General features: G+C 38.6%; 2 pseudogenes; one reads left to right on the top strand and one right to left on the bottom strand.

Annotated features, from left to right (window-relative positions):
- Positions 1–13,049: 13,049 nt before the first annotated feature.
- On the bottom strand, positions 13,050–13,929 carry LOC118839425 (annotated as a pseudogene).
- Positions 13,930–36,061: 22,132 nt separating this feature from the next.
- On the top strand, positions 36,062–98,214 carry LOC118837378 (annotated as a pseudogene).
- The last annotated feature ends 23,243 nt before the right edge of the window (positions 98,215–121,457 follow it).

The raw sequence follows: 121,457 nt of genomic DNA, 5'->3' as shown, positions 1-121,457 counted from the left end.
TATCATTGACTTCCATTAGGTCCTAACTCGACATTAGTATTTCTGGATCAAAGGGTCTGAACAGCGTATTGACAGTTCTCACATATGTGCAAATTGTTTTCCCATGTGAATGGAAATTCTTAACTCCACCATCTATCTTTTCTTTAAATCAACTTTGCTATGATGGGTATGAAGTATATATCTGGTTATTAATATCATGGTGCTTTTCTCATGTGGTTGTTCAACATTTGAATTTTTCTTTGGATTTCTTCCCCAATGCCTATCATTTATTTGAGGTCCAGACTATATATTCCACACATACACACACGTGCATACATACACACATGTATATGTATGTGTGTGTATCTATCTATATGTAGATATACTTTTTGTTAGATGCATCTACATCTTCCTACACGTGAAAATGGTTTTGTCATTTGATATATTCTTTCTAATTTGAAAAATTCAAAACGGAGGAAGGGAATCCTATTGAGAATTTTGAATATATTATAGGGAAGAGAGTACTTGGGAAGATTACTCTATCCTCACATCTGCAGTATCTCACTAGATCACAAACTTACTTGCAGAAAGGGTTCAATAAGTATTTATCAAATCGATGGATGAATGACACATCTTTTGAAAAATAGAGATAGTGATCTTAACAATCATCAGAATGAATGATTTGCTCTTGAATTGGTCATAGTTGGTCATATAACAAAAAATGTGTAGTATAAGGTTCTCCCTATCCCCCTGACCCAGCTTTCCTTTCTTACTCTTTGCGTTAATTAACTCCTCTCTAATTTGCCCAATTTGGGGAGTTTGGGAATTATCTTTGACTTTTCCTTCTCCTTTGCTCCTAAAATCCAATTAATCAACAGAGCTAATTGACTCTTCTTTCAGAATATGTCTTGCATTCATCCCTTCCTTTCCATTTCCACTGCTATCACATGAGATCGCAACATTAATACTCCATGTCTGGATTAGTGCAATAATTTCTAAATACCACCATTTTACAGAGAAGGAAATTGAGGACTAGAAAAGTTAAGTGATTTGTCCAAGGTAATGTAGATAGTAAATAGGAAAGACAGGATTAAAACCCAAGCCCTTCACCTATACATATATTGCTCTTGACTTTTCCCTTTGTGTTCATCTCTTCAACAAGTGCTTCTATCTCAAGAAACATCTCAAATCCCACATCCTTTATAAAGCTGCCCCTGATTATCCAGTATGAAATGATGGAATGGAATGGAAAAGCATTTATTAAAGCACTATGTGCAAAGTTTTGTAATACAAATAGAAAATCAAGACAGTCTCTGCTCTCAGAGAGTTAACAGTCTAACTAGGGGAGACAACAAATAAAAGAGAGTTCATATGAAGTTACCATTGTGCTATTTGGTTCGTAGCATATTAAAGGGCCAGCTAGTACTTAGGCAGGGAAACTAGGGGTTAGGTGGCAAGACCCAAAGGACCTCAGGGAATAATGGTAGAATAGATGGTCCCCTGCCAAGAAGACAGTGGATACAAAGATCAGGGTGGAGTTGGGCTCTGGATTACATTCAGCAGAGATAAGGACATGAAACTCAGCATCCAGTTGACAGTGAGCATCTTGAGCCCAGTTGACACTGCACAATGCGACAATGAGAGTTAGTTGGGGAAGGGAAATGTTCATGGCTTCCCTCAGGTGTAGGAGGTGATGCTACTCCATCTTTGAGCAGTCTGTTGTTGGGCTGGGGGTGGGAAAGCTAAGTGACTCAGCAGTTGGTGTGGTGGGCCCAAAATTAGGAAGACCTGAATTCAACTCTGGCTTCAGACAGTTACTACCTGTGTGACCCTGGGCAGGTTACTTAACCCTTGCCTGCCTCGGTCAGTCCATAAACACTTATTAAATGCCTACCCTGTGCCAGATTGGGAAAGGTTTCCTGTAGAAGATGAGATGCCTCAGTTTCCTCAACTGTAAAATGGGGATAACAATAGCATCTACCTCCCAGGATTCTTGTGAGGACCAAAAGAGATAATATTTGTAAATCACTTAGCACACAGACTACTGCACACTAGGTGCTTAATAAAGGCTTCTTCCTGTCCTTCTTCACCTCCCCTTGCCACTGTGGTGTCTGGTGGAAGCAGTTATTGGTTATCTCTGTACTAGAGCAATTACTACTTGAATTAAGCAACTAAGTTTATACTATTCTATGTCTTTGCTTATATATTATATGTTATCTCCAGCTTTCATGTAAATATTTTATTGTTATTTAACTTTTTGCAGGTAGGACCTAACTCCCCAAATAGATTAAAAGCTTTTGGAATGTAGGAACTATGGCTTATACCTGTTTACATCTTTCACATTGCTTTGCACACAAAGATTTATTGATGTGATTTTTTTAACAAGGTTTATTTTTATTTCAGACTGATATTATTGCAAATTTCATCCCTTTGGGTCTTCATCTTGACAGGGGCCCCCTTTTTCAGGCCTTATTGAGGAACGCTGGCCCAGAACTCCAGGAAGAGTTAAATACATTTGGAAAAACATCAGTGAAAACAGGTCATGTTCTCCTGACAAGAGGATATAATCTGGGCTGCAGATTTGTGCTTCATGTGGTGGCTTCTGCCTGGGATGATAGAGCAGGGAATTCACAAAAGGTAGGGAAATGTTAAAGTTCTCAATCGACAAGCATTCATTAAGCACCTACTGTATGCCAGGAATTGTGCTGGATGCTGGGGATACAAAGACAAAAATTAGATAGTCCTTGCCCTCACAAGACTACATTCTGTCAAGGGAGAAACCTATACACATGTAAGTAAATGCAAAATGTATAGAAAGTAAATACAAAGGAATTTGGAGAGGAAGTGGCACCAGCAGCTAGGATTCAAGAAAGGCTCACATGGAAGATGGCACTTGAGCTGAGCTTTGAAGGGAGCTAAGGATTCCTTGAAGTAGAGATAGGTTAAGGGTATATTCCAGGCATGATGGCACCTGTGCAAAGTCATGTATGTGAGAGATGCATCATCATTTACAAGAACAGACAGTAGTGTGGTTTGGTTGCAATGTAGAGTATATGAAAGGGAGTCATATTCAGTAAGCCTGGAAAGATAGGCTGCAGTTGAATTATGAACAGCTTTCAATGAAAATAGTAGAGTTGGCAGTGAGGTGGTGCAGTGGGTATAGAATGCTGGACCTTGAGTCAGGAAGGAGCTCTACTCTGACTCTGGACACTTCCTAGCTGTTTGACCCTGGACAAGTCACTGAACCTTTACCTGTCTCAGTTCCCTCAATTATGAAATAAGGCTTAATGATAGCACCTACTTCCCAGGGTTGTTGTGAGGATCAAATGAAATTAATATTTATCAAACTCTTAGCACAGTGCCAGGCACACTATAAGGGCTATAAAAATGTTACATTAACTTCATTTGTTGTTGTCCTAGAGGCAGTAGAGAGTATCTCCAACTCATTTGGAAGCCATAAAGAATTTTATTTCAGTGTCATTATGGCTTAAATGTGTCTTTGGTACTCAAACTACCAGTCACAGGAGAGTCTATCATTGCTGCTTTCATATCAGTGGAATTGACACTTCTGCAGCTTGGTCAATAGCAGTAAAGAGCATGAAGTCATAAGCCATTAGTAGTAATAGCTGTATCAGTTGGTATTAATGATGCTGGTGGTCATCTTTCATTAAATAAAGGAGGACATATGAGCTATGAGGAGAATGGCAGAGTCAGTGACACTATGGGCATACATCTTTTGGGAGATTTAACTTATTCCTACCTTGATGCCCTTTTCCCCTCCAAAAAATTAGGAATTCTCTGGAGGGTACTTTGTAATTTCCTCAATTACTCTGTTTCTTTTCTTTATTTTTTCAGCATTTTAATGCTTGTTTATTTGCATATATTTAAAGCTGTGCATTTCAATAAATAAAATCTTTTGCACAATAAATAAAATCACACACACACACACACACACACACACACACACACACATCCATACACATACACAATCTTTTTTTTTTCCAACAGCCTTTCCCTCATGATATATGGCTGTGAATAATGAAACACAGTAATCTGCAAACAATCAAAATTATGGGTGACTCAAAAAGCAGTGCGTGAAACACATGGTGGGTGTAAAGAGGGACATATGTTGGGTATAAAGAGGATGTGTCATATGCTCATCAACGCTATCAAACTCAAGTAGAAACCGATCTCTTCAGCCATATATTGACTTAGAAAACCACAAATAAACTCTCTGAAGTATAATTTCTTTATTGCACTTTAATTGGGTTCTGGCTACCCTCAGGAATATTGCTGAAAACTTGCCCCCAGGGCTGCAAGATTCATAGCTCAGACTTACACTCAAGATATGCCACAAAAGATATCATCCTGGAACTTTATGGCCAGGAAATGATGTGTGGTAGCATGCAGAGGAAGTAGGGAACAAACCAATGGATAACCCAGATACTGCATTGGTATCCCCAGATAGTGGGAAAGACCTATAAAAAGGCCTCCACCTGTTGGATAGATCCTTTATAGAGGATTTATAGAAGGATATGAACAAGAATTGAAAAAAAATGAGGTCTGGATGGGTTGTAATCTGAACCATTGATAGGAATGACCAAATGCATAGAGGCTTAGAGCTACAAGGAACCTTCAAGTGGATCCAATCCCCTCATTTTACATATGAGAAAAATGGACTGCAGAAAAGGTCAATAGTTTTCCAAGGATCACAGCTGGCAAATTTCTGAGTCAGGATTTGAACCTTGGACTTAATGACTCTACAAACTGTTCTTATCCACTACACCATCTCACATCTCAGATATCATCAAGCCTAGAAAGTTTGAACGATTGCTAGGTTGTAGCCAAAATACACAATAACGATCCCAAAGGGGACTTAATTTCAGTGGTATATCCACTTCACACAAATTATCACTTCCCTTTATAGTAGGTGAATAACTATTTCCAAAGATGATATTAAAAAATCCTTGATATATTTTATTGTATTGTGATGTGACAAATACATTGAAACAAGGCTCAAAGAAAACACTCACCAGTATAGCCTGTTTCTGAATCCTCAACAGAAAGGAAGGCTGTGTCCTTTCATTTTGCCAGTATGACACTGCCCCATGTATCCAATCTGTTACCAAGTCATGTTTCTATCTTCAGAACATCTCTCATCTATGTCCCCTTCTCTTCATTCACATTGCCAACAACCTGGTTCAGGTCTTCATCACATCACTCCTGGATAGTTGCAGTAGCCTTCTCATCTCCCTGCCTCAAGTCTCTCCCCACTTCCATCCATCCTCCTCTCAGCCATCAAAGTGACTTTCATAAAACTCAGGACCACCAATGTCATCCCTCTACTTGATGAACATTAGTGACTTCCTGTTATCCCTAGATTCAAATATAAAATGCTTTGTTTGCATTTCAAGCTCTTTACAACCTAGCCTTCTCGTAGTTTACTTACACACACTTAACAGTCCAGCTACACTGGCTTCCTTGCTGTTCCTCACATATTCCATCTCTGAATTCTGGGTCTTTGTGCTAACTATCCCCCATGACTCAAATGCTCTCACTCCTTACCACTGCCAACTGGCTTCTCGAACCTCCTTCAGGTTCAGCTAAATCCCACATTCTGCAGGAGGTCCTCCCTATGCTATGGTCCCCACTGAGATTACCTTTCATTTATTTGATATATATCTTCTACATTGCTATTGGCATGTTGTCTTCCCTATCAGAATGTGAGCTCCTTAAAGATAGGGACCATGTTTCTGCCTCTTGCTCTATACCTATACTTAACACAGTGCTTGGCACATAATAAGTGCTTAATAAATGTTTGTTGCCTGACAAGCTGGTTGACCATTGTTCTTTGGGATTGACTAGAGATTTCTTGCTGCTCCATGTTGACTTTGCTTACTTGGTTATAGTCATTGTCTATACCAAAGTGACTTTTAGACAGGTTATAAGAGGCACTAGCTTGATGAGGGATACTCTGAATTCAACTTAACACACATTTATTAGGCAAGTGTTTTGTGTAAATTATTATACTAGAGCAGGAGAATGCAATGACTAAATAAGGCAAAGACCCAACCTTTAAGGAGCTTATTGAGGAGGTGAGTTATATAGACACACACACACACACATACACACACATATATGAATAATCTAAAATGAAAGATTAAATTGTTGAAAGCAAAGAGGAAATTTCAACAAAATGAAATGAGATATTATTACTTTGATCATGTGTCCAGGCATTATCATAATTGGTATAATAATACACATTTCATAATCTTAATTTTGTAAAAAATTTGTCTTTTTTCCCATAGCTGCAGCATGGGGGAAAGGAGCTTATTTTGCTCTCAATGCCTTATATTTGACTAACGATACGTACTCCCAACCATACATAAATTGGAAGAAGTATATCTGTTATGTGAGAGTCCTTGCTGTTAATTACACTCTTGAAAATCCATCATTCATTGTCCCTTCACCAAAGGGAACTCAAGATGCTTATGCTCTATATGACAGTGTCACTGATAATGTGACAAATCCAAGCTTATTTGTCATATCTTATGATCATCAGTCTTATCCGGAGTCCCTCATTACTTTCAGGAAATGGCATTTGCTTTCACATCCAAGATATATTATGTAAACACTTAACATGTTTTAGCACATGACTTTAGGTCAAAACATTCATTCTTGTGGCTGAAATGAGTACTTTTTGCATAATAAGCAGTGTGATTTTTAATATATGTTTCTTGTAGTCAATAAATGATCAAAATCAATAAATGATCAAACTGGCAGTTTTCAAACCTACAGGCACATGAAAAATGCTTTAAAACTGGTTTTCAATTATAAAATTGAATATTGAAACTTAAATACAAAATAAGAAAGATAAAAAAGGATTGCTGTGTGCAAAATGCACAGCAAAAAAAATCCATTTCAAGAAAGCCTACGTAATAAATACTATGCATTCATTCAAAGCTGTCTTTTTTTTGCTTCCTTGTAAGTTTTCTTTTGTTCTCTGCTGTGCACTTTTGACTTTGTTCTTTTCCCCCCTTATCGCCTCTGAGATAGACTACAATTAAGTATGGACATAGATAGATGGATAGATAGATATCGCTGTTGATTAAAGAAATGCAAATTAGACAACTCTAAGGTACCAGCTTACACCTATCAGATTGGCTAATATAACAGAAAATGAAAATATAAATGTTCAAAGGCATGTGGGAAAACTGGAACACTAATGTACTTGGTGGAATTGTGAACTGATCCAACCATTCTGGAAAGCAATTTGGAACTGTGGCCAAGGCATAGTTGGCAACCAAAGTGTCCATACCCTTTGATCCAATAATACCATTACTAGGTTTATATCACAAAGAGATTTTTTTAAAAGGGGGAAGTACATATTTGTACCAAAATATTTATAGCAGCTCTTTGTGTGGGGGGCAAAGAATTAGAAATTGAGGGGATGCCCAGCAATTGGGTAGTGGCTAAATGAGTTATGGGATAAGAATGTGATGGGATACTATTGAGCTGTAAGAAATGATGAAGGGGATGGTTTCAGAAAAACCTGGGAAGACTTGTATGAATTTATGCAATGTGAAATGGGCAGAATGAGCAGAACAATTTTTATAACAGCAATATTGTAAAGGCAATCAATTTTGAAAGACTTTGTAAACTCTGATTAATACAGTAACAAACCACAGTTCCAAAGGACTTGTAATGAAACATGCTATCCACTTCCAGATAGAGAGCTGATAGACTCAGATTGCAAATTGAAGCATGTTCTCTTCTCTTTCTTCCTTTGACCTTGCTAATGCAGGAATTTATCTTGTATGAATAGGCATATTTTTAAATTATTATTTATTTATTTACCAGCATTGATTTCCACAAGAGTTTGCATTACAAATTTTCTCCCCATTTCTACCCTCCCTCCCACTCCAAGATGGCATATATTCTGATTGCCTCGTTCCCCAGTCAGCCCTCCCTTCTGTCACCCCACTCTCCCCATCCCCTTTTCCCTTACTTTCTTGTAGGGCAAGATAGATTTCTATGCTCCATTGCCTGTATATCTTATTTCCTAGTTGTATGTAAAAACTTTTTTTTGAACATCTGCTTTTAAAACTTTGAGTTCCAAATTCTCTCCCCTCTTCCTTCCCCATCCACCCTCCCTGAGAAGGCAAGCAATTCAACATAGGCCACATGTGTATCATTATGCAAAACCCTTCCACAATACTTATGTGGTGAAAGACTAATTATATTTTGTTCCTTCCTATCCTATTCCCCTTTATTTGATTTTCTCCCTTGACCCTGAACCTTTTCAAAAGTGTTTGCTTTTGATTACCTCCTCACTCTATCTGCCCTCCCTTCTATTGTCCCCCCCTTTTTTTATCTTCTTCCTCCTTCTTTCTTGTGGGGTAAGATACCCAATGGAGTGTGTATGTTATTCCCGCCTTGGGTCAAGTCCGATGAGGGCAAGATTCACTCCTTCCCCCCTCAACTGCCCCCTCTTCCCTTAGAATGAACTGCTTTTTCTTGCCACTTTTATGCGAGATAATTTATCCCATTCTATCTCTCCCTTTCTCTCTCTCTCAAAATATTCCTTTCTCATCCCTTAATTTGATTTTATTTTTTTAGATATCATTCCTTCATATTGAACTCACCCTGTGCCCTCTGTCTATATATATATATATATGTATATTCCCTTCAGCTACTTTTATACTGAGGTCTCATGAATTATACATATCATCTTTCCATGTAGGAATGTAAACAAACAGTTCAACTTTAGTAAGCCCCTTGCAATTTCCGTTTCTTGTTGATCTTTTCATGCTTCTCTTGATTCTTGTGTTTGAAAGTCAAATTTTCTATTCAGCTCTGGTCTTTTCACTGAGAAAGCTTGAAAGTCCTCTATTTTATTGAAAGTCCATATTTTGCCTTGGAGCATGATACTCAGTTTTGCTGGGTAGGTGATTCTTGGTTTTAATCGTAGCTCCATTGACCTCCAGAATATTATATTCCAAGTCCTTCAATCCCCTAATGGAGAAGCTGCTAGATCTTGTGTTATCCTGATTGTGTTTCCACAATGCTCAAATTGTTTCTTTCTGGCTGCTTGCAATATTTTCTCCCTGATCTGGGAGTTCTGGAATTTGGCGACAATATTCCTAGGAGTTTTCTTTTTGGGATCTATGAATAGGCATATTTGTGATGCATTTTGTTTTGCTTGTCTTCTCAGTGAGAAGAGAAGCAGAGAGGGGAGATAATTCATAACTGAAAATAAAATTGAATTTTAAAAAATAGACAAAATGGGGTTGCATTGACAGTCTATAAGGATTGTGTCCACCTTCTAGACAATCCTGGGAGGGAGTGGCAGTGACTTGTCTCTGAAATTGTCCCCACTGGCTTGGAATTGTAAAGATTTATCTGACCTACATCAAGCACATAAGCCCTTATATCCTAGAAGACAAAGCTATATGGGATCTTAGAGATCATCTATCCTAACCTCTTTACCAAAAAAGGGAACTTTTCTGGGCAACATACAGCAATCCCTTTGTCAATTATGTTTGTTTTGTATAAGTAAAGTTGTCCTTGGTACTCGCTGTAGGGATAGGGATTAGACTCATGATTTCTTTAGCATAGGTAATTCCTAAATGAGGGAACTCCTTCCACCAATGCAGGTTGGCACCTTCTCAACAATTTATAGTCTTAAAGAGTTACCTCAAGCACTGATTTGTCTAGGGTCATACAGCCACTATGTTGCAAAGATGAGACTTGAAACTAGGTCTTCCTGGTTCTGAGCAAGCTCAAAATCCACTATGAGACATGTATTTATTTGTTTTTTTAATGTACTGTATAGTTCTTGAAAAATTCAAAATTTTTCATATTTTGATTGGCACTTTCTTGGTATTTTGAGGGATACATGGGCATGTGTCAGAATCAGGAAACTAATACAATGTGAGAAGGGCATTAATATTTCATGAAATGGTGTAATTGTGTACATATATATTGTGTCTATATATATATATATATATATATATATATATACATATAGACATGTAGTCACCACAAAAATGAAAAATTCAACTAAAATGAAGATCAGAGAAATATAGATTTAGAGCTAAATGGGACTTGAAAGGGACCCAATTCCCTCATTTTACAGTTAAGTAAAGTAAGAGTTGCCCATGGTAATGATGGCCTGGCAATGCCAGACCTAAGATATAGTGTCTTAGTGTCTTGCCACTGTAACATGATGTCTCTTAGTCCATAGCTCTTTAGTTGGTATTCTTGGGCTTATTGACCACTAAGCTACTGTTTTGGTTTTTAGTCTTGCTTATTTAGACTGTTCCATTCATCAAGATTTCTATTTTTAGAGAGCACTAAATACTCCTTCATACTAAAACACCCCTTCTGGGGCCATTTCCCCAACATTCATTCACATTCTCAGACTGGGTTCCCAAGAAGGTGAATCTAAATGGTACAATCAGTCTTAGGTTTCTAGGAGTAACCCTTAGGGCCTAGATTTTTAGAATGGTCACTCATCAACTCTCACTGATGTGTTTTGCATTGATAGTCAACTTAACTAACTTTCTGTTAAAAGCATTTCCCCAACAGCTGTACTCCTTGAATTCAACTCTACCACCATCATGTTCCCAGGAAAAGTTCATCACCAGGAAACTTACCATCCTGAGAAGATCAGAAGGCCAGCTTCTGTCTTCAATCTCTTCCTTTCTCTCCTGGCAGAATCAAACTCTTCTTTTGAGAAGGGTGGGAGGAGGAAACTATAGAGATATCTCTATATGTCTCCCCAAGAGCCACATCTGGACAGATCCATGTGGACATGATGGGGTGCTGGGACCTGGACCCCCCCAAAAAAAACCCCATTTCTTTGAAAGCAACCTACTCCCTGAATTTTCCCACACATTTCAGAAGCCAAGATCACTGCCTCTCACCTGAGGCATCTGGCCCAGCCCAGCCCACCTAGATACTCAACAGCCCTTTCATAGTAGCTCTCCTTGGACCACTTTAGACCACTTAATACTCAGCCAACTTGGACCACTTAATATTCCTTTCACAGTCCTCTTGATCCACCCCAGACAACTTAAGTCCTTTCACTCTGCACCTGGCCCGCTCCAGGCTATTTACATGTCCTTAATCACATCCAGATCTTTTCCACTGTTCTTTGTTTTTTGTATATAAGTATCAATCTCACCCGCATCAAGGTGCGCATTCACTAGGAATCTCACCTGCACTATTGACATTACAATAAATCTGGCTACTTTGACCAAAAGAAGGCTTGAGTGATTGAATTTTTCTTTCCAGGCAGATTCACCCTGTACGGTGATATTTGGGGGTTCCCAGCAAACCCAAACTGCATCAGACACACATAACAAAATACTCAGTACAGGAATGACCTTTACACTATAACAGGGTACAGTAAGAACATTACTGGCTCTGGAGTCAGATGTGCTAGGTGAAAATCTCACCACAAGCAAGTCACTTAATGTCTATGGACCATAATTTCCCCACTAATAAAAGGGGTGATTTGTGGTCTCTTATACTTCTAGACCTCTGATCCCATAAGTAAAAAATTTCTGGGCTTATAAAGCTTCAAGAAAACATGCTTCAATTTGTCTCCTCTTACCCAGTGAATATTGTAGTGACATACAGATTGGATCTATGATTTCATTGATGTAGGCACTCCCAAATCAAGGAATTCCCTTGACCAACTCACATTAGCACCTGCTCTGTACCTCATAGTCTTGAAGAAGTGACAGAGTCCAAAGTGACTTGCCCAAGTTCATGTCAGAAACATCTCCCTGGCTTCAAAGCAGACTCTTTATCTACTATGTCAAAGCTATCTCTCCTTGCACATCGTAGGCACTTAATAAATATTTGCTGAATGAATGAGTGAGCGATCAATCCATAATGATTGACTGTGTTCAGCTCTGTAGGAAAGTGATAGCAGCATGGTCTGATCCCTAGGTTCTAGCAGAACAAGCTTGGGATTTGAAGTGAGAAGATCTGAGTTTGAGTCTTAGCTTACCACTTTCTAACTGTGAGGTCCTGAGTTGTTGTTATTTATCCTCCTTCTTGAAGAGGACCAATGATATCATGGGGATGATGTCTTGATTTGCCAGTGAATTGGATTTAAGGGAAAAAGGGTAGCCCAAAGTAGTCAGTCTCATTCTCTCCTCCAGAGTCATCAAAGTTCAGTGACAAGACAAATGTCAAGATGACTGGTGATGGCCCTGGATGCAGTGAGAGACCTTGGTCTTTTTAAATAAAGGTCTTTCTCAGGTCTCAGTTCATCTGAAGCAACATCCATTCGATGACAAAGGACTAGGTGTAAATTAAGATGAAAGATGGCCTTACAATCACAAAAATATCTATCCTTGAGCGGAAGACCCTCAAAGTTTCTGGCCAGAACAAAATACAATTGCAATTCACACTCATTCTAAGCAACCAAAGCATAAACAATGAACCACAGTGGCTTGGGCTAGGAACTATTACCTGGGCATTCAGTGAAACCAGAGTGCTTTGTGTTTAAAAGCCTAGGCAACTAGCTCTATTTGAAACAATGGGCTTTTTAATATCCTGTGTTTCTAGAACTATATTTCAAAAAATCATAAACGAAAACTGCACAGGACTAAAGGTGAACTGTCCCAATTTTTTTAAAAACATGAAAATATAAATAAACATATAAATTTGATCTGAAAATTAAAAAAAAAAAACCTAGCTCCCTAAACCCCAAAATATCTTAGTCTTGGGACTTGATTCAATCTTTTTTTTTTTTTTTACAGTTTTCATAAAGGTTTATTTCATTATTCATGGGTAGCACCATTTAACAGTTAAATATATTTAAATTATGTATAGGTGACTGCACTACTGCAGCACTGGTAACTAGATAGATAACCAATTTAACTAGAAACCAACAAGTAGCTGTCTAAATATTTAAAACACAGCTCTTGTTTGGATCATCCCTTGTTTATATCATCCCTTTTAGAAAAAAAAGCCTGCTGGTCACACTGGAAATATATTTAAGTCCAAATCTTCTGCTAGCTAACCCTTCCCTGCAGATTTCTTTGATTGTACTAAGCCTCCAACTCCAAGGCAAGCCCAAGTTTGTGACCTCCAGCAGTGATGATCTTCCCATCCACCAGGGCAGACAACCTAAGCTTCACAACAGGCCTCAGGATCTGAGTATAACCCACACCAATTAAACTAGAATTGTTGACTTTTGCAGAAATAGAAGCAGTGGAATCCAATTGATATTTGACTGCAATGCCAAAATGAATGCAGTTGGTGCCTGATGTCCAAGCTAGGCTTACAGAAGTATCAAGATCAACACACACTTTCTGATAAATTGAACCTCCAAATTCTGTTCCATAATTGACATTAGTGTGCAACTGAAAGTCTCCAGTCCTGTAGCCCACTGCAGAGTTATTCCTTGTTAATTTTGACTTGGCACTATCAAAGGTCCTCTGGTAGCCAGCAAGTCAGCCTTAACCAAAAATGGCTGACCTGTGAATCGCAGGTCAAGCAAAATTAAAGTCAATGTCACAGCCAAGATTTATACATTCCCATTTATAGGCAGACATTATTTTACCACTTTTCTTTCCTGTGTTAGGTGAGAAGGTAATGTCAAATGTCAGCTTCAAACCTTGGCAAATCTGATCTTAGATTGCAATTTCAGTTCCCAGAGTGTTATCAGTGTTCCATTTTTCTGTGAAAGTCAGGCCATACATCATTTATATTTGGTCTCCAAAGTTCCAGAAACTTTACCAGTGTCTGTATTAGATGAATCCAATGATGACAATTCCACTCCACTGCAGGATTTTATTTTCACATCTAGTTTCACCAATGCAAAACCAAATCTTTTGTTGAAAAACCTCTGGCAGCTTTGCCAAGGTCAGCATATGAAGAAGGAATACATATTGACGGACGCTGACAGTCCTGAAGGTATGACGACATGGCAAGGCCAAGCAAAGGGGTGACCTGCAGGGAAGGACTCAAGAAGCTGTGTTAGTGCAGCCCTGAGGTGATGGGGTGGGCTTGATTCAATCTTTACAATGTTATCCACAAACAAGAGTATACAGGGAAACTAATCACTAATATTTTGCAAATAAATATTTTGCACACTTACACTATAGTATAAACAAAACTTTTATATGCACTAGGAAACCAAAATATTTGCGTGACCTGCTTCATTAATAGTGACTTTATTGAGGTGGCCTGGAACTGAACCTACCACCAGGGTATGTCTGTATAGTTATAGTATACTAAAAAGATTATGTCACTTATCATATCAGCCTTGATTTCTTTATTTGTACTACCAACTTCATAGGATCACTGTGAAGCTCAAATGAAGTAATATTTGGAAAGGTCTTGGTAAATCTTAAGTATGTATATCATGTTATTTTAGTTTTTGTTATGGTCTGTGATTTTGTTAGTATAGAAAAACACCACCCAACCCTTTTTACCACTTTGAAGAGTTGCCTGGGCACCAAGAATGTGTTGTTGTTCAGTCATGTCTGACTCTCCGTGATCCTATTTGGGGTTTTCTTGACAAAGGTACTGGAGTGGTTTGCCATTTCCTTCAGCTCAATTTATAGATGAGGAAACAGGCAAACACGGTTAAGTGACTTGCCCAGCATCATGCAACTATTAAGTGTCTGAGTCAGATTTGAATTGAGATCTTACTGACTCTAGACTTGGTGCTCTATCCATTTTATCACCTAGCTTCCCTTAAGAATAATAGCTTGCATTTATATAGAGCTTTATTTTTGTCAAGCCTTTTACATATATTATCACATTGGAGCTTTACAACAACCTTGGGGATTAGGTGCTGCTATTATCTCATTTAACAGATGACGAAGCTGAGGCAGACAGAGATTGCGACTTGCGTAGGTCACATAGCCAAAATACGTGAGTGTTGGAATTTGAGCCTACGTCTTCCTGATTCTGAGGGTGGCTCTCCATCCACTATTCCATGCTGCCTCTCACTGTTATTACTAGAAAATAAGGATTAGACTTGGTCCCTGTTCTCAAGTAGCTTAAAATCTAGCTATGGAGACAAGATAACATACTTAAAACAATTAGTAGAAGATTTAAAGTGGTTTCTAATTTTGATAAACTATCTATAACATATATAAAAACTATCTGTAAAATATTTTTAAAAACTATAAAATATCTAGCAGCAACCATTGCCTGATAATACAAGTTTTACCTCTTAGCCAGGAAGACTCAGGTTCAAGTACCACCTTGTATGTATCTTGGCTGTGTGACCCTAGACAAATCACTCAGTGCTCTAAGCAAGTAGCTAAGACTTTTAAGTTGCAGAGAAGGTTCTGACTTGAATAGGTAGAATTTCTTCATCTGGAAGTTTTAAATCAATAAAATCACAAGCCTAGGCACATCTTCCTATGTAGTGCTGACAGAAAGCCACAATGCCTCTGCTACCTCCTGAATCTCTCTTGGGGGAAGATTTTAATTGTATCTTACATTTATTTCTTCTGAATAAATGGTTACATCCCCTGAACAGAGTACAAAGACTGAGACACACACCAGTCCTTCTATTGACTCCCAATTCAAATCTTCTGCCTGACTCTTCAATGGTCAGATGCAACCCCCTGACTACCTACATCATGCCCTCCTCAAATGGGTCATCAAACATGCACACAAGCCTCTAAGCTTTCACACAATCAGAAGCTGCTTAGATCACAGCTCTGATTAGAACCAGTCACCTGACTTACATTCTGCTAAAGCTGGGGTGGGGGGGAGGAGATATTTTCAGGCCTGTGGAAACAAAACTGCTTCCACCATTTCTCACAATTTCTCTCTCTTTTCTTTTATTCTAATTTTTGTTTCTACATCTTTAATATTCCCTTACTCTCTTTCTCATATGAATTTGTCTCCTTAGTCATCACCCCTTTAAGTAAATATGGGAAAGGTTGATCAAGCATTGACAAATCAAAGGGGGCAGTCCCCTTTATAAATAAAGATACAGCAACCCAAGAGAAAACAATAATGTAATTGTCCCTTTAGGATTCAAAAATCTCTTCTCATACAGCAATCTGGCAGGGAACATTATCAATGAAGTCCTCTGGTCCTTGGTATTTGTTCTAGCTATCTCCAGCACAACATCCCAGCATCTTCTCCTTCTTGTAGGAACAAGCTTTTTGTCTATGCTCCTACAAAAGTGACCTTAGCACAATTTTAAGTTACCATTTCTAATCCTTAATACCCTGATCATTTTTACAAATGTTTAAGAAATTCACATCAGAACCCAGTTTTTTATACTTTATATTAATCCATTATTAATTTCCTCACCAGGAGGATGAGATTTCACTAAGGAATTAATAACAGGCTCCAGTACATAGACAGAAATATTAAATAATCAATTTCAACACAGTATATATAAAATCATAAAATTTTAGTCATGCCATGTTTCTTTTAAGTCATTTACAAAATAAACCACAAGCCATTCTTCTTTTAACATCATTAATTGTAACAAAACTTTAGACAAGCATGATATTAACCAAATAACAAAATAACATTCTCACAAGCCCTTGACCTAATTGTCTCCATACTATTACAAATAATTGTTGAATGTAACTAGCTAGTTGTTTTTGGGCTAAATTCTTAAACCTGATGGCTCAGTCGTATAGTAACCTAAGATGTCCCACAATCAATCATTCCAATAGATTTGTTACTGTATTTATGAAACCTTCTGATCATAGAAATTTTCCACTAAGAAATCAGGGACTTAGAGTGAAAACAGAGAAAGAAAATTATAGACCAATTTCCCTAATGAATATTGATGCAAAAATTTTAAATAAAACATTAGCAAAAATATTGCCTCAACTTATCAGGAGAATAATACACTACAACCAGGTAGGATTTATTCCAGCAATGCAAGGCTGGTTCAATATAGGAAAACTATCAGCATAATTAATTATATCAACAATGAAACTAGCAGAAACCATATGATCATTTCAATAGATGCAGAAAAAGCCTTTGACAAAATACAACACCATTCCTATTAAAAGCACTAGAAAGCATAGGAATAAATGGAGCCTTCCTTAAAATTATAAATAACATCTACTTAAAACCATCAGCAAACATTATTTGTAATGGGGAGAAATTAGATGCATTCCCAATAAGATCAGGCATGAAACAAGGATGTCCATTATCACCCCTATTATTCAATTTGGTACTAGAAATGTTAGCTGTAGCAATAAGAGAAGAAAAAGAAATTGAGGAATTAGAATAGGCAAAGAAGAAACTAAATTATCACTTTTTGCAGATGATATGATGATTTACTTATAGAATCAAGTAAAAAACTACTTGAAATAATAAACAACTTTAGCAAAGTCGCAGGATATAAAATAAACCCACATAAATCCTCAGCATTCCTAAACATTATTAACAAAGCCCAACAGCACGAGATAAAATGAGAAATTCCATTTAAAGTTACTGTAGAGACTATAAAATATTTGGGAGTCTATCTGCCAAGACAAACCCAGGGCCTATATGAACATAATTACGAAACACTTTTCACACAAATAAAGCCAGATCTAAATAAATGGAAAAACATCAGTTGCTCATGGTTAGGCCAAGCTAATATAATAAAAATGATGATTTTACCTAAATTAATTTACTTATTCAGTGCCATACCAATCAAACTACCAAAAATTATTTTACAGAGCTGGATAAAATAATAACAAAATTCATCTGGAAGAATAAGAGGTCAAGAATATCTAGGGAATTAATGAAAAGAAGTACTAAGGAAGGTGGCCTAGCCATACCACATATTAAACTGTACTATAAAGTATCAGTCATCAAAACTACTTGGTACTGGCTAAGAAATAGAGTGGTGGATCAGTGGAATAGGTTAGGTACACAAGACTAGTAGTCAATGACTATAGCAATCTACTCTTTGATAAACCCAAAGAATCCAGCTTCTGGTCTAAGAATTCACTATTTCACAAAAACTGCTGGGAAAATTAGAAAACGGTAGGGCAGAACCTGGGCATAGACCAATATCTTACATAGTATACCAAAATAAAGTCAAAATGGGTTCATGATTTAGGAATAAAGGCTGATACTATAAAACAATTTGGGAGAGCAAGGAATAGTTTACCTATCAGATTTATGGAACAGAAAAGAATTCATGACCCAACAAGAGATAGAGAGCATTACAAAATACAAAATGAATACTTTTGATTATAGTAAATTGAAAAATTTTTGTATAAATAAAGCCAATGCAACAAAGATTACGTGGGAAGCAGAAAATTAGGAGAAAATTTTTACAACTAGTGTCTCTGATAAAGGTCTCATCTCTAAAATATACAGGAAACTGAGCCAAATTTATAGGAATACAAGTCATTCCCCAATTGAAAAATTGTCAAAGGATATGAACAGGCAGTTTTCAGAGGAAGAAATTAAAGACAGCTATAGGCATATGAAAAAATGCTCGAAATCACTACTGATTAGAGAAATGCAAATCAAAGCAACTCTTAGGTACCACATCTCTCCTGTCAGGTTGCTAACATGACAAAACAGGAAAATGATAAATACTGGAGAGGATGTGGGAAAATTGGAACACTGTTACATTGCCAGTGGAGTTGTGAACTGATCCAACCATTCTGAAGAGCAATTTGGAACTATGTCCAAAGGGCTATAAAAATGTTCATACCCTTTGACCCAGCAATACTACTTCTAGGGCTGTATCCCAAAGAGATCACACAAGTGGGAAATGGACCCACATGTACAAAAATATTTATAGCAGCTCTTTTTCTGGTAGCAAAGAATTGGAAATTAAGGGAATGCCCATCAATCGGGGAATGGCTGAACAAGTTGTGGTATATGAATGTAATGGAATACCATTGTGCTATAAGAAATGGAGGAGATGCGGATGTGGTAAACTAAAAATAAAAAATCTTAATTAAAAAAAGAAATTAGGGACTTAACTTATAGTAAGGGAACAATATTTCTCTGACTTTCTGTCAACTTCAGGCAGACATAATGTGAAACTGCAAACTGCATTGAGCCAAGCTTAAAGTCTGCCAGGTTTCAGTCAAGGAATCGAGTCAAGAGAGTGCCACCTCAGCACATGCAGAACAGCTGCCCTCTCAACTTGCCCATGAAATCATAACCGCAGTTCATACTTGACCTTCATAGGGCTGCAGGCATCATGGGTCAATGGCTCAGACAGTCTTCCTTGATATTCGTACCTGGAGTCAGACTCAGAAAAACAATCAGTTAACAGTCCCATTAGGTCTTTGAATAGCAAGTTCCAATAATCAGTTTAAGACATGACTATAATTTCACAGTGCTTAAGGAACATCTTTAAAAAGTGCCTTAAGTAGCTTGCATGGACTTCCATCCTTGTTCATAAAGTTTTCCCATTAAGATCATAAGTTATTGCCCTAACAGATTTTCATCAGTTTCCCAAGCTTCTAACGAAATATACCCCAAGAATTGAACCATATAAATATGATAGGTTGAAACACTAACTTATGTTTTAGGTGACGGAATGAATTCAAATCACAACAGACACATTTAACATTTTACATCATTGTAAAAGTATTGTGCAACTTATCTCTCCCTATGAAACTTGCACTGAAATTCTTTTCCCCAAAACTGAAGATGTCTCTTATTTGGTTCCAGTAATTAATTACACCATTTGTATTAATACCCAATTGCTCTTACATCACTTTGAAGCATTTAAGGACCTTATTCCACATAGATATAAATAACTTTAAATCCCAGCTTTAGTCTATGGGATAATTATTTCACATTATATTTATATCTTTATTTCACAAACTTATTTTTCCCTTTGTCTAATTATTCCCATTAATATTTAGAAAGAATGTTATTTTTCACATGACTATACAAGAGTACCAGTTTACCCAATCATTTGATTGAAAACAGCAAGATTTCACATACTTGCATTAATCAAAATTTCCATTTTTCCCCATAAAACTTTCTAGGTCTTTAGGTATCACAACTTCATTTCACAATAGTAACAACCCCCAACAGAGACTTCTTCTTCCATCACCAACTACTTGTTTTGATTACAGAGACCTGCCATTAAAAAAAGCAGCATCATATCTACCTGTTCTCTCTCCAGTAGAAATCCCAGTAACTGCTGCCCCTCCCCCATCCTTCCCTACTGCCAAGTTGAAAAAGGTAAAGCTCCTTCTTCTTATCTAGAGTAAGGAGGGGAGGGGGAGTGGGGGAAGGGAGTGAGGAGATAGTAAGGATGCTGCTTCAAACAAACAAACAAACAAAACCCCTTTCTTTTTAACCTGAAGGTATCCTGAAGTCTCCTTCCAAAGAATTTCCTGTCTCCTCCCTGATCCTTCTATACACAGTGATCAGTGAACATTAAAACAGTGACCATAAATAACTTAGCTAACAATCTTCCTAAATGGCAGTTATAAAACATATGCCCTTCAAAAAGTGGGTATTCCCAAGTGATGCCAATTGATGGGCCTACAAGCTGGGAGGGGAGCTATATTAAAATGAGGTCTGGGGTAGACCTAGGTCACTGGATCCTGATCAAAGAGAGCTCAATTTCCACCTCACTCAACAATAGTGGGGAATTTACATTTGCCCAGACCTGGGTATCCATCTGGGTATCTCTGTGAGGCACATTTAACTTGTGCATATCTCCCTAGCATATGGTCCTAACCAGAGACTCATAAAATTCAAGAATTTACACTGGGTTGCTAAGAATTTATAACTAGATGACTCCAAAAATCCTTGTTTTAGTTAACAGACTCAATTCTTGATTACATACAATCCCTAATCTACCAACATTTAGATTATAAGAGGAATTGCTTTTTATAAATTCCCAAAGTATTATAACAACTAAATTCCTAGATATCACAAAATGCCAAACTGTCACAAAACCCTTCTGTACATGATTGACAAAAATTACAAGAGGAGATCCCACAAAGACTTAGTTAACAATCTCATGAATGCTATAAGTGATAGCAAAACAATTTTAACTGAAACTTCCTTTTAAATAAAGACCAAAACTTAGAAGTTCTACAATACAAGGAAAATTAGGAACCCCTGAGTAACCCCTAGCTACTGACAAGCACCCCCAGAAAGAATGGACTCAGATATCTTTGGCATTTAGCAAACCCCCTGGGACTCCATGACTCCACCGAGGAATGTCAATACATAGGACCATCCCACTGAAGGATAACCTGGCAGACCCTTTCTAGCAGATATCCCTGGGGCTCCGTGACTCCACCAAGGAATGTAAATGAGATTATCCCACTAGTATGATAACCTGACTGAATCTTTTGATCAGCCAGGACCTTTGTTCCTATTTCTTCCCCCACTCTGTACCCCCATATCCTATATAAGCCAAGCCATCACCCCAACACATTTGCCATTGATTTGTGGTGCCGTACCCCTATGGCCGCCGGCTAATGAATTCTCCACTTAAAACTTATACTCTGTGGTGTGTCTCGCTCGCTTCTGGTACAACAGTTCATAATTTAAGTTATGGCAATAATTCAATGGAGCAGCTTTTTAACCCATTCATCATTTTTCTCTGATAATACAATTCTTAACATTTAGGTAAAAGAATATATTTAAATATATTTAAAACTTGAAACAACTCATTAAGTTAGGTGAATGCATTTCTAAGTCATTTTGACTTGTTTATAACCAAATATAATCTAGTTTCAAACTATCACATTTTTATCACACCCACTTAAAAGATCAATTCATATATAGCAAAATTCTACCTCACAATGATCTCTCGAATTTTACAACCTAAGAAAACTCTAAAAGTTTAGAAATAAGATGACCTCAATTACATTTCCAGATTATCACATATAGAAATTACTGATCATATTATGTTTGGTTTTTATATATTCCCTTAAATGAAGCCACTAAGGGACAATATTAGACTGTAGGATAAAGTATAACATTGAGTCATATATACTGTTAAGAGCTGTAGAAATTAAGAAAAAAATATGAGCATAATGGAACATTACTGTGCTATAAGAAATTATGAAACTAACATTTTTATAAAAATTGGCTAGAGTTCTCCAAACTAACTCAGAATTAAACAACTGAACAGCCCTTCTTCTGAGCCAACCACTGCCTCTAGCCCAGGTATCAGGAATATTTGTCTGGCTATGAGTGAATTTTGAAAAAAAGAATTTTTATTTCACCCAATTACTTGCTTTTATAACTCATCCAGATTTAAAATTCCCGACCTGACCCTCACTGGTCAGCTTTCCCCAAACCTCACCTTAGGCATTCCAATTCCTTACTCAAAACAAAAGGCCTAAAGAATTTGAAGGCAGTGTGGCCAGGGGGGAAGCTTTGGGCTCTTTAAATAGTCATCAAGTCTTCTAAAGAAAGATGAGGAGGGAGTGGCTTATAAAAGCATATAGATTTGCAGCTCCCTTGCCCCCCTCATCTTCACACACACTAATTCTTTATACCAAACTAAAATATTTTTAGTTTCCCCTCCATTTGTCTACCTCAGATAGCACAGGAGGGGGATCTCTTTCAGTTGCTAAAGAGAATTAACCAAGGTGAGTAGAAGAGGAGCACAGGATTATCAATAGTAAAGATCTCATCCCTAGGTGAATTACATTTGGGCCTGGTAGCCCTTTTGAGAACAAAAGAGCCTGCCTTTTAGATATGCTGATTTTCAGGCAGCTAGCTTCCTTAACTGCTTTTGAAGGCAGTTTAATTTCCTACCCCTAGCCACTAGTATATGGCTTCAAATCACAATTTTAGATAATCTCTGTGGAAACAAAATTCAATCATACCTTACACAGGCAAAGCTTCTTTTGTAATTATACAAATTAATATCTTTACCATAAAAGTTGTCGTTACTAACTAATCAGCCTTATTTTCCAATCAGGCTACAAGTTTCTTTTAGTTTCAGTCCCTGATTGACATCCAAGTGTTCGAACCCCGGGTGGGGGAGGGAGTAGCTAAGAATGCATGGACCTGAGAGCCAGATTTTCTTTTCCCTATCAGCCCTCACTTCCCCTGGGCTGCTTTGGCTCTGATTCCTTATCAGGTCTAAAAGCTGCTGGCTTTTCATAATTTAATTTTTAGTCTAGTATTCCAACTTGGCCAGTGTTAGAACCAAAAAGAATCTTAATCTCCCACTGAAATCCTAAAAATGGGAGTTCTTTCTGTGTGGGATGGATTTTACGAATCCAAAAATTAACAACAGAGGCATCTCAAGGTGAAAGTAGAAAGGAAAATTTATTACGATCCTGCAGGAAAGGGCAACCCGGACATCGAGAGGACTGGGGGTCCTCTCAGTGTCAGAGCGCACTGGACACAGAAAATTGGGGTGTTTATATAGGTCCCTAACCGCAATTCCCCCTCCCAACCTCCTTCCTCTCAGCTTGCAGACGTAAGCTTTGAGGGTACAATCTAGATGCGATAAATCTACCCAGGGACAATGGCAAGGAACAAACAGTATGGTTATTTTTACAAGCAGGAGACAGTCATAAACTTCCCACCATCCTTGTTTCATTCTACTGTCAATCTCAAGGTAGTAAATCTGTCTTAAATGACAATGACGATTAAACAAACAGTTCAGTTCGGTTATCGGTGACAGGCAGGAATTAGTTGTTAGTTACCTAATCTTGCACATCTATATTGCACCTGGCTTTTCGGCTTTCCATCCATTCTTCCCCAAACAGAGGTTCTCTTATCTTGGGGTCAATGTACAGGGGGTGAGTATCCTGTGTCTTATCCTTATCCTCAGAGAATTTTATGGTTGCTGACTTATTCACCTCAACCCTTCTTTCTTTCAGGCCTCTCGCCATTAGGTAAATACACAGGACCTGTTCTTAACCTCGGGGGCCTTACGGTCACTAGCTAGGCTTGTGGAAAGGAAAATATCTAAGTAGAGAAATGGGACTCACTATCCTACTTATTTCTATTTATCTAATTTGTTCCCTTTTATGAGAGGTCTTCACTCGTCCCACACATTTCCCAATGTTCTTTTTCCCTAATTACAGGCTTTAGAAATTTCTCACTCTAAACCATGAAACTTTTCATAGACACACAGACAAGACATTAGTCAAAACATTTACGAGACAACGTGCATTAAAAAAAAAAACTGTGTGGGATGAAAGACCCTCACCAAAAAATGAAAATTTTTTTCTAATACGGAGACATCTCAGGGTGGGAACAGAAATAAATTTTCTTCAGTTCTCATGAGAAAAGGGCATCCTCTGCCAGGACAGGACTAGCAGAAAGAGGCAGAATACAGAAGGCAAGCAGGGAATTATCATTGCCATTGGCAGAGTAAAGTGGCCTCACAATTTAACCAGGAATGAGGAGATAAGTTTTTACCCAATACAAGCACAGAAACTACAGAATTACCTTATAGGGGGAAATAGGTGAGAGGAGGGAGAAAGGGGAATGCCATCTGATTTCCCCAAAGTCATATGATTTATAGGAAAATGAAACTTAGGCTGAGGTGACATCTATAAATCTAAAGAAGGAGAATAGGGGAAAAGGGGAGGGGGAAACCTTCTTTTCTCTCTCACAGTAAAGAAAGCAGGTCACAGTGACCCTATTCTTATTTGGTAAATGTTTAAACCAGAACTAGAAGAAAGAACAAAAACTTCAGGGGAGAAAGACATTCCTAAAAGCTAAATAATCAGATTCCCACAGACTCAAATTTATCTCATTTCCCTTTTCTCTAAATATTGAAAACATTTTAGATATAAATACATATACATTTCCTGTGACATCTTCACACTTTATTCTCTCACTATCTTACACAAAAACCAGTTTGAAAATGGATTTTGAGTTCAAATTCAGACCAGTCAAAAGAATTCTCAGAGTTGTAATGTAGTCTGACTTTTTTTAGCCCATTTCAAAAGTATATCCTTTCCAGAGGCCCCTTCAAGATCTCTTCCCCTGCCCCAGCACCTATAACATGCTGGAATATTTCAAATCCTCTTCCCAAAGGAATCCACACCTTTCCAGGAGAATCTTCTCCTTCTGGCACCTTACTTTATTACCCCATTCTACCCTCCTAAAGGGGTATCTGGGAGAATATCTGTTTCAGGAGAATCCATTCCTTTTTCCTTCTCAGGAGAATATACTCCTTTTTATTTCCAGGAGAATCTACTCCTTTTTCCTTCTTGGCCATATTAATTAATCTGGTCCTGAGATTCTTAACAGTCTGTGGGCAAAAGTGTAGAAGCACAAGAACCATTTAAAATTAATGGGACTTGTCTTTCCTGTCCTCCAGCACTTTTTGCTTGAGATGTTTTCAAATCCTGGATGATTGTTAGAAATTGTTAGAAACATGCTTTGTCTAGGAATAAACAATCCTCACTGGAAGGCCAGGAAGGTTTTAATTCTATCTTACATTTATTCCTCCTGAATAAATGGTTACATCCCCTGAACAGAGTGCAGGGAAATACAAGGACTCAAACACACACCAATCCTTTTATTGACTCTCAATTCGAATCTCCTGCCTGAATCTTCATTGGTCAGATGCAACCCCCTGACTGCCTACCTCATGCCCTCCTCAAATGGCTCATCAGGCATGCATATAGGCCTCTAACCTTTCACTTCATCAGAAGCTGCCAAGATCACAGCTCTGATTAGAACCAGTCACCTGATTTACATTCTGCTAAGGCTGGGGAGAGGGATACTTTCAACTCTGTGGAAACAAAACTGCTTCCACCATTTTTCACAGGGGGCTTCTGTCATTAGTGACTTCTTCCTAAAACCTATATTTTGTGGAAGTGTCCTAGAGTATCCAACCCTCATTCTTCTGAGTCCTCCCCAACTCATTTCATAAAAACATTTTATGTGCTGTCTTCCCCCAACAGAATATAAGCTTCTTGAGGGCAGAGATCATCTTTTTTTTCCTTGTATTTTTATCACCAGCACTATACCTGTCACTTAGTGAGCATTTAATAAATGTGTTTTTACTTACTGTGGAAATTAATTGAAATGAGACATCAGCAAGGGCTGGAATAGTTAGGTAAGGCTACCTGAGGCCTGGCAGCTGCTCAGCACTATGCTAAATGCTGGGAGTTACCAAAGAATTTTAAAAATAGAGCCCTGATGGGGAGATAGGATCCAACACAAATGAAACCACTAAGGGACAACATAAGACTGTAGGATAAAGTATAACATTGAGTCATATATACTGTTAAGAGCTGTAGAAATTAAGAAAAAATATGAGTATAATGGAATATTACTGTGCTATAAGAAATTAAGAAACTAACATTTTTAGAAAGATTGGAAAGAGTTCTCCAAACTAACTCAGAATTAAACGAGCAGAAACAGAAAAAACAATTTATACAATAAGAACATTATAAAGAAAAAACATTTTGAAAGACTTTCAAACTCTGCTAAGTGTAATGACAAATCATGATTCCAGAGGACAGAAAATTGAGCATACTACCAAAATTCCTGCTAGAGAAGTGACGGACTTAAAACAAAGAATGAGACATACATTTTTGGAGAAGGCCAATATGAGATTTTCTTTTGCTTCACTATACTTATTTGTTACAAAAATTTTAGTTTTCTTTTATGGTTGTCCTTTCATTGTTTTACTTTTTTTAATTGTTCAATGTGAGGGAGGAGGAAAAACAAGTGATTGTTTAATTTTAAAAAGGTAAAAAAAAATTTAGAGGAATTCAGAAAAAGGGAAATTAATATGTGCTATAGTAGTCTTAGAAAGTTTCACAGGAAAGGCAGGATTTGAGCTGGACTGTCAAGTTGAAGGGAGGCTTCAGGGGTGGAGAACCTGCAGCCTCGAGGCCACATATGGCCTTCTAGGTTCTTGAGTGTGGCCTTTCGATGGAGTCCAAGTTTTACAGAACAAATCCTTTTATTAAGGGGATTTGTTTTGTGACATTCAGATTCAGTCAAAGGGCTGCACTTGAGACCTAGAGGGCCACACGTGGCCTTGATGCATCAGGTTCCCCACCCCTGGAGAAAGAGGAGGAACAGCATAATCAAAGACACAGGGAGAGTAGTTAGTGGTGATGGTGGTTAGGTAGGACGGAGAGAGCAGAGTGGAAATTGCAAAATGTTTTGAGAGCTGGCCTGACAGCTTTGGACGTGTATCCTAATGAGGAATCTATACTTACAATGGGGCATTTGAGGATTATGACCTCTTTTGAGCAATCCTGGACTACAGCCAATTTCTCATATTTTGTTGTGCTACACAAGTTCTGAAGTCCCATTACTTGGAGTCACAAAGAACAATTCTGGCCTCCCCTGCTCAAGTACCTCAGAATGTGCCTGGGGCAAAGAGTAAGTCAAATTTAGTTGGGAAGAGGGAAAGAGGAACTTGAGATATTTGAGACCTTGGTACACTCTGCTGGGGAGGCCAGGGGAAGGAACAGGCTGGGAGCAGTTGGGTAGGAGCTTATTTGGGGTACAGCAGCTATCTGATAGCTTTCCTGTTTTAACTACTCTTGCTAACTAGGTGCTAGGCTTTTCTGTTTCTGTCTTCTGAAGTATTCTAAGCAGGTAAGCTCCATTCAAATTTCAGTGTTGTTGAATCATTTCGGTCATGTCTGACTTTTCATGACCCCATTTGGGGGTTTCTTGTCAGAGATGCTGAAGTGGCTCACCATTTCCAGCTCATTTTACAGAGGAGAAAACTGAGACAAACAGGGTTAAGTGATTTGCCCAGGGTCACACAGCTAGTAAGTGTCTTGGGCTGCATTTAAATTCAAGTCCTCCTAACTCCAGGGCTGCCACTCTATCCACTGCACCACCTAAATATTGTTAATCTAAGGGAAATATTTTTTTAGGTTCAAAGTGAGCTGCTAATTGCTATCTTTTGATGGGAAGGAGTGTCCCAAGCCTGACTCCAATATCTATAGCCAAGGTTTGTCTCCCTTCTGCTCTGCTAGTTCCACAATGAAAATACATAAGAAAGAAACCCATTTCTCCAAGTCAATAGCAAAACAGAGATCAGAATTAGAAGAAATGTGCTCCCACTGGGAGCAAGACAACTCAACTTAACCAAAAGAGTCTTAGATCTCACCTAAGGAAAAATTCTCCAAAGTCTCTAGCATAGCAATCTGAGGATATGAACAAAAGTACTGGCTCCTCTATGTGTTGATTTCATCCCACAGTCTTTCTCTTTCTTCAGAAACCTGAATCAATTCTAGCTCCCCATGTCTCCTCTCTTGAAGCTGGAAGCCAAAAGACAGTATCTGCCTTCTCTCCCAAATTCTTGCCAGTTCTGCCCCTCACAAAAACATAGAACATTAAATAATCTCCATCAATGAAGAGGGTTATGCAAATTGGCTTAGAGGTTGGATTTATATTCAAAATACATTTTTATTGATAACTTTTTTATACAATCATATTTCTTCCAGCATTCCTTCCCTTCTCTCCTGGAAAGCAATCCCATATAACAAATAATATTTTTAAAGAGAGAAAGGGAAGACAAGAAAAATAATCATCAAAACCCAAATGATGCCATGCCAAAATCTGAAAGTGATGTTCCATATCTGTGGACCCCTAATTTCTGCAAAGAAGTAGGATGGGAAGGTACAGTCTTTCCACATTTCTTCTCTGAGAACATTCTTGTTCTTTGTAATGCTAGATATTCATTTTCAATTGTGTGCTTGCTATTCAATTTAAATCAACAATTTACTTTGCTGTAGTTATAGGGACAGGTGGATGGCAAAATGGATGTAGTGCCAGGCCTGGAATCAGGAACTTATCTTCCTGAGTTTAAATCTGTCCTCAGACACTTATTAGCTATGTGATGCTGGGAAAATCCTGTTTGCCTCAGTTTCCTCATCTGTAAAATGAGCTAGAGAAGGAAATGGCAAACCACTCCAGTATCTTTGCCAAGAAAACCCTAAATGCGGTCATAAGAAGTTGGACATAACTAAAAAATGACTGAACTGAATTTGATCACTTCAGGGAAGTCACTGACCCTTTCTCTCTGAGCTCTTTTCCCCATTATAGAGTTTTGTCTGGAAAGGCCTTTGTAAAGTGCTATTGTAATATATGTGTTAGTATAACAACAAAGAAGATTGCTCACATTTTAAATTTTGTTTAGTATTTAATAATTCCTAAAGTTGATTTTAATTCTGTATATAGATTTTAGTCATTAAAAAGTTTCGTTGAAAATTCAAGGATGGAATCCATATTGCCCTTCAGAATGTGGTTCCTTTTTGATTGTATTCAGAAGGAGAGAATTGGACTACAAATCTTACAGTTCCATTAACCAGAGTACACTGCAAAATAAGGGTGAGTCCAAGATCATAGACTGCAAATAAAATCCTGATTCATCTTAGAAAACTTCAGATGCTAGACAAAATTTATTTTTAAAAAAACTTTGCCGAAAAAGCAGTTCATAAATTTTAAATAGGATCATAGCATAGCAGTGAATGAAAAGAATTAAATTTGAAATCAAGACCCTTGGATTAAATCCCAATTCTGCCAGTTATTACCTACATGATGATGGGTAAGTTATTTTTACTTCTCTGGGCCTCAAATTACTTACCTGTCAATGTTAGATTGGATTGCACAAATCCTTCCAGTTTTAAATATATGTTTAATTTTTTTTGCCCAGACTTGTGATTTTGTGGGAACTAAAACTATCAAACCTACAATAAAAAGACTGAGGCAGAGCTCTGAGCCAATGACACTTTATTAAAAGGACCATGGTCCCCTCTAATGAAGCAGACCTCAGGTATTCCTTATGATCTGAGATGCCCCTTTGTTCCAGGACTTGATTTTATAAGTTTTGATATCCAAATGTGCAAAAGAGGCATGGCAAAATACAGAATCTCATTTGTTAATAAATCTTGCTCTTGAATGCCAAAAATGACATATTAGCATGGTGGGGGGCTCACAGGTTGTGTGATGCATGGGGCATCTCCACTGACTAAGTGGCCATAAGGTGGTCACATGCTCATGTTGGACAAGAGAGAAAGGTCCAGAGGTACAAAAATAAATTGGGGGACTTTCCACAGCATCAAGACATTCCACCCATGCTGGGTTTGGAGCCCATGGAATTTGAGCAAAACAGAACAGAGATATCTTTGTCAGCAATCTTGTGGCTGTGCAAGTGAGCCTTCTAACTTGGTAAACAAGTAGCGAATACTACATTAAAGTTTGAGGCCCATTATCAGAACCTATCTATCCCTATATAATTTGTGTAAAATAGCAAACTGATTGGAATACAGGAGGGGTCCAGATGAATTATTTCTCACATTCCCCCCTTTAATCCATACAAAGGCCCCAGTCTTCCTTTGGATCATTGCAATCTAAATGCATGGAGGGAAATCCTCCATGGGCAATGCGAAACCAGAAGGGGGAAGTCCCCTTACTGAGGCACAAAGGTGACATTAGAGAAGAGGGAAATGGGCATAACTTATAACATACTGATTATGTTTCATTTGATTAAATATTAACTCATAAAATATTAAATGTTTAAGGTGACTTTCACTAACCAAGAACCATGAGAGATAGGTACCTCTTAGTAAAACATGCCCTACAAGATACATAAATTGGGGGACCATAAGGCATTTGTTCAAGGGCAGCAGCATAAGCATTGTTTTCCCTACATATGGGTTCTGAAAATCTTTTGAATTTATGAAAATGATTCAAGCAGTTTTGACAAACATCCAATCCATTGTGGTAATAAGAGGCAACATCTCTGCAGACAACACAAACAGTCCTACTTGGCTTTAACATAAGGAGTGGAGGGAAATAAGGAATAGGTTGAGTTCCATGAGCAAAAGATTAGAGTCAAAGCTTCTCCTTAAAATTTCATGATACTCTGCAGACAATACAACCATATGAGCTACATTTTTAGGTGATATGCTGCACAACTGAGGTGTTTTAACAATCTGGCTAGCAGCTTCTGTGGGGGTGTAAGATCCACCCACAGCCAGCACCCAGAAAACTGCCAGCACGCCAGGAAATCACAGGTTCTTTTTATCTGCTTAACCAAGGAGAGCACGGTGAAGGGGTTGACAAGCTTACTTTAATCCAGCATACAGACAGCATTCAGTTAGTTCAAGGGAGCATAGCATTCAGTTAGTTCAGGAGAAAAAAAGCCAGCACCCTGAACTTTAGAACATTCATTTAGTTCGGGGAAAAAACCAGCACCCCGAACTTCAGAATAAAATACAAACAAATTACAAATATCAACAGACAGACCCAATACAATTCATAGTTACCAACATCCAGGCTCAGCTCGAGAGCTCGGAACAAGGGCTGGCGCAGAGTCACGCTTGCCACTGCTCCCGCTGCTGCTCTAACCGAACAGGGATCTTCAAGCTGTTTTCTCTCCTCTAATAGAGTTTTTGACATCATCAAGTGCCACCTGAATGACCAGAGTTGATTGGTTCTTGAGTTGGCCCCTCCCCCTAGGACCCTGGAAGGTTCACATCCACGTAGACTAGGTTAACACCCAATAGGGCATGGCTCTGGAGTTAACACCTCCCCTTAGCCAGCCCCATGAATTGTCACAAAGAGGTGGACCTAAACCCACGTGGTCTAAAAGCCTCTGCTGTCCCAGACATGTAAACTAGGCCCTCCCTAGTTAGTTAGCCCTAACAGGGGCCCAACACCCAGCAAGGCTCAATGAGATAAACTGAGTCACTCAAAGAAAACAAAGGCCATTTTGCCTACCGACACACTCCACCCCTCACAATGTTCTAGGATACACAATCCAATCATAATTTAAACTAAATTATATATCCTAGAACATTGTGACCAATTACGCAGGAAACTAAAACATACCATTCACAATAAAGCAAAACATATCATTCAGTGACATTCCCAAATATTGGTTTACGATTCAAATGTGACCCACCCCTAGGTCCCAGCAAGATAATCTCTTCAATCATCCCCAAAATAATTGTTAATAATTCAAATGTCCACCCATAGATCTTTGTATCCATTACATAAGATAAATAATATCATAACAATAAAACAATATAGCAAGGATAATACAAAATAAGTACACAGAACAGTATCATCATTCTCCCCCTCCCAAATGATTGGGGCTCAAAATCTTGGGGTAAGGGGTGAAGGTCTCATTTTCCGTAGCTTCTTCTTGCTGAAATTGCACATAGAGCTGTCCCTGCCCCAAGAGTCCCCATTCCAGAGGTCAGTTCTTTAGCAGCTTGCAGGAATTCCAAGAATGCTACGTGCTTAGGCAGTCATCGTAAAGTGCAGGGTGCTTAAGCCTAAAGGAGACAGAACTAGCAACAAGGTTAACCAAAACAAAGAACAAAAAGTGTAGGCAAGTATGGGCTATTATCCTTCAAATAAAATCATCTCCAGTTTGGCTGAGATTTCAGTTATGCAAAGATCCAATATCAGAGCCAAACTCAGGTGGGAAATGTTTCTTTTCAAAAGGAACACAATGAGGAAGCCAAGAGGATCCCACTCTAGATAGAGACTAGGATTGTCCTCCCAGCCTTTCCCCAGATGTACAAGCTTTCCTCCGTTAATCACACAAGGTCACCTTCCCTCCCAGTATGACTTCTGCAGCCTTTGGAATATCATCTGGCTTCCGTTTTACCCATACCTTAGCTCCCAACTTTATTCTATCAATGGAGCAAGACCCTTTTGCTCCTCTAGTAGTTATTTTGGGAAGAGGGTCAGTTTTCACAAAAGGTATTCTTTCACAGTGGATAGTAATCACTACTCCTGTTTCAAAACTCCATATACAATATAATCTCAAGACACTGACCCTTTCAGCACAGCCCTCCAGGGCCAGGCTTATCAGTTTAAGCCCTGAGAGGAAGGGATTATCTCCTGCTCTGGGCCCCTGGGAAACCTCAACCAGCACTTCCACCTGCCTGTTTTCCTTCAGGCCTTCCTTGCTCCATTTTGACTACCGACACATGAGGCAAGCAGCAAGAGTTATTGCTGAAGTGGCATTTGGGGCTATATGGTTCCCTTGAAGCAGTCTCAAAAATGTTTCCACAGCTATCACAACACAGAGCCCCATAGAGATAGCCTATAGCAAACTCACCTCAAATTACGCAAAAAGAAAAAATCAATTGTTGTAGGACAACTTGTCTCATCCCATCTCATACAGTTGTCCACTCTCTGAAACATCCTCTGATGCGACTGCATTCCATTACTGGAATGAGTGGGGCTCCAGAACAGCTTCTAGTGCATTTACTTCTCCAAATCAGGTCATTTGCAGAGATCCGCTTCTCTGTTAAAAATCTCTGACAAAATAGATCTTAATACAATTCTAGTTTGCTATGACAATAACCAGGTCAGGTAGTAAGAGTTAGCGCAAATCTTCTTTTAAAAGGTTTTGTTTTTATTTTATTTTATTTTTGTTTTGTTTTTAGTCCAAATAGTAATAGCACTAATATACACATCGCTAGACCAGAGAATTTACATTTTTAGGTTGGCAAATTCAAAGAACAACTGAAAAATTAAAAAATTCAGAACCCAAATTTTGTATATGGCATATGCAATTACTTAATATTATTACAACTATTTATGAAAACCAACTAAAAAACCTTTCCTTTTAGCTATTTTCCTTAGGCTGCTCATCCCTCTCCTTAGTTCCTGTCTTAGGAAGATGAGATTCTGCTAGGAAACATTAACATAACACCTTTTTAAACAAGATGACCCCTAATACACAACTGATTCATTTAAAAGTTGACAGAATAATTTCAAATGTAACAAAAAGTTCTGGGATAGAATGTATAAATACATTGAGCAGTCGACTTCAAGACAGTGTAGATTAAATAAGTTATAATAAAACATGTTCGTCTTTCAAGGCATGATCAACATCCAGGTGCTAATAATAAATCCAAATAAAATTGGCTTTTCCCATTTAGGTAACACTAGATATCCTAGCATCCTTTTCTTTAAACCAAAACTAAATATGTTTCTGTTTTAACTTAACAATTAATAGAACAACAGTTTTGTCCCATAAACTGTTCCTGGTTTTGAAAGTCATGGCTCTCAGCTCCTAGGTCCCAGAGGCAGCTAGGTGGCACAGTGGAGAGAGCACTGGGGCTGGTGTCAGGAAGACCTGAATGCCCATCCAACCTCAGACACGAGAGCTGTGTGACCCTAAGCAAGAAACTTAACCTCTGTTTCCTTCAGTTTCCTCAACTGCAAAATGGGATAATAACAGCACCTACCTCAAAAGGGTTTTCAGGATCAAATGAGATATTTGTTAAACACTTAGCACAGTGCCTGGCACATGGTAAGCGCTCTAGAAATGTTTATTCCCTTCCCAGTGGGACCTTCAGCAAGTCACAATTTTTCTGAGTCTCATTTCCCTCCTTTTTAAAATCACGGCATTGAACTAGCTAATCTCTCAGGTCTCTTCTACGTCTAAATCTATGATCCTATGAGACTAAAGCTTTGGGGCTGAAAGGTGCTCCTGGCTAGCCTGGTAAAACTCTGTCTGAATTCAGAACGAGAGTCTACCAATAAATACATGCTGTCTTTTAAAAAAGGAGACACAAATTGGTGCTTTTCATGGCTTCAGGTTTTCTAGAATTTTGACAGCTTTATATGTGAATTTTTTCCCCCAATGTTAGAAACATACTTATATTGTCTAGGAATAAACAATACTCGTTGGGAAGCCAGGAACATTTTATGTTACATTTATTCAGTCTGAATAAATGGATACATCCCCTGAACAGAGTACACCAGAAAGTACAAAGGACTCAGATGGATGCCAGTCCTTTTATTGACCTCAATATCAAATCTCCCACCAGGCTCATTGGTCAGATGCAAACCCCTGACTGCCTACCTCATGCCCTCCTCAAATGGCTGGTTTAAGCATGCATCTAACTTTTCACTTGACTGATCAGAGGCCTGGTTTCTGCTACAGCTGGGGTGGGGGATGGAGGGGGAGTGTGTGAGGTAGTGAGAGAATAAAGTGTGAAGACTTCACAGGGTATATATATATATATATATATATATATATATATATATACACATATATATATACATATATATACGTATATATATATATATATATATATAATTAATGTTTGAGAATCAATATTTAGAGAAAAGGGAAAAGGGAAATGGGATAAATTTGAGTCTGTGGGAATCTGATTATTTAGCCTTTAGGAATGTCTTTCTCCCCCTTCTTTTTTAGATTTGTAGATGTCACCTCAGCTGTGAATAGAATACAAGATTGTGAAAGCTTCCCTATGAATAACTCAGGCAAGGTGATACTCAAATAGTACAAATTTAGTTAGGATGTGGACCTCACTAGGCCTAAGTTTCGTTTTCCTGTAAATCATATGATTTCGGGGAAATCAGGTGGTATTCCCCTCTCCCCCTCCCCTAGCCTACTCACAAACCGCCATCTTAACATTAAAGTTTCCTTATAAGGTAGTTCTGTAGTTTCTGTGCTGGTATCGGGTAAAACTTATTCTTGGTTAGATTGTGAGGCCACCTGTCCCCGCAAATGGGGACAGAGGTCCAGCCTCTGGGGTGGGATTTCTTAGAATTGTTTGTACAAGGCTATATATCCCCTTGCTTGCCTTCTCCCCCTTGCCTCTCTTCACTACCATCTCCGCCCTGGTAGTGGGAGATGCCCAATTCTCGCCAGACTTGATCAAATAAAGCTTCTGTTTTGTTTCTACCTTGGGAAAACCGAGGCACCTCTGTTTTTTTTATTTGAGCCAGTGGTCTGTTGTCCCACACAGGAGGAAGAGGGATACTTTCAACTCTGTGGAAACAAAACTCCTCTCCCCACCCCCACCCCCACTTTCTTACACCCAAACAAGACCCTGAAAGCAGAGCTGGGCCCATTTTCCAAACGCTCTCTCATCAGCTTAAAATAGAGCAGAGGTCCTGTTTCGAGAGATGTGTCGATCGGGGAGGGGCCAGGACCGGGAGGCTGGAGAAGGTGCTTCTCCAGAGGGCCAGGATGGTCTTTCTTCCCTCCCGCCAGAGGACCCCAGCACAGCCTTTGCGTACCTGAAGTAGCGAGATTGTGAAGCTGGTAATAAAAAAAGGTACTCTGAGAAAGTGAAACTACAAGTTTCAAAACTGTCTGGCCTGGGGGGGAGGATTTCCTGCTGCCCTCGCTGCTCCGCAGTTACACCCTCCTGATCCCTGAACAAACTTCTCAGTCCCAGCTCCTCGACTGACGAGTCCCGACCCTGCTTCTATGGCCACTGGAGTCTCCACCCATAGCCTGCCTTACCGGGTCCTGGTCCTGGTTCCGGTTCCCAAGCTCTATTCAGGACTGGAGAGGAAACTGCAAAAGTACTTCCAGAGCCCGAAGAAGTCCGGGGGAGGCGAGTGCACGGTCAAAGCCGGCCCAACCAAGGGCATTTTCCGTGTAGAGTTTTTGGAAAGACAAGGTGATCAGAAAGGGGCTGGGGCTGCCGCTGGACAGAGACCAGAATGGGAGGAAAGGCTGCGGTGGGAAGACAGGGTGAACTGAGAGATTGTACCAAAGTGGAGGCCAACCTGAGCCAGGAGAAGGGGCACTGGGAAACAGGACTTGGGTTGAGAATATTTGCTTGTATTTATATAAAGCCTACTATGTGCCAGGGACTGTGCTAAGCTCTTTACAAATATTATCTCATTTAATCCTCGAAACAGCTCTGGGAGATAGGTGCTATTATTATGCCCGTATTACAGTTGGAGAAACTGAGGCAGAGGCTAAGTGGCTTGCCTGTGGTCATGTAACTAGTAAATGTCTGAGACCACATTAGAATTCAGTTTTTCCGACTTTGGCACCACCACCACCTAGCAGCCTGTGTTAGTGGGATAAATTTCTGCCCCTTTAGAGGCCTCTTCTGAGGGTTTGCTTCATTTCAGGGGGTTGGATAAGGGTTCTCACTCACCTTTATTCAGAAACACAGGATTACCACCAAGGAAGGTAAGGGATCCATCCTCTTTCCCCAAGTCAATATACATTCATCATACTTGTGTGGTTTCACCTCCTCTGTGTTATTAGAGAGCCAGAAATCTCCCCATAATACGAACTTTCAATGCAAAACTCTTTCTAGGAAGAAGTTGGCTGAACCATCCCAATGGAAATGAGAACTGCCAACTGAAGAGGACCTGAGCTGTTTCTTGGTGGGGGGGAAGGGTGACCAAGATTATCTCTGCATCATCTGGGTTCTCACTATCCACTGTATTCCCTGAAGCCTTACTGAGTGGGCAGTACCCTGGATTTTCTCAGGATTGATTTTCCACCCCTTATCTCTCGTATAGGCCATTATCTGGGGTTCAGTGAAGCTCCAGATATGAATAACAACGAGGTATAAGAGAAGAAAACATAAACCTTCAATTACCTCTACCTGAAGATTCTGATCAACATAGTGTCAGAGCACAGAAGAAGCAAAAGCAGACAATGGAGGCAAATATAAAGCTAAGAAATATTGTAGAACATAATTGGCCTATAAAGGTGTGGATGATAAGAAATTTTCCTTTAAAGAAGGCAAAATCATCCCTTAGATAAGTCAAGATGCTGAAAAAGCAGGACACTGGAAAGGGTGAAGTTAATGGTAAAAAAGGAGTATTTCCAGATAACTTTGCTGAGGGAGGGGAGAGAGACAGAGACAGAGTGTGTGTCCTTGCTGCTGTATCTGCCATAGTACAGTATACTACAATGCCCTCTAGCAGTGCAAGGTAATCATAATCACTAAATCTAACCTTCATATAGTAGCCCTTTTAAGTTTCCCAAGAACATCCTATGTCTTTTGATTCTCACAACAAAAATCAGAAGAAATAAAGAGAACAACCAGAACCTATTATCCATGTTATAGATTATGTTAACAAAACTGAGAACACAAAAGAAATAATAGAGTATCTTCAAAAATATAAAATGTTCAAACTAACACAAGATGAAATGCAGATCTGACACTAAAAGTGAGTTCAGTGCTATCAGTATTCCCATTTTCCAGATGAGAAAACAGAGGGTAAAATGTGAAGTCTTCTGTTGAGGATTATACATTATCTGAGGAAGGGTTCAAACTTTGGTCTTTATGACTTCCAAGTCCAGCAACATATCTGCCTTACTATCTCTTTGATTCTAGTAGTATTCAACAAATATTTGTTTAAATATTAGGGTACCAACAATAAGCAGTAATAGGCAGTGACAAGTCACTTTCACATTATTCCATCTGGTACAGGTATAAGCATTTCAAAATCCCACCCAGGTGCTCTCTGTTGTTTTTTTTTTTCTTATTTGTAGTCAACAGGCCTCTCTCATAGCCCCCATCAATCCTTGGGATCCAGAGCCTTTCTTCCTGATCCACTAGAATTCCACCCCCCATGACTTTTTCCTTGGACTTAGATGGAAAACATCCTCTTTGATAATATTTGCTGTGTGTGTGTGTGACAGAAAACTGATTTTATAGATGAGGAAGATCTATAATCACAATAGAACTCCAACTTTCTCTAACCAAAGTTTCTGTCTTTAACAACTGCACCATCCAAGGGATAGCTATTGCTAGTCCCAGAATTAGCTTCCAGAAGCACTTGGATCTCTGCTCCCCCTATAGCCACCTCCTCTTGGTTTAGATGAGAATAAATACCTCTTTTCCTTATAATCCAGAGAAAAGATAGAATTTTCTAGGAAGGACAACATTAAAAATGTTTTAAAAAGAATAGAAGCTCATTTTACAGATTTCTTTTCCTAAGGTAGCAAAAAATTTAGCCACAAAATGCCTGGCTGTAACCAGGAAGGAAAGAAGGAAGGAAGAGAGGAAGGGATTCTATAATTTTAGGAATGTTTTCAAAGATCTATCCCAAGCATAAAGTTTGAAAGATTGATAGCAATATAAAATATAAGTTCATGCTCCTGTGACTTGGTCCTATATGTTTAGGCAGGGAGAGAAATGGTTCCTGTCCTGAAAGTTGGAAGGGAAGAAGGCATAGAAATTCCAAGTCCTGCAATTGTATTTGCATATAACTCAGGCGATCATTTTATTTAACTGGGCCCTTTTTCCTGATCATAGGAGTCAGAGCTAAGCTAGTGTTCCTTTAGTTCAGGTTTGATGTTGGGTTGAAATGAGGCATTTACATTGAATATTAACACAAGGAGGTTTGCTTTGTGCTAACACAGCAAAGGTCGGGGAAATGCAGGTGCAATCCCTCTGAACCTTCTGGATTCTGACCTCTCAGCTTTCTTCTTAATATTACAGGTTCCACTCCCTGCCATTCTTTGTCCTTAGTGCCCTACCTATGTCTAGTTGGACAAGTCTACCTCACAAAACCTCCATATAAAACTTGGTGTAACAGACTCCAGAATACTGAAAAGAGAACAAGGAGATGGAAAAGAAAAAAGTGAGGGGAGGAATTGTACAATAATTAAAATTTTTTATCACAAAAGATCTAGAACTGACAAAAATTGCAACTCAGGTTTGACTTAGTACCTGAGTATTGTATGACTTAAAATGATTGACTATGAAGCTTCATTCCTAAATTAAAGAGGAGACAATATAAATGTAATGAGGGGGAGGAACCAAATCTTGCTACCACCACCATTTTATATAAAAAAGCAGGTTTAAATCCCAGTCTTGCCACTTAATTGTCACATAGAATGATTGACTTGGAGGGGTGGTAGAGGCAGAAAAGACTGCTGCAGAAGGCAGTATTTGAGCTGAGTCTGGAAGGAAACCAGAGAAGCTAGGAGGCAGAGGGTTGTGCTTAAGGAACAAAAAAAGGCCAGTGAAGCTGGACAAGTAAAAAGAGGGGAGTAAAGTCTGAGAAGAGTGGAAAGGTGGGAAGGGACAAAGTTGTAAAGGTCTATAAAAGCTAAACAGCATTTTATATTTGTCCTGGAGGGAGTTAGAGAGCCATTAGAGTTTATAACGGGGGAGGGGAGGTGACATGATCATCTGAGATTTAGGAAGATCATTTTGGCAGCTGTGTGGAGATTGGATTGGAGTGAGGAAGAGTCAGAGGGTGGGGAGAGCAATCAGCAGGTTCTGACAATAGTCCAGGTGTGAGGTCTTGAGGACCTGCATCAGGATGACAGTTGCCATGTGAATAGAGAGAAGGAGTGAGGGGTACATGAGAATTGCTTTCCAAGTAGAATGACAAGACTTGGCCATTGATGGAATGTTTGGGGGAGGGGTGGCTTGCAAATGAGGAACTGGGGATAATACCTACATTGTGAGCCTGAAGGAATGGTGGTATTCTTTACAATATTAAGGAATTTCAAAAAGAGAAAGAGTTTGGGTGTAAAGATCAGTTTTATTTTGCACATGGTGAGTTTGAGATGCCTACAGCACTTCCAATTTGAAATGTCTGATAGGTAACTGTTGACATGAGACTGAAGAGTCCTGAGAGAGATTAGGGCTGGATAAATAAATCTGAAGATCATGTGCAGAGAGATGATAATCAAGCCCATGGGAACTGATGAGATCTCCAAGTGAAATAATACAGAAGGAAAAGAAGAGAGCCTAAGACAGAACCTTGAGGGACAACCAGGTGTGATCTGGAGGAAGATCCAGCAAAGGAGACTGATGAGATGTCAGACAGATAGAAGGGGAATCAGAAGAAAGCTGTGCCATGAAAGACTAGAGAGAAGAGAACACTCAGGAGAAGAGAGTGACCAATAGTGTCAAAGGTTGTAATTTCAAAAGGATGAGGATTTAGAAAAGGCCATTAGATTTGGCAATTGAGAGATCGTTGGTAACTGTAGGGAGCAGTTTCAATTGCGTGACCAGGGTGGATGCCAGATCTCAGATGATTTAGAAGAGAATGAGAAGAAAGGAAATGGCCACACCAACTGTAAGCTTTCTGTCTGTCAAAAAAACAAACAAACCTCGATTAAGTGCCTCCTGCATGCCAAGCACTGTGTTCTAGCACTTGGATCAAGTGAGGAGGGTTTTTAAGGGAAGGAAGAGTCAGGGTCATTTTGAGAGGCATGAGGGGGCCTATGACTTGATTGATGTGTCAGTTGATTTTGCTGAATTGCCTTTTTTATTCATTGACACGTGGGTTGGCTTTCTGGGTTGAGCAGAAAGCAAATTTTTTTTTTAAAAGCTGGTCAGAGAGAGGTATTTAGGGCAAAAGGAAACTGAATTCAGCTCACCCCTGGTATGCAAGGGAAATTCCAACTTCCTCCTTTGTGCTGGAGAGAAGGGCTGTAAAGGCTAATTTCTGAAAATTGGAAGCAAGAGGGTTTGAAAGGACAAGCTGTGGCTGCTGACCAAGGGTGAAGCAGGGAGCTTCCTGCCTGGGACTGGCTAGTGCACTCAGTCACAAGGAGTTGTTTACAGTTACAGGGTAAAATCTTAAGAGCTTGGTAGGGACTGTTCCAGGAAAATGAAAGAGAGAGTTTTCAAAGCCTGGTGATTAGGTTCAGGGCTGGAAGGGAGGGTGGAGGCATCAGATTCTTTCCCTCTAGTGCTGGATGGTCCCTGGAGTACCAAACCCACCTTCCAAGAAGTTGTTAAAGAAGTTGCAGTGCTACTTCCAGAGCCCCCAGAGATTAGGGCAGGGCAAGTGTGTGCTCACACTGCAGATGGGACTCTCTGAGATCCTTCTCCTTTTTTACCATGAGGAAGGTAGTTGAGGAAGGGTATTACTGGGAAAGGGCTAGAGTCCATGCTGAAGTGAGGTGAGGGGTGGATAAAGAGATGAATGAGCTTATCAGATGTCACAATTGAAGAGGACCCCTTAGAGATCATTTAGTCTAACTTCTCTCATTTTACAGATAGAGAAACTGAGGCCAGAAGAGGGAAAATCAGGCAGTCATCAAGTATTGTTAAGTACTTGCTTTGTTCTAGGCACTGTAGTAAGTTCAGAGTAAACAAAGAAAGGCATAAACACGGTCCCTGCCCTCCAGTATTCATCTTCTTATAGGAGAGAAAACATGCAAACAACTATGTTCTTACAAGATATAGAGTAGATAGGAAGTAATCTCAGATGAAAGGTATAAAAGAAAGGGAAGATCAGGGTGGAAGAAGGGCAGGAAAGGCCTCCTGCAGAAGGTGGTGTCTGGGCTGAGTCTAGAAGGGAGCTGGGAGGTGGAAGTGAGGAGGAAGAACATTCTATACATGGGCTACAGCCAGTAGAAAGTCACAGTAGCCACAGAATAGAGAGATGGCATGTTGTGCATGAGAAACAGAAAGCATAGTCTTGGAGTGTTGTAGAGGGGAGTGATTTGTCTATGTAAATTAAACGGCAGAGCCAAGATTTGAACCCAGATGGAGTCAGGGGCCTTGGGTTAGGTTCACCACTCTTCCCCTTACTACCACTGTGACATTCGGCACATTACTTAAACTCTCTGCAGCTCAGTCTCATCTGTAAAATAAAGGGGATGGACCAGGTGGCTGCCTAAACCCTTTTCTTTCTTTTTTTAAATAATCAGTTGTTTGTGGTTTATTGAGTATTTACATTACTATGACAACTTACAACTCTAAATCTATGAACTTAATATCCTTGATGACCTTAAAGTCAGCCCTGCCACTTAGAGAAATTTTGTTTTTTGGTTGGGCAATTGCAGGCATGGCCCAGGCACTATATTAATAGCTAGGTGACCATTGGAGGGGGATTTCTATAATTGCTCCAACATTTACTCCTGACTGGGGGAGAGACTTCTTATGTTTTGATCCAGGAGGAGAATCTGTTGGAATCACAGAAACTCATTAAGGCTAGATTGACAGTCTGGGAAATGAATCATTAGAATCATCCAGCAGTAATAACATTAAAATACTGATCCTTGTAATGGACTCACTCACTTGCTAAAAATGCCCATCAATTGGGGAATGACTGAACAAGTTGTGGTCTATGAATGTAATGGAATACTCTTGTTCTATAAGAAATGATGAGCAAACAGACTTCAGAAAAAAACCTGCACAGACTTACATGAATTGATGCTGAGTGAAGTGAGCAACACCAGGAGAACATGGAACAAAGTAATAGCAAAATTGTATACCAATCAACTAAGACAGACTTAGCTCTTCTCAGCAATACAATGATCCAAGACAATTCAAAAAGACAAATGATGGAAAATGCTATCAATATCTAGAGAAAGAACTATGGAGTCTGAATGCAGATTGAAGCAGACTATTTTCATTTTTTCCCATGGTTTTCCCCTGTTTCTACTTTCACAACATGACTAATGTGGAGATATGTTTAACATGATGGTGTATGTATAACCTATATCAGATTGCTTGCCATCTTAGGGAAGGGCAAGGGGAGGGGAGGAGGAGAGAAAAATTAGGAATTCCAAATCTTATAAAATGAATGTTGAAAACTATCTTTACATGTAATTGGAAAAAAATAAAATACGATTTAAAAAAAAGTAGAAGTAATGACAATGACAGAGAGAACAAATTCAGTACAGTAGTGAGTAGGAAGCCATACTGAAAAGTGAGTGTGTAAAGAAAAGATAACCTACTCAAGCTAAAAGTTTAATATTAAAAGGAGAGATGTAGTATACTCATTTAAATGGACTACAGGATCAAGGTGAAAGTTTTCTGTTTGTTTATTCATTTGTTTCAGGATAGAGCAAAACAGCATATTTATTGGCAGAGCAAAACAAGCCAACATGGAGGAAGAAATTGAAGCTGAAAGAGAAAGTGAAAGTGTTGAATGGAACAAGGTTGAAAGGAGATTGGAGGGATCAGGAGGTCCTGTTTACAGTGTGAGATCAAAGGTGAAAGGAGGAGAGAGGGGGAAAATTAATAGAAGTTTTAAGGTGGAGTTTAGGAATGATGAAGATTATGGAGGAAGTGGGAATCAACATAGAGCTGAGGGTTAGTTCCAGAAGGGGGAAGGTTGGACATAGCCCTTGTGAGAAGCATATTGGGAAGCTAATAAGGGAGGGGTGAAAGTATTTGGCCTACAGCTGTGAGGGCCTAATTGCTTTTAAGTAGCATACATTTATAGTAGATTGATTCAGCGACTCTATTTAACTAAAAAATTATGTTACTAACAAACATTAAAACTAACATTTCTATGTACATGGTAGAATAGAAAAAGAAGATTGTGCATGAAATTTCAAATTTCTCTTATTTGGAGCCTTTTAAACATATAACTTTCAAAACTGTTCTGCTTCTTTGTGATTCCTTCTGGATTTCCTTCAATGACCCTCTTTTCTTTCTATTTTATTTTTTTAGCTCCCAACTTCCTCCACCAAACTGAGAAAAAAGAAAACCTTTGTAACAGATATGCATGTCCAAAAAAAAAGAATTCTTACATTTGCCTGGTCTGAAAAATACATTCTTTCATATTATAACTTGAGTCCATCATCTCTGTCAGATGGTGCCCTTCTGGAATCATGATTGTCATTGCATTGAGCAATATTCTAAACTCTTTCAGAATTGTTTTTCCTTATAATTTTGTTAATATTGTATAAATTATTCTCTTGATTCTACTGAATTCACTTTGTGTCAGTGCATGTATGTCTACCCAGTTTTCTCTGCAACTATCTATTTTATCAATTTCTGTTTCTTGATGTCTCATGGAGCCATCACCTCCCATTTGACCAATTCTAATTTTTAATAAATTATTTTCTTCATGAGTTTTTGTACCTCTTTTTCCATTTGGCCAATTCTCTCTCTTAAAGTGTTATTTTCTTCATTATTTTTTGTGCCTCTTTTACCAAGCTATTAATTGTCTTTTCATAATTTTCTTGCATTGCTCTTGTTTCTTTTCTCAATTTTTCACCCCACTCATTTTATTTATGTTTAAGGTCTTTCAGGAATTCTTGTTTGTCTTTGGTACAATTCACATTTTTCTTTGAGGCTTGCTTGTAGATGTTTTAACAGCATTGTCTTCTTTTGAGTTTCTGTCTTGATCTTCCCAGTCACCAGAGTATGTTTTTATGGTCAGGCTTTTTGTTGTTTGCTCTTTTTTTCCAGGCTATTTCTTTTTTTTTTAAACATTCAACAAATATTTATTTAAAAAGTTTCAGAATTTATTATTTATTTATTTTAGGATTCTTTTTTTGCTGAAGTTTTGAATTCTAAATTTTCTCCCTCCCTTTCACTCCTCCCCCCACTAAGAAGGCAAGCAATATGATATCGATTATATGTCATGCAAAACATATTGCCATATTAGCCCTATTTTTTTCAAGTGCTTTTTTTCTTTTTTTTTTCTTTAATATATTTAGTTTTCAGCATGGATTTTCACAAGAGTTTGAATTACAAATTTTCTCCCCATTTCTACCCTCCCCCCCACTCCAAGATGGCATATATTCTGGTTGCCCTGTTCCCCAGTCAGCCCTCCCTTCTGTCACCCCACTCCCCTCCCATCCCCTTTTCCCTTTCTTTCTTGTAGGGCAAGATAAATTTCTACCCCCCATTGCCTGTGTATCTTATTTTTTAGTTGCATGCAAAACTTTTTTTTTGTTTGTGAACCTCTGTTTTTAAAACTTTGAGTTCCAAATTCTCTCCCCTCTTCCCTTCCCACCCACCCTCCCTAAGAAGTCAAGCAATTCAACATAAGCCACATGTGTATCATTATGTATAACCCTTCCACAATACTCATGTTGTGAAAGACTCACTATATTTTGCTCCTTCCTAACCTTTCCCTCTTTATTGAATTTTCTCCCTTGACCCTGTCCCCTTTTGAAAGTGTTTGTTTTTGATTACCTCCACCCTCATCTTCCTTCCTTCCTTCCCTTCTATCATCCCCCCCATTTTATCTTCTTCTTCCTCCTTTTTTTCCTGTGGGGTAAGTTCCCCAATTGAGTATGTATAGTATTCCCTCCTCAGGTCAAATCTGATGAGAGCAAGATTCACTCATTCCCCCTCACCTGAATTCTCTTCCCTTCCTACAGAACTGCTTTTTCTTGCCACTTTTATGCAAGATAATTTACCTCATTCTATCTCTCCCTATCTCCCTCTCTCAATTTATTCCTTTCTCATCCCTTAACTTTATTTTATTTCTTTTAGATATCTTACCTTCATCTTCACCCTGTGCCCTCTCTCTCTCTTTCTCTCTATATATACACATACATATATACCTACATACACACTCACATATACATACATATATATATATATATATGAATATTCCCTTCAGCTACCCTAATACTGAGGTCTCATGAATCATACACATCATCTTTCCATGTAGGAATGTAAACAAAACAGTTCAACTTTAGTAAGTCCCTTGCAATTTCTTTTTCTTGATTACCTTTTCATGCTTCTCTTGATTCTTGTGTTTGAAAGTCAAATTTTCTATTCAGCTCTGGTCTTTTCACTGAGAAAGCTTGAAAGTTCTCTACTTTACTGAAAATCCATATTTTGCCTTGGAGCATGATACTCAGTTTTGCTGGGTAGGTGATTCTAGGTTTTAATCCTAGCTCCACTGACCTCCAGAATATCGTATTCCAAGCCCTTTGATTTCTTAATGTAGAAGCTGCTAGATCTTGGGTTATTCTGATTATGTTTCCACAATACTCAAATTGTTTCTTTCTGGCTGCCAGAAGTATTTTCTCCTTGATCTGGGAGCTCTGGAATTTGGCGACAATATTCCTAGGAGATTTGTTTTTGGGATCTATTTGAGGAGGCGATCGATGGATTCTTTCAATTTCTATTTTGCCCTGTGGCTCTAGAATATCAGGGCAGTTCTCCTTGATAATTTCTTGAAAGATGATATCTAGGTTCTTTTTTTGATCATGGCTTTCAGGTAGTCCAATAATTTTTAAATTATCTCTCCTGGATCTATTTTCCAGGTCAGTGGTTTTTCCAATGAGATGTTTTACATTGTCTTCCATTTCTTCATTCCTTTGGTTCTGCTTTATAGTATCTTGATTTCTCATCAAGTCACTAGCTTCCACTTGCTCCAATCTAATTTTTAAGGTAGTATTTTCTTCAGTGGTCTTTTGGACCTCCTTTTCCATTTGGGTAATTCTTCCTTTCAAGGTATTCTTCTCCTCATTGGCTTTTTGGAGCTCTTTTGCCATTTGAGTTAGTCCGTTTTTTAAGGTGTTGTTTTCTTCAGTGTATTTCTCAGTGTTTTTCTGGGTCTCCTTTAGCAAGTCATTGACTTGTTTTTCATGGTTTTCTCGCATCCTTCTCATTTCTCTTCCCAATTTTTCCTCTATTTCTCTAACTTGCTTTTCCAAATCCTTTTTGAGCTCTTCCATGGCCTGAGACCAGTTCGTGTTTTTCTTGGAGGCTTTTGTTGTAGGCTCTATGACTTTGTTGACTTCTTCTGGCTGTATGTTTTGGTCTTCTTTGTCACCAAAGAAGGATTCCAGAGTCTGAGACTGAATCTGGGTGTGTTTTCTCTGCCTGGCCATATTCCTGACCAACTAACTTGACCCTTGAGTTTTTCAGCGGGGTATGACTGCTTGTAGACTAAAGAGTTCTATGTTCCATGCTTGGGGGGATGTGCCAGCTCTGCCGCACCAGCACTCCTCCTTCCCCAAGAAGCCCCAACCTGGACTGGACTTAGATCTTCAGCAGGCTATGCACTCCTGCTCTGATCTGCCACTTAATTCCTCCCACCAGGTGGGCCTTGGGCCGGCAGCAACTGCATCTGTACTTCTGTAGCTGCCGCACCTCCGCTGCCCCGGGGCGGTGGCCAAACCGTGAATTCCTTCCACTCCCGAAGCTTTTCCCACTAACCTTCTCTGTTGTCTTTGGTGTTTGTGGGTTGAAAAGTCTGGTAACTGCTGCAGCTCACTGATTCAGGGTGCTAGGGCACGCTCTGCCTGGCTCCTGGTCTGGTTGGTCCGCACTGCCCACACTGGGCTCTGCTCCGCTCCACTCCGCTCTGCTCTGCTTCCAGCTCTGTGCAGGATAGACCTCACCCAGAGACCATCCAGGCTGTCCTGGGCTGGAGCCCTGCTTCCCTCTGCTCTTTTGTGGGTTCTGCATTTCTAGAATTGATTCAGAGCCATTTTTTATAGGATTTTGGAGGGACTCGACAGGGAGCTCACCTTAGTCCCTGCTTTTCAGCTGCCATCTTGGCTCCGCCCCGCCCCCCCCCCAGCCTCTTTCTTGACTTTGAATTTTATGTTACAGTTGGGCTCTGTTCCCAGGGTGGAGGGGGCAGGGCACTTTTCAAGGTTTCAGGCCTTTTTAGAATTCATATTGGGGTTTGGTAGGTTTTGGTGTGTCCAAAGTGGTGTCATCCAGGAAGAGATTTACTCACTGCTTCCTTGCACCTGGCAGCAACACCCTGCTCCCTTGAGACAAGAAGTGCTCTTCTCCCCCTTGGAACTGTGACTCAGAAGTGGGTATAGGCAATGGAGTTGACAGTGTCCTATCTTGCACCTAATGCTAGCACAGAGGTCCTCTGTACAGTCTCTTTCTGAAATGTGTCCTGATCCCCTGATTGTCTCCAGCTTGAAAGCTCCCAAAGCTGCTGATGTGGCTGCCATGTAGACTTTAGGCTAGCCCCCACCCCAGTGTCACAGACCTCTTCTTACCTGCTATATTGCATTGGTCTGGAAAATTGTCTTATTCTGACCTTTTTATTGACTCTACCACTCTCAAATTTGATTTGAGGTGTCATTTTAAAGTTGCTTGGACGAAAATGTTGGGAAACCTTAGCTGCTTCCTGTACTATACCATCTTGGTTCTGCTCCCTGAAACTCTCACTTAGTTCCCTTTCATCATTTTTGACAGCATAATATTATACACAGAGACACACACACACGTGTGTGTGTATGCGTGTACATACATATATATATATATAATTTGTTCAGCCTTTCCCCCAATTGATGTACATCCCAATAGTTTCCAAATCTTTGTCATGAAAAAATAGGTGCTATAAATACTTTTTTACATGAGTCCTTTTCTTCTTTCTTTGATATCTTTGTGCTATGGGTTTAATTGCATTTCTGGGTCAAATGGTGTACACAGTTTAGTGACTTTGGAGACATAATTTCATATTGCTTTGCAGTATCAATTAACAGTAGCACCAATAGTAAGTCAATATGTCTGTTTTCTCACATCACCTCCAACATCTGTCTTTTTCTCTTTTTATCAACTTTCCTGACCTTATGTGTACTTAGTAGAACCTTGATGTTGTTTTAACTTGAATTCTTATAAGTATTGATATTTTTTTACCTATTTGTTGATAACCTTAATTTCTTCCTTTTAAAACTCTCTCTTCCTATGCTTGGACCATTTATTTATTGGGATATAGATCTTGTTCCTATTAAATTGAATTAGTTCCTTATATATCTTGGATATGAGACCTTTAGCAAAGAAACTTTTCTGAAAATATTTTTCCCAGTTAACTGTTTCCTTTCTAATATTATCTGCATTGATATTGTTTGTATAAAATGTTTTAAATTCTAGGTTATGAAAATTATCAATTTTATCCTTTGTCAAGTGTGTTAAAAATTATATTTTATTCTGATGCCTCTGATCATCACCCCCACTTTTCATCAGCATAATAAGTAAATTTATAAGTAGCCAGTATAAAGTAGAACTAGGAAGAAGTAAGATTGAAAAAGGGGAAGCTAGATGTCACATACAAACCATCCCAAGATCAAAGGAGCATAATTTGCAAATCGTGTCATATTAACCAAAAAGTACATACTGGTAGTACGTGCTGAGTCAGGGAAAGCCACCTATGCTTTGTTGTCAAGGCCTTTTGGTCCTATGAAATGTTGATCTCATAAAAATTCCAGATACCCCCAGTAAGACCAACAGAACACCAAATGTTGTTAATAACTTTGGGATGACATGTATGGTACCTTTAAATTTTTGCTGATAACTTTGAGGTGATCTGGATATGTTAATGAACTAAACCAAAGATGGTACTGAGAAGTTAGTTTGCTCCCCCCATAAAAAACCCTCTAAAAATGAGACCCGAAACCCCTGCCCCTCCAAACACTCTTCCATCTCCACCTGAGTCCATGCTGCCTAGTGTCCCCAACTCTAATCCATAGTTACATGAATGATACTCTCTGCCTCTTCTGCTTCGCATCCCCTTCCCCATCACTTCCTGCCTTCTTTCACCGCTCCATCCCTTCTTCCCATGCCATCTGTCTCCATACTCCTTCACTGCTCGTCTCTGTACTTTCTGTGCCCATTCTACCTATATCCTCTGTGCTTCATTAAAGTGTGTTTGCAGCCTCACTTCTTGCTGCCATCTTGGTCTTTCCAAATGAGTATCCAAAGAACTGGGCATGCCTGTCCCATTTCACAATTTCATAAATTCACTAGCAATTCAATAAGCATCATTATCCCCTCTTTGGCTGTTAACTCCTCCTCTATCCATAATTGAGAAAGATCTTTTTTTCTTATGTCTCTATTTTGTTTAAAAAAAATAACCTTTTATCTATGACATGTATCCATATAAATCTTATCTTGGTCTGTGGTGTGAGAGATTGTATCTATACCTAACTTCAAGCAGGCTGTCTTCCAGTTTTTCCCAGCAATTTTTGTCTGAGAGTGAGTCCTTATCCCAGGATTTAGGATCTTTAATAAACTTATAATTTTCTACTATTTACATTTACTTCTCCATGTTCTATACATAATCTATTTCATAGATAAACTTCTCTACCAAATAGTATTGACAATTACTATTTTGTAGTACAGTTTGAGATCTAGAATCTTGCCACTTTTTTCATTATTTCACTTTAGACTCTTGACCTTTTCTTTCTCCAGATGAATTTTATTATTTTTTTCCATACCCACAGGGTATTAAATTAAATTAAAGCTTACTGTGGTTGGCACTGAATACGTATGGCACTGAAAAATAGGTAATATTTTTTCATGTAGATGTATGTTGTTGTTTTTTTCACATTGCTTCTATTTCCGCTTTTATCTCTCTCCCTTTCAGAAAGCTGATTTTATAACAAAGAACTTTGTAAGGGGAAGAAATAACAAGAGGAATAAAAGAAAACTGTAACACAACTGATCAACATGTCTAAAAAATTGACAATATATGCAGTGGTCCACGTTCACGGAACCTGCACACCTTCTTCCCCATCCTACACCTTTGCAAAGAAATGGATAAGGGTTGTCTTCGCGTATCTCTTATTTGGGCCCAACATGAATCTTCGAAACTCAGTTATGTAGGGCTACTCACTCTTCTTAAGAATATAATAAATTCAACACATAACTTTCATATCTGTTCTGCTCATCTGATTCCCTCTGTTTGCTACATTCATTTCAGTTTTTGTGGTGGTTGTTCTTTCCACTCTATATTGTTGTAGATTCTGTATCTATTTTTTTCTTGGCTCTGCTTTCTTCACTTTACCTCATTTCATACATCTCCCCATGCTTCTCTGTATTCTTCACATTTGTCGTTTCTTATAGCTTAGTTATATTGCATTAATTCATATACCACAATTTGTTCACTCATTCCCCTACAGGTATCTACTTTATTTTCAGTTCTTTACTGCCACATAAAGCGCCACTCTAAATATTTCGACATGTATGGAGACTTTCTTTTTTATCATTGACATGCTTGACATGCTGTCCTGGAGTCAGGAAGACCTGAGTTTAAACTCAGACTCAGATGCTGGTTAACTGTGTGACGTTGGCCAATCACTTCATCTCTGTTTGCCTCAGTTTCCTCATGTGTAAAATGGGAGTGATAATAGCACCTATGTCCTAGGGTTGTTAGGAGGATCAAATGAGACAATAATTGTAAAGTGCTTAGCACGGTGTCTGGCATATGGTAAGTACTACATATATGTCAACTATAATCATTATTACGATTGGAGTGTATGCCTAGCTGTGGAATCTCTGAGTTAAAAAGTAGGTTGGTTGCTTTGTAATAATGACCGAAAAAATGTACCTCTTTCCTTTCTTTACAAAGGACAGTGGGTATAGAATATTGTAGATATTATGAGACAATGTTGATTGATTTTGTCAAACTGCTTTTTCCCCTCTTTATTTTTTATTCATTGTTACAAGGTGTACTTCACTGGATAAAGGAGAGGGAATGACATTTGGAAATACAGCTGATCACAAAGCAAAAGATATCAATAAAAATAGGGTTTAAAACCAGTACAAGCTTTTTCCTTTTTAAGGATTACCACATCATAATCTTGGCTTCACCCGTATTTTTCAGCGAGGCAACGAGTCCTGGAGAGGGAGAACCATGAGTTAGAATTGCCAGGAGAAGAAAAGTTGAAGCTCACTGTCAGATTGCCTACAGCAAAGGATGTGGATGAAGGCAATGAAGAAAAAATCCCAACAAAAGTAAATATGTCTTACACGTGATAAAAAAGGAAGCAGGGTATTTTTTCGGGCATTTGGGCTGGGGTTCAGGAGAAACATAGTACCTGGAGAGAAAAGAAAAGTGTGAATTCTTGGCCATGTTGAAAAAAGCAAGTGCTCATTGAGGTTAAGAAGCTAGAACGATGTTGTAGAGAAAATAGAAAACTAAGACCAGCACATTCCTTTGTCCTTCTCAGTCTCCTAGAATCCCTGTCTTTTTTCAAGGCATAGCTCAGGTGCCATCTCATAGACAAGACTTTTCCAGATTCCCACCCTCCTCCCCCCAGGTATTAGTTGTCCTTACCTCTTAAAATCACCTTGTATTGTTTAGATCCATTTTGTATTTACTCATTCCTCTTTTATCTTCCCAGTGTAATATAAGTTTGATGGTAGGAACATTTCTTCTTCATATGCCGAGTACCTAGATACCTTACACAAAATAGGTGCCTAATAAATATTTGTTGAACTGAAGGAGCTCCAAGTGGGATAAATATATTTAGGTGAGGGAAAAAAGCAATGAATTTTTGAACTTAGAACATGTATGGAGAACTGACTATGGGGAATTCAGTTGAATTCAGCTCAATTCAATTTTTAAAGTGATATTTCTATTTTTCAATTACCAAGCATTTTTCTCTCCCTTCTCTTCCCATTAAAAAAGGAAAGCAAAACAAACTCCCATGATAGTCAATATGGCTGAGTAAAGAAAGAAGTACAGCATAGTCAGTAAGAACTGAGTTCAAATCCAGTCTAACACTTGCTAGCTAGAGGCAAGTCACTTAACTCTTTGAATTTTTGGCTTCAATTTTCTTGAGACTTTTCAGTTTTCTTCAAGGAAATTATGTGTCAATTTTTTTTTCTATCTTTATTTAGACATCTGGTTCTATAGATCTGGGCAGTTTTCATATAAATGAATTTTCTTGAAAAATGATATCCAGACATTTTATTTTTATTATCATTTGGAGAGTTCAAAGATTCTTAACTTAGTTCTATCTTTTTATATTGGGCATCATAACTTCTATTTTTTGGTTTTGCTCCAATTTAGCTGTCCCATGTCAATATGGCCTTCTCTTTCATCTATTCTAGGTTTCCTAATAATTGCTAATATTTCTTTAGCTCTTACTATATGCCAGGCACTGTGCTAAAACAATTTACAATAATTATCTCATTTAATCCTTACAATAAGCCTGGGATGTAGGGACTATTATTATCCCAATTTTACATGTGAAAAAACTGAGGCAAACAGAAGTAAAGTGACTCCTCCAGCTAGAAAGTGTCTGAGATCAGATCTGAACTCAGGCCTTCCTAATTCCAGGTCCAGCCCTCTATCCACTGTGCCACCAACTGTTATTTAAAGAAGACTTACTACTTTCTCTTCTAATTCTTTCTTTCATAACTTTAAAAAAACATTTTTTACCATCTCTTGCTTTATTTCTGTTAGGTATTTATGTAGTTAGTCCCTGTGGAAAATTCATTTTTTCATTTCAGTCTCTCACTTTCAGAGAATATCTTTAGATTTGCAGTAATTTTTATCCTGGTCATATTTTATATTTGATTTACTCTTCTTGCCAGGTCTAATTCCTGAATTAGAGCTTAATGCCAGCTCCACCACATTTTTGGACTTTTGGGTGATGGGGCCTATTCTGCTTGGTCTTCCTCTAGGTCACCTGGGTTTTTATACTGACCTCCATTTCCTGGAGGCTGACCCTTTCCCAACCCCTCCCTGGATCTTTGAGATTCAGAACACTGGATATTTAGGGCCATTTATGGCACCTCATATCAGGTCATTCCAGGGTTTTCTTGGAGACCCCCTTACTTTTGCTGCCTCTGGTCTCAAAAATTTGTAGGCTATGCATACCTTGAGCCGATCACTGGTCACTTTTCTTATTGACTTTGCATGTTGGGTGACCTAATATGCAGGTCTGGTGAGGAAGAAGTCACTTAATATAGCTTTTATTGGATCGTTTTAAAAAATCATTATTGAGTCTCTTGAGAACGTCAGGGTTTTGTTGAAGTACAGTAATGTGGGAATGTGGTAGTATAACTCTATTTCAATGAGTCATCTTGGCAGGAAGCCTCACCCAGAGTATGAGGGACCATGTCCTGCCTACACCTCTCCTGTATTCCTCCAGCTAGTCCCTACTCCTGTTTCCTTCACTCAGGCTGGTAGACTCTGTTTCCTTCCCTTCCCTTCTGATAAGTTTCCAAATAATACTCATCAGGTTGTCCAGCTGTTCAAATATGGGCCCCAGAAGTGAACACAGTACTTTAAGGTGTAAGCTGACCAGTGAATAGGTACAGTACGATTTATGTCTTATGCGCATTATAAATTTGTTGATCTTAGGTAACTACAGAATTGATTATATTTATTTCATGCAGGTACTCTAAGCTGATCCTAGCCATGTCTCTGTGTAAAGGAATTCTCCTTAATGCTTGTTTTTGTTTGGTCTTAGAAACCCAAGATAACAGATGGACCCCAGGAACAAGGTAACAGCTCATCCTGAAGTAGTCTGATGTACACACAGCAAGTAAATTGTTTTTCCTCATTAAATGTCAGCATTCCTTTACCTCATTTTAAGTAGTGTTTGTTGTACATGGATTTAGGATTGCCAGGCAAAAATTGTAAGAAGCAGCAAACGAATCTGAACGTGTTCATTTCAATCTAGTTTCCTAGTTCATTATTTCACGTTAAGCCATCCTCCCTCCCCACTATCTTTTTCTTTCCCTGAGAACATCTGGTTGTCGTTCTTGTTGTGTTCCTTTTTAGCAATTAGCCATGGCCCATGGATGAAGTCCAGTTGCTGCTTTGGTTTTTTATCGCATTTTCTCCCCCTAGTGGGCACAAGGGGAAACTCCATTGGTTGGAAATTTAAATTTTAACCTAAAGTAAGCATTTGCCTGAGGGATAATTGGATTTTCTGGGCAAGCTCATTGCTCTTTTTAGTTCCAGAGAACATCTGTTTTCAACTGATTTACTCAAAATATTAAAAAGTGATATAAAGACAAGCATGCATTATAACCTCTGAATCTGGCAAGAATGTTTGTGATCCCCATTACAGCTGTTTTTGTGTCCTTAAAACTAGATGTATCAGAAGACCAGGACACAAAGCTCCCACTGGACAGAAGATTGGATGAGACAGAACACATGTCCAGAGGCTCTGAAAGTGTTCCCTCTTTGGTTGCATTTAAAAATCTTCAAGATCCAAAGGATAAGTATCTCCTTGTTTTGCTGGTGGAGAACATCAGTGGTCTGTCAAAAATCAAAGGAGATTTTGAAGTAGAAGTCATACCAGAAGCAGAAACTGCTGTGTTTACCTTTCTGAAACACATTGGTAAGACTGAGTAAAAATTAGAAAATCTTCATCTGCAAATAGTCTTTGTGTCATGCCCTGGAGTTCTGATTAGCACAGAAGCTGGCCATCCTTGAAATGCCCTTTCTGGCCGTTTCCAACACTCTTTCTGTCTCTCAATAAGAGAAAATTTTGAAGACTTCGCTAACTAGGTGGGAATAGTGGATCAAATGTTGGATTTGGACTCAAGAAGACCTGAGTTCAAATCCTGTCTCAGATACTAGCTTTGTGATCCTGGGCACATCACTTGATGTCCTTGAGGCTTACTTTTTTCATCTGTACAATGTGGGGGTTGAACTTGATGGCCTCTAAAGCCTGTTCCAACTCTAAATATACTATCCTACGAAATACTATTGCATTTATCAGCATGGTAGAAAGGTACATTGTTTTGACTCCAAAGTTCTGGTGTGTTTTCATAGGAAATGGAACTTTATCATTCTGAGCTCTATGTGTACGTGTGGAATGAGAGTAGCTGATACTTGTCTAACATCTGAAGATCTGAAAAGCACTTTATTTACATTAGTTCATTTGAACCTCACACTGTGAGGGAAATTCTGCAGTTATTTTTATTCCCATTTCACAGATGAGGAAAGTGAGGCGTTCAAAGAGACTTAAATAAGTTGACCTTGGTCAAAGAGCTGGTGACTAAGGATGTATTTGAAGATAGATCTTGAATTCAGGTCTAACATTCTACTTCCTTTACCACAATATAAATGTAAAAGAGAGTTCTGTGCAAAGTGCAAAGAAGGTAAAAACCCCACTTTTAGAAGCATGAAAAGCTTTATGGAGGAAGTGACCCCTGTGCCCAGAGTCTGAGGATCCCAGGTGTTGAGAAAGTTGGTGAAGGCAGAAAGATCTAAGGTAAATTAGTGATCTCTCCAAACTGGAGTGCTCTAGTATAGATAGCTGAGGGTAGCTAAGTGGGTGCAGCTGGTATAGCATCGGGCCTAGAATGGAGAAGACTCATCTTCCTGAGTTCAACTCTGACCTCAGACATTTACTAGCCGTGTGACCCTGGGCAAGTCACTTAACTTTCTTTGCCTCAGTTTTCTCATGTGTTTTTTAAAAATGAGCTAGAGAAGGAAATGTCAAACCACTTCAGTATCTTCAGCCCCCCACCCACCAAAGAAAACCAAAGGGGATTACAAAGAGGCCAACATAGCTGGAGTAATTGAAGAAGAACAACAAAACAAATTGTCCTTTGAACTCAATTTTTTCCAGTTTATTTTACAGATTTAGCTCATCACTTCATTTTGGACACTACATTTTCTAGCCAAAGCAGACTATTCTCTATCCCTGTCCTCATCCCACCCACTCCTAACTCACTCTCTCTGCTCTGGCCATCCTCGTCTTGGCATGGATACTTTCCTTCTAGGTCTGTTTTTTGAACTCCCTCCCTTTCCTTAAGACCCAGCTCACAGGATACTTTTGCCATGAAGCTTTGCCTGACTCACTCAGCTGAAAAGCTTCTTTTCCTCTTACTACTTCTCATAGCACTTACCCCACTTTTCCATTGTATAGTTAATTATATAGTATATAGTTGTCTCTTTATATTTATGTAGTAGTATATTTCCCACCTGTTAGATTGGAAGTGCCTTGAAATTAATACCTATGTCCTATCTATCACCAAATGCCTCCAGCACCCAGCACAGTATGACAACATAATGAGTAGTTTTTTATGTTGTGGAATGGAATTATGGCTGTCAGTTAATATTCAATAAATAGTAATGGTCTTGAACTGGATAGTAACTGGCAGAGGGTCAGTGGATGGTCTCTGTCAGAAGAATTCCACTCTGCTTAAACAGTAGGAGCTTCCAAGTACAACACCAGCATAGAAGTGTACACCTTCCAAACCTGTGCTCATAGCCTACCTGTTGTTTTAGGAGTGTGAATTCTCACCTAGGGATCTTCACTTCGGCCACTCTACATGAAACACATGTTGAATTAGTTTTCTTCCTCAACGAAAGGTTCTTAATGACCACTTTGTTTTTCTTCATAGATATAAAGATGCTTCTGGATCGTTGTTCTCAAACTCGAATAGTCCAAGAGAAAAAGATTTCTTTATTACCTCTGGAAGAGACAAAAACCATCCTGGTGGAAAACCTGCCCCCTGATGTTAATGAAAGTTATGTCACTCTTTTCTTTGAGAACCTCAATAATGGAGGGGCACCAATAACCAAAGTCCACTGTTTCCCAAAGGATAATTCAGCTCTGATTGAGTTTTCTGATTCCCAAGGTAATAAAATCTACTAACTTAATTCTGCTTTTCCCCCCAATGGATTGGCATCCACTAGATTGTAACAACACTGAAATTTGTATAATACTTTAAAGTTTTCAGAGTCCTTTATGTACATTATCTGAGCCTCACAGCAAACTGTTGAGGTAGGTAATTTTATGGATTAAGAAACTGGTTCATAGACTAATATAGATTAGGTGGTTATGCAACCAGAATTTCTGATACTCCATCAGATACTGTGGCATTTTTAATTTGTATTTCATTTGGAGTACAAACACACTGTTTTTGTTTTCAATTTCACTGCCTTTCTCTTCTGGGAGCATGATTGATTTCCCTTTAAACAAGATTTCTAACGTTTATTGCATTCCTCAGAATGATTTTTTGAATTGGAAATTGAGGGCATGCCCATCAATTACTGAATGGTTGAACAAGTTGTGGTGTATGAATGTAATGGAATATTATTGTGCTATAATAAATGATAAGCAGACAGATTTCAGAAAAACCTGGGGAGACCTACATGAAGTGATGCAAAGTGAAGTAAGCAGAACCTGGACACATTGTACACAGTAACAGCAATATTGTATAATGATCAACTGCATTGACTTAGCTCTTCTCAGCAAAGCAATGATCCAAGATGATTCCAAAATACTCGTGATGGAAAATGCTATCCACATCCAGAGAAAGAACTGAATGCAGAATGAAACATACTATTTTCACTTATTTTTTTTCATAGTTTTTTCTTTTTGCAATCTGTAACTGTTTTGCAAACTGTTTCTTCTTTTATGACATGACTATTACGGAAATATGTTTGGCATGACTATACATATATAACCTCTATCAAACTGCTTACTGTCTTGGGGGGGGGGTGTAATGGCAAACAAAGTGAGACTTTTTGCTTTGCTCCTTTTTCTTTTGTAGTTCCAGTTCTTCTCAGCGCTAAGGCAATCATGTCCCTTTGATTGAGTCTTGCCTTTGTTTGAATCAAGAGTCTTTGATTGAATCAGAGTCTTTGATGACCTGCTTAAGTCACAGGAAAGCCTAAGTCACATGAGTTTGAGTCACAGGGTTGTGACACCCTCTGTGGGCTGATCCTGAACAAGTGTATATATACTCAGAGTTTACCATTTTGCCCATTTGAAGAGCATTCCTGTGATTTCACCAGACAAGACACTGGGTAGCCATTAAGGAGTGTCCCAGCTTTGAAAACCCAAATGTTGGTGCTTTTCTCTCTGGTAACTATGTATGTATTGCTTTGGTCAGACAGAAGCCTGTCTGTTGATTTGTGTTATATTCTGTATTTGTAATTTCGGTTTCTGTTTCCTCTGAAGTTCAGGGTGCTGACTTTATCCCCTGAACTAAGTAAATAATACATGTATGTTTAGTTACAGTAAGATTGTTAACTGCTTTAACTTGCTTTCTTTAGAAAAGCAGATCAAAGAACCTGTGCTTGCATCCCTCCTGTGTACTGATGTTATTGGGCTTATACTGCCACAGCAGCTGCTACTAACATTGTTTTTAGAGAGGGCAGGGTAAGGAGAGAGGGAGAAAATTTGGAACTCAAGGTTTTATATGAATGTTAGAAAGGTTTTATATGAATGTTAGAAAAGAATAATTTTTTTGTTTCAAAGTAGCCATTTTTTTTAACTCATTAAAACCTAACTCTCCAGTGTTTTAATGGGAATCAACTTTAACGTAATCCCTTGGCAGAATTCCACTTTAAAAAAATGTTGGGATAGTAGCTCATTGTTTCAGTGGAATACCTGTATCTCATTAGTATCACTTGAATGAGAGAACTATTTTAGAATAATTACAGTTATTTCACAATTTTGATGAATGTTCATTTTATTCCTACAAAGACAAATTCTGCCTGAATTTAGATGCGACACAGTTTAATTAAATTTTTATGAATTGTAAAAAAATTATATTTGTTTCTTTTTCTTTTAGTGGTCAAAGCAATATTGACAAAGAATCTTCTCTTCAACAACAATTCCATTTCAATATTCCCATACTACCATAGTTTGAGTACTGCTTTATATGGAAAGGCACAACGACCAGCGAAGCTGCCAGAGCCTTTAACAATACCCATGGAGCCTTATCTATTGAAGTTCTTACAAAAAGGCAATCAAATAATTGGAGAGATAGCTAGAACCATGGAGAGCTGTCATTGTGAGCTAACATGGCCTAGACCCAATGGTAAAGAGTCAGAAATTATACTCAGTCCTTCAGCCACCTTAGTCAGACAAAGGAGAACAAAGATCAACATAATCAAGACATGGAGTGAGGATGTTTCCATGAGATTCTCTTGCCTCATGTCTGAATACCAGGTTAGGAAGTATAATGTAGACCCAGGGAAGTGGGAAGCCATTAGAGACAGCATAGAAAATAAGAGCATTTTGACTGAGTTTGATAAGCTTCAAGACATAGTGGTCATAGCAGGGAGACTGGAGGATGTGCAAAGAACTGAACTACAAATGAGGACTCTGATAGAAAGGCTCATCCAAAAAATAGAAGGGGAAAAACAAAGTATAAATGTGAACTTGACTGTGTGTCCTGGAAGGTTTTCCATTTTATGCAAGAATGGGTTAGAAGAGACTCTCCTCAAAGAATACCCGGAGCTGGATGTCAGTTACAATGCCCTCACAAAGAGCATTTCCCTGAGTGGATTGGCTGAAGATGTGTACAAAGCAAAGAGTGAAATTTTGGAGAAAGTGCAGAGCTTGGCTCAGAAACCCCTCTGTGCTCCTCCTCAGATCATTCAGTTTCTGCAGCAAGTAAACTGTAAGACATTCTCTGACTCTCTTTTTGGAGAGGAGAAAATTCCTGCTGCTTGTGAGTTGGAGGGTGAAGCAATTGTGCTGGTTGGTGCCTCTCCCCAAATTCTTTCAGAAGCTGAAGAACATATGAAGAAAGTCTTGGACTTTAAGTGCATCAGTGTGGTAGACAGTGGGATTCTTGGTGATTGTCAGTGGAAAAAACTCATTGATGATTTAAATAAGAAATACAACTGCTCCTCAAAGACCATAATAATAGAACAGCAGAATTCAGACACTGGCATTGAGATAATCATTGCTGGTTGTGTTAGTCCAGTACATGAAAGCTACCAGGAAATTTATGAATTTATAGAAAAAAACACAAAAATACAGGAGTTGGTCACTGTGAACTCCCTAGTAGTTATCCAGTATATGAAGGAAGGAAAAAAGCACATCTGGAAAAAATTAAAGAAAAACAATGTGAAGGTTGATTTCAAAACTCTAGCCAACCAAAGAGGCATTTCACTGAGCGGTTCAAAAGGAGAAGTGGTAAGAGGAGTGGCCATGATTAAACAAGCATTAGGTTCAATACATGTTAGAAATTTTAGCATTGATAAACCAGGGGCTGAAACTTTATTCAAAGACAGGGAAGAGTTTTATAAAATGGAAGGAAAAAGAAAGTATAGTTGTACAATTTGTCTGAAAGAAGATGTAGATGACAGCACTGGGAGCAGCATTGAAGGGCAGAAGGTCCACTGCAATATAACCTTAGAATCTGGCATCTTATTAACTGTTCAGGAAGGTAACTTACCCCACTTCTCAGTAGATATGGTGGTGAGTGCAGCAAATGAGGACCTAAAGCACTATGGAGGCCTGGCAGCTGCACTCTCTGAAGCAGCAGGTCCAGAGCTACAGAGGTACTGTGACCAGGTCATCCAGGAACAGGGTAAGATTCCTCCTGGCAGTGCTATTGTCTCAGCTGGTGGACAGCTCCCATATAAGCTAGTGATGCATGCTGTTGTCCCCAGGTGGACACAAGAACATGCTCACAGATGTGTGCAGCTACTAAAAATGCTATCTCTGCGTGTCTTAATCTGGCTGGATTTTGTAGTCACACTTCAATATCTTTCCTCGGTTTTATCTCTGGAGACTTTGGCTTCCCCTTAAAAGAGTATGTAGAGACCATCATCCAGTCTATCAATGAAAACTTCCAGGACTTCCCAAATGAGCGTAGCTTGAAAGAGGTTCATCTTGTTGAATCATCTGAGGAGTCAATTCAGGTTCTTTCCAAAGCTGTGAGGACCATCTTTAGAGATGCATTACCTAGTAACAATTCACCATCCTGTACACTATTAGAAAACCAGGAAACCACTTTGAGAAAAAATAGTCAACATAGAAATGTGTTGGACTCCATTCAAACTAGTGAACATCTGAGCATCATCTTGATGAGAGGGGATGTTCAGGACATGCAGGTGGGTATTACCATTTACCAAACACCTCTCAAGGTGATTTTGAAATTTAAATAACCTGATTCACATGTAAATGGGATCATATATACTTTTAGCATATGATCTTTGTAAGGTTAATGCAGATTTAGTCTAATGTTAAAATTCTACTCCCTTGGGTGTGTGGAAGTTGAATATAAGTCAAATGACTTGCCCAGCATCATATAGCTCATAATTGTCTAAGGCAGAATTGAACCTAGCTCTTCCTATCTACAAATTCTGTACCCTATTCATGATGCCATGCTGCCTTCATAATGAAATTTTTGATGATCCATCATCTGTTCCTTTCCATTGTTACAACTAGCCAAGATCTCACTTTATCTAGTTCTGTCATTTTTCAGTTGTGTCCAACTCCTCATGACCCCGTTTGGGGTTTCCTTGGCAAAGACAGTGGAGTGATTTGCCATTTTTTTCTCTAACTCATTTTGCAGATCATGAAACTGAAGTAAATAGGGTTAAGTGACTTGCCCAGGGTCACACAGCTAGAATGTGTCTGAGGCCAGATTTGAACTCCATAAGATGAGTCTTCTTGATTCCAAGCCCAGCACCCTATCCACTTCAACACTTGGCTGCCCAGCTTTATCTAGAAAGCTATCTATTCTAGAGAAGGAAACACTGCTTTTAAAAGTCTGGTCATTCTTTTTTGTTGTTGTTGTTGTTGTTCCATTGTTTCAGTCATACTCAACTCTTCTTGACTCCATCTGGGGTTTTCTTGGCAAATCACTGGAGTGATTTGCCATATCCTTCCCCATTTCATTTTACAGATTAGGAAACTTGAGGCGAACATGGTTAAATGTTTTGTCATGCTCACACGGCTACTTTCTGAGGCTGGATTTGAACTCTGGTCTTCTTGACTCCACTGAGCTACCTAGCTGCCCCAGTCATATTTTTAATTTAGCTTAAAACATTTTTCTTTATTAAGAAGTTCATAAATAGCAACAAACATAAATATATTGACATACAAATAGGCATAAAAATTATCTGTGAAAATGGGAACTTCTATTATGTATAGTTTACCTGGGTTTTTTAAAAGGTATGTTATATTTAACACTATTATAACAGAACTGCCCTACCTGTCTCTCTCCCCATCTCAACTTACTTCTGTGTGTTTTTAAATGCTTCATTGATGCTTTCTTCTTTCTCTTCTCCATTTTTTCATTTTTGATTTACTATCCCTACCCACTACCTTTCTGCAGCACCTCTGGCTTCTGCTTTCTTCATTCTACATTACCATGTTTTTCTTGAGGCACCTAAGTGCGCAGTGGATAGAGCACTGCATTTGGAGTAAAAATGACCTGAGTTCAAATCTAGCCTGTAGCTCTTACCAGATGTGTGACCTTGAGCAAGCCACCTAACTGCTATCTGCATCAGTTTCCTCATGTATAGAGCAGAGATAATAATAGCACCTGCTTCATAGGGTTATTATGAGAATCGAATGAGATATTTCTAAATGCTTACATAAATGCTAAATATTTTTAAAAATAATTCCTCATTTTCTTTACTCCTCATAGGTCAATAATATCCTGTTATATTCATGATGTCTGAATTATTCATTTTGATTTCCAGTTTTTTGAGGCCATGATTACTTTGTTCAGTTTGGGATTTCTTTCTGTCATTGACTTCCATAAGGTGTGAACCCAACATTACTGTTGCTGCATCAAAGGGTCTGAACAGCTTATTGACTGTTCTCACTTATTTAAAATTGTTTTCCCATGTGATTGGAAATTCTTAACTTCGCCATTTTTCTTATCAGAATGCAGAGTCCTACAGCTCCTCCAACATTGACTCTTTCTTTTTAAAATCAGCTTTGCTATAATGGGTATGAAGTATATTTCTTATTACTAATATAATGGTGCTTTTCTCATATGGTTGGTCCACATTTGAATTTTTCTTTGGAACACCTCTGTGTTGAGTACTAGCTTTTGCTCTGGTAGATTTTTTATCAGTTTCCAAAAATTTCTTCCCCAATTCCCATCATTTAATTAGAGCTCCAGACTGTACATTCCATGGATATATAATTTTTCTTTTAGATGTATGTACAATTTTGAAAGTTTGGGAATTATCTTTGACTTTTTCTTCTGCCTAGCTTCTGAAACCCCATTAATCAATATGTCTAATTGATTCTTCTTTCAACGGTCATTATTTCCTTTCCATTTCCACTGCTATTTCATGAGATCAAAACATAAATATTCCATGTCTTGACTATTGAAATAGAGTCTTTGCTTGGGGGGAGGACAAGGCAATGGCAAATAAGTGACTTGTCCAGGGTAACACAGTTAGTAAAAGTCAACGGTCTGAGGCTGGATTTGAACTGAGGTCCTCCTGACTCCAGCCACTACACCACCTAGCTGCCCTAATTGTAATAGTTTCTTAACACCATTCTATAAAGAAGAAAATTGAGGTCTAGAAAAGTTAAGTGATTTGTCCAAGGTTGTGTAAATAGTAAATAAGAAAGACAGGATTAAAACCCAAGCCCTTCACCTACATAAATGTTACTCTTAACCTTTCCCTTTGTATTCATCTCTTCAAAAAGTGCTTCTATTTCAAGACCAAGCTCAAATCCTACATCCTTTATAAAGCAGGTCCTGATTATCCAGTCTGAAATAGTGGAATGGAATGGAAAAGCATTTACTAAAGCACTATGTGCAAAGCACTATGTCAAGTTTGTAATACAAATAGAAAATCAAGATAGTTTCTACTCTCATTGAGTTGATGTTCTGATGGGGAAGACAAATAAAAGAGGGTTCATATTAGGTTACCATTGTGCTACTTGGTTCATAGCATATTAAAGGGCTAGCTAGTACTTAGGCAGGGAAACTAGTGGGTTGGATGGCAAGACCCAAAGGACCTCAGGGAGTAATGGTAGAATAGATGGTCTCCTGCCCAGAAGACAGTGGATGCAAAGATCAGAGTGGAGTTGGGCTCTGGATTACGTTCAGCAGAGATAAGGACTTGAGAATCAGCATCCAGATGACAGTGAGCATCTTGAGCCCAGTTGACACTGCACAATGGGACAATGAGAGTTAGTTGGGGAAGGGAAATGTTCATGGCTTCCCTCAGGTGTAGGAGGTGATGCTACTTCATCTTTCAGCAGTCTGTTGTTGGGTTGGGGGTGGGGAAGAGAGGGGAAGCTAAGTGACTCAGCAGTTGGTGTGGTGGGCCCAAAATTAGGAAGACCTGAATTCAACTCTGGCTTCAGACAGTTACTACCTGTGTGACCCTGGGCAGGTTACTTAACACTTGCCTGCCTCAGTCAGTCCATAAATACTTATTAAGTGCTTGCCCTGTGCCAGGTGGGGAAAGGTTTCCTGTAGAAGATGAGATGCCTCGGTTTCCTCAACTGTAAAATGGGGACAACAATAGCATCTAGCTCCCAGTGTTCTTGTGAAGGTCAAAAGAGATAATATTTGTAAATCACTTAGCACAGAGCCTACTGCACACTAGGTGCTTAATAAAGGCTTCTTCCTGTCCTTCTTCACCTCCCCTTGCCCTTCTGGTATCTGGTGGAAGCAGCTATTGGTTATCTCTATAATAGGGCAATCACTACTCGAATAATTATTAAACAATTAGGTTTATACTCTTCTATGTCTTTACTTATATGTTACATGTTGTCTTCATGTTTCATGTAAATATTTTGTTGTCATTTAACTTTTTGCATGTAGGGCCTAACTCCCCAAATAGATTGATAGCTTTTGGAATGTGGGAACTATGGCTTATACCTGTTCGCATCTTTCACATTGCTTTGCACACAAAGATTTATTGATGTGATTTTGTTTTTAACAAAGTTTATTTTTATTTCAGACTGATATTATTGTAAATTCCATCCCTTCGGATCTTCGTCTTGACAGTGGGCCACTTTCTCAGGCCTTATTGAGGAAAGCTGGTCCAGAACTCCAGGAAGAATTAAATATATTTGGAAAAACATCAGTGAAAACAGGTCATGTTCTCCTGACAAGAGGCTATAATCTGGGCTGCAGATTTGTGCTCCATGTAGTGGCTCCTGCCTGGGATGATGGAGCAGGGAATTCACAAAAGGTAGAGAAATGTTAAAGTTCTCAATCAACAAGCATGTATTATGCACCTACTGTATGCCAAGCATAGTGCTTGAATGATGGGGATACAAAGTCAATATTAGATAATCCTTGCACTCACGTGCTTATGTTCTACCAGGGGAGAAGCACATACATATGTAAGTAAACACAAAATATATAGAAAGTAAATGCAAAGGAGTTTGGAGAGGAAGTGGCACCAGTAGCTAAGGTCCAAGAATTCCTCACATAGAAGGTAGCACTTGAGCTGAGCTTAGAAGGGAACCTATTTCTCCTGTGGCAGCATCCTCCATTTCTGGTGCTAGCCTCTGATTTACATGAAAATATTTGCTATTTTTCAGATCATGGAAGACATTATCACAGAATGCCTGGAAACCACTGCCTCCCTGTCTTTAACATCAATCACTTTTCCAGCAATTGGAACAGGAAATTTGAGGTTTCCAAAAACCATTTTTGCGAAACTAATCCTGGCCCAGGTGTTCAAATTCAGTAGTTCAAGACCTTTGAAGATGCTAAAAGAAGTGTGCTTTCTGTTGCATCCCAGTGATATTGACAACATTCAGGTAATAGTGGAATTTTCTTGAAATTACAGTGTCAAAATGGTTTTAAATCCATGCCTCTATCAAAATTAAAAATTTATTTTCAACCTATCGATCTATATGCTCTTTTTGTCTGGAAGTTTATATTTGAGAAATGGTATTTATAAGTTATGTGCATTAAATATGTTTAATATATGTGTGTGAATATGTATATGTAAACATGGAGAGAGAAATTTATGAAAAGACTATCTCAGGCTATCTATTATAGTCATGTAATTATAATTATAATATCTATTTCGGGATAGAAAGGTACTTTGAAAGTATATGTTTGTGTATGTGTATATACACTTTGATGTATATCATATATATACATGTGTATATTAATCTACATGTGCGTGCGCACACACACACATATATATGTGTGCATATATACATTTATATATGTACATGCATTCATACATATATATTGTTGTGTTTGTCCTCCATTTTCGAAGAGGACCATGACATCAGGCAAATGATGACCTGACTTGCAGTTGACTTTGATTTGAGTGAGGGAGGGCTGTGTAAGGTCAACTCCCTCACTTTTTTCTCCAGAGCCATCTGGATCCAGTGACCTGACATTTATGAGGATTACTGGAGATGACCCAGGATGCAATGGGAGACCCTGGGCCTTTTAGGCTTATGCCGTGCATGCATACACACATCCACTTTGAAAATCCAGCCTTTCAAATAACCTTCTTTCAGAATAGAAAGAGAAATTTCATTCAGAATAACTATAGAACATGTAAAATATTTGATACACTACCTGCCAAGATACACAGAGGAGCTCTATTAATACAATACAAAACACTCTTTACACAATTAAAAACAGGGGGATGGAGCCAAGATGGCAGCTGTAAAACAGAATTAAAGACAGGCCTCAGTAATTGGAGAAATATTAATTATCCACGAGTAGATTGTGCAAATATAATGAAAATGAAATTACTCTTTAAATTAATTTACTTGATCATTGTCACACCAAGCAGAATATTTAAAGATTAGTTTATGGAACTTGAAAAAATAATAACAAAATTCATTTCAAAGGATATAATGAAAAAAATGGAAGAATAGAGGCCTAGTAGCACCAGAATTCAAACTAGGCTACAAAGCAGTAATCATCAAGATTGTTTGCTCCAGGTTAAAAAATGAGACTAGCTAAGTCATTCAGGGGATAGGATAGAGCACTGGGCTTGGAATCAGGAAGATTTGTCTCTCAAATTCAGCCTCAAACACTTCACAGCTGACCCTGGGAAAGTCATTTAGCCCCATTAAGTGTTAGTTCCTCATCTATGAAATGAGCTGCAGAAGGAAATGGCAAATCACCCTAGTATCTTTGCCAAGAAAACCCAAAATGGTTTCAAAAAGAGTTGGATATGACTGAAACAACCACAAAAAATAGAGAGAATGAGCAGTAGAGCAAATGAGGTATGCAATATACAGAAACCGACAAATACAGTAGTCTTATGTTCAATAAGCCAAGAAAACAAAAGGACCTAGCTACTGGGATTAAGTTTCACCACTTGACAAAAACTGCTAAGACTAATGGAAAACAATCCAGTAGAAATCAGGTTAAGACCTACACCTCCCACCACACACCAAGAAAAGTTATAAATTGATACATGAGTTATATAAAAGATACATCAAAAATAAATTAGAGGAACAAATGAACAATGAATAAAATACTTTTCACAACTAAAGCAAAAGGAAAACTTAAGACCAAAAAAGAGCAAATGGATATATTTGATCACATAAAATTAAAAAGTTTTTTTGTATTCAAAGCCAATACGAGTTAATATTTTAAAATGAAAATGTAAGTGGGAGGTGGATCTTTGCAATAAGTTTCTCTGATGAAGTTATCATATGCAAACTATATAAGTAAAGTATTCAAATACATCAGAAAATAATGGTTAATTTGAACAGGGAGCTCTAAAAATTTTCTGAAAGAAAGAAATCCAAACTATCAACAACCATATAAAAATGCTCCAAGTCTTCCTTAGAGATTTATTTATCTTTCAATTTTATGATCATAGATTTAGAAATAGAAGGGACATTGGATGTCATCTGATCCAACTCTCCAGTTTATAAGTTAGGAATTTGAGGCCCAGAGATGTTAAACCACAGAGGAAGTAAGCCAAAAAGCAAAAATCTACGTCAGATCTTCTGACTTCAAATGCAGCACACTTTCAAATAAGGTCCTGGCTCTGCTCCTTAACTGCTAGCATCCTTTAGGTTTTTTTTTTTAAATATGGTCTTCTTTTAGGAAGGGAATTTCTACTGGGAACATGTCATTGTAATCACCAGCCATAGAAATACATCCTTATTTTCTTGCTGCCTATGTTTCTCTGAAAATTTGGATTAATATTTATACTGAGAATTGTTATACTCAGTAGCTGCCTTTCTTTTTCCAGGCATTCCAAAGAGAATTCACTAAATATACTGATGGAAATACTACCAGTTGTAGAGTTTCCAACACCAGTGATACACAAGGTCTAGTAAAGTTATTTTCTTAAAAGTTGTTTGCCCTTGTTTACTAATAATTTGGTGGTAGTCAAAAAGCAGATAAATATAACGATTTATATTAAAAATAGAGAAATAATAGAGAAGATACACAACAATTTATAATATTTCTAATCATATAAGATACTAGATATGTAGAAAATGTAGGTAGATAAAGCATTTTTTAAATCAAGTGTGCCAGGCTCTATGCTAAGTGCTAGTCATTTTTATTGGCCATGAGTCTGGTCAACTTATCTGGTCTGTGGCCACTTTGTTGAATGATATGGAATGAGACCAATATTTTTCTCAGACTTGTCCAAATCAATTCCACATAGATTAACTTAGACTCAACCAGCTAGATGTTTCTAGAGGATCAAATTTGATTTTGCAATTAATGCTACACATATGGCCTATATACTGTTTCAAAATATCTTTCACCCAATAGAGCAGTTTTAGATAACTAGAGGATCTGGAAAAGTAAAGCAGAGACACTATCTAAAAGGGAAGAGGGAAGAGTAAAAGAGAGGCATACAACAGAACTAGATAATAATAGTCACAAGATTATATTTTGTCCTTGATTTCTTTTTTTTCCTTTTTAGATCTCTTTAACGTTATTTCTAGCCCTGAATTGGGAGTATATGAAATAAAGATTGGATCCATTACCTTCCAGATTGCTTCAGGGGACATCACTAATGAAGAGTCTGATGTTATTGTAAACTCAACAGACAAGACATTTATCCTCAGAAAAGGTATTTGTTTGAATAATTTACACAAATATGATGGTTAAAACAATTATAATGTTGTGACGTATCATGAATCTTTCATAGTCATGTAGTGTAATGAGGGACTGGCACATACTAGTAGTATATGTGACTGGGAACAAGGACCCAGACTCCTGGACATAGTCCCTCTTAGATCAGGGCACATTACATAGCTAGGTCTCCACAGTTCTACATTTGTCTTAGCAGTCACTATCTCAATTATAGTGCTTCTCTTGGTAGAATATTAATTCCTCAAGGGCAGGAACTGTTTGTTTCTTCTTTTTCAAAAATAATTTTTATTATATATTTTTCTATACCTTCTCTGAGCAAAATCTCTCTATAACAAAGAATTTTTTAAAGTGGAAAAAAAGTTAGCAAAAACTAACTAATAATATTGGAAAAGTCTGACATTATATGCAGTGTTCCAAACCCATAGCCCCCCACCTCTGCAAAGACAGGAGGAGAGATACCATCTCATATCTATTCCTTTGGACCAAGGTTGGTCATTACCATTTTGCAGCATGCAATTTTGATTGTTTCTTGTTATTGTTATCTTTTCCATTTACATTATTACAGTCATTATATATAATGTTTCTCTGGTTCTTCTTACTTCATTTTGTATCAGTTTATCTCTTTCCATGCCTCTCTGTATTTTTCATGTTAGTAGTTTCTTATAGCACAGCAATATTCTACTACATTCAGGTACCGAAGCTTGTTTAGCCATCCTGCAATCAATCAGCATCTACTTTACTTCTGACTCTCTGCTACCACAAAACATATTGCAAAAAATATTTTCATGTGCATGCGACTTTTGTTTTTGGCATATATGTCTAGCAGTTGAATCTTTGTGTCAAAGATATAGAAATTTGAGTCAGTCAGGTTTGTTTGTTTTTTAAATAAAATTCCAAACTACTTTCCAGAATGACTACACCAAAAGATAACTATCAAAAAGGGATCAGTGCGTCTATCTCTTCTAGCACTTCAACATCAGTTCTTCCCATCTTCCAACAATGATTATTACTATCTTTTGTCATCTTTGCCAATTTAGAAGGGTGAGAAGAAACTTTTGACCTGACTCTTTGATTATTGTAAGTGCATTCTTTCATATTTGAGAATTCTTTGCTATGGTTGTTGAAAACTGGCAGTTTTTCTTTTGAAAACTGCCTATTCCTATAATTTGGCTCTATAGGAAACTCTTCTAGCGCAGTAAAAGATTATCAGTATAATAGTAATAACTAGAATTTATGTAACACTGTCAAGTTTCAGTTGATCCTCACAACCACCCTATGAGGTTATTGCTGTTATTATCCCATTTTACAGACAAGGAAACTGAGACCCAGAAAGGTTAAGTGACTTCTCCAGGGTTATGCATCGAGGCAGTGCCTGATCCAGGATTCTATCTCAGGCCTTCCTGCCTCCTAGTCTTCCATTTTATCCACTGTGCCACCTAGCAGCCTAAAATGTTTTCTGCCAAATTTTGGTCAGTGCTTAAAGCCATTCCCATGTGGATGCTTTTTCTTCTATAGTAAGTCTGTTCTGGAGGCCAGTAAGGCCTCTTATAGAATATCCAAAGCCTAGGAGAGCTCCACCTCATTCACAGGATATAATCTCTCCATGTTCTTCAACAATGGCTAAACCCCACGAAGTTGTAGCACTTAGGTTAATGTTAAAGTACTACAATCAGGATCACACAAGACATGGAAGTGTCTACTAAAAACCAAAGTAGAGTATGGAATACGATATTCCAAAAGGCAAAAGATAAGTACTTACAATAAGAATAACATCCTGAAAATCCTATAGGAAAGGAGTAAAAGTACCTTTAATGGAAACAAAGACTTATAGGCATTTCTGATAAAAGTCTGAAAGCTGAGTAGAAATGCCAGCACCAGATTCAAGAAAAACTTAAAAGTATAAATTCATTTGGGCAATTGGGAGGAGCTATATGATGGTATAGTGCTAATATTCTAATGGTGGAGAAGAAAGAAGTGTCTCTTCAGGAACTTAATAGATTCATAGAGTACAAAGGGGACAGAGTTTGGGGTGAGCTATTGGTTCTATTCTGAAGGCTTTGAGAGGAGAAAAAGAAGGGAGGGCAAGAGGAATATACTACTGTAGCTAATAGGAAGAATAGAGTGGAACTTGCCATTCCATATAAGTAAAGTACATGAGATGAGAAGAAAATGGACAAATATGGAGGAAGGAATGGGAGTCTATGAGCATCAAATGAACCTCACTTTTATGTGAAAGGAATAAAAGAGGGTTGAACACACAGAGACATAGAGTTTGGGATAGAAAAACATCAAATCTAATTGGGAAAGTGGGGGCTGGATAGTCAAGAAAGATTAACAGGGTATCTGTAATTACATGCAAAACTAACATCCTAATCAAGTAGAGGAGAAGAGAAGGTGAGGGGGAGGGGAGAAGAGAGGAGGAGAGGAAAATAGAAAAGAAAAGGAGATGGCCATTGAATCTTTTTTGATTTTTTTTTATAAATTTATTTATTTAACATCTTTAGTTTTCAGCATTGATTTTCACAAGAGTTTGAATTACAATTTTTTTTACCCATTTCTACCCTCCTCCCCACTCCAAGATGGCGTATATTCTGGTTGCCCTGTTCCCCAGTCAGCCCTCCCTTCTGTCACCCCACTCCCCTCCCATCCCCTTTTCCCTTCCTTTCTTGTAGGGCAAGATAATTTTCTATGCCCCATTGCCTGTGTATCTTATTTTCTAGTTGCATGCAAAAACAATTTTTTTTTTGTTTTTGAACATCTGTTTTTAAAACTTTGAGTTCCAAATTGTTTCCCCTCTTCCCTTCCCACCAACTCTCCCTAAGAAGTCAAGCAATTCAATAGTTCACATGTGTATCATTATGTATAACCCTTCTACAATACTCATATTGTGAAAGACTAACTATATTTTACTCCTTCCCAACCCATCCGCCTTTATTGAATTTTCTCCCTTGACCCTGCCCCTTTCGAAAGTGTTTGTTTTTGATTACCTCCACCCCCATCTGCCCTCCCCTCCATCTCCCTCCCCCTTTTTAATCTTCTTCCCTCTTCTTTCCTGTGGGGTAAGATACCCAATTGAGTATGTATGGTATTCCCTCTTCAGGCCAAATCTGATGAGCAAGATTCACTCATTCCCCCCTCACCTGCCCCCTCCCCTCCTCCCACAGAACTGCTTCCTCTTGCCACCTTTATGTGAGATAATCCACCCCATTCTATCTCTCCCTGTCTCCCTCTCTCAATGTATTCCTCTCTCGTTCCTTAATTTGATTTTATTTCTTTTAGATATCTTCCCTTCATCTTCAACTCATCCTGTGTCCGCTCTCTGTCTCTCTCTCTCTTTGTATATATATACACATACATGTATACGTACATACACATTCACATATATATATATATATATATACACATAAACATATATATATATATATATATATGCATATTCCTTCAGCTACCCTAATACTGAGGTCTCATGAATCATACACATCATCTTTCCATGTAGGAATGTAAACAAAACAGTTCAACTTTAGTAAGTTCCATGCAATTTCTTTTTCTTGTTCTTTTTCTTGATTACCTTTTCATTCTTCTCTTGATTCTTGTATTTGAAAGTCAAATTTTCTATTCAGTTCTGGTCTTTTCACTGGGAAAGCTTGAAAGTCCTCTATTTTATTGAAAGTCCATATCTTGCCGTGGACCATGACACTCAGTTTTGCTGGGTAGGTGATTCTAGGTTTTAATCCTAGCTCCATTGACCTCCGGAATATCATATTCCAAGGCCTTCGATCTCTTAATGTAGAAGCTGCCAGATCTTGGATTATTCTGATTGTGTTTCCACAATACTCAAATTGTTTCTTTCTGGCTGCTTGCAGTATTTTCTCCTTGATCTGGGAGCTCTGGAATTTGGTGACAATATTCCTAGGAGATTTCTTTTTGGGGTCTATTTGAGGAGGCGATCGATGGATTCTTTCAATTTCTATTTTGCCCTGTGGCTCTAGAATATCAAGGCAGCTCTCCTTGATAATTTCTTGAAAGATGATATCTAGGCTCTTTTTTGGATCATGGCTTTCAGGTAGTCCAATAATTTTTAAATTATCTCTCCTGGATCTATTTTCCAGGTCAGTGCTTTTTCCAATGAGATATTTCACATTGTCTTCCATTTTTTCATTCCTTTGGTTCTGTTTTATAATATCTTGATCTCTCATCAAGTCACTAGCTTCCACTTGCTCCAATCTAATTTTTAAGGTAGTATTTTCTTCAGTGGTCTGTTGGACCTCCATTTCCATTTGGCTAATTCTGCTTTTCAAGGCATTCTTCTCCTCATTGGCTTTTTGGAGCTCTTTTGACATTTGAGTTTGTCTATTTTTTAAGGTGTTGTTTTCTTCGGTATATTTTTCAGTATTTTTTTGGGTCTCCTTTAGCAAGTCATTGACTTGTTTTTCATGGTTTTCTCACATCCTTCTCAATTCTCTTCCCAATTTTTCCTCTATTTCTCTAACTTGCTTTTCCAAATCCTTTTTGAGCTCTTCTGTGGCCTGGGACCAGTTCATGTTTTTCTTGGAGGCTTTTGGTGTAGGCTCTTGCACTTTGTTGACTTCTGTAGGCTGTATGTTTTGGTCTTCTTTGTCACCAAAAAAAGAATCCAAAGTCTGAGACTGAATCTGGGTGCGTTTTCTCTGCCTGGCCATATTCCCAGCCAACTAACTTGACCCTCGAGTTTTTCAGCGGGGTATGATTGCTTGTAGACTAAAGAATTCTATGTTCCACGTTTCGGGGGGATGGGCCAGCTCTGCCACACCAGCACACCTCCTTCCCCAAGAACCCCCAACCCGGACTGGGCTTAGATCTTCAGCAGGCTGTGCACTCCTGCCCTGATCCGCCACTTAATTCCTCCCACCAGGTGGGCCCAGGGCCAGAAGCAACTGCAGCTGTAGCTGCCGCACCTCCGCTGCCCTGGGGCGGTGGCTGAACGGTGAATTCTTTCCACTCACGCAGCTTTTCCCACTAACCTTCTCCGCTGTCTTTCGTGTTTGTGGGTTGAGAAGTCTGGTAACTGCCGCAGCTCACTGATTCAGGGCGCTAGGGCCTGCTCCACCCGGCTCCTGGTCTGCTTGGTCCGCGCTGCTCGTGCTGGGCTCTGCTCCACTCCACTGTCAGCTCCCAGCTCCCAGCTCCGTGTGGGATAGACCTCACCCAGAGACCATCCAGGCTGTCCTGGGCTGGAGCCCTGCTTCCCTCTGCTGTTTTGTGGGTTCTGCAGCTCTAGAATTGGTTCAGAGCCATTTTTTATAGGTTTTTGGAGATACTTAGTGGGGAGCTCACACTATGCAAGAAAATTATGAAAAGAGAATTAAGAACCTGGCAAAAGAGGCACAAATATATTGAAGAAAATAGTTCCTTCAAAATCAGAATTAGCCAAATGGTAAAAGTGGTGTAAACCTCACTGAAGAAAATAACTCCTAAAAATTGAATTGATCAAGTGGAAGCTAGTGATTCCATAAGATATTAAGAAACAATGAAACAAAGTCAAAAGAGTATAAAAAGAATAAAATATCAAATATCTTATAAGAAAAAAACCCCACCTTACCTGAAAAATAGATCCAAGAGAGATAATTTAAGAATTTCGGACTGCCTGAAAGTCATTAGCAGAGAAAAAGAGCCTTAAGATAATATTTCAAGAAATTATAAAGGAAAACTGCCCAGGTGTCTTGGAGCAGAGAGCAAAGTAGAAATTGAAAAAAATCAACTTATCCTAAAAGAAGTCCCAAAATGAATACTCCCAGGTATGTTATAGCTAAGACCCAAATTTCCTAGGTCAAGGAGAAAATACTGCAAGCATCCATAAAGAAAAAGTCAAAAAATAAACAAAATACAGTGGAGCCAAATTCAAGGTCACTGAAGATTTAAGCTGCTTCCACTATAAAGGATAAGAGCGCTTACAATATGATATTCTGGAAGCTAAAGGAACTAAGAGTACAACCAAGAATAACCTACCTAGCAAAACAGTATATAATCCTACAGGGAAAAATGAACACTTACTGACTAGAGAAATTATTCAATTCCATAAACATTTATTAATTAAAGTCATGCAAGTCTTTTATAAAAAAGAATGTAAAATTCTTAAGGGCAGAGACCATCCCAGTTTCCTTTTTGCAAGCCTACTATCATGCTTGATATAACAGGTGATTAATAAATTTTTTTTTCATTCATTCATAGGCACAGTGAACTAGTCTACCAAATTTTTTTTTGTATCTTCATTCTCATGTAGTGTGTTACCCGCACTTTCTATCTTTATGTTACCTGACCGTTTTTTAGGTTTTCTGTAGAACCTGTTTACATTCCCATCCTCTGCAATAGATTTTGGAGCACAACTTCAGTTATTTCATTAGTAATTCTCTTTGAAAAGGGTTACTATATGCACTGTAATTTGAAATGATTAAGAGTCTCATGCAATAGTTTTTCATCTTGCTTTTGGGTACATGACAAAACCAACTCTTGTTTGTGTCTCCCAAGTCAATCCTGTGAGCTATCTCTGTTTAGCTGCAATTTCTCTTTATCTTCTGGTTTCATTTATTTAAAAAAATGAGAAGAATATTCAGATTTGGATTCTTTGAGAGCTGTGGCCTCTCCGTGGTCATTGAACAAGGATCTCACTATTAGAGGACTCAATACCAACTTAACAATTGTAGGAGGTCCAAAAACTGCAATGGTCAGCACCTTTTATCCTTTTTCTGTCATATCATTTCAGAAGCCAAAGACAGTCATATGGAAGTGAAGACCATTCTGTATTTTTCTTGGTTTTATAGGTTTCCCTGGCTTAAGGATTCACCACCAAATAGCCACTTTCCTGATTATGTGTCTTTTATACTTAACTAGATATTGGTTGTGGTCAGGTTGTATTCAAAGCCTTTCTAATACAATAGACTCTGAAGCTCCCAGTACTTCTTCTTCATTGGAATTCCCATTGAAGAACTGTGCATTACCTCTACATCATGATGAGGCATTGGAGCATGAATTTGTGAAAGCTATTAGGAGCTTTACATGTGTTGCAACAATTCAGCTAGCAGCTGCTATGGGGGTGTAAAACCAACAACCACCAGCTCACAGAATGCTGCAAGCCCAGGTTCTTTTGATATGCTTTACCAAGGAAAGCAATGTTAAGGGGTTAACAATTTTACTTTAATCCAGTATACAAATATTATTCCCTTAGTTCAGGGGAAAAAGCCAGCACCCTGAACTTCAGAGCAAATACAAACAAATTACAAACCTCAACAGACAGACCTTGTCAGATTCAAATCTCATTGCATAGTTACCAGAGTTTAACAAAGTCCAAACATCCTGGTTTACAAGCTTGAGGGCTCTTAACTACAGCTGCCCAGAGTCTCCACATCAGCACACCGCCAAGAGTGAGAGCCCTGAGCAAATAGCTCTGTCTTCCCTTTTTATGCACTCTTTAGCCAACATCAAATGTCATCTGAGGGAACAGAATTTAAGCTCTTACTATTGGCTCTGGGCTTAGCAACTCCCCTTAGGACCCTGGGGGCTTCACACCCACATCAGTTTAGTACCTAGTAGCTAGGGGTTTTGGGCTTACCTGGGAACAAAGATAAAATCAGACCTCCCTTCATTGGCCCTACCTTAGTTACCAATGCACTATATAGCTATGATTAAATGACTATATTGAATTTTGAATTAGAAAGATCCCTGGACATGGTCATTTCCTAATTGTGTGATTTGAAGTGATTTACTTCCTTTTTCTGGGCCTCAGTTTCTTCATCTGTAATATTAAAGGAATATGAACAAAAGAGATCAAAGAAAGAAGAAAAGGAATCTGTGGGTGAATGCATATATATATATGTATGGGTGTGGGTGCGGGTGTGGAGAGAGAGAGAGCAAGAGAGAGCAGCTCTCTTAGTTGTAATAAAGAAAATAAAGATATGTGGGTATGCCAGTCTGTTGAGACAGACTAAACAACTGTGTTATAAGAATGTAACGAAATATGGGAATACTATTGGGCCTTAAGAAATAATGGAAGTGATTGTTTCAGAAAACTGTGGTGAGATTTGAATGAACTGATGCAGAATCAAATGAGTAGAACCAAAAGAATAATTTATTCAAAATCAACAATGGAATGACAAACAAATTTGAAAGGCTTACAAATTCTGCTCAAACTAATTCACTGTTGTTAGAGTTGTGAACTGATCCAACCATTTTAGAGACCAATTTGGAACTACGCTCAAAGGGTTAGAAAATTTTGCATACCTTTTGGCCCAGCAATACCACTACAATGTTTGTGTCCTGAAGAGATTAAAAAAATACAGAAAAGTATTAGGTGTACAAAAATATTTATAGCAGTGCTTTTGGTGGTGACAAAGAATTGGAAATTGAGGGGATATCATTCAATTGTGGAATGGTTGAACAAATTGTGGTATATGATTATGATGGAATACTGATCTCCTATAAAAAATGATGACAATTTTAAAAAGCAGATGTTTGAAATTGCTTTTAAGTGTAATATCCAAAAAACAAATTTTAAAAAATTCTAGTCAAAGCTATGATCAGCCATGATTCTAGAGAACTGATAATGAAGCATGCTACCCACCTACTGACAGAAAGATCTCAAGATGCAAAAATGACATATAAATTTTTAGAAAGACTTTTTTTTTACACATGTACAATGTGTGAATTTGTTTTGTTTGACTTTGTATGCTCGTTATAAGTGTTTTGTTTTTCTTTTCTTTTGGATGGGACTGGTAGAAGGGAGAGAAAATAAGTGCATACTAATTGAAAAAGAATTGTGGCAAAATATATAAATAAAATTAAGATAGTGTAATGGATGATCTCTGCCGTACTTTTCAGCTCTGACATGATGTGATTCTTTAATTCATGTTCATCTCTATTGTTATTCTCTTATCTAGGGGTTTCTAAAGCCATTTTAGAAGCAGCTGGACCAGCTGTGGAATCAGAGTGTGCTGCATTAGGTATAGTATTAATGTTTCTGTTTTAGCCATAATCCAGCGCAAATGAAATAACTGGTAATGAGAAGAAGGGTACATGGGATAGAATGGAAACAAGTCAGAAACTCCTTATGAGCCAGTGTTCCGTGGGAGAGGTGCCCTGAAAGTGAGATTATAAAAAATTTTTCCTTCAAAACTTGAGCTAAGACTATGCAAGACTATAGTAGGCAACAACCACACATGGTATGATTTGAAGCACCCACAAGGCTCCCTGTGTCTCCCGTCTTCCCTGCCAACCAATCACAGTATCTAAAACTTTCACCATTAGGGGTTCTTCTTGGCGGCTAAGACATTCTCTCTATAGACTACTACCTGGAAAGGCATCAGACACAACAATATTCTCAGAGATTATAACAATATAAATATTTAAAGTCAATATGAAGAGGCAAGAAAAATCTTGTCAATTCCAATTGTCCATGTTGGTACTATAATATCAAAATTAGATAATATAGCCTTCTTTTCTGTTAACGGATCAACAAACTTAACTGGTCTGGATATAGTGTACTTTTAAGGGGATATGTTTGGGTGTTTGTTGGGAAGTATAGCATAAGAAGTACAAACTAATTTCTTTTTTAGGGTAAGAATGAAATCCTACTAGAAATGATCCTAGGAGATATGTATAGCAACCAGATTACTTAGAGCTCTGCCACAGCCCTCCCCAGGTAGTTTACCATGCTTTAGGCTTTGTCTCTTCAACCTTGAGAAGAGAAGATTTAGGAGTGGGATGTGGCATGGTCATTGTCTTTGGATTTTTGAAATCTTCTCACATGGAAGAGGCATATGACATTCCATATGTTTCCAGAGGGAAAACTTGGACCAATGGGAAGAAATTCACACCCTTACATTGTGAGCTCCTTGAGAGCAAGAGCTGTCTTCTAGATATGTTTCATTGTAACCAGTTTATTCACTATGACTAAGAGTATAGGATCATAGATTTAGAGGTAAAGTAAATGTTAGTAGTCACCTAGTCCAACTGCTTTAACAGATAAACAAACTGAGACCCAGAAAGGTTAAATGACTTGCCCAAGGTTGCACAAGTAATGGCATAATCACTAATTGAGGTAAAGTCTTGTGACTTGAAAGTCATTATTCTTTCCACTGTGCCATAGTACCATTGCTAGAGGTTTACAGGAGACACATTGATTATAAAATTGTGGATTTAGAGCTGAAAGCAACCTCATCTAGTCCATCCCCTCTTATATCCAGATGACTAACTTGAAGCCCAAGAGGTTGAGTGATTGCCGAAGTCCCACAGGGGATAAATATGAGAAGTGGGATTTGAACCTAGATCCCCTGACTCCAGAGGCAGCACAGCTTCTAGTGTGTCATATTGCAGCTGGTCAAAAAAGGCCCACAAGAAATGGGATACTTTATAAGCTAATTGGATTTCCATCACTAGGGATGTTTAAGTAGAGAGTGGACAATTATGTCAGTAATGCTTTGGAAGGTGTTTATGCAAAGGACAGTGTAACAACAGTTTGGCTAGCAGCAGCTGTTGAGGTGTAAGACCCAACAAGACCAGCAACAACAGCTGCCAGCACAGGTTCTTTGATCTGCCTCACTAAGGAAAGTTACTTTAAGGGGTTAACAATCTCAGTTTAATCTAACATACAATATCATTCACATAGTTCAGGAGGAAAAGCCAGCAACCTGAACTTCAGAGCCAATACAAACAAATTACAAACATACATTATAAACAGACCAAATACAAACCAACATCTGGGTTAGCAAAGCCGGGGGGCAGTTACAACAGCTTGCCCAGAGTCACATGCCACTCTTCCAGTGAGTCAGAGCCCCCAAACAAAACATCTGGGTTTCTTCAAAGCTGGAGGGCTCATAACAGTGGTTTCCCAGAGTCTCTACATCAACATTCCTCCAGTGAGTGAGAGCCCAAAGGAAAATCACAAACCTCTGGGTTTATATATCTTGTTCAGGGTCAAAGGGTATCGAAATGTGTGACTCAAACCCATGTGGCCTAAAAGCTTCTGGTGTCACAAACAGGTAAACTAGGTTTTCCCTTGAGGCAAGCAAGTCTTCAAAGACTCCTTATCCAATCAAAGAAACAAAGGCCAGACTCTTCAAGGGCACTTGATTAAATAAGTGCTACAAGAGAAAACAGTAAAGGAAAGTCCCACCTGAATTACTGATTCAGACAGGATTGTACTACATGAGCCCTAAGGTGCCATTCATCTCTGAGATTCAGTAAGAATTTTAGGTAATCAAAGGAGCTGTGCAAACCAGGAATGTTGTTTTCATGTTCTCTTTTACCTAAATAAAGTATTCTATATCCTCAATTCTCCAAAAGTTTCATTTAGATAATTTTTCATGCCTTTGTGACTTCTGTTCTCTAGCTGTTAATCGTCTCAGAAATTTTATAGTAACACAGGGTGGAAATCTAAGGTGCAAGAAAATAATACATGTTATTGGGGAAAATGATGTCAAACAAACCATCTCTGAAGTCCTACAGGAATGTGAACAGATGAAATATGTTTCAGTTTCCCTCCCAGCCATTGGAACAGGTTTGTAGCCTCCTATCAGAATTAGTTTTTTTAAATACTGAGTATCCCCTAGACTACATGTCCACTAGTAAAGATAATCACTAATCTATATGAGAGTGATAGCAATGGTGTTAATCTATTTTAGGTCTTTGCAATGTTTTTTCCCTCTGGGTACCATGGTTCTTGTGGGCACTGTTGGGTGTTGCCTCTAATCTTAAGATATGGATAAGCAAAAAGAAGATGAGAAAGAGAAATTGGTAAAGAATAAGACTAAAGGACAGAAGATGACAGTGGGGAAGAGAAACAGAAAAAGTGGAAAGAAAACAAATTGAGCCATTTCTCAGTGCCTTTCACTGGCTCTTCTTTAGCCTCTTTTCATTTTCTGTCTTTTCTCCAGTTTAACTTCTTGGCTTCCTTCTCTTCCTTCTTTCTCTCTCACATATTTACCATTTAGAAGAATTCACTCATTCATTCTCATGTTTTCAATTTCTACCTCCTTGCAGGTGACTTCTCAATCAGTAGCTCCAACCTGTGAACACCTTCAGCCCCTAGTCTAATCTCTCCTTTATCTATCAGACAATTCCATTTGGTGCCACCTAAAACTTTTCAGGTCAAATACTGCACTTATAATCGAATCGTAGAATTTTTATAGCTAGAAGAGATTTTGTAACTCTAGGCTAATCTGTTTTTCAGTGGAGACCTAAAGAAGATAAGCAATTTGCCTGAGATCAATTAATAATAATAAAAATATCTAAGATTTATATAGTGCAGTAACGTTTTCAAAACACTACCCAAATATTTCATTCTGACCTCACAACAACCCTGGGAGACAAGTAATATTATTGTCCCCATTTTGCAGATGAGGGAATTGAGGCAAACATGCAAAATGATTTGCCTAGGATCACACATCTAGTAAGTTAGTCAGTGTCTAATTGGAACTCAAGTCTTCCTGGTCCAGCCCTTGATGCACTGCCCCACACAGCTAGTTAGTTTCATGCTGAGCCACCAGTATCATCAATTGGACTGAGTCACTTTTTTCAGAGATCTTTCCATTATCCCTCTACAAATAAGCAGCATTTTTCTTTTTCCTGTCAATAGTATCATTTACTTTCTTTTTTTTTTCATGGATTACAGCATAAATGCTAGACTTTAATCCTCCTTTCTCTGTGTTCTATCCTTCTGCAATAGGGTTCTGCTGATTATTCCTTCACAATGTCCTCAGATTCAACTCTTCTTTTCCATTATTACCATGACTATCACCCCAGTCCCTCATCTCTTCATACATAGATTAATATAGTAGTCTTTTAGCTGGTTTTCTTTCCTTCTTTCACTTTTGCCTATACATAGTCGTGGGATAATCTTTATTCTTTTGAATGAAATGTTGATAACAAATATCAAAATGATTTTGCATTTAATCTTCTTTTTAAATCAAAAGTTTTTCTTTTCTACACAGTGAAAACTTTCCAATATAGACATAATTCCCCTTACACAGCACCCTCCTAGAAAAAGTTTGTCAATTGTCACCAGAAAATAAGAGTATGACAGTAGGGTAGTAACATTGACTTTATAATTGAGCAGAGTTTTGTGGGCTCTTGCTTTCCTTGTTGACTTTATTTACTTTTTAATTGGCATGCTGCATCTTATTCCTTGAGCTCAGTTTGCTTTCCTCTGTCCCATTTCACACAAATTTTCCTCTCTGGTAATAATAAATCAACTGCTTGTGGTAAGGCCAAGTATTCTGGAGTCGATTCGTTTGGGAGGTTGTTCTTTTACCTCTGCTTTCTTCACCTCTGCATGATTTTTGTACAAGTCTTATATGATAAACTTGGTGGGTTAAACAGTTAAAGTTTACACCATCTTCTACTTTCAAAACTCTTGCTCCCATGTCCTGGTAATACCCCTGCCATCATCTGCTTCCTCTTTTCCTCCATACTTGCTTTTTGCTCATCAGGTCTGCTACAGATTTATGGTATTGTCTCAATAGGAACTTCTCTGAAGGAAGGTAGTCTTTTTATTCCTCCTGCCCTTCATAATCAGCACTTCCCATTATCTTTCCAGTATTCTTATACTTCACACCCCACCATGAACTCTATGATCTAATGACTTGGTCTCCTAGGTGTTAATTGAACAAAACAAGCCATCTGCAGACTCCAGACATTTTCACTGAAAGTCCCATGGCTGGAATGCTGTCCCTCATCTCTACTACCTGGCTTGCCTCACTTCCTTTAAGTCCCAGTTAAAAAGCCATCTTCTAAAAAAAGCCTTTCTGAACCTCTTATCCCAATTATTATTTCCAATTTATTCTGTATATCGTTTATTTATATATGGTTGTTTGCAAATTATCTCCCTTATTAGATTGTGTTCTCTTTGAGAATGGAGGACTGTTTTTGCCTCTTTCATTTCTTTTTCTTTTTCTTTCTATTTTTCTCTTTTTTGGGAGGGAGGCAACTGGGGTTAAGTGACTTGCCCAGGGTCACACTCACTGCACTACCAAGCTACCCCTTTGCCTCTTTTCATATACCCAGTGCTTAGCACAATGCCTGGCACATAGCAGGTGCTTAACAAATGCTTATTGACTGACTGACTTCCTCTTCTCTATCAATACCTAAGCTGCTACTGACCTTTTGGTTTGGTTTTGCTCCCATATCATCCTGTTCCCTTGTATTGAACTTGTAGTCTGTTAAAAACAGATACATATGAAATATTATATAGCTCTACCTCCCCCATCCTGTACTATGGATTTTGTACAACTCAAATGTAGAACTCTCCATTTATCTTATTGATTCTATCTCTATAGCATCTCTGACATTTGTTCCCTTCTCTCTCCCCACAGTCATCACCCAAAGTCAGGTCCTCATCACTTCTCACCTGAACTATCACACTAGTTTTCAAACTAATCTTCCCGTGTCCAGCCTCCCCTCTCTTCAGTCCATCTTCCACGAAGCTGACCAATTGATATTTCTAAATATCATGATCTATGATAATAATGATACTGCTATTTTGCTTCCCTACTCAAAAAACCTTGGTGGTTCCCTATTAACTCTAGGATAAAATACAAATTGCTTTGCTTGGCATTTAAAGGCCTTTACATTCTAGCTTCACTCTGTCTTTCTACAATGATTTGCTCTTTATACATTCTACGTTAATGTAACCCACTTGCTGGTTTCCACACATAATAATCTCTCCTTCACAACCTTTTACAGGCTCTTGTCATGTCTGGAATTCTCTCCCCTACCCCCTCTACTTTGCCTTTTAGTATCCCTAGCTTCCATTAAGTCTCAGGTCAAGTGATAAAACCTACCCAAGACCTTGCCTGGTCCCTCCTGGCATTAGTACTCTGCCTCCAGATCCATTACAGCTAGGTGGCACAAGGGATAGAGCTCTGGGCTTGGAGTCATGATTAAAGCCCACCTCAGTCTTTGTGTGCCTCAGTTTCCTCATCTATAAAATGAAGGTAATAATAGCACCTACTTCCCAGGGCTATTGAGAGGCTAAAATTAGATAATATTTGTAAAGCACATTATAAATCACAAAGTGATATATAAATTCTACTTTTCTATTGTTATTTTTATTTGCTTCTTTTATATTTATCTATGTACAACCAAATTCAGCCTTTGGATTATTCAGATTCCTGTAGCTATTGCTAATTGAACTGTAGGCTTCCTGAGGGCAGGTATTATAATTTTCTATAGAGCCTAAAAGAGAGGGAGCTTAGTCCACAATGTTTGAGATACTGACAGTGAAACCAAGTGATGCCCTATTTGGAGGAAGGAGCAATTAACCATTAAGAATCCAACCTAGCAACTTTTCAATAGTAGTTTGAGGCAGGGGGAGACTAACAAAAAGGAGGAGGTTTTAGTTTTTATTGCTTTGTTCTTATCTTTTTGAATTTTGTTCTTCAGGACGGGCCAGAAAAGACCCTACTTATGTTGCTGAATCTATAATCGATGCCATTGAAGATTTTACACAGAAAAGATGTGGCCCATCAGTGAAAAAAGTGAAAGTGGTCATCTTCCTGCCACAGCTAGTGGCAGTGTTTCATGATACTATGGAAAAAAGAGTAAGCTCTAAGACACCAACCTCAACCACTGTGTTCTCTACAATAAAATGTAAGTTGTTCATTTCCTTTAAAATGCATATGCCTATGATTCATCTTGAAAATATTCATGAATAAATTCTCATGGTATTATCATTTATTTTTAAAGCATTTTTTGGTGTTGCAAGCCAGCCTCCCCATAAACAAGAAAATTTGGTTTTGGAAAAAATAAAAAAATCAGCAATTTTCCAGGTGTGTGGTGAAAGTGAGGAGAATATTCAAAGAGCTGCCACTTGGATACAAGATTTGATTTTAAAGGAACATGAAAGTTGTACTTTCTCTGATAAATCCATCCAAAACTTTGGTGAAAAAGAATACAATGAACTGAATGAGTTGCAAAAAAGGCTAAACATCACCATCGATGTGACACATGGAGGGTCTCAAATAGAGGTCACAGGAACTACCCGAGATCTGTTCAAGGCTTCCCAGGCAATTGAAGGCATGATCAAGAGAACACAATTACGTGTAGATGAGGAGTCTAAGGCTGAGGAGCTCAGCAGAACCATCACATGGCAGTATAATGCCGGAGGTCTTTTCAAGCCTTTCAACAAAATGACTAATCTGCATTTAGAGGATGCAAGGAAAAGAGAGAAAAACTACATTGTTGTTAAAATTGAGAATGAAAACTATGCAGTAGACTTTAACACTAACCTTGCTACAAATGGAAGGGGACACAGCTTGCCTGTTCGTCGTATCAATAAATTTCAAGGTAAGTTCAGCTTTCCTTTATTTTTAACATTCACTCTCTGTCTCTCTCTGTCTCTGTCTTTTTGTTTCTCTCTGTCTGTCTCTCTATCTGTCTGTCTCTGTCTCCCTGTGTGTATCTCTGTCTCTGTCTGTTTCTGTCTCTCTCTGTGTCTCTGTGTCTGTCTTGTCTGTCTATCTGTCTGTCTGTCTGTCTCTTTCTGTCTCAGCTCTCCTCTCCCTCTCTGTCATTCAGCCAGTAAACACTTATCAAGCACCTACTATGAGTACAGGTACTGTGCTAAGTCTCTGAGGATACAAAGAAAGGCCAAAGACAGTTCCTATTCTTAAAGTGCTAAAAATCCAATGGGGTGACAATAAGAAAATAACTGTGTATAAACAAGCTAAAATGTTAAAATGGAGATAATCAGCAGAGAGATGGCATTAGAACTAAGGGGAATTAATAAATGCTTCCTAAGGAGGGTGGAATTTTAGCTGGGACTTCCTGGAAGCCAGGGAATTTGGTAGGCAGAGATGAGAAGGAAGAGAATTCCTGGTATGGGGGACACCCAGTGAAAATGCCCTGAGTTTGCAGTTGATGTCTCTCTGCCTCTCTGTCCTTTTTTCCATACTCTCCCTCTCCCTTAGAACCAACTGAGCATTTATTCTGGTTCTACTCCTGCTTTGGGCACTTAAGCAGAGGTGTCTAACAGGTAATGCCCACAGCATATCCTTCATAACCTGCCTATACTTATCTTTCCAGTCTTCTTACACTTCACACTCCACCTTGAACTCTGTGATCCAATGACTTGGTCTCCTAGCTGTTAATTGAACAAAACAAGCCATCTCCAGACTCCAGTCATTTTCACTGACTCTCCCATGGTTGGAATGCTGTCCCTTCCCATCTCTACTGCCTGGCTTCCCAGGCTAAAATCCCAGCTTCTAAAAAACAGTCTTTCCTAATCCCTCTTAATTCTTAGTTCCTTATGCCTGTGATTATTTCCAATTTATCCTGTATATTGTTTATTATTATATAGTTGTTTGCATGTCATATGCCCTGTTAGAGTGTGTGCTCTTGGAGAACAGGGATGTCTTTGCATCTTTTCATTTCTTTATCTCCCTTGTTTTTGTAGGAGAGGCAACTGGGGTTAAGTGACTTGCCCAGGGTCACACTTACTCACTGCACCACCAAGCTACCGCTTTGCCTCTTTTCATAGACCGAGTGCGTAGCAAAATGCATGGCACATAGTAGGTGCTTAATAAGTGCTTATTGACTGGCTGAATAACTGGTATAGTACTGCTGGGGGAGAGGAGAAGGAGGTAGTTAGGCCTATAATGTGGGGAAGGGTAGCTTTGGAGCCTGGTTAGGAAATAGTACTTTCTTGCTGGAAGTTTAAAGAACAGCAAGCACTGTTTCATGCTACAGCCTGTGGGTTAGGTTGCTTCTCTTTTCACCACTGAAGTCTTAAAGACTATGGGTTGTAGACAAGGTGCTACTTTGCATTGGTGGAGACAGTGTTCTCACCTGGTAATTCTTTGTACCAGTGAAACCATAGATACAGCCCCTAGCTCTATACAAAGTTTATAATGTTCTATATTTTACCAACCAACAGGGGCCAACAAGCCCGAGGTTCCACAGGGGCTCAGAGACAGAGCTGGAAATAGAAGCAATGTCTCCTCCTCCTTTGATTCATCTCTCCAGTGCCCAAGACAACACTAGACCCAGCGTAAGTGCTGCTCACCCAGGGCTTCTTGAAAGAGAAAGATGAGGTGGTCTGAAAGATAATGATTGGAGGGTGCTTATAGGTGGAAAAAACTAACCTATCCTAAGGGTTCTGCACCCTATTTTAAAAACAGAAGAGTTAGATGCTGTGGGGCTGAGAGAACCAGAGACTGAGCCAGTATTAGAATCAAGCCTGAGAATTAGGAATTTAGGTGTAAGGGAGCAGAAGTGGTATAGGCCAAGTATTCTCTCATTAGTACTTAAAAATAGAAATAAAATCTAAGAATTTGGGCAGCTTGTATTGCTGTTAACCTCTTCCTCATTCGTATAAATATACGCATGCCTCTGCTGCCCCTTGTCCAGTACCGTGGACAGAGATGGAAAGCAGACACAGCACTTCTTAGTGATATCCATTTAAAACAAATGAATATTGGGTGTTGTTGGGTATCATTTGATCAGTCAACAAGCATTTATTAAGACCCTACTATGTGCCAGGCCTTATGCTAAGGGTTAGCTAGAGAGATAAAGAAAAGCCAGAAGACTCCCTGCCCCCATTCTAATAGGAGAGACAACATGTAAAACAACTAGGGACATACAAGATATCTACAGAATACTTGTAAGGTCATTTCAGAAGGGAGAGAAAGCACTAGAAGCTGAGGGAACAGTGAAAGACCTCCAGAAAAAAGGTGGGTTTTGAGATGAATGTAGAAAAAATCCAGGGAAATGAGGCAGTAAAGCTAAGGAGGGAAATATCCCAGGTGTGAGAGACAGTCAGTGCAAAGGTTCAGAAATGAAATGCAGTATACAAGGAGTGTCGAATAGGCCAGTATGGCTGGATTGGAGGGTGAGTGGAGGGGAGTCAAGTGCGAAAAGAGTTGAAATGTAAGAAGGTGACCAGTTATGAAAGTCTCTAAATGCCAAAGGGGGTTAGACTTAACAAAGCTTAAGTGACACCCGAGAACTGGTAAAGGAAATAGTCGAGAAAGATGTCTGAGTAAAGTGAGGTGAGGGGGACAAGGCAATGGGAACAGAAAGCTGTCATCAAATCACTTCAGTTTTTTTATTAAATATGAGGCAAAGTCATCAGCTAAGAGGATGGGGAGGGGAGTACTATGAAGAGGTTAGAAGGGAAGATTTGAAATGGACACGTTGGTGAGCAATATACCTAATCAGCTGTAGAGGAGAAAGACTGCTTGCTGTAGTGAGGGTCCAGTTGAGATTAGGTAACAGAGTTTTAGTCAATCCAGTATCATCTTGGTTTTGTGATTTCCTCCAGCTCTGTGGATAGAGTGCATCCTGATGGACATAATGAATATATGTGGTAGAAATAATCCAGGCATTAGGAGAAGGAGTGGAATGAAGGAAACCTTCATGATCATTCCCCTACATGGAGGGGAGATGGGGGGAAGAGGTTAAGGGCATCCCAGACAATTAGTCTGGGAATTAGTGAAGGAAAAAGCCTAGCAGGTCTCACCAGGTGACCTGAACAAGTAAGGCTAGTATGATTATGAGAAGAAGCCACAAGGCTGAGGTACCACAAGAAGTTGATTGATGGCAGCCTCCTGATCCCCCAATTTGGGTTGCAGTTTCTCATCTGCTAGCATGTTAGATTTTTTTCAGATTCTAGGGTCTAGTTTGGAGAAGCCTGTTTTATTTTGTTTATTTTGGTTTCAGACTAAATCTGTGATTTCATTGGTAGAAAGAGCTACCAGTGAGAAAACTCTCTCTAACTCTCCCAGGGAGGAAATAGCTTCAAAAGATCAACACGTGTGCCACAACTTACAGTCTAAGAGAGTTGCTGGGGCAGTGAGAGTTGAAATGATTTATCCAGTGTCAGGCATCCAGAGGAAGAACTTACTGACTCTAAGCACAGTTCTCTCTGCCTACTCTTCATCCCCCACCCCACCCCCTGCATTATAAATTAATACATTTGCTTTCTAGTTTGTAATTCTATGTCTTCTGAGATTTCTTTGTCTCGAATCATTTCTGCAAAACATCATTTCTGCTTGAACTTTTAAAATAGTTTCTGAGCCTGCTGTGCCAGATACAGGAACATGGGACAGAGGTAGAAGGCACTTCCTACCAGTCTGTCCTTCCTACCAGCCTTACCTGTTACATTACTGCACCTGCTTTTCTATTTAACTCTCATGAATCCAAGAATAGATGTGAAAGAGGGAAAGAAACAAGTATTTATTAACCACCTACTATATGTCAGGCACTGTGTAAGCTCTATCGATATGTCATTTGATCTTCTCAACAACCCTGCAAGGGAAGGGTTGTTATCCTCATTTCACAGTTGAGAAAATTGAGGCAGACAGACATTAAGTGATTTACTCAGAAATTCAAAGCTCATAAATGTCTGAGGCTGGATTTGAACTCAGATCTCCCTGATTCCAGGCCCAAGGCTCTAGCCACTGGACCACCTAGCTTTCTGTGAAATATTTTGGGAAGAAGAGCTCTAGATGAATTTTGTCTGCTAGTGTTTTAAAATAAAGTAGCAAGTCCCTCAATTTGATTTAAAATATTTGAAAGAAATAACTGAATGATAAGAGGCAGCATAGTATAGTAGACAGAGCTTGGAGATAGGAAGACCTGAGTACATATCCTGCTTCTGACACTTACCAGCTGTGTGACTCTGGAGAAGCCACTTAATGCCCCAAGACAACTCTCTTAGACTAAGTTATAGATGGGATGCAATCTGTTTGATGCTACTGGTAAAATAATAACCTTGTGCTGTATTTGATGTAATGATTTGTTCATCAGTTACATGTTATATGGATGGCAGGGTGAGCAGAACAAGTCAATACATCCTCAAAAGGCTACTGTTGGTATATAGTTGTTTTTTCCTTAAGAGTACAATATTTTTCATGTAATAGGTACTTAATTAATGTTTATTTAATTGATTTGAATTCTCAAAACCAAACATAGAGAGAATGCAAAAGAATTCAGATGCTATTCTGCTTTTTAGAGAGTCCTAGGAATTTCGATTGCATAATCCTATCCTTCCATATGGGAGGAAATTATTAATCCCCAAGTGTTTGTCTTTCAGTTGAGATCCCTAATCACTGGGATGACATGAAAGACCAGAACCTGCTTTTGGTGGATTTACCTTCAGGACATGAAGAATACAAGCAAATAAAAGACAAGTTTTGTCAGACTTGTGCTAACTACACAATAGAGAAGGTAAACCTATTCTTTATCCTTGCTATGACTTCTAATCCTCCATTCCTCAGTACTATCGCTAGTCCTCATCCCTGCTCTCTTCTCTTCATATATATATATATATACACATACATATGTATGTGTATATATATGCATATATATACATATATTTAGTCTGAGATAGTCTCCTGTATGCCAGTTGGTCTCAATATAACACAGGGCATTTCCAGCTGTATGTCCTATAGGCTTCTCAAATTCAATGTGTCCAAAGCAGAATTCATTATCTTTTTTCCCAAACCTTCCCTTCTTCCCAACATTCCTATTATTGTTGATGGCACTACCATCCACCTACTTTTAAGTTTTACCACCATTGGCATCCTCTTTGACTCCTAACTCAGTCACAATGAAATGGTCATACCCTTAGTCTTACCATCATTTACAAGTGTTTCACTTCCATGTTCATGATCTCTGAAATCCCTTTAACTGGTCATAATCTTTTATCAATCCATTGTGCATGTGCCTAATGATCTCTAAGCCAATTCTTCATCTTCACCAGTTACATTAATTAAGAAAAATATTGTTGTAGATACTTTAGTGGAATAGATCTTAGTATTATTCCATGTTGATTCTATGAATCTGCCAATAGTAACAATCAGATTTGATTAAAGTTTAAATTGGATATGGAAACCTAAATGTAAATAGATCTCTTTTCCTAACTCAAAGTTTCCTGAACCTTTTTAGAGTGTACAGGGTCATTTGTTTTTGTCACTTTCCATGGCAAAAGAAATAACAATGTGTCCCAAACTGTGAAGATCTTAAGATGGGGGAAAGAGGAGTGGGAAAAGAGGACAACTGAGGCCACCTGGATGTGGAACAAGCTACTCTGGAGAGGCAAAAAAACATCAGTGGGGTTCCTGTTGGTTTCTCTCTGTTTGTTTTCACTGGTCTCATGCCTATGGAATCTGTGTCTGTGACCTCTGATAAAATCACTTCCTCACTCTAAGAGTCTAAGTTTCTTCATGTGTAAGGTGAGGGAATTGGACTGGATGATTTCTGAGACCCATTCTAACATTCTGTGATTCAGCAATGAAAAAGAGTGACCATGTTCAGTGTTTTCTAACTCAGGATAGACAAGAAACACTCATCTAATTATGATTTGCTTTGGAGTTTTTTTCTATTTATTTCCCCTGTTCCTTCCATTTTCTCTCGTTTTGGACTCTTCTTGTAGCAATGGAACAGGTTAGGGGCAGAGTTGGGATTAGGAAAAGAGGCAAAAGAAATTTCCAAAGGCCCAGTCATTGAAATGGCTTATCTGTAAATGAGAAAGGATGTTAGCAAGACTGCTAATTCTTGAAAATTGTTTTCAAGCTTGTAGGTCTTTGATATTTACAGCTCTATAAGGGTGTTGTAAGCCATTTACAAATAGAAACCAGCCCTTCTCCCTCTCCCCAATGCCTTAAGAGGCAATAATAAACATAAAAATACTAATTTTAGTTAGAAGTTGGTATTTTCCTTTTTTATTCACAAAAGCAAGTAAATTTCCTTTTAATTTTTTAGGGCAATGCTAAATAGTAACACAACTTAGGGGAAATGTAATTAAAATGACTTGCGTTTTATAAAATTTGCACCACTCAGTGAAGTATTCTTTGTCTAAGTATGCTGTTATGTCTTATTTTCTTTTTATCAAAGACAAATGGAACCTTATTTTTCTTGCAACTCATTTAGCTCACTCTACAGCAATGTCTAGCTTATTATCAGACTCAGAATGGTGACCCCTCAACTATTTTTTAAGTCAGGGGAAGGGAAAAAAACATCGCAAAATATTAGAACTGATGGCTATGATGGGTGAGCCACAATCATAAACCCTAGCTCTCTTGAGATCTATTAACAAACTTAAGAGCAAGGAGTCATGATTCTGGTCCTAGATCAAACTGTGTTTTAAAAAGAGATTTTCAGCAGAAGTATGTTTAACATGGTTGCATGTTTATAACATATCAGATTGCTTACCGTCTTGGGGAGGAGGGAGGGAAGAGAGGATATAGGTAAGGAGAAAAATTTGGAACTCAAAAATCTTATAAAAAATGAATGTTGAAAATTGTCTGTACATGTAATTGGAAAAAACAAAGTACTATTTACTTTAAAAATAAAATAAAGAGGCATTTTCAGATTAGGACAGTGTTCAACATTTGTCCTAGAAATTTTGGAGCACAGTAATTATATGTCAGTGTGTGTGTTTGTGTTTGTGTGTGCATGCATGCGTGCGGGTGTGCATGTGTATGTGTGTGTGTATATGTGTTTTAAGGGTGGGAAAAGATGGATAACTTTTCCCAACCTTTAGCAAATGTCAGCTATCAGAAATGAGTTAAAAAACTCTTCAGCTTGAAAATGACAATGAGAGAGACAGTGTTGTATAATGGATAGATAGCTTGCTTTGGAGTGGAGAAGACTGCTTCAAGCTGAGCCTCTCATACTTATTGACTATATAACCCCAGGCAAGTCACTTAACCTTTTAGGACTCCAAGCAATTGCCTATAGCTTTGTGTTCCCAAGAAGGTGCCTCTCCATGTTGGTTAGGATCCTCACCAGGAGTGCCCAATATTAAAGACATCAGATGTGTAATTCAAAACAAAACAAAATTTCCAGAAAGTGACCAAATTAGGGAATATTTCTTTTCAAAGCATAATCTTACAAAACTCTAGGTTTAGAAAGTCATCTGGAAAAAAAGATAGCACTGAACTTGATGTTTATTATTTTATGCTCAAAGGAAAACTGCCCTACACAAAATCTATAATGGTTTCCTATAGATTGATCATTTTAAATTCACTTCCACAAGTATTCCATGCCTAACACTATGCTCATTTCCAAAGTGATTTTCCTTTTGTGATTTGTAGATTCAGAGGATACAGAACAGAAGCCTTTGGAATTTGTATAAGATAAAGAAAATATTCATGGATGACCAGAACAAACACACAAATAATGAAACATGTCTCTTCCATGGGACAGATATTAACTCAGTGTACCATGTCAATAGGCAAGGCTTCAATCGCAGTTATTCTGGGAGAAATGGTAAGTAAAGCAGCAGGTACCGTGTTTGCTTCAAAAAGTTCAGAGGTGAGGTGTGGCTTTCACATCACACCATCAGCACCTGAACACTTTAAAGTGTGTCACCATGGAATCTGCTTTCTTTCTCAATCAGTCAGCATTTATTAAGCACATTCTATATGTCAGGCACTGTGCTAAGCACTAGAGATAAAAATACACACACAAAAGAAACAGTCCCTGCCCTCAAGCATCTTACAATCTAATGGAAGAAGATAATACAAAAAGGAAGCTGAAAACAGCATGGGGAAATGATGGAAAAGTAAGAGAAGACCCAACATGGTGTACCTAGGTGAGAAATGAAGAGCTAGCTGAGCTGAGCTTCCTCCTTAAATGGAGATTCAGAGATCATGACACCCTGACCCATCCACCTACCCCCTCCAACCAAAGAGTCGGGGCAGTAATGAGGTGGAGTACCAAGGATAATGAGATCTTACAGGAAGATGAGGTTATCCCAATAATGAGTTTCCTGGGGCATGGTGGAGAAGTTAGTCAGAGAAGTCCCAAAGTAGTGCAGCCAGATTAAAATGAATGATTGTAGTGCCTCCATCCATTGAGTTAGTCTATCAAATCACAAATCTGGGATAGACACGATAGCTGAAAAAGAAGGAGATTGGTCCAGAAATGAACAGGACTCCATTACACAGCACTTTCAGCTTTCCTAAGGAAGTATACATGTGTATACACACACACACACACACACACACCATCTTTTTTTTGGCCTTCAATAGCCTTTCTGTGATGATACATGGCTGTGAACAATGGAACACAGTAATCTCCAAATAATCACAATTATGGGTGATTCAAAAGGCAGTGGGTGGGACACATGCTGGGTGTAAACAGGGACAAATGATGGGTATAAAGGGGATGTGTCACATGGTCAACAATGAGGAGGATATGAACAAGAATTGAAAAGAACGAGGAGGTCTGGATGGGTTATGATCTGCACCATAGAGAAGCGTGATCAAAGACTTAGCGATTTAGAGCTAGAAGGGACCTTCAAGTTGATCTAGCCCTGAGATCTTTCTGAGGATCATAGCTGGCAAAAATCTGATGATTTGAACCCAGGTCTTTGTAACAACAATGCCACTTGCAGCTACTGTGGCTGTGTAAGGCCAATAACACCAGCATACAGGAAGGCTGCTAGCACAAGTTCTTTGTTCTGCTTTTCTAAGGAAAGCACCTTTAAGGGGTTTACAATCTCACTTTAATTAAATGTACATGTATCATTCACATAGTTCAGGGAAAAAGTCAGTACCTGAATTTCAGAGAAAATACAAATAGAAATTACAAGCAGAAATGATATAAACAGAGTAAAATAACAAATCAGCAGACAGGGCGTCTATCTGTCCACAGCAATACATAGATAGTTAGTAAAGAGAGAAGCACCAACATCTGACTATTTCAAAGCCGTGGGGCTCCTTAGCAGCTACCCAGAGTCTTTTCTGGTCAAATCAACATGACACCCTTCCAGTGAGTTAGCCCCAAGTAAAACGCTAACCTCAGAGTATATGCACACTTCTTCAATGTCAGAGGGCATCACAACCATGTGAGTCAAACCCATGTGACCTAGGCCTTCCCATGACTTAAGGAGGTTATGAAAGACTCCAGATTCAATCAAAGACTCTTGATTGAATCAAAGGCAAGACTCAAAGGCACTTTATTGCCATAGTACTGAGAAGCATTCCAAAACAAAAGATAAAAAAGTCCTACTTTACTGGCCATTACAGTCTTCTTGACTCTATAACCTCTGTTCTTATCCACTATCCACTACACCATCCCACATCTCCAAAATAGCATCAATCCTAGAAGGTATGAATGAATGCTAGGTTGTACCCAAAATATCCAATAATATAAACCTAAAGGGGACTTCAAATCAGTGGCAAATCTACACATAGCAATGCAGTTATTCCAAGTAAGTTATTCTGTTAGGTATTTTTTCTATTTGTGTCAACTTCACATGAATTATCACTTCTCTTTGCAGGAGGTAAATAACTATTTTCAAAGCTGATTTTTTAAAAAAAGATCAATATATTTTATTTTGTTGTGGTGCAACAAATACACTGCAACAAAGCTTACATTCATCAGTATAGCCTGTTTCTGAATCCTCAACAGAAAGGAAGGGTGTGACCTTTCATTTTGACAGTATGATACTGCCCTACGTATCCAATCTGTCATCAGGTCATGCTTCTACCTTCACAACATCTCTTATCTATGTCCCCATCTCTTCACTCACACAGCCAACACACTTGTTGAGGTCTTCATCATGTCACTCCTAGATAGTAGCAGTAGGCTTCTCATCTCCCTGCCTCAAGTCTCTCCCTACTTCAGTCTATCCTCCACTCAGCCATCAAAGTGATTTTCATAAAACTCAGGGCCAAAAATGTCCCCCCTCTACTCAATGAGCATAAGTGACTCCCTTTTATCTCCAGAATCAAATATAAAATGCTTTGGTTGCATTTAAATCCCTTTAAAACCTAGCCTTTCCCTATCTTTGCAGTCTTCTCATAGTTTACTCACACACACTTAACAGTTCAGCTACACTGGCTTCCTTGCTGTTCCTCACATACTCCATCTCCCAATTCTGGGTTTTTGCACTAACTATCCCCCATGCCTCAAATGCTCTCACTCTTTACATCTGCCAACTGGCTTCTTGAACCTCCTTCAAGGCTCAGCTAAATCCTACATTCTGTAAGAGGTCCTCCCTCCTGCTATGGTCTCTCCTCTGAGATTACCTTCCATTTATTCGACATATATCTTGTACATCACTGTTGGCATATTGTCTTCCCTATTAGAATATGAGCTCCTTAAAGATAGGGACCATGTTTCTGCCTCTCTCTTTATATCTACACTTAGCACAGTATCTGGCACATAAGTGCTTAATAAATGCTTGTTGCTTGACAGGCTGGTTGACCATTGGCATTTGGGGTTGACTAGAGATTTCCTGCCTCTCTATGTTGACTTTGCTTACATGGTTGAAGTCATTGTCTATACAAAAGTTTTTGGCTGTGCTTTTAATGAAGTTACTTATAGACAGGTTATAAAGTAGTATTAGCTTAATGAGGGAGACTCTGAATTCAACTTAACAATCATTTATTAAACAAGTGTTTTGTGTAAATTCTTAGAGCAGGAGAATACAATGATTAAGGCAAAGACTGAAACTTTAAGGTGTTCAGGAAGAGTGTTATGTAGGTGAATGATTTAAAATGAAAGATTAAACGTGATGAATGCAAAGAGAGAATTCCAACAAAATGAAATAATATTTTCTTCCTTTGATCATGAGCCCAAGCATCATCATAATTGGTATAACAGTACACATTTCATAATCTTAATTTTGTATAAACAATTTGTCTTCTTTTTCACAGCTGCAGCATGGGGAAAAGGAACTTATTTTGCTGTCAATGCCCTATATTCAGCTAATGATACCTACTCCAAACCAGATATCAATGGGAGGAAGCATATGTATTATGCACGAGTACTTACTGGTGATTACACTCTTGGAAATAGATCATTCATTGTCCCTCCACCAAAGATAACTCAAGATGTTTATGTTCTGTATGATAGTGTCACTGATAATATGAGAAACCCAAAGTTATTTGTCATATTTTATGATAACCAGGCTTATCCAGAGTACCTCATTACTTTCAGGAAATAACACCTTGGTTTCATATCCAAGTGATATTATATACACATTTATTTGTAGCATGTTTTAGCATTCGGTGTATTTTTTTTTTTAGCTCACAACATTCATTCTTGTTCCTGAAATTAGTACTTTTGGCATTATCACCAGTGTGATTTTTAATTTATGCTTCTTGTGGTCATTCCCCCAATTGATAAATAATTAAAGGATATGAACTGGAAGTTTTCAGATAAAGATCAAAGTTATCTATAGTTACATGAAAAAAAATGTTCAAAATCACTATTGATTAGAGAAATGCAAATTAAAACGACTCTACGGTACCACCTTCCACCTATCAGTTTGGCTAATATGACAGAAAGGGAAAATGAAAAATGTTCAAGGGGATGTGTGAAAATTGGGACACTAATGCACTCTTGGTGGAATTGTAAACTGATCCCACTCTTCTGCAGAGCAATTTTGAACTCTACCACAAGGGGTATAAATCTAGAGAAATTTACACGAACTGATGCAAAGTGAAGTGAGCAGAACCAGTACAACATTGTCCACAATGACAGCAATATTGTATTATGAACAATTGTGAATGACTTAGCTATTCCAGTCAATATAATGATCCAAGACAATTCCAAATTTTTATGATGAACAACACCGTCCATGTCCGGAGAAAGAACTGATGGAGTCTGAATATAGATTGAAGCATACTATTTTCGATTTATTTTTTCCATTTTTTTCTTTTGGTCTGTTTCTTCTTTGACAACATGACTAACATGAAAATATGTTTTACATGATTGCACATTTATATCCTATCTCAAATTGCTTACTCTCTTACAGAGGGAGGAGGCAAAGGAGGGAGGGAGAAAATTTGGAACTGAAAAGTTGAAAAACTTGAATGTTAAAAATTGTCTTTAGGTGTAATTGGCAAAATTAAGTTTTATATGCATACATACATATATACATATATGTGTATACTTCTTGTGAGTTAACCAAAGACAGGAGACATTAGATATTACTTTCAGTGTATTTTCTTAAGTCAGAGTATTTATCCTTGCTGTTAAAATTTGTCCTTTCCCACTACATGTTTGTGGGTTTTGAGATATGCTTCTTGTGAGACAATCAATGGCTGAAGTCATGGGGTCTTCAAGTAGAAAAAGTAGACATTGGACCTGGAGAAAGATAAAGAGTAGAATCCTTTTTACTCAAAGAGGAGATAAGAAATAAAACTGGTCCTATGCAAAGGCAGAAAATAGTAGTGCTGGAGTCCCAGCTTGTCTTCTTTCCCTATAGAATCATGCTATAGGCAGAATGATGGGTGAAGAAAGAGAAGAGGGTAACTATAGGTGGTAGAGCAATGTAAGCATCACCTTTCCTGGAACACATTGAGACCACATTGGAATGGGAAGAGTAGTTCTTTTTAAGGGGGTGGAATTGCTCCTCTTTCACACCTAGAATAATTAGAAATTTTGACTGTCCTGAGAAACAAAACTTGGCACCCCAGGCAAAATGAATGAATCAGAGACTCAGATCTGGAAGGAGGCACGGATCATCTAGATCTGATGGAGGAATCACATCCAGATTCTCGTGGGATCTCACTAAAAATAACAAGGAGCATTTATATAGCACTTTAAGATTTTCAAAGCACTTTAAATGCTTTATTCCTTTGATAATCACAACCTTGGGATGTGGGTACTGCTTCCCCACTTTATAGACAAGTAAATTGAAGCTCAAGGAAATTAGGTGATTTGCCAAAGCACACACAGCCAATAAAAGTCTCAAGGCAGGATTTGAACTCAGATCTTCTTGAATCCAAGTGCAGTACTTTTTCCATCACATGACCTTGTTGCCTTACAACTACTTCACAGTAGAATCTTCTGTATTGGGACAATGATCAGAGCTCTTTCCTAATAATGAACCTAAATCTTCCCCTCTTCCACATCAGTGCTAGCTCTATTCTCAGCTCTTCAAATGCTTGAACACCACTGCCAATGACCTTGTCATGCCTGCTTATGACAGTTTGTAGACATATTTAAATTACAAACCTGTAAGTTTTGGAAAAGCAAAAAAATTTTTTTAGAAAAAAAAATCTGCATTTTGTAGAGGTAGTCCCTTACCAGTAGCTCTCTATACCATTGAAATCATAGATTGAGTCAAAGATAAATATTAAAAGTTTATACTATTGAACAATAGGCCACTGAACAACCTGGCTGCTAACTCTGAGTCCACTTAGGACAAAAGAGCATGCCTTCATTTTCCTGGCTAACTTCTATGGATTCAGAGGAAATATAAGCAGTTTGAGTGTAACCCAGGACCTTCAACTGGGCATATCCAGGAGTGTGCTGGTAAATTTTTTTTAACAACTTCTAGCTGTAATTCACTTTTAAGGTTAATTTTCATTCTAAAAAAAATTCTCCCTCACTTTCTTAAGTCTAGACAATCAACAAGACAATAAATCAAGCCCTGATTTGTAACATTTGTCAATTTCTAGGGTGTAAATTGTCCACACTAAAAAATTAACAACCAGATTTTCTAAGCTGGTTCAAGCTTGTTCTAGCAAATCCCTAGTTAGTCCAACAATCTTACTCAGCCCTGAAGTCATGTCACTATAAGGTGTGCAAAGAGAGAAGATTCCACCTAAATCCTTTAAATTTAAGCGTTCATTTCCAGATTGATTTAGAGAATAACAGTGGAGGGGGGTGAAGGGGTGAAGGGTTAGCAGGGCTGGATCTCTAACTATACTACAAATTTGTAATCATGAAAACTATTTGGTACTAGATAAGGAATAGAAAGACTGATCAGTGGACCAGATTAGCTACATAATAGTACAATTGCCAAAGACCCAGTTATTCAAGAAAAATTCTTGGGAAAACTGGAAAGTAGATTGGCAGAAACTAGGTATAGAGATACTTCTCATACCACATACCAAGAAAAGCTCAAAACAGGTACACAATTTAAATACAAAGAGTGACATCATAAGCAAATTAGTGGCGCATGAAAGAAATTACCTGTCAAATCTATGGATAGGTGAAGAGTTCATGACCAAATGAGATAAAGAGGTTCATAAGAGGTAAAATGTGTCATTTTGATTACAGTAAATTAAAAAGATTTTGTACAGGTAAAACTAATGCAGCTAAAATTAGAAGAAAAGCAGGAAACAGGAAAAATCTTTGCAGCAAGTTTCTCTGAAAAAGGTCCCATTTATAAAATTTATGGGGAACTGAGTAAAATTTACAAGAAAAGAGTCAGTCTCCCAATTGATAAATGGTCAAAGAATATGAACAAAGAGTTTTCAGAGGAACAAATCCAACATCAACAGTCATATTTAAAATGCTCTAAATCACTAATAATTATAGAAATTAAAACAATTCTGAAGTACCACTTTACACCTATCAGATTAGCTACCATGACAGAAAAGGAAAATTATAAATGCTGGAGGCAAAGTCAAAAAGTATACTAATGCACTTTTCCTAGAGTTGTGAACTGGACTAATGATTTTGGAGAACAATTAGGAATTATACTTACAGGGCTATTAAAAATATGCATGCTCTTTGACCCAGCAATGCCATTACTACCTATGTCCCAAAGAGACGAACCACCACAACAAAGGCAAAGGTACAGTGTGTGTGCTTCTGTATGTATGTGGGTGGATGTAAATATATGTGTGTTTGTATGTGTGTGTGTGCATGTGTGTGTATATACATACACACATATAAAATCTCTTTTGTGGTAGCAAAAATTGGAAATTGAGGAGATGCTCATTAATTGGGGAATGTCTAAACAAGTTATGATATAAGAATGTGACGGGATACTATTATGCTGTAAGAAATAACGAAGGGGATGGTTTCAGAAAAACCTGGGAAGATTTGTATGAACTGATGCAACACGAAATGAGCAGAATCAGCAGAAAAAAATTATACAATAACAGCAGTATTATAAAGATAATCAATTTTGAAAGACTTTGTAAACTCTGATTAATACAATAACCAGTCACAGTTCCAAAGGACTCAAAATGAAACATGCTATCAACTTCTAGACAGAGAGTTGATGCATTCAGATCACAAAATGAAGCATATTTTCTTCTCTTTCTTCCTTTGATCTGGCTAATGCAAGAATTTATCTTATATGAATATACATATTTGTAATATTCTTGTCTTCTCAAAGAGTATGGGAGCAGAGAGGAGAGGTAATTCATGACAGAAAGTAAAATTGAAAAAATAGAGAAGTTGGGATACCATTGACAATCTTTAGGGATAGGGTCCACATTTCTAGATTACCCAGGAAGGGAACAGCAGTGACTGAAATTGGTCCCATTGGTTTGAAATTGTAAAGATTTACTTGACTTCCATCAAGTACACATGACCTTAGATCTTAGAAGATAGAGTTAGATGGGATCTTAGAGATCATCTATTCTAACCTCCCTACAAATTCTGGGCTACTTATAGCAATCCCTTTGTCAGTTATATTTGTTTTTGTAAGGAAAGATGTTCTTGGTACTTGGTGTAGGGATAGGGACTAGACTCATGATTTCTTTAGTGTAGTGTAACACCAATGTTACTAGCAGCTGCTGTGGAGATATAAGACCAACAAGACCAACAACACCAGCACACAGAAGAGCTGCTAGCACAAGTTCTTTGATCTTCTATTCTAAGGAAACCAACTTTAAGAGGTTTAAAATTTCACTTTAAATTAAACATACATATATCATTCACCTAGACCAGGGGAAAAAGTCAGCTTCCCGAACTTCAGAAGAAACAGAAACAGAAATTATAAGCAGAAATTACACAAACAGAGCAAATAACATAAATCAGCAGACAGGGCTTCTGTCTGTCCATAGCAATTCATACATGGTTACTAGAGAGAGAAGGACCAACATATTGTTTTTCAAAGCCAGGGGACTCCTTAACAGCTACCCAGAGTCTTGTCTGGCAAAATCACAGAAACACACTTCCAATGAGTGAGCCCCCAAAGGAAAATGCTAACCTCAAAGTATATATATACTACTTCAGGGTCAGCCCACAGAGGGCGTCACAAACATGTGACTCACATTCATGTGATTTAGGCTTTCTTACTATGTATGAAGGTCATCAAAGACTCTTGATTCAATCAAAGACTCTTGATTCAAACAAAGGCAAAGCTCAATCAAAGGCACTTGATTGCCATACTGCTGAGAAGCACTCCAAAAGAAAAAATAGCAAAAAGTCCCACTTGTTTGCCATTATATACAGGTAACTCCTAAATGAGGAAATGCCCTCCACCAATACAAGTTGGCACCTTCTCAACAATTTATAGTCCTAAAGAGTTACCTAGAGCACTGATTTGTCTAGGGTCACACAGCCAGTATGTTGCAAAGATGAGACTTGAAACCAGGTCTTCCTGGTTCTGAGCTAGCTTGAAGTCTACTATAAGACATGTTTGGGTTTTTTTTTTAATGTACTGTATAGTTTTTGAAAAATTACAATTTATTTTTGTCTTTTGACCTGACATTTTCCTGGTATTTTGAGGGATTACATGGGCATTTCTCAGAATCAGGAAACTAATACAATGTGAGATGGGCATTAATATATCAGGAAATTGTATAACTTGTTTTTAATATACATTAAATACATATATATGCAAATAATAATTACATATACATATATATGCAAATAATAATTACCACAAAAAAGGGAAAAATTCAACAAAAATGAAGATCAGAGAAATATAGATTTAGAGCTGAATGGGACTTGAAAAGGACCCAATTCCCTCATTCTACAGATAAGTGAGACTTGTCCAGGGTAACATTGACCTGGCAGTGGCAGACCTAGGATAGTATTGGGACTGTGGAATAAGCTCCTTTCATCTTGAAGGATTAGAAGCAGGCTAAAAGCACTTCCAGCTAGCTCTTTCAACCATCTCCTTCTTCTGCCCACAGTACCTCACTTAGAATCTTCAGCCACGGCTCTATATTCAGCATCACTTTCAAAAACTAAGATGTTTGTATCCACTACTGTGACTAGTTTCTCTCCTGAAGAGAAAGGTTAAGGGGATGCTTTAGACTCTTGGCTAATGGCTATGAAACTCTTTTCCTTCATGAGGCTGTTAAGGTATTCCCACTCAGACCAATGCAGAGTCACAATTAAGATGACTCAGGGTTACAGTGGCTTTGTCTCAGATACTTCCAGGTGGTCCAGATTTCAAGGAAGCAATTGTACCTTTTTTGTGTATAAAATAATACAGCACACAAATATATCACCCACCCTCCCTCATATGTCCTCCAAACCTACCCCAGATTCACGTTATTTTGGGGGTCAGAATCCTCTCCAAACTATAGCTTCCAAGGCTGCACTAATGCAACTTTTACTTCTCACTTGGCTCAAAGCAAAGATATTTAATAAAAGAGGTGGCAGAAGGAAATGGAGGGAATGGAATCAGCAACTATATAGCACCTACCATGAGTCAGATACTATGCAAAGTGTTTTACAAACATCTCATTTTACCCTCACAACAACCCTAGGAGGTAGGTGCTATTATTATCCCCATTTTACAGTTGAGGAAAATGAGGCAGACACAGGTTAAGTGATGTGCCCAGGATCACAAAGCTAGGAAATGTCTGAGACAGGATCTGAACTCTATCCACTCTACCATCCAGCTGTCTCTAATAAAATTGCACAGTACTAAGAGTAATGGCAGCAAACCAAAGACGGCAGCTGGAAAGCAGGGACTAGTGTGAGCTCCCTGCCAAGTCCCTCAAAAAACCTATAAAAATGGCTCTGAACCAACTCTAGAACTGCAGAACCCACAAAGTGGCAGAGGGAAGCAGGGCTCTAGCCCAGGACAGCCTGGATAGTCTCTGGCTAAGATCTATCCCACAGGGAGCTGGGAGCAGAGGGGAGCGGAGCTGAGCAGAGCAGAGCCCAGCGTGGCTGGTGCAGACCAACCAGACCAGGAGCTGGGCGGAGTGTGTCCTAGCACCCTGAATCAGTGAGCTGCAGCAGTTACCAGACTTCTCAACCCACAAACACCAAAGACAACAGAGTAGGTTAGTGGGAAAGGCTGCTGGGGGTGGGGATAGAGTTTGCAGTTCAGCCATTGCCCCAGGGGCAGCGGAGGTAGAGCAGCTACAGAACTACAGCTGCAGTTGCTTCCAGCCCCAGGCGCACCTGGCGGGAGGAATTAAGTGGCGGATCAGAGCAGGAGTGAAGTGCCTGTTGGAGATCTAAGTCCAGTCTGGGTTGGGGGTTCTTGGGGAAGGAGGAGTGCTGGTGTGGTAGAGCTGGTGCATCCCCCCAAGCTCGGAACATAGAACTCTTTAGTCTACAAGCAGTCATACCCTGCTGAAAAACACAAGGGTTAAGTAAGTTGGCTGGGAACATGGCCAGGCAGCGAAAACACACTCAGATTGAGTCTCAGACTCCGGAATCCTTCTTTGGTGACAAAGAAGACCAAAACAGCCAGAAGAAGTCAATGAAGTCATAGAGCCTACAAGAAAAGCCTCCAAGAAAAACATGAACTGGTCTCAGGCCATGGAAGAGCTCAAAAAGGATTTGGAAAAGCAAGTTAGAGAAGTAGAGGAAAAATTGGGAAAAGAAGTGAGAAAGATGCAAGAAAACCATGAAAAACAAGTCAATGACTTGCTAAAGGAGATCCAAAAAATACTGAAAAATATACTGAAGAAAACAACACCTTAAAAAATAGACTAACTCAAATGTCAAAAGAGCTCCAAAAAGCCAATGAGGAGAAGAATGCCTTGAAAGGCAGAATTAGCCAAATGGAAAAGGAGGTTCAAAAGACCACTGAAGAAAATACTACCTTAAAAATGAGATTGGAGCAAGTGGAAGCTAGTGACTTGATGAGAGATCAAGATATTATAAAACAGAACCAAAGGAATGAAAAAATGGAAGACAATATGAAATATCTCATTGGAAAAACCACTGACCTGGAAAATAGATCCAGGAGAGAGAATTTAAAAATTATTGGACTACCTGAAAACCATGATCAAAAAAGAGCCCAGATATCATCTTTCAAGAAATTATCAAGGAGAGCTGCCCTGATATTCTAGAGCCACAGGGCAAAATAGAAATTGAAAGAATCCACCAATCACCTCCTCAAATAGATTCCAAAAAGAAATCTCCTAAAATAGTGTCGCCAAATTTCAGAGTTTCCAGGTCAAGAAGAAAATACTGCAAGCAGCCAGAAAGAAACAATTTGAATATTGTGGAAACACAATCAGAATAACTCAAGATCTAGCAGCTTCTACATTAAGATATTGAAGGGCTTGGAATACAATATTCCGGAGGTCAATGGAGCTAGGATTAAAACCAAGAATCACCTACCCAGCAAAACTGAGTATCATGCTCCAAGGCAAAATATGGATTTTCAATAAAATAGAGGACTTTTAAGCTTTCTCAGTGAAAAGACCAGAGCTGAATAGAAAATTTGACTTTCAAACACAAGAATCAAGAGAAACATGAAAAGGTAATCAAGAAAAAGAACAAGAAAAAGAAATTGCAAGGGACTTACTAAAGTTGAACTGTTTTGTTTACATTCCTAACTGTAAAGATGATGTGCATGATTCATGAGACCTCAGTATTAGGGTAGCTGAAGGGAATATGCATGTATGTATATACATGTTTATGTATATATATATATATGTATATGTGAGTGTGTATGTATGTATATGTATATATGTATTTATATATATAGAGACATATATACATATATGTGTGTATATATACATATATATATATGGAGAGAGAGAGAGAGAGAGCAGGCACAGGGTGAGTTGAAGATGAATAAGGGATGAGAGAGGAATATATTGAGAGAGGGAGATAGGGAGAGATAGAATGGGGTAAATTATCTTGCATAAAAGTGGTAAGAAAAAGCAGTTCTGTAGGAAGAGAAGAGAAGGCAGGTGAGGGGGAATGACTGAATCTTGCCCTCATCAGATTTGACCTGAAGAGGGAGTACCATACATACTCAATTGGGTATCTTACCCCACAGGAAAGAAGGAGGAAGAAGATAAAAAAAGGGGGATGATAGAAGGGAGGGCAGATGGGGGTGGAGGTAATCAAAAACACTTTTGAAAAGGGACATGGTCAAGGGAGAAAATTGGGTAAAGGGGGATAGGTTAGGAAGGAGCAAAATATAGTTAGTCTTTTACAACATGAGTGTTGTGGAAGGGTTATACATAATGATACGCATGTGGCCCATGTTGAATTGCTTGACTTCTTAGGGAGGGTGGGTGGGAAGGGAAGAGGGGAGAGAATTTGGAACTCAAAGTTTTAAAAAATAGATGTTCAAAACCAAAAGAAAATGCTTTTGCATGCAACTAGAAAATAAGATACACAGGCAATGGGGCATAGAAAATTATCTTGCCCTACAAGAAAGGAAGGGAAAGGGGGATGGGAGGGGAGTGGGGTGACAGAAGGAAGGGCCGACTGGGGAACAGGGCAACCAGAATATGCGCCATCTTGGAGTAGGGGGGAGGGTAGAAATGGGGAGAAAATTTGTAATTCAAACTCTTGTGAAAATCAATGCTGAAAACTAAATATGTTAAATGAAAAAAAATAAATCATAAAAAAAGAGTAATGGCAAAACAACCTTTCCATAAACCTGGAACTCACTGTTCCATAAGTATCCACATACCAACTGAGAAGAATGGATAGGCAAAGGGGTCATGTGTGAACCATAATTATATAGCGTAAATTATATAAGATGTGGCCATAACACCAGCATGGAGGAGCACACATGAAAAGACTAGGGACTAGGCAACACGCTGGAGGTAGAACTTAATCTACCAGTCCTACAGAATTGCTAATATCTTTTGGTTCTGCTACATAATTACTGTCTGCTGGACATGTTCCCCATTGTTCTCAGTTGCTTGCACTCTCAGTTGTACTTGGGAAATTGGGATTAAGTGACTTGCCCAGGGCCACACAGCTAGTAAGTATCTGAGGCTGGATTTGAACTCAGGTCCTGACTACAGAGCAGGTGCTCCATCACCACCTAGCTGCCCCCATCACTTGCTTTCATGACCTTTAGGAGGTCTTGCTTTCCAAGCCTGTTCCATTGACCAAGATTTCTATTTTTAATGGACATCAAATAGTATTTTCATGTGTTTATTGTGTATTGAGGTGTCTTCAGATTGACCAGTGTCCTATCCACTAGGAATGCTATAGTTAGTAAACAACTATTACCCACAGAACTGGGTTCTAATTCTAGGTCATTTAACCAAAGTTACCAAAAGGAGATGGCATCATAATACTCTAAAAAAATTAGTAGTAAATTAATATAAAAGTTTGAATATGATATTAACTTACATGTGCACAGTACTTTGCTGTTGTTGAGTAATTTTTCAGTCATGTCTGACTTTTCTTGAGTCCATTTGAGGTTTTCTTGGAAGAGATACTGTAGTGGTTTGTCAGTTCCTTCTCCAGTTCACTTTACAGATGAGGAAACTGAGACAAACAGGGTTAAGTGACTCTCTCAGGGTCACACAACTAATAATTGTCTGAGGCCAGATTGAAACTTAGGAAGATGCGTCTTCCTTACTCCAGTCCTGACACTCTAGTCCCTGTGCCACCTAGCTGCCCACTTTAAGGTAGGGTACTTTAAGGTATACTAAACACTTTACATACATTATCCCATGACTCAGAAACTATATGAGTTAAGAATGATAAGTAGTATACTTCGTAGATGAAGAAATTGAGGCTGAGAGTCCATCTGACCCACAGAGGCTTATACAGCTAGCAAGTGCCAAGGACAAGGTTTGAACCCATATCTCCAAATCCCAGGTTCAGTGCTCTCCCCTCTCTAGATACACATCCTGTGTTACACGAGAAAACTTTATATGGAAAGGATCCTCATAATTGGACTTCATATCAACTACATCTAAAACGTATCCCTTTTAAAAACAACAACAAGGATTGGCCAAAGGAATATCCTTTGTCAAGTATCTCAATTGTTGTTTCAAAAAGTATAATCAAGAAATAAGCCCCACCTCAGCTCAGTGGTGTCCCCCAAAGGGACTGACTTATTCCATTCTATCAATGATCTTAAGTTAAATTTTTTCTGCCACCAACTCAATAATAAATAGGGAAGATTTCTCATCAGAGCTCCCACCCAGGAATCACTGTATTTCCCCATTTCCTGTTCTCTGGTGATTTTGCTTTCTGCCATTCTGTCTACTACAATCTAGCAGAAAGTGCCTGTTCAAGGGTGTTTGTGGCAGGTAAAAGATGAAATGACTAAGAAAGCAAAGGTTCAAGTTTCTGAGCATATTGACTTATTAAGCAATGCACGCCAGTTGCCCAAGATTCGGGACCAGGTCCCTTCCTCAGCTTAGGGTTGGACCTAAAATAGAGAGGGAAACAGACTTTCATAAATTATAAACAATCAAATAAGGCCAATTAATTAAAAGGAAACAACACACCATTAGGTAATCTGATTTCCAATTAGAGGAAAGATTAGGGACTTTCCAAGTTGGGAGGGGCAGAGGGAACAGGTACGACTCCCTGAAATCAGAAAAAGAAGTGTCCCATTCAATTCATAAAAATATAAATAAATAAATAAGATTTGAAAATTAAAAAAAAACCTAGCCCTCAAACCCTTTGGTCTTTAGACTTGACTCAAGCTTTACAACGTTATCCACAAGCAAGAATATCTGGAGAAACTAATCAGTAATATTTTTCAAACAAGTGAGCACACTGAACAGAATATAGTGTAGTGTCAACATAACTTTTATATGGACTAGGAAACCCAAGAAATTCCTTTCAACTTGCTTTATTAATAGACATTTTATTGAGGTGGTCCAGATCTCTGACAATGATGTTATAAAGAAAAAATATTTTGAAAGATGTTAGGACTCTGAGGAGTATAATGACAAATCATGATTCCAGAGGACAGAAAATGTAGCACACTGTGGAAATTCCCACCAGAGAAGTGATGCACTTAAAACAAAGAATGAAACATACATTTTTGGTGAAGGTCATATGGGGTCCCGCTTGAAGAAAACCCATGAAAAACAGTAATAAATGAAAAGCCATAAAAACTTGAACTCTGTGAAAGGTAGAAGCCTGAACATTGTGACCTATTACAAATCATAACTTAGATACTGAATTATAACTTAGAGACGGAGTCAAAACTTAAATACTATCACCTATCAAAGCCATAGCAAGAATATCATGATCCATACGTGACAAGTATTTGACCAATACACAAACTCATGTTTGGGCATAACACTGGCTTAACTTTCAAGCTCATTACTAAGCAGAAAACCAAAAATATCCACCAATCAGTAGTGATACATTCTCTTGTACTTCTTCCCTTTCTCTGTTTTCTATAATTACCACAGGGCTTTTGGGCAGGTGGGTTTGGTGGAGATCCACTGAACTGTCTGGCAGCCAATTCAGATCACCCTCATATATAAGTAATAGTAATGATTGATTAAACTACTACCTGTAATCAATCTGGAGATCCTTGGCCTCTTCCTTTGGTATCAAAAAAGAACACCCATCAGTTATGGGGGAGGTACAGGGTTCCCCAAACAGAGGAATTCTGGACCTTATAGGCCAATATGAAATTTATTTTGCTTGACTATACTTCGTTGCAAAAGTTTTACTTTCATTTACTGTTGTCCTTTTGTTGTTTTTTTTAAAATTGTTCAATGTATAAGAAGGAGGAAAAACAAAAGTTTGTTAAACTGAAAGAAATGATTAAAAATTTTTAAAAGAACTCAGAAAAAGTGAGATTGATGTGTGCTATAGTAAAGGAAGAACAGCATAATCAAAGGCACAGGGAGACCAGTTGTTGGTGATGGAGGTTAGGTTGGGGTGGGGAGGAGTGGGAGAGATTATAAAGTTCTTCTAGAGCTGGCCTGACAGCTTTGGACTTTTATCCTGATGAGCAATCTACCGACACTGTGGCATCTGAGATTCATGACCCCTTCTGAGCTATCATGGACTGTTTCCTACAGCCAATTTCTCATATTTTGTTGTACTACATAACTATTTCTGAAGTCGCATTACTTGGAGTCATAAAGAACAATTCTGGCATGCCCAGGTCAAATACCTCAGAATGTGCCTAGGGCAAAGAGTAAGCCAAATTTAGTTGGGAAGAAGGAAGAAGGAGCTTGAGATTTTTGAAACCTTGGCACACTCTGCTGGGGTGGACACTGCTAGGGGATCAGGCTGGGAGCAGTTGGGTAGGAGCTAATTTGGAGTATAGCAGCTATCTGACAGCTTTCCTGCTTTAACTATTCTTGATAACTAGGTGCTAGGCTTTTTGTTTCTATCTTATAAAGTATTCTAAGCAGGTAAGCTCCATTCAGATTTCCGTGTTGTTTTTCAGTCATTTCAGTCATGTCTGACTTTTCATATCCCCATTTGGGGGTCTCTTGGCAAAGACACTGGAAGCAGTTTGTCATTTCCTTCTCCAACTCATTTTACAGATGAGAAAACGGAGGCTAACAGAGTTAAGTGAGTTGTCCAGAGTCACAGAGCTAGTAAGTATCTGAGACTGCATTTGAATTCAAGTCCTCCTAACTCAAGGGCTGGCACACTATCCACTGTACCACCTAAATATTGTTAACCTGAAGGAAATACATTTTAGTTCAAGATGAGTCCCTGATTGCTATTTTTCATGGGAAGGAGTGTTCCAAGCCTCACTCAATATCTATAACCAAGGTTTATCTCCCTTCTTCTAATTCCACAATGAATATACATAGCAAATAAACCCATTTCTCCAAGTCAGTAGCAAAACAGAGGTCAGAATTAGAAGAAATGTGCTCCCATTGGAAGCAAGATGACTCAGTTCAATGAAAAGTCTCAGATCTGTGTATGGAAAAATTCTCCAAAGTCTCAAGTGTAGCAATGTGAGGATATGAACATAATCAAGAGTGCTGGCTCCTCTACATGTTGACTTCATCCCAGAGTCTTTCTCTTTCTTCAGAGACCTGAATCAAATCTGTCACCCTATGTCTCCTCTCTTGAAGCTGGAAGCTAAAAAGACAGGATCTGCCTTCTCTCTGAAGTTCTTGCCAGCTCTGCCTATCACAAAAACATAGAATGTTAAATAACCTCCATCAATGAAGAGAGTTATGCAAATGGTCTTGAAGGTTGGATTTATATTGAAAATAAATTTTTGGATAGTTTTTTATACTATAAGAATTTCTTCCAGCATTCCTTCTCTTCCCTCCCACAGAGCAATCTCACATAACAGATAATGCTTTTAAATAGAAAAAGGGAAGATGAGAAAAAAGTCAGCAAAATCAACCAATGCCATACAAAAGTCTGAAAATAGTGTACCATATTTGTGGACCCCTAATCTTTGTAAAGAAGTGAGATGGGAAAGTGTAACAGCAAACACTCTGGCACATCCAGGATGGCCTGTTACCACAGATTCTTTGATGTGTTTTTACTGGAAAGACTGCTCAAAAAGCAGTTTACAATCCTACTTTTAATTACATTGACTAGTTCGGGGAAAGGTCAGCACCCTGAATGTCAGAGAAAATACAGAGAAATATAAGCAGAGAAATTAGCACAAAGACCAATAGACAAGGCTCTAGCTACTTGAATCAAAGCAATATTGCTATACACTTGATATATACTACTGGATCGAGGGAGTACAGACATCTGGGTAGTTGGGGAGCTCTTAACAAAATGGCTACTCAGAGTCTCATTCAGGGAGTCTCATAAGTGAACCCTCAAAGCAAAATCTCACCTCAGAGTATATATACACTTCTCAGAGCCAGAAGGCATCACAACTCTCTAGATTCAGTGCCTAATTAACTCAGTACCAAAAGGTGTGAAAGCCTTCCTACAAGCAAGCCTCCCCCTAGGCAAGCTCCTCCTTAGGCAAGTCCCTCCCCCAATGGGCTCTGTGTGACTCTGGACACATAGGCCTATTAACGGATGGGGAAGATCTTCCTATTCCATTAACATTAAATTCAGCCCCAAGATCTTACATGTCCATTACACAGGCCAATGGGACTTTAGGGGCAACTTGTATCTAGATAGGCATTAACAGCTCTTAGTAAATAAGTACAACATAATTCGCACAAAATAAACACATCATGAACTTCATATTTACAAAATACATAGCAACATAACAACTCATTAGCAGAGTGGTCACATGGCCTTAAACAAATATAAAAGTGAATAACGTAACATAACATAGTCCACGCCCTATACAATCTTTGGTGAATGAGCAACCAGCTCCTCTTCCCTCAAACCCAAGTAAAAATGTCCAAGTAAAAGTCTTCTTGGTGGTGGTGTCCTTCTCCCCATATTGCTGTTGCAGGCTTCTTCCTGGTAGTCTCACGTGCAGGCATGCTCTAATGAGCCAAGTCACAGTTTTAACACTGCTCCATCCCCTGCTTCCAAATTCTGAGGGCTGGCCGGGTGACAAAGCCAACAGGGTGGGTCCTTGGGGTTACAACACTTCCCTTCCCCCGCCCCCCAGGTCCCAACCCATCCCAGGAGGACCCAGCCGGAAAGCACACTCAGTCTTAATGAAAATTCCATCTTCCACAGATAGCTTTTCATAATTCAAATGCTTTCTCTTTCTTTTTTCCTATTTTCCTGTCAATAAGTTATCCGTACATATTTGTTTGTTGCCTCCCCCTTTAGAATGTGAGCTTCTTGAGGATGGGGACTGTCTTTTGCCTTTTTGTATCCTCAGAGTTTAGTAGAATTTCTTGGCACATTAATAAATATTGGCTAAATGATAAGGCACACATTAGGTATTTAAAAAATGTTGACTAAATGATAATTGATGCTCAACAAGGAGGCTCAGGGAGGACTTGCCCTAGGTCACACAAAAAGGCTTCAGAACTAGGATTTGAACCCAGGCCTTCAAACTTCTTTCCATTGTACCACACTACCTCCAAGTGAACCATTAATATAATCTGCAAATAGGGATAATTATTTCCTCTTCGTTGCCTTTAATTTGTGCTTTTTATTTCTTGTCTTAATATTTAAGGTCACACTTCTGGTATGACACCAAATATATATGGGATACCCTTGATTTACCCTTGTATTTAATGTGAAAACTTCCAGGGATAATATATATTTATCTGTCTGTATGTATGTAGGTATATATTAGTGATGGAATCCTAATAAAACTGCCCCAGCCCCAATATTCTAACTTCCTTATAGGACCTACTGAAAAACAGGTCCATTGCCCCTACCTAGCCACTCACCGCACCCCCCCACCATGCGCGCACGCGCGCACACACACACTTCACATCCTAACTCCTTCATATATGCCTCACTGCTCACTGGAATAACAGGTTTGTCCATGAACTCATATTTCTCACAGAAATAGCAGGCATGTCCATGTGATGGGATCCCAGCCACTGCCTCTAGCTAGCCACTGGCCCCAGACTCATTCCTCATATTTCCCATAGTAACAGCAGGTGTGCCCATGCACTCAGTCATAACCATATCCATTTAGTCTCAGACACGACCACAATGGCCAGCCAATCAGAAAGCAGCACCACCAGGATGCCTGAGCAGGATGTGGATCCCAAAACAATGGAAAGGACTTTCCCTAAGTAGGCACCTATGCAGTAATAGTATAGAACTGACCTAAAGTAAACTTATGACATAGAACAGCTTATTATAATATCATTACCATACATAAATACCTCCCCAAATGGGTTTTTCTGTTTGCATTGTGGGTAATTGCATGTGCAATTCCACTGAGGCTGGGACCCTCCCCTATTACCTAATCTCTTAACAAACGCTTCCTGCTGTTTTAATATTCCTAATTTCTGTTACATAATTGCATCTTTACCCTATAAAATCCATCTTGCTTTCTCTAAACTTTCTGGTTCCTCTTGGAATTTAGCCCACTTTATGAGGGGCATCAATATCCATAAATTCTTATACTTGGCTAAGAGGTGGTCTGACTCTGAATTCTTTCAGATGGTTCCAACAAAACACATTATGAAATCCCAACAGTTTTTGGCATCCCTGAGTGGGCAGAGTCTCTGACTCTGACCTCCCCTTCAAAGTGAAGCAGAATTTCTGATTCAGACCCCCTTTAATCCAAAGATAAGCCTCGATAAATGCTTATACTTGGATCAGAGATGGTCTGACTCTGAATTCTTTTAGACAGTTCCACCAGAAGAAACTGCAATATTAGTGGAAAAAGTAGAAAGAAGGGAGTGAAATTTGCAATTTCTCATAATTAGGGCATGTGGAAAGAAGATATAGATGAGGAAGGGGTGGAGAGAGTGAACATGAGATAAACCTTACTGACAAAGAAAAGTTGAATATACAAACAGAAATATATCAAACTCAACAAAAAAATAACCAGGGATATGGAAAGGTGAGGGTCAAGGATAGTCAGAAGAAAAAGAAACTTCTTGATGCTAAATGGGGGGTGGAAAAGGGAGGAAGGGGGAGAGGGATAAAGATCACAAGATCCAGGGAGAAAAAACCAAAGAACTGAAATCTTAAGGGGGTGGTTTAGATTCCTTCTTAGATAACTGGGAAAAAATTGAACAATTTATTAATGTAATGTACATTATAAGGTACACAAAAGTGGTAGAATGTTAATGTAATGAAATATGATTATGTCATAAGAAATTACAAAAAGAGATTATTCCAGAGATTCCTGAATACTTAGAACTGATGTGACCAAAAGTTGAACAATGTGCTCAAAGTCAGCAAAATTTTAAAGAAAAACAACTCTGTCCTAGAGAATCAAGTAAAAAACTACTTGAAATAATAAATAACTTTAGCAAAGTTGCAGGATATAAAATAAACCCACATAAATCCTCAGCATTCTTATATACTACTAACAAATCCCATCAGCAAGAGATGGAAAGAGAAATTCCATTTAAATTTACTGTAGACACTATAAAATATTTTGTAGTCTACCTGCCAAAACAAACCCAGGACCTATATGAACACAATTACAAAACACTTTTCACACAAATAAAGTCAGACCTAAATAAATGGAAAAACAATGGTTAGGCTGAGCTAATAAAATAAAAATGACAATTTTTTAACCTAAATTAATTCACTTATTTAGTGCCATACCAATCATATTACCAAAAAGTATTCTTTTAGAGCTAGATAAAATAATATCAAAATTCATCTGGAAGAACAAAAAGTCCAGAATATCAAGGGAATTAATGAAAAGAAATGCTAGGGAATGTGGCCTAGCCATACCATATCTTAAACTGTATTATAAAGCAGCAGTCATCAAAACTATTTGGTACTGACTAAGAAATAGAGTGGTGGATCAGTGGAATAGGTTAGGAACATAAGACAATGACTATAGTAATCTACTCTTAGATAAACCCAAAGAGTCCAGCTTCTAGGATAAGAGCTCACTCTTTAACAAAAACTGCTGGGAAAATTGGAAAATAGCATGGCAGAAACTGGGCATCTTACATTGTATACCAAAATAAAGTTTGGGTTTACAATTTAGGTATAAAGGCTGATACTATAAGCAATTTGGGAGAGCAAGGAATAGTTTACCTGTCAGATGTATGGAGAAGGGAAGAACTTATGACCAAAGAAGAGACAGAAAGAGTTACAAAGTGCAAAATGTATAATTTTGATTACATTAAATTGAAAAGGTTTGTACAAACAAAGCCAATGCAACAAAGATTAGGAGGGAAGCAGAAAATTCAGAAAGAATTTTTACAACCAGTGTCTCTGATAAAGGCCTCATCTCTATATACAAGTCATTCCCCAATTGATAAATGTTCAAAGGATATAAACAGGCAGTTTTCAGAAGAAGGAATTAAAGATATGAAAAAATGCTCTAAAGCACTATTGATTAGAAAAATGCAAATCAAAACAACTCTTAGGTACCAGAATTCTCCTGTTAGATTGGCTAGCATGACAAAATAGGAAAATGATGAATGCTGGAGAAGATGCAGGAAAATATGAATAAATAATGGAATGTGATTGAACTGTTGTGTCATAAGAGATAACAAATACAAAGATTTCAAAGAAACACAGACTTACATAAATTGAGTATAGAAAGCAGAATCAAAGGAACCCACTAACTGACATCTATGTAAATTGATTCATGACTGAGAACATCAATCATAATAATCACACAAGAGAACTTTGTTATTACCTTGATAAAATTAACATAGACATCATTTTTTAAAAGAATACACATATATTTGTGATCACTAATTTCTTTTCACTCTTTCAATTTTCTTTTGTTGTTTATATTATGTTACTAATGATCTATTAATCACCAAATCTAATGGCCTTTTCTCAATCCTCACCCTTCAAAAACTCTTGTGACACTTTTGATCACCCTCTTCTCCTAATGCTTTCTTCTCTCTAGGTTCTTTTGACACTGGTCTCTCCTGGAAAGATGGGGGTAGTCAACAATGTGAAATACTTCAAAAAGGAGAGGCAGAATGAAGAATGAGAAAAAGCCTTTAGGTTTGTCACCTGGGTCACTGGTAAATTTAGAGTGAATGGTATGGTAGTGACAAATTTCAGAAAGATGAGGTGTGACTGGGTAGTAAGAAAAAAGGAATGAGTGGAGATTAGATTTTGCTAGATGGTTATCAATTAAAAGTTTCTAAGACAGATGAATGGGCAGCAAGTGAAGGGAGACTTTATTTGTAGGATAGAGGAGATATGAGCATGATTCAGAGTAAAAAGAGAACAGAAATTGAGGATGACCAATGGAGCAAGGTCCTGGAAAAAGTAGGAGGACACGATATTTAGAGTATGAGTCTTAGGCATGAGCCTGGATAAGTAATATAAATTGGTATGGAAGTTCTCGAAAGTAATTTGAAACTATTACCCAATATTTACTAATCTGTGCATACCCCTGGACCCACCAGTATAACTACTAGGACTGAAACCCAAATAAATCAAAGAAAGAGGGAAAAATTCTTTTCAAACAAAAAAATTTACAGCATATTTTTTTGTCTCTTTCTAAGACCTAGAAATAAAAGGGCACCCCAAAAGTGGGGAATGGCTAAATAAATTATACTATGTGAATGCAGTGGAAGCCTATTGTGCTGTAAGAAAAAATTAAGGGGAGAAACCTCAGAAATCTTGGATGAACTGATACAGAGTGAAGTGAGCACAACCAGGAGAATAATCTATGCAATAATGAAAACACCATGAAGATAAACTTTGAAAGACTTAATAATTGATCAATGCAATGACCAACCATGATTCTAGAAGACAAATGATGAAAAATGTTCCCCACTTCCTGAGAAAAGGGTGATGGACTGAAAATGCAGAATAAGGCTCACATTTTTGGATATGACCAATGTAGGAATTTGCTTGAATTTGTTACAAAGGTTTTGTTTTTCTTCCCTTTTTTCTGGGGAGGCACAGATGCAAGAGGGAGAAAGTAAATGCTTGTTAATTAAAAAAAACATACAATTAGAATTTACATTAAATTTTTAAAAACCATGTAATTAGTGGGAGAGAAAGAGGGAGAGATATTTAGGAAAGGAGACAAGGAAGCTGAGGATAGATTGTTTTATTCTTTACAGTAAAGTAGGAATTTAGGTAAGCTGCTGATAGAAAGTCAACGACTATGGAGCTGGAAGACTTGAAGAAGTGTGGAATAGCTGTACTGATGAGTGAGGCATCTAGCTAACCACAAGTGAATAATGACTGCCATACAACCATACAAGAAGATCTAATTGAAATTAAAGAGGTTGTTTTTGTATAAGAGGAATGTGATAGTAGACACAGCGCTGGACTTGGGAAAGACCTCGGAGGATCAACTCTGAGCTCTTGAACCTGATCACTATAGGACAATGGGCAAGTGACTTAACCTCCCCGTGACTCAGTTTAATCACTTCTAAAATATGGGCCATGGGATCATACATTTAGAACAGGAAGGGACCTTGGAGATCATGCAGTCCATAATTTTACAGTCTGGCAAACTGGGTCCCAAAGACAGTAAGTGATATGTCCAAGGAGGTCACACAGATACTGAGCAGTACAGCCATGCTTTGAATGCAGGCCTATGGCTCCACATCGAGGACTCTTTCCACTGTGCATGCCATGCTGCCTCTAATGGTACTGCTATTACCTACCTCACAAGGTTACTGTGAGAAAAGCACTTTGTAAGTGCTAGTTGTTTCTTATAGGTGAACCACTTAGCACCATTCTGTGATGTCCTTCAGTGTTCACCGACTCAGGCACAGGAATGTAGAAGGTAAATAGCATGGGTTCCTCAAGACATGGGATTAGCAAGAATAGTGGAAGGAGAAGGACACAAGGGATTTCAGGAGTGGAGATGTCATGCTATTGAATCTTCTGACTCATGGGTCAGGACTGTATAAAGATGAAAGTGTAGCCAGAACAAGGTTGACAGATTAGGAAAACGATTAGAGAATGAGGATCCTAAGGTCAAAATGAGAGAAATAAGCAAGGTTCAGTGGTAGTGAGTCCATAAAAAGGCAAGAGATATTGCTGAGAGGGAATTTCATAATTCAAGATATTGGCAGCTGGGGACTCACCAGTAATGGTGAGATCCAACGTATGTCACTCCTATGAACAGATGAGGTCCAACTGAGGAGGGGTAACACCAAGGGTGAGGATGTGCAAGAATTCCAAAGCCAGAGCAACAGAAAAGTCATCAACTAAAAGTCACTGAGAATGATGAGTTAAGGTGGAGAAAAAGGCAAGCCAGGTATTTAAGTCACTGAGGGTAGAAGAGTGTCCTGGAGAATGGTAGATGGTGATGGAAAGGATCAGGTGTGAGTGAATTAATCAGATGGAATAGACTTCAAAGGAAAAGCTGTTGAGTGGTGGTAGCAGAGCAAGGGTCTAGAAGTGGTAGTGAAATAAGGACCACAGGCCAAAGATTTAAAATAAGGATGTGACTTAGCAATCATCTATTCCAACCCCCTCATTTTACAAAGGCGGAAAATGGGGATCAGTCAGGTTAAATAAATTGCAAAGGCCACTCTGATAATGCAAAGATTAAAAATGATGGGTTTTTAACACAGTTTTTTTCTCCTCTGTTTTCTTCTGTTAATTCTTTGGGATGTCTTTGTAAAAGGTCAATTCTACATGCTGCCAATTGCCTCTGGTGAGAAGAGAGGGCCTAGAGGACCTTTGAGGAAGGCATTTGAAGGTTATACATTCAAGTTACTGACCACATATGTTGGGCTTTTGTAGGACTAATGAGATGTAAGATCTTCCCCATGCATTAATAGGCGTATATGACCATATGTGTTCAATCACAACTATGATACATCCTGAGTCACACAGAATCCATTGGGGGAGGAACTTACCTAAAGGGAAGCTTGCTTAGGAGAGGCTTGTTTGTAGGAAGGCTTTCACACCTTTTAGTACTAAGCTAATTAGGCACTGACTCACAAGAGTTGTGATGCCTTCTGGCTCTGAGCCTATTAGCCAAAAGTGTGTTGGGTGTGTGTGTGTGTGTGTGTGTGTGTGTGTGTGTATCATTTATATATACATATACATATATATACACACATACATACATATACACACACATATACATACATACATACATACATATATATATCCTGAGATTGGTATTTTGCCTTAGTGCCTTGCTCATGAGAAGGATCTTTTGATTCCCTGGACAGGACTCTGAGTAGATGTTTTGTTAAGAACCCCTCATCTACTCAGATGTTTGTTGCTTTCCCTATTCAGTGGTATATGTAAGTGATTATATTACTTTGTTCAGACAGTCTGTTGATTTCTGTGCTAATTTCTCGGCTTGTATTTTCTCTATGTTCATGGTGATGACCTTTCCCCTTAACAAGTGAATGATTTATATATTTTTGATTAAGGCAATATTGTTGACCCCCTTTAAGTTGCCTTTCCGTTTAGAAAAGCAAATCATGAACCGGTGCTAGCAGGTCATCCTGGGTGTGCCAGGGTGCTTGCTGCTACATTTGACATAGTTTGGCAGGATCTGCATAGACTAAAAGGAAAGTATGGCGTTTAGTGGGACTGGGATAATTGTCTGTTTTTTCCCAGTTGTGGTGGCTATGGTTCTGTGGAGATCCAGGAGCAGCTGCAGCCTGAGGGAAAACAGGAAAGTAGTAGTGAAGGGAGAGGTTCCTGGCTGCCCAGAGCAGAGCCCCTGGAAATAATCTCTCCTTTCCCCTCCCTACCCCACTAGCACTCCTGAGGAGACAGGTCAGAGCAGCAGCTGTGGTAGGAAAATAAGCTTCTGGGAGTTGGGGAAGGCCAGAGCCAGGTCTCAAGGTAGTAGCCCCACCCTAGACCGTGAAGTGTATTATATTCAGAACCCAGGCAGGAGCATCACCCCACAGACATTGAAGCAGGGGCTGGAGTGGTGTTTAGAAGTATAAGCAGTGGAAGTGGAATGGAGCCATGGAGCAAGAGTGGAGAGCTGCCTGTGCGGGGACTCAGGCAAGAGCTGGGAGCAGCCAGCTCCTGGACCTGTATGAAGAGGACTCCCGGAGTTTGGAGCTATGCCCTGGGGCAAGCAGCAAGGCAGGAATGCTGAGTGTGCTTTCCTTCTGTGTCCCCCTGGAATGGCTTGGGACCCAGTGGATGGAGCTGTCTATGGTGGGTGGGGGTAAAGTGCCATGTACCCCTGAGGACCCACCCTTCTGGTTTTGTCACCCAGCCATCCCTCAGGACTTGGAAGCAGAGGCTGGAGCAATGTTGAGACTGGGACTTGGCTCATTAGAGCATGCCTGCACCTGAGACTGCCAGGAGGAAGTGTGTAATGTCAGCATGAGGAGAAGGACACATCTCCAATAGGACTTTCACTTGGATATTTTTGTTCTGGATTGAGGGAGGAGTAGCTGGTTGCTCACTCCCCAA

The sequence above is a fragment of the Trichosurus vulpecula genome, chromosome 2, assembly GCF_011100635.1.
Source record: "Trichosurus vulpecula isolate mTriVul1 chromosome 2, mTriVul1.pri, whole genome shotgun sequence".
Taxonomy (NCBI): domain Eukaryota; kingdom Metazoa; phylum Chordata; class Mammalia; order Diprotodontia; family Phalangeridae; genus Trichosurus; species Trichosurus vulpecula.
Note: the sequence above shows the minus strand (reverse complement) of the source record. Positions and strands in the feature narration are given on the sequence as shown.